Below are 144,179 nucleotides of genomic sequence, written 5' to 3'. Positions count from 1 at the left end.
TAGTTTGGTGGGACAGGCAGCAATGTTCCTACTATATTATCCATTAGCCTTTCTTCTGTCTATGGATCATACAAGTTATATCCCATGTAAGACTGTTATCCAGTGGTGTACCTCCAATACTTCAATAGTGGCAGACCATGCAGCTGCTATGGGGCCCATGAGGGGGGAGGGCCCAGAGTGGATGGAAAGCCTTTCCCCCTTATTAATCTACCATGGCTGCTGTGGCTCCACTATCTTTTCTCCTGTTCCTATCTGGGGCTCAGATGGGGCCTGCTTCCCCTGTGCTCTGGGCCCCCCCCCCCTCCCCTTACATACTTCATGAATCTCCCTGCCCGGGCTCCCGCAGTGACAGAGCAGGAGGAGCTGAGCAGATTGGTATATAGTTATATGGGAAAAGATTCAGTAAAACTTGTATTTCACTGATTTAAATTCCTGCTCATTGACAGCTACCTCTGTATATACAGTCATAGAAGGAGGGCTGTCAATCACTGATGGGACCGCCTCCTGAAGCCCAGAAAGAGCAGAAATTTAACTGTATAAATTAAAAGTTTTACTAAATATTTTCCCATAAAATGATGTCAATCTGTTCAGTTCCTCCTGCTCTATAACATACTGCCTGCGGCTCAAAGGGAACCTGTCACCTCCCAAAACCATCCCAAGCTGCCAGCAGTACCTGCGTGTAGCCAGCAGTGTGTGTCTGATGATGCCTTTCTTCCTGAAGGCAGATGCAGCCAAAGTATTGAAAACGTTGTTTTATCCCCTGCCCGGCGCGCTTCTTCACACATGGTTGAAGTCATGGAGGCAGCGGCCCCTTCCCTGTCCCTTCGCTCTGACTGACAGCGCTTCTGCACGAGAGTTCGGCTGCCTTTGCCGAACAACTGGCTATCAGTCACAGCGAAGGGGCAGGGAAGGGGTCGTGGTTACCGTGACTTGAAGCAAGAAGGCTGCTGCCCCCGTGACTTCAAGCATGTGTGGAGATGCGCGCCGACAGGGGATAAAACAACATTTTCAGTACTTTTGCTGCATCGGCCTTCAGGAATAAAGGCATCATCAGAAACACACTGCTGGCTACACGCAGGTACTGCTGGCGGCTTGGGATGGTTTTGGGAGGTGACAGGTTCCCTTTAAGTCAGGGATGTCCAACCTGCGTTCCTACAGCATGATGGAAGTTTTAGCTTTGCAATTGCTGGAGGGCTGCAGGTTGAACATCCCTGCTTTAAAGGTTTATTCAAGTTGTTCCAAGTTATCCCCTATCCACAAGAACTGAAGCCCTGCAGCCCCCACATTCAATGGGAATTCCAGAAATAGCTGAGCGGTGTACACATCCTGTGGATAGGGAATATTTTGAAACAAGAATACCCCTTTAAGGCTTTATATTCTCAGTAGTAGGAATCATGTCTACTTAAATAAGTTAATAATTTCCAGAACAAAAATTTTTTGTTTAGTTATTTATCCCTAATGGTTTAAATAGTATTGGAATGGGCCAGGGGTGGGTAGTGGGTGGGGTTAGTGGGCCCTATTCATATTTTTGCTATGGGTCCCAATGATTTCTATGTATGCCCCTGCTCTTAGCTATCATTCCCTTGATAGTACTGACACCATACTTAAAAATGTTCATTTTTATTTAAAATTCTCTCATATTGTATTCACAGATTATGACCAAAGACTCAGAATTGCCAGATCAGTGGTATGAGTACAGAGTATAGCTTTATTTTGTCTTGCATTTTACTTATTATATAGTTTATATATCTTTTACTTTCATTCTGTTTGAAAAAAGAATCTTTCTAATAAAATAGGTGATTTCACATACTGAAGAAAAATCCTGGTTATGTTCTTAGACGGTAACCACACAACCCTCTTCTTCCAAGTCACCCGAAGGGTTTTATGGTGGATAGATTTTATATGTTCCAAGAACAGACTATAAGAATCTGCTTCTTCTTTTTTAATAAACTATAACTGAAATTTTACAATTCAAAATATAAGAAATAATTCCCTATAGAATTAGCAGAACATGAAATGTCATTCATCCTTAAATGGGTTATCCAATTTCAAGAAAACTCCCCCTCACATGTGCCGGGCCCCTCACCGGTAATATACTTACCCCGCTCCCGGCGCCGCTCCTGGTTCCCGCACCGCTGGTCAGGGGCCCGGCATGTGAGGGGGTTTTCTTGAAACTGGATAAGCCTTTAACATTACTTTAGAACTAATAAGAATTATCTTCTAAGAAGGGGCTCAAGGGATTTACCCGACCACCATACAGTATGTGTCTGTCTTATAAAAAAGCAAAGAAAATCTGATCTAAAACTTATACATATGGATTACACTCACTGCTGATTTCATTTCAGGTTCTCCCAAAAGTGACCACTCATCTCTCTCAATTTTACACCTCTGAAGTATCGATTTTCTTTCTATCTTTCTACCTATCTATCTATCTATCTTATCTGTCTGCCTGTCTTAGACTATTCTGGCTTCCTTTGTTCTCATTTTCAAGTTTGACCTCCAATACTTACATTAGGGATGAGATTAACTCAATGGTTCTTTAAATAAACCTGTAGCAATAATTTAAATCTAAATGGTTTTCCAGCTCCAGTGCCTCATTCCAAGGGGAGGAGGTGTCAGTGATTATACTTGGTCACTCTCTATTATAATTCATGGGCGATATGGAAACAGTCTATACTGGATACTGGTATTGTATGTACATCTCTTCTTTACCAGTACCATGGAGAATTATGCTGAAGTATTTCTTATAGATATTCACAAAACCCATTTAGGCCTCTATCACCATACTTAAAAATGATCATTATGTAATATTCTCTCATATTGTCTTCACGGATTATGACAGAAGACCCAGAATTGCCAGGGCAGTGGTATGAATACAGAGTACAGATGTCAGGGAACAGAGAGGAAGGAAAGAGGGTGCACTCTGACTCCACCCTCAACCCCTGTCCCTGCCTACTTACACTACCCGCCCTAGGCGATGGGGCGTAACTGGGCGATGGTCCCTTACTTACGTAAGTGCACAGAGGAAGATACGGAAGGTCAACAAGCCAAGGGTCAGAACCAGGAGAAGCGGGAGTACAAATGGAGCGGGCAAATGTAAAGTTAACAGTCAGAGCCGAGGTCAATCCAGGAGAGAAAATACGTACAAAGGATGAGACAAAGTCGAGGTCAAAGAACGAGCCGAGGGCACAAGGTCAGGAGGTCAATCAGAACAAGCAGCCGCAGACTAGAACCAAGGAAGCACCAATGGGCCAGTATCACAAGCAACCTGTAGCCAGCAGGTTGCCTGTATTTATAGTGGGGAGTGAGGGTCATGTGACGTGGCCAGCGTCACATGACCGACAGACAGCCAAGTCGAGCACCGAGTGATCAGCTCGGCGCTCAAGGCAGACCTAGGAGCATGGAGCCTCCCAGCTAGCAAAGCCGCCCTGGGAACGAGGCCGAACACAGATCCTCGCTCCCGAAGCTAAGCAGCAGGTCTGCGACTGATGGGAGACCGAGTGCGCCTTCGGCACCCCGTTACAACAGATTAGATTTATTTTATCTTGCATTTTACTTGTTATATAGTTGATATTTTGTTACTTTCATTCTGTTTGGGAAAACAATCTAATAGAATAGGTAATCTGACAAACTGAAGAAAAATCCTGGTTATGTTCTTAAATGGTAACCCCACAACTCTCTTTTTCCAAGTTATAGCCCCACCTAAAAGGGTTCTATAGATATGTGGATAGATTTCATGTGCTTCAAAAACAGATTGCAAAAAATTTACTTTTTTTTTTTTTTACTAAACTCTAACTGAAATTTCACATACATATGGATTACACTCACTGCTGATTTTATTTCAGGCTCTCCCAAAAGTGACCACTGATCTCTTTTATTTTTACACTTCTATCTATCTATCTATCTATCTATCTAACCAATATCTAATTATCTATGTAGCTGTCTGTCTTAGACTATACTGGCTTCCTTTGTTCTCATTTTCAAGTTTGACCTCCAATACTTACATCGTGGCCTAAGGATAAGAGTAACTCATTGGTTCTTTAAAATGAACCTATAGAATTAATTCATATCTAAATGGGTTTCCAATTCCAGTCCCTCATTAGTTACTCTCTATTATAAATTCATGGGAGATATGGAAACAATCTATACAGGATACTGGTATTGTATGTACTGCCATATCTATAAAAAAAAACTCTTCTATTCCAGCCCTCTTTAATGTTTATGTGACAAATTACCAGAGTGCTTTTTTTTCCTCCTTCTGTATGTTTTTTTTATAAGACGATATGATGAGGTCACATAGTCTCCTCTGAAGTCTTCATCTAATGAAAGCATGGAAAATTATGCTGAGGTATTTTCTATAGATAATCAGTTATGTAGACTTGTATAAAGTGTTTGTTTTAATGTGAATTTTAAAGATTTGAGAATAAATAAGCTTACACAGGCTAAGTGAATAAATATATTTACTAAATATGATAAAATATATAAAACAGACAACTCATATATAGAGTAGTAAAAGTAAATAACAATCAACCACTGGCCTTCAACACAGTGGAAACTCTCGTTGCCAAGTCGTAGCACATGGCCGATGCATGATGGTGATATGAGAGAGATATAATAACCTACAACATTCTACCTGGACGATGTTCTCAGCAGAGCTCAGTCCTTTGTCTTGTAAACAAATGTTTATACCTTTCAGCCCCTCCTCTTAAAGGGGTTTTGTCACTTCAGCAAGTGCCATTTATCATGTAGAGAAAGTTACTATAAGCTACTTACTAATGTATTGTTATTACCCGCATTGTTTCCTTTGCTGACTTGATTCATTTTTCCATCAAATTATACACTGTTAGTTTCCATGGTTACGGCCCCCTGCAATCTATCAGTGATGCTCGTGCTTGCACACTATAGGAAAAAATGCTGGCCTCTCTAGTGGTCAGGACCGTGGGAGCTCACATAGGCTGGTGCTTTTTTATAGTATGCAAGCATGACCATGCTGATGGATTGCACAGTGGTTGTAACCATGGAAATGAGCAATGTATAATGTGATGGAAAAAATAATCCAGCCAGCAAAGGAAGCAACATGGACAATCACAATATATTAGTAAGTGGCTTGTATTAACTTTCTCTACGTAATAAATGCTATGGCAAAACCCCTTTAAGGATGTCCAGTGTGCAGTATGCATGTATCTGAGATAATCACTCAATAATGCAGCCTTCTCAGCACAATGGGGGGTTTTGTATATGTTATCCCTAACTCACTACATTACAAGAATATAGAAGATGATATCATAATTAAAGGGGACAGAACCAATCAGTACTTAATTAGGTATGTAAAATACCCTTACAACACATTGTTATAGTTAATTACTGTACTGTTTCTGGAAAAATCTGGCATGCTTTTCTAATTTCATTCAAGTTATAACTCATTTAAGCCTTATCTATCATTTCCTTTATAATGCTGAAATGATACTTACAAATGATCATTATGTAATATTCTCTCATATTGTCTTGACAGATTATGACAGAAGACCCAGAATTTCGGGCACAGTGGTATGAGTAGAGTATAGATTAGATTTATTTTGTCTTGCATTTTACTTTAGATTTATTTTAGCTTCCATTTTATTTGTTATATAGTATATATTTTGTTACCTCCATTCAGTTTGAAAAATAACCTTACTAATAGAATAGGTGATCTCACAGACTGAAGAAAAATCCTGGTTATGTTCTTAGAAGGAAACACCACAAAAACCTCTTTTTCCAAGTCATACCCCTACCCTATACATAGATGTGTGGATATATTTCATATGCTCCAAGAACAGTCTGCAAAAATATACTTCTTCTTTTTTTTACTTAACTCTCACTGAAATTTCAAAATAATAAATGTAAGAAAAAATACCCTATAGAATTAGAAAAACCTGAAATGACATTCGTGGTGAACACCACTTTACAACTGATAACAATTATCTTCTAAGAATGTGCGAAAGGTGAAGAAAATCTGATCTACAACTTTGATGGAAAATAGAAGTTTGTTCAGCACTCAGATAAAATCCATCATACTTTACTTAGTCTTGAAACGTGTAGAAAAATAGAAAATACATTTTTCATATGCATTTCTGGTAGACAACCACCCTTAGTCATAGCATGATAAAGGTAGCAGTGTACCAGAAACTTCTATTTTCCATATATCACCTAGGAGCCGGCTCTATGTTCATGCACCAACACAGTGGATGGAGGTGAGCTAATTATATACGGTAGTTTATATTTTGTTACTTTCATTCTGTTTGGAAAAAGAATCTAATAGAATAGGTGATTTCACAGACTGAAGAAAAATCCTACTTATGTTCTTAGATGGTAACTCTGAGGTATCTATCTTCTATCTACGTAATTATCTTTCTATCTAACTTACAGTATCTGTCTGTCTTAGACTGTTTTAGCTTCCTTTGTTCTCATTTTCATGTTTGACCTCCTATACTTATATCAAGGCCTAGGGATGAGATGAACTCAATGGTTCTTTATAATAAACCTATAGAATTAATTTAGATCTAAATGGTTTTCCAGCTCCAGTGCCTCATTCCAGGTGGGGAGGTGTCAGTGCCTGTATTTGTTCACTCTCTATTATAATTCATGGGAGATACGGAAACAGTCTATACTGGATACTGATATTGTATACTCTGCCCTCTCTAGAGCATCTCTTCTATACCAGCCCTCTTTAATGTTCATGTGCCACGTTTGACAGATTACAGGAGTGTCTTCTGATTTTAACCTCCTCTATGGTCACTATAAGACGATATAATGAGGTTACAACCATTGCCTCTACTGCCTTCATCAAATGACAGTACTATGGAGACTTATGCTCAGGTATTTTCTATAGATATTCAGTTGGAAGACTAATATAAGGTGTTATAGTTACCTACTGTACTGTTTCTGGAAAGAGCAGCCATGATTTTCTAATCTCGTACAAGTTATAACCTATATAAGCCATTTCATTCTCTTATCTATCATTCCCTTAATAATACTGACACCATACTTAAAAATGTTAATTTTTATATAAAATTCTCTCATATTGTCTTCACAGATTACGACAAAATTCCCTAAATTGCCAGGTCAGTGGTTTGAGTATCGAGTAGAGGTTAGATTTATTTTGTCTTGCATTTTACTTGTTATGTCGTATATATTTTGTTATCTTTCTAATAGAATAGGTGATCTCATAGACTGAAGAAAAATCCTGGTTATGTTCTTAGATGGTAACCCCACAACCCTCTTCTTCCAAGTTATGTCCCCACCTGAAAGGTTCTATAGATATGTGGATAGATTTCATGTGCTCCAAGAACAGACTCCAAAAATATACTTCTTTTTTTAACTAAACTCGAACTGAATTTTACATTTCTATGTCTTAGACTATTCAGGCATCTTTTGATATTATTTTTAAGTTTCAATTTCAATACTTACATCATGGCCTAGGGATGAAATGAACTCAATGGTTCTTTAAAGTAAACCTTTTGAATTCATTCAAATCTAAATGATTCTCCAGCTCAAGTCCCTCTTTCCAGGTTGAGAGGTGGCTTTGCTTGTACTTATTCACTCTCTATTATAATTCATGGGAGATATCAAAACAGTTTATACTGGTATTGTATGTACTGCCCTCTCTATAACATCTCTTCTATAACAGCCCTCTTTAATTTTCATCTGCCATGTTTGACAGATTATAGGAGTGTTTTCTGATTTTTGCCTCCTTTATGCTCACTATCAGATGATTTGATGAGGTTACAACCATAGCCTATACTGTCTTCATCAAATGACAGTACCATGGAGAATTATGCTAAGGTATTTTCTATAGATACTCAGTTGTGAAGACTAATATAAAGTGTTATAGTTACCTACTGTACTGTTTCTGGAAAGAGCAGCCATGATTTTCTAATCTCGTACAAATTATAACCTAAGTAAGCCATTTCATTCTTATATCTATCATTACCTTAATAATACTGACAAACAGATATCTTTTTTTTTCGGATCCGTTAGACTTATGCACTGAAATACCGGATCCGTCTTTCCAGTATCATCCGGAATAACTGATCCGGTATTAAATTTTTTCAAAGCTAGAAAGAACTGCGCATGCGCAGACCGGAGATGTGGCAATTTCCGGAACACTTGGTACCTGATCCAGCATTAATACATTTCAATGGAAATTAATGCCGGATCCGGCAAGTGCGGTAGAGTTCCGAGATTTGGGCCGCAAAAAATATTCACTCTCTCTATTATAATTCATGGGAGATATCAAAACAGTTTATACTGGTATTGTATGTACTGCCCTCTCTATAACATCTCTTCTATAACAGCCCTCTTTAATTTTCATCTGCCATGTTTGACAGATTATAGGAGTGTTTTCTGATTTTTTCCTCCTTTATGCTCACTATCAGATGATTTGATGAGGTTACAACCATAGCCTATACTGTCTTCATCAAATGACAGTACCATGGAGAATTACGCTAAGGTATTTTCTATAGATACTCAGTTGTGAAGACTAATATAAAGTGTTATAGTTACCTACTGTACTGTTTCTGGAAAGAGCAGCCATGATTTTCTAATCTCGTACAAATTATAACCTAAGTAAGCCATTTCATTCTTATATCTATCATTACCTTAATAATACTGACACAACACTTAAAGAGCAATTCATTCATAACCTCTAGTAGAAATAATAAAGGAATGGCACAACATACAGACATAAGAATAGATGATCCAGAATTGTTATTACATTGGGAATACATGAAGTAATTAAAGAAGACATGTCAGGGGTGGTAAAAGGTCTCTCATATTGTTTTCCCAGATTATGATACTCTGAATTGCCAGGGCAGTGGTGTGAGTATCGAGTAGAGGTTAGATTTATTTTGTCTTGCATTTTACTTGTTATAAATTTATATTTTGTTATCTTCATTTTGTTTGAAAAAAAGAATCTTTCTAATTGAAAGGTGATCTCACAGATTGAAGAAAAATCCTGGTTATGTTCTTAGATGGTAACCCCACAACCCTCTTCTTCCAAGTAATGTCCCCACTTGATGGGTTCTGTAGATGTATAGATAGATTTCATATGGTCCAAGAACAGACTGCAAAAATATACTTCTTTTTTTTTACTAAACTATGAAATTTCACATTTCTGTATGTCTTAGACTATTCTGGCATCTTCTGTTATTTTCAAGATTGAGTTTCAATAAGCACATCGTGGACTAGGGATGAAATTAACTTAATGGTTCTTTAAAGTAAATCTTTTGAATTTATTTGAATATAAATGGTTTCCAGCTCCAGTCCATCTTTCCAGGGTGAGAGGTGGCTGTGCTTGTACAGTGGTCCCTCAAATATTAATTGGTTCCAGGACGACCATTGTATATTGAAACCACTGTAACTTGGGTAATCGGTTCCAAAGCCCCAAAATGTCGTCCAAGATAAGAGAAAATGAATATTTATGAAAAATAAGCAGATAACTAAAACAGATAAAACAAGTCCTTACATATACTGTAACATCCAAGACTAGCTACTAACCAGCAACTACTACAGCTATTTTAACAAAGAGGTGTCCTTGATTAGATGGATCTGAGTCTGAGACGTTGTATGTTGAGTCTAGTTTCAACTTACCATGGGTCAGAAAAGATCATTGTATGTTGAAAATATTGTATCCTGAGGCTTTAGACAGCAGGGATGTAGCATTCGAGATACTGTGACCAGAGAGGTCTGTGATTGGCCACAGCTGCTCCCTGGTCCTGTGGGGTCCACAGGAGGGCAGGAACGGAGGAGCAGCGGGGCCCCAGACAAGTGGATGGTTTTTGTTATGTTCAGGAAACAAGAAAGTTCCCCAGGGGTTGTTGGCTCCTAGGCTAGGCAACCCCTTTAAAGGTACTTTCACATTAGCGTTAGAAGAATCCGGCATCCGGATCCGGAAATCCGTATGCAAACAGATATCTTTTTTTTTCGGATCCCTTAGACTTATGCACTGAAATACCGGATCCGTCTTTCCAGTATCATCCGGAATAACTGATCCGGTATTTAATTTTTTCAAAGCTAGAAAGAACTGCGCATGCGCAGACCGGAGATGTGGCAATTTCCGGAACACTTGGTACCTGATCCAGCATTAATACATTTCAATGGAAATTAATGCCGGATCCGGCAAGTGCGGTAGAGTTCCGGGATTTGGGCCGAAAAAAATACCACAGCACGCTGCGGTATTTTATCCGGTCAAATACCGTACAAGGGACGGAACAGAAGACTGTCACGATAGGTAGGTATGCGGGGAAATAACCAAACACAGGAAAACAAACAGAACAAATGATTAGGCCCAAAAGCTAGGGAGAAAAGTGTCACCTCCTAGCGATCCCTAAAAGTTTTCCCTAAACTGCTGTGCCCATGTGCATACCCTAATGGTGGATATGCACATGCCCTCATGCTTAAACCTATAAACCCTGTTCAAACCTTAAGCTGTAGAGAAACGGGAAGAGGCAACCTGCTTCTTCAAACCTGGAGGAAGCAAACGTCTCCCTAGAGGCCTAGATAAATGACACAATGGGAAATAACAGAGAGGACTTATCTAGCGCAGAGATGGAGCAGACGATCCACCACACATCCAGAACTCACAGGAAAGAACTATAACCCGTACAGGCCAGTGGGGGAAGGAGGGATAAATAGCCTCACTAACAATCAAACCCAGTACAACTGAGGGAAGGTGGGTCCAGCTCAAACCCAAACCAAAACAGAGAAGTCAGACATGTGCAGCCAGTCTGACAGATCTCCGCACATTCACAGGGCAAGGCGTGACAAAGATATCCTGATGCATACTGAACGCATTGCTTTCCATTCAGAATGCATTGGGACAAAACTGATGCGTTTTTTTCCGGTATTGAGACCCTTTACCGGATTTTAATACCGGAAAAGAATAACACTAGTGTGAAAGTACCCTAAAGGGGTTATGCCATAGTTGGTGTAAAAAAATTTAATCCGATATCAACTGATACATGATAATCTCTTTCTAACAAAGCTGGAACCAGCCCTGTACCTCACATGAATACAGATGTCCCATCAATCTTTGCTTTACTTGCTCTGTTAGATTTATTTCAAGCTGGGAGCTCAGTGGGCGTGTTTTTTTGTGCTGCAGCTCTCTTCCTGTCACAGCTCAGGTGATGTTTAGTTTTTCAAGGAGCGTGTCATTTTTCAGGGGGCATTTCCTTTTTCAAGGGGCATGTCCTTTTTGCAGCAGCTCTCTCCCTGCAAGGGCTCATGCACACAAACATGTGTGGCCCTTGCACATATAGCGGCCCGCAATCAGCAATAAACGGACACAGGCCGCGTGCGTTCCATATCACAGATTTGGACCATTAACTTAAATCTGGAGTGGTGCGCAGTGGAGACACAGAGCAGAAGCCCACGGAAACACTATGGAGCAATTCCGTGGGATTTCGGTCTGTGCCTCCGCACTGCAAAAAAAAACCTCAAGTGAATGGGTCCACATCCGCAAATGGCGGGCACACGGCCGATGCTCGTGCATTGAGGACTGCTATTTGCGGTCCACAGCACGGGGCGCATAGGTTCGGGTGCATGAGCCCTAACTGTCACAGCATCTAACACTAGATATGTCTGGTGACAGTTGAAGGATAGAACTGAGCATGTGCGACCATGCTTATCCAGCTCAGTAGTGGATGTGCACATTACTATACGGATTAAACACAAGGATCGCAATTGTAATGAAAGTAAATGACAAAAGTTAAAGGGAACCTGTCACCTCCCAAAACCATCACAAGCCGCCAGCAGTGTGTGTCTGATGATGCCTTTCTTCCTGAAGGCAGATGCAGCAACGTTGTTTTATCCCCTGCCTGGCGCGCTTCTCCACACATGCTTCAAGTCACGGTAACCATGCCCCCTTCCCTGCCCCTTCGCTGTGACTGACAGCTGGCAGTTCGGCTGGCTTTGCCGAACTCTCTGGATAAACGCTGTCAGTCACAGCGAAGGGGCAGGGAAGGGGGCATGGTTACCGTGACTTGAAGCATGTGTGGAGAAGCGCGCCAGGCAGGGGATAAAACAACGTTGCTGCATCTGCCTTCAGGAAGAAAGGCATCATCAGAAACACACTGCTGGCGGCTTGTGATGGTTTTGGGAGGTGACAGGTTACCTTTAATGTTTTTATATTAAAGTAATATTTAATGGTGACACAATCCCTTTAACTACATACATTTATGGTGCTGAAGTCATATGACAAATGTCGCCAAGAATTTAATTAATACATCTGCACCAGAAATCTGAACATTATACATTAACCCCTGAAACCTTTTCAAGAAATTGTAGATTTGTATTCTTAAATGTTATGACTTATTTTAAAGAAAATGCCGGCACCTTTTCTCAGAATGTTAGTAAGATATAAGGCGTATGACAGTGTCACAGGAGAAAGGAAGTTATTTTAGCATAGTAGCTGTGCCATGTGTGATATGTTGTAAAGTATGGTAAATGCTGAATTTACAGAGAAGGAGTCGTCAGAAAATGAGCTATATTTAAATCCAGTTTTTATGTTAAACATATTTTTATAGAATTTCTGGTGCATTTATTTTAAATTTTTCATATCCCTATCTAGATTATTATTTTTAAATCCTGAAAGCCAACAGTTTTCACACTGGCCACTAAGCCTAATAGTAGGTGACACTTCTTAGTCTGTACAGAATGATTTTCAGCAGTCATCTCATTATCATCACAGGCAGGATTAGAATGGAATATCACCTATATTTCTCCTGTAGAAATCAATGAGTCCCCTACAGTTGATTGTGTCTATGGTCCATGATGACTGCTGTAAAGAGTACTCAGACAAGATGGCCGCCCCATAATCAAATTCCATACCCTAATCTAGGTCTCTGTGGAAGGAAGTAATCTAAATGCATATATAAATTAGTATCCAGACCAGATACTCTATTTTGCAATAACAACATAATGCTAATATACTATATAACCGGCTTATTTATTACAGGCTACAATTGTCTATGAACAATATCAAACAGCGGAGCCAGTAGAGACTGAGCCACAGTACGACACCATAACCATAGAGATGGTCAATCAAACCTTCAAGACGGCTGTATAATGGGATCATGTCCGGGTATAGAAGAGCTGCTCAAAGAATTTGAAGAGTTCTCCACCTCACCCCCAACTAAAGACAACATACAGTACAGTGATGGCGAAACTTTTAAAGACCGACTGACCAAACTGCAACCTAAAACCCACGTATTTTTTTATTTTGCTGGTCGGGCATGTAAGAAGACGCAGCGCTGAGAGGCTCCCGTCCTGCCTTCCTATAATCCTCCTGCATCCTTAGTTTGCAGCGCTATTCACCGCTTTCACAAGCCCTGGGCAGCTTCTCCGAGTGGTGCGACTCCCTCCTGTGCTGAAATGGCGAGCATCGTGAAGAAGGAGAGGGCGCCGTCGTGGAGGTGCGGGCCGCAGAGGTCGCGGCCCGACTGGGTAAATACGCTCGATCCTCCTCTGTGCCCCCTCCGACACTAGTGAGCGATACCCCTGCACACCCCTTACGGGAGCCCATGCCAGACACCTCTGGAGGCTCTGATCAAGCTCCCATGACCCCCAAAATGGCGGCTGTACAAACAGCAGGGGGGGAAGGACAGACATGACAGCAACCCATCCTGTATAGTACCGAGCAAACCCATGGAGTTGGAGCACTCCGTTACTACTGGGGATGAGCCCACCATTAAAGATGTATTAGCTGCTGTGCAACACTGCAGCAGCTCACTACTTGCTCTTAATACAAATATGGGGAGTCTGCAGGAAAATGTTTCCCTCATCAGACAAGATCTCAGGCAGGTGAATGAGAGGATCAAAGAGGTGGAAGATAGAGTGAGCACTACTGAGGATCAACTACCCCCAGTGAAGAGGGATCTCGGCAGAATTATACACAATGTGTCTTTATTAATGTCCAAAACGGACAACCTAGAAAATGGGTCATGCAGAAATAATCTCAGGCTGATTGAGGTCCCTGAAAAGGCTGAGGCGCCTGATCCAGTGATGTTTTTTTGAAGATAGGCTGACCACTAAATTTGGCAAGGACTCTGTCACATGTGTTTGCCATTGAAAGAGCACACAGGGTGCCATTCCGTGCTCCGCCACCAAGGACCTCTCCTCATCCAGTACTGATGAAGTTGCTGCACTTCAGGGACAGAGATATTATACTCAAAAAGGCAAGAGATCATCCTGACTTATTAATAAATGAAAATAAAGTATCTATCTTTCCGGACTTTTCCCGCTAAGGTCCAGCGCAGAAGAGTGGAATTACAAGATGTGAAACGTCGCCTTTGGTACTTACAGATTCCCTACTCTATGATGTACCCTGCTAAGTTGCGGTGGTAGCGCATGGAGAAGTTTGCATATTTGAAACACCGTTGGATGCGGCTCAGTGGTTGGAAACCAATGAACGCTCCCTCAAAGCTTCGGCGAACACAGGCTGAATGCATCTCTTACAATTCCGTGGGACTCGCTCGGTTCGCAGGACGCGTCCGATAAGTGCATATATTGTATTTTTTCTTTTACTTCATTACTGTGATCTTTCTCTCTAGTACTAGACCTCTTAGTCCTATGATAGAATTGTAATAACAATTAATATTGGATCAAAAGAGGTAGGATCATTTTACTAGGGTGTATATGTCTATTTTAGGCCACTCGATTGAAAGGACACAATTTATTACATAAGTCGTTTCTATGTTGCACACTGCAGACTGTACTGTCTATAAGGCCAGTTAGAGAAGCATTTTTGTTTTAATGTCTACTCAAAGTATTTTTTATTTTTTATTTTTTACTATGCCGGTGCCCAGCTAACAGGAATGTTTTTTGCCTCATGTATATCTTGTTTGTTACATTCTATATGGAACACATTTCTGAAAAATTACTTTATATTTAAACTGTTTATATGGGTTTAGGGAAGGGGCGGGTTTAGCGATGAGACGAGTACACTGACAATTTGATGGTCTAAATAGGAACACTTGGAATTTGGCTTTCACTAGTGAGATTAGCTCAGTAGAAATTAATTTTTTGGACCTTACAATATCAGTGGATGGGAGTAGTTTGAGAACCAAGACGTTTTTTAAACCTACTGATGTGAATGGGTACATAGGTACAACTAGCTGTCACTATGGACCCTGGGTGGAAAATATACCGAAGGGACAGCTAAAGAGGGTATATAGAAACTGCACAGATAAAAAAGATTTTGTGGAACAAAGTCAGATAATTAAAGGACGGTTTGAGGAAAAAGGATATAATCAGGAGAAATTACAAAAAATACATGAAGAGATAGAAAGTGGAGGGGAGAATAAGGGCAATAAGAAAGGAAGTGGAGAAGAAAGAGATTTCAGGTTCACATTTTTTACGCAAATTAATGCCATCACGGAACATAATAAGAAAACATAATAAGAACATAATAAGAAAACATTGGTCAGTGTTACAGAATGATCCTATTTTGGGGGGTGTTATTCCAGGAAAACCGGAGATTCTGTATAGAAAAGCACCAAATCTACGTGACACGTTGGTTCATTGCCATATTCCCATAAAAAAGAAGAAAAGAACCAGTTCACATAATAAAAATGATAAAAAACTGAGAAATATACAGAAAATTGTTGTGAAAAATGGGGTAGAATATAACATCAAAGGAGAAATAAGTTGTGATCAAATGGGGGTCATTTACCTGTTGAGATGTCCGTGCGGTTCCATGTATGTTGGAAGAACCTTGCGAAAACTAAAAACACTGATACAGGAGCAGATCAACAATATAAAAAAGGGCATGGAGACGCATAGTGTTCCAATGCACTTTAAGAAGTGTCATGGGAAGGATCCAAAGGGACTCTGGTTTGGAAAAGGTGACAACCAACTGGCGAGGGGGGGACCCAGTAGCGAATATAAACCGAAGGGAGGTGGAGTGGATATATAGGATGGATTCTCTGCAGCCCGGCGGTTTAAGTGTGGTGTCACCGCCACCTCTCTGAGAAGCTCTGGCAGACATTTTTCTGTACCTCTTGCATGATGTTCTGGTTTCACTTTGTCATCTCTTTTCCTTCTCCCAGCTGTCATCTATTTACACTGATTGCCTCCCTTTATATCCCCTCCCATACTGCCTCACTTTGCGGTTTATACTACTTCCTAGATTGTGTTCACTGCTAGATCCTGCAACTGCTGGTTCCTCAGATAAGTCTTTTCCTTTATTTGTGTTTCCATGCTGGCTTGATTCTAGGTGACCCTGACTCCCTCCGTATTAAGTGCAGGGAGTCGGTGGTCGTGTCCCCTCACTATAGGGTTTTCAGGTGTCATACAGTCTAGGTACGAGGGCATGCAATCCTCTATCATAAAGATCTTTGCATGGGCATAGCAGTCAGGGTCAGCTCTTAGGGTTTTATAGGGCTCACCCATATGTTCCTTAGTTTGGGATCAAGTCAGTCGGATGTTTATTTATAACTTCCAGTTTTCTGCAACACCATCCGTTTCAGCCTTGATTGACCGCATGCAGGGTCTTTCACTGGAGGTAGCAGATCTCCGTAAAACTGTGTCTCTGTCTCAGTTTCAGGTGACCGGTTCTGCTTGCGTTCATGGTGTTTGTTCCGAGCCTAAGATCTCGCTTCCGGATACGTTCTCCGGGGGTAGTGAGAATTTTGTTCGTTTTAGAGACGCTTGCAAACTCCATTTTTGCCTACTTCCCCATTCCTCTGGTGATGAGGAGCAGAGGGTGGGGATCATCATCTCGCTGCTCAGGGATAACGATCAGGCACGGCCCCTCCGATCGGTGGAAGAATTTTTTGTAGCCCTAAGGCAGATATATGATGACCCGGATCGTATTGCTCTGGCTGAATCTTTTATGCCAGGGTAAACAGTCCGCAGAGATATATTGTTCAGAATTTCGGAGATGGGTAGCTGATACTGGTTGGAATGATGCTGCACTCCGAAGTCAATTTTGCCATGGTCTTTCGGAGGGATTGAAAGATGCATTTGCCTTTCATGAGAGACCTGCCTCGTTGGAGTCTGCCATGTCCCGAGCTGTTCATATTGACAGGCGTCTTAGAGAGAGAGGAGAGATCACTCCTTCCTGTCATATTCAGTCCAAGGACAATGGGGCGGTCTCATTCAGTGCGCAGGGGCCTCAGTCTCTCTCAATCCCCTCTGAGCAGGAGGCCATGCAGCTGTGTTTGCTTGCCTCTGATAGTAGAGGATTCAGCTCTCAGAGGAGGGTTTGTTTCTGTTGTGGAGGTATAAATCATTTGGCAAATGTTTGCCCCTCTAGGAGATTCAGGGAGTTTTCTGAGGGTAATAAAGAAACAAAAAGAAAAAAAAACCCTCTAAAAACTTTCCATCTGTTACTATTGGCAAGGTTGATGCGGAAATTGAAGGTTTGCCGTTTGCTTGTAGTTCCCATTTTGTCCTACCTGCCAGGGTGGCGCTAGAGAGCAAGAAAATTGTTTGTGAGATTTTTGTAGATAGTGGAGCAGCTGTCAATCTCATTGATAATCAATTTGCTATAACACATGGTTTCCAGGTATGCACTTTGGGAAAGGATATACCTGTTTTTGCTATCGATTCCGCTCCACTTTCTCAAAAATCGTTAAAGGGCATAGTTCACAATATCCGTTTGACTGTGGGTGATGCTCATGTTGAGGATATGTCATGTTTCGTCCTAAGCGGATTACCTACTCCTCTAGTGTTGGGGCTACCCTGGCTCACTAAACATAACCCCACCATTGATTGGCAAGCAAGGCAAATAAATGGTTGGAGTGACTTTTGCAGAGAGAATTGCCTCACGGCGTCTCTTTCAGAGGTTTCTACCAAGACTGTACCATCTTTTCTCACATATTGCCAATACCTGCTGGGATCCTAGACTATTGCTGTAAACTTGTATGGATCAAAAGCTGCATCTTATAACACCAAGTAAAGACAAGTTGGACCCTATTTTCTGTGTGGAATTCCATCATTCCTCCATTACTCCTATTAACAGCACTCATTTTGTTGCATGTGAGCCAGGATACAGGAGTCCAGCCGTACTACAGGTAGGAGACACCGTTGACACAATACAGAGACAATATCCCCCTCTGGCATTCCTAACCTGGTACATGAGCTATACCATCTTAAAGGGCCCTTCTACAGTACCTGCGCAAGCTGCAACTGGCGTCACGAACTCTTATACATATATACTGACCCACTGCATAGCATGCTCACTGACCCAGTGTCCTGCTCATTGCACTTGTTGGAGCAGGCGGTCGAACATTAGGAGTGTTGAATTCCAACGTGTCGGGCTGTCTCAAATCAAGCGCCTCACTGGCATGTTGTTTCGGCGCTGAATGTCTGAAAAGTGCGCCATGGCCGTGTAGGAACGCCTGAAATGGCCACACACCTTCCTGGCCTGCTTGAGGACGTCCTGTAAGCCTGGGTACTTAGACACAAAGCGTTGTACGATGAGATTCAACACATGTGCCATGCACGGCACATGTGACAACTTGCCTAAATTCAATGCCGCCAACAAATTGCTTCCATTGTCACACACCACTTTGCCGATCTCCAGTTGGTGTGGGGTCAGCCACTGATCCACCTGTGCAATCAGGGCGGACAGGAGTGTTGGTCCGGTGTGGCTCTCTGCTTTCAGGCAAGTCAACCCCAAGACAGCGTGACACTGTCGTATCCGGGATGTGGAATAGCCCCTGGGGAGCTGGGGGGATTCAGTTGATGTGCAGCCAGACGCCGCAGCAGAAGAGGACTCAGCCGAGGAGGTTATCGAAGAGGATGGAGTAGGAGGAGTAGAGGAGGCCTGCCTGCAAGTCGTTGGCGGTGTCACCAACTCCGCTGCAGAGCCACGCATTCCATGCTTGGCAGCCGTCAGCAGGTTGACCCAATGCGCAGTGTAGGTGATATACCTGCCCTGACCGTGCTTTGCAGACCAGGTATCAGTGGTCAGATGGACCCTTGCCCCAACACTGTATGCCAGAGATGCCATGACTTCCTTTTCAATCACTGAGTAGAGGTTTGGGATTGCCTTTTTTGAAAACAAAATTTGTCCGGGTACCTTCCACTGTGGTGTCCCAATAGCGACAAATTTTTTGAAGGCCTCAGACTCCACCAGCTGGTATGGTAAAAGCTGGCGGGCTAAGAGTTCCGTCAAGCCAGCTGTCAGACGCCGGGCAAGGGGGTGACTCTGTGACATTGGCTTCCTACGCTCAAACATTTCCTTTACAGACACCTGACTGTGGGCAGATGAGATGGAACTGCTGAAGGTGAGAGGCGGAGTGGCGGGTGGTTGAGAGGGGGCAAGGAGGACAGCAGTGGTTGACGTGGCTGAAGATGCTGGACCAGGAGGAGGATGGTGGCTTTGAGTTTGTGTGCTGCTTCTACTCGTCATCATGTGTTGATCCCATAGGCGTTTGTGATGTGCGATCATGTGCCTTTGCAAAGCAGTTGTACCTAGGTGGGTGTTGGATTTCCCACGACTCAGTTTATTTTGGCACAGGTTGCAAATGGCATCGCTGTTGTCAGAGGCAGACACACAAAAAAAATGCCACACTGCTGAGCTTTGCAATGACGCCATTCTGGTGGTGGCAACAGCATGCGTTGATTGGCGTGCTGTCTGGATGACCCCGGGTGCCGATACATGCTGTCTGACTGTGCCACTAGCTCCTTGCGATGACCTCCCCCTGCTTCCAACTCGTCTCCTCCTTCTCTCTTTCTCCCCTTCTGAACTTTCCCCCTCTTCTTCTTCTCTTCGAGCAGGCTCCCACGTGGCATCCACGGACACATCGTCATCATCAACCATTTCAATTGTATCTGACACCTCAGCAAAGGAAGCAGCGGGTACAACATCATCATCATCATCACACTGTACGTCCATGTGTGTAATGCTGCCTGACTGAGACATATCCCTGTTATCTCCATCCTCTGGCAATAATGTATGTGCATCACTAATTTCATCCAACTGATGTGTAAATAACTCCTCTGAGGGATCAAGTGAAGCGGCTGTGGTGGTAGTGGTGGTGGTGGTGGCGGCAGGCGGGAGAGTGGTAACTTGAGAGCAGGTGACCGAAGCTGAGCTGGAGGAGGATGGTGCGTCAAGGTTCTTAGCGGAAGCTGTTGAAGATTGGGTGTCCTGTGTAAGCCAGTCAACTATTTTCTTCGAATTTTCTGGGTTCAGGGTACGTGGCCTCTGAACACTGGGCATTATTCCAGGGCCAGTGGAAATCACAGCACCACGACCACGACGGCCCCTGTGGGGTGGCCTGCCTCTGCCTGTCATTTTTTATTAGATAAGTGTTACTATGCGTGCAAGGTACTGTGCCACCCTATATAAGTGGTGGGCAGTGGGCACAGTACAGTCTGTGTGGGCCTGACACACACTGGCTTGCAACTGTGATTATATCACAGAATAAGATTAAATAGATTTTTTTTTTATCTGCGAGGTATTTGTTGCCTGCTGGGAGACTCTGCAGCATGTTGTATGTGTAGGACTACAAGTCCCAGCTGAATACTGACACTGCTAAGGGAGTGGATACAAGAGCTGCCCTGAGTGCTGGGAGAATCAACAGCAACTTGTAAGTGTAGAACTACAAGTCCCAGCTGTATAATGACACTGCTAATACACACAGGATCTTCCCCCTACCTTCTTGTGCAATGCTCTCTCTAGTATGTCAGCTCCAGTGCCCAGCATTGTCTCCTCACTGCCTGCAGAACTACCCAGTGTGTGCAGCTGAAGGGGTTAAGAATCCTAGCAGAGAGTAGACGGCAGTGAAGGGGTGGGGGGCGTGGCCAGCACAGTGACGTCTCGTTTACAGGCTTGTAAACTACCTTTATCAGAGCAGGGAGAGAAGCTGACATCACAGGTCATGTGACCCTCAGTGAAATCTGAGAAACCAGGCACTGCCGATAAAGTGAGTTAATTGGAAAGCTGTTACATTTGCTTAGTTAGGAACATAGAACAAAAAAATAACTCGGATAACCCCTTTAAATTGAGTTAAAGGAGACCTTGTGGTGTTGGTACATGGAGGCTCAACCCTTTTTGGTTGCAGCTGGTGGATGGTGGGGAGGGTACTGTGGGAGAGCTGCGTGAATTCTTTACTAACAATGAGGGGTCGGCACCTGTGGGAGTGGTATGGGATGCTTGTAAGGCATTTATCCGTGGATTATACATTCAGTGGATAAGTCGACACAAAACGAGGTCCAGAGACACCCTAAAACATCTCCAAGACCTAGTTATGGAGATAGAAAAGAGATATGTTGAATACCCTTCATGTGACCATGAGACGGCGTTGATGACTGCGCAGATAGACCTTAAAAAACATCTACTCTTTACTGCTGATAATAGACGCTTCTTTCTCAAGCAAAAATATTTTGAAGCTGGGGAGAGTTCTGGCAGGTTGCTGGCTAGAATTGTTCGGGCACAAGATGGTCCATCAAAAATACTGTCCATCAAGAAAGCTGATGGATGTTTGGTTACGGCAGACTCTGATATTCTGGCGGTATTCCACGTGTTTTACAAAACCCTATATGAATCTAAGCTAATGGCGGGCCCCAAAAATATTTCAGATTATCTTGTATGGTTAGATGGACTACCGGCGGAGTTCTTTAAAAAATATAGCAACCTTTTATTACCTCAGTTGCTGTCGGTGTTCAACGACTCCCTTGAAAAAGGAGAGTTGCCTTTATAGCAACCTTTTATTACCTCAGTTGCTGTCGGTGTTCAACGACTCCCTTGAAAAAGGACCCGACTCTCCCCGATTCATATAGACCGATCTCCTTGTTAACATCTGATGTTTAAGATCTTGGCGAAGGTCCTGGCGAACAGGCTACAAGCCGTAATCCCGACCATTATACATAGTGATTAAGCTGGTTTTATGCAGGATAAATCTACTTCAATTAACCTTCGACGACTGTTTCTTAATATCCAGAGGTGGTCAGAATTGTCAGGCTATACTATCCCTTGATGTCACCAAAGCCTCCGATCGTGTTGAATGGTGTTATTTATGGGAGGTGCTAAGAGTCATGGGATTCGGGGATACTTTTATTTCCTGGGTCCAACTATTATACTGTGGTCCCACAGCTAGGATTAGAGCTAACGGTGGTACATTGGAAGCCTTTGAGTTGGGGAGGGTTACCCATCAAGGAGGCCCACTATCCCCTCTCTTATTAGTCATTGCAACTGAACCACTTGCATTCCTGCTTCAATCATCTAATAGAATTGCCGGTTCTCAATGGGAGTCAGGGAGGAACGCGTCTCCCTGTATGCGGACGATATGCTCATATATGTTGGGGGATGTGGAAGGGTCGTTAGGCCCACTAATGTCCCTTATACAGGACTTTGGAGACAGGTCTGGTCCTCATATAAATTGGGACAAGTCCATCCTGTTTCCGCTGTACCCGGTCCCCGCTGGTTTCTCCCCTATGTCCACCCGTCTGCAGGTTGCTCACAGCTTCAAGTATTTAGGAATTGTGATTTCATCGACTGTTGGGCACTACGTGAAAAATAATGAGGAGCTACTCCTAAACAGCTTGTCTGAAAAGATCAGTGCGTGGTGTAAACTCACAATGTCTGAGATAGGTGGAAGTAATATCCTTAAGATGATACTTATGCCGAAACGTATGTATGTCTTACATAACTCCTGTCTGGATCCTACAACTGATTTATTTATTTTTTTAGAATACAAGGGTTATTCAGAAGTCTGATTTGGCGCAAAAAAAGGTCCAGGATTCGGTTGGATACTTTACAAAGAGGGAAGGATACAGGGGGTCTCTCTATTCCTAATCCATGGTTATATTTTATTTCCTCCCAGGTGCAGCAATTGAGGGGTTGGGGGAGGACCCCTGGGGACAATGCATCTGCAAGGCTGATAGCCCACATTATATAAAAAGGAATCCCCCATAGCCCTACTAGAATATAGTGGTCTCTCTGATAACCTGGCGGGACACCCTACACTTAATTTTATATGTAAGATTTGGCATAAGTGTCGGGGCCTGTTGTCTGTGCGGTGCTTTACCCAGGTCACTCCTATATGGAGAAACCCCGAGTTGCCTGAACTGTTTCCCTTAGAGGGGTTTTTGCCATGGGAACGGAAGGGTGTGATGTTCTTGCATCAGCTGCAAAGAGATGGTGTGTTTAAATCCTTTGAACAATTCGGGAATGAGTTTGCCCTTCCTCATACAGCCTTTATTTAATTTTTGCAATTGACATGCATTCCAGTTACAGGCAAAATCTATGTCACTTACATGTACAACCGTCCCATTACTGCAACAGATTCTCACCTGTGGCTCCTCAAGTGGACTAATATTGTCCATATATAGGAATTAATTTGCAAAATCTGTGAAACATGACTCCTTGGTGGTCAAAAAAAAATGTGAGGGGAAGGTTGGTAATATATCAGAGGATACATGGAAAGCCATGCTGGCACTGACGCCTCAGTTATCAGTTTGTGAGGGTCAACGTATGTCCCAACGGCTTCTTGTTCACCATGTATACCGGACTCCATCCTTTCTGTTCAAGATCGGGGTTAGGAATGATGCCCTAGATGTGGGGAGAGCCCGGAATTCCTGATGCACATGTTCTGGGAGTGTACTGAGCTTTGGAATTTCTGGACAGGCGTGCTAACTTGTATTAACCCCTTCACTACAAAGCGACTTTTCCCGTTAAATCCCATGCCGATTTTTGCAAATCTGACATTTGTCACTTTAAGGGGTAATAACTTTAAAACACTTTTTCTTATCCAGGCCATTCTGAGATTGTTTTCTCGTCATATATTGTACTTCATGACAGTGGTAAAATTGAGTAAAAAATCAAATTTTGAAAAATTAGCAACTTTCCATTTCTCTACTTTTATAATAAATAGCAATAACTCCAAAAATAGTTATTACTTTACATTTCCCATATGTCTACCGTATATGCCGGCGTATAAGACGACTTTCTAACACTAAAAATTATTTTCAAAAGTCGGGGGTCGTCTTATACGCCGGGTATACTCAGATCCGATGGTATATTCTAACCCCCAGGCGTTCCCATGGTGACGGGGACGCTTGCCTGGGTGTTAGAATATACAGGGCCCCACCGCTCACTACATTTATTAACTGTAATCTGTAACTTTAACTTTAAATGAGCGCTCATGTCTTTACTATTGTACCTTACTCTCAGCTCTGCTAACAGGCAGTGCGGGCGGCGCTCACTCACTGACGTCTGACGTTACGTGCCTGCTCCTTCCACTAGGCGGCGCAGGCGCGTGATGTCAGTGAGTGAGCGCCGCCCGCACTGCCTATTACCAGAGCTGAGAGTAAGGTACAATAGTAAAGACATGAGCGCTCATTTAAAGTTAAAGTTTACAGATTACTGTTAATAAATGTATACTCCTCTGGGCGTCGGGGAGGGGGATCTGTGGATGGCACTGTCATGGGGAGGGAGATCTGTGGATGGCAGTGTTTAGGGGGGGGATCTGTGGATGGCACTATTTGGGGGGGGTCTGTGGATGGCACTGTTATGGGGAGGGGGATCTGTGGATGGCACTATTTGGAGGGGGGTCTGTGGATGGCACTGTTATGGGGAGGGGGATCTGTGGATGGCACTGTCATGGGGGGATCTGTGGATGACACTGTTATGGGGAGGGGGATCTGTGGATGGCACTGTCATGGGGGGATCTGTGGATGGCACTGTTATAGGGAGGGAGATCTGTGGATGGCACTGTCATGGGGAGGGAGATCTGTGGATGGCACTGTCATGGGGGTGATCTGTGGATGACACTGTTATGGGTAGGGAGATCTGTGGATGGCACTGTTTAGGGGGGGATCTGTGGATGGCACTGTTTAGGGGGGATCAGTGGATGGCACTGTTTAGGGGGAGGGGGATCTGTGGATGGCACTGTCATGGGGTGGATCTGTGGATGACACATATAGCATAAGATGCTATATAGTGTCATCCATAGATCCCCCCCATAGCAGTGTCATCCACTGATCCCCCTCCCATAACAGTGCCATCCACAGATCCCAGTCAGTTCCCTGGACTGGAGAAGATAGTCTTGAAGACAGGGAGGGCTGGGCATTCAGGGGTAGTCTTATACGGCGAGTATAGCCCAAACCCTATATTTTAAATGGAAAAGTTGGGGGTCGTCTTATACGCCCAGTCGTCTTATACGCCGACATATACGGTACTTCATGTTTGGATCATTTTGTGAATGCCATTTTATTTTTTGCGGACTTTAGAAGGCTTAGAAGTTTAGAACAAATCTTGAAATTTCTCTGAAAATTTCCAAAACACTTCAGGTTTCAGGTCTGAAGTCACTTTGTGAGGCTTACATAATAGAAACCACCTAAAAATGACCCCATTTTAGAAACTACACCCCTCAAGGTATTCAAAACTTATTTTACAAACTTTGTTAACCCTTTAGGTGTTCCACAAGAATTAATGGAAATTGGAGAGGAAATTTCAGAATTTCACTTTTTTGGCAGATTTTCAATTTTAATAAAAAAAAATTCTGCTAACCTAACAGCCAAACAAAACTCAATATTTTTTGCCTGATTCTGTATTTTGCAGAAACACCCCATATGTGGTCTCAAACTGCTGTATAGGCACACGGCACGGCGCAGAAGGAAAGGAACGCCATATGGTTTTTGGAAGGCAGATTTTGCTGGACAGTTTTTTTGACACCATGTCCCATTTGAAGACCCCCTAGAGTAGAAACTCCAAAAAAGTGACCCATTTTGGAAAATTCACCCCTCAAGGTATTCAAAACTTATTTTACAAACTTTTTTAACCCTTTAGGTGTTCCACAAGAATTAATGAAAAATGGAGGGGAAATTTCAGAATTTCAAATTTTTGGCAGATTTTCCATTTGAATCCATTTTTTCCAGTAACAAAGCAATGGTTAACAGCCAAACAGCCACCATGTCCCATTTGAAGACCCCCTGATGCGCCCCTAGAGAAGAAACTCCAAAAAAATACCCCATTTTGGAAACTACAGGATAAGGTGGCAGTTTTCTTGATATTATTTTAGGGTACATATTATTTTTGGTTGCTCTATATTACACTTTTTGTGAGGCAAGGTAACAAAAATAGCTGTTTTGGCACCGTTTTTATTTTTTGTTATTTACCGTGTTCATCTGAAAGGTTAGATCATGTGGTATTTTTATAGAGCAAGTAGTTACGGAGCAGTTATGACTACTTTTTTGGTTGTTTGTTTCAGCTTCACATAATAAAGCATTTTTGGAAAAAAAAATTAGTGTCTCCATATTCTGAAAGCCATAGTTTTCTTTTACATTTTGGGTGACTGTCTTATATAGGGGCTCATTTTTTTCAGTATGAGATAACGGTTTGATTGGTACTATTTTTAGGGTGCATATGACTTTTTGATCGCTTGGTATTACACTTTTTGTGATGTAAGGTGACCAAAAATGGCTTTTTTGACCCAAAAATTTTTTATGGTGTGTGATTAGGTCATGTGATATTTTTATAGAGAAGGTTGTTACGGATGCGGCAATACCTAATATGTATACTTTTTATTATTTATTTAACTTTAGCAGTTTTGAAGCAAAAAAAATAATCATATTTTAGTGTCTCCATTGTCTGAGAGACATAGCCTTTTTATTTTTTGACTGATTGTCTTAGGTAGGGTCTCACTTTTTGCAGGATGAGGTGACGGTTTGATTTGTACTATTTTTGGGGGGCATACGCCTTTTTGATCGCTTGGTGTTGCAATTTTTGTGATGTAAGGTGACAAAAAATAGTTTTTATTTTTTTTAATTATTTCAGTAAAGTAATTGAAAAGATACATACTTTAGTAGTTTTACATAGTCATATACAATGATATAATACATATACACCGATTACTTTACAAAAATATTGTTTTGAGACTCTGTCCTCAACCCCCCTCCCTTCCCTTACCTAAATTTCCCTACCTCCCACCCCTCCCTTCTCTCAGCACAGTCATCCGTTTACTGGTATTGTCTTGGTGATATGTTTGGTTTTTCATATTCAACGCATAAAGTGTCATCTGTGGTGTTCTATATGTGATTTCTCACTACTCTCCTCTTTTGTCCCTAGAACAGTGCCTTTTAATCATCTATCTGGAGTCTGCCCAATCTGTTGGCTTGCTTTTCTAATAGATACCATGTTTTTAATTGGAATGGTGTTACTATCATTTGTATTTCTTTGTCTGTTAAGAAACTTCTAATAAAAATTTGCCATTTAAAAAAATGTACTCGTCAACTTTGTTTTATTATTTTCGACTTCTACTTGCTCCAACATTAAGCATTTTTTTTTTGTTGGGAAATCACCTCCGATGGTGGACATTCTGGCTTTAGCCAATATGATAATAGGCTTCTTTTTGCTGCTAATATAAAAAGATGTATTATCCTTGCAATATGTTCATGGGATGTATTGTGTTGGAAAATATATTGTATGGAGTCTGGAAGTCGTATATATGCATTTTGTTCAATAACAATCTGCGTATCTCTTCCCAGAATTCCCCTACCTTAGGACACTGCCAGAGACCATGTAAAAGATTGGTATTTTCCAAGTGGCACTTGGGGTAACTGGTCATTTTATCAGTTTTATCCTTCCTAGTGTGATGGCTTATATATGGCTCTGTGGATTATGCGCAATTGGGTTTCCCTCCATACTTTGTTTACTATTACCGAACATACTTTCTTCCATCCCTCTAGCACCTCCATTGGGGTGTTTAGCTCCGGTATTTCTTTTTTCAAGTTATGAAAAGATTTTGTAACATGTTTTGTTGATATGGATCATTCCGAGAGACTTCATTGGAACAATCTCTCAGTTTGTCTTTTAGTAAACCAATGATGCTATAATAGGACAGGAAAGAGGAATCTTTAATACCTGTTTTTAGTTTGAACTCTTGGAAGTTATGGTATCTTCCCTGTTCCGAATTTCAGAAATCAGATAGGATCTGGGTGCCCTGCCAGTTTAGTGACCTCCCTGTTGTTGATGTGCACAATTGTTTAATGTCCAGATATTCAGGGTCTTTTTCTTGCCCATATGAAAGTTCTGAATGCCGTTTCTAGTGTTGAAATGTCTTTGTGTTTAATGAGTAACGGAATTGTCTGCATAAGATATAACAGTTTAGATGTGCTCATCATTTTTATAAGATGACACCTTCCTAGAATCGATATTGGCAGGTGCATCCATCTTTCTAACTCTCCAATTATTTTCTTGATTAGAGGGGGGTAGTTCAATGTGTATATCGAACTTGGCGTTTTTCCTATTAGTATCCCCAAGATATTTTATTGAAGTGTGTGTTATGGTTATTGATCTTGTTATTCTTTCCTTATATTTAGGGGAGTGTGTTGGTGTTAGATCTAATAGTTCACATTTATACTGATTAATTTTGAATCCTGACATTTCACCGAAATGTTCCAATAAGGTCATTTTTTAGTTTATATCTTTGCTGGAATCATTTAAGAAGAACAGTATGACATCAGCAAACAAAGCATGTCTTATTTCTTGTATTTCCTATCCGTATGCCTCCAATGTTAGTTGCTAGCTGAACCGCTATGGAAAGGGGTTCTAATGCGAGACTGAATAGCAGTGTAGACAAAGGACAGCCTTGTCTTGTACCCTTTTTTTAGTGTGAATGAATAATTGATGGGTATCCTTTTGCACTAAAGAAAAGGGTGTTATAGTAATGATCTTTCTACTATGACAGCTATCATATCATTACCCAGAACGGGTTACACTATATCATAGATAGGACAAACTATATAATCTGAAATATTGTTATCATATGAAGCTTCATGAACATATAACATTAACCGTTATAAGTATACCACATTAACGAAGCATCCACTATCACTCCATGTCTCTGAGCAGAGAAGTTACCATTAATCTTATGAGATTCTGGTTCTAGTGACTCACTTGACTCTGGTAACCCATGATTAAGTTGTCAGCTTGGATTTTTTTCGTTGCTCCTTTGGAGGATGTTTGGGCTCTGGTCTTATGTCTTCTTGTTCCTCCTTTCCTCTTGGTCTGCATGTTGCTGATGAAGTTGTCTCTTGTCGTCCTCTGTATATTTCTTCCTCCATGTCTAGCGCTGCTGCTGCTTTTCTCAGCGTTTGAAAAGTGGACACTGTGCCATCTTCATGGTATACTTTCAATATGGCTGGGTATAATAGCACAAATTTCACTTTTTGTTGGTATAAAGCGGAGCATATCGTTGAGAATGCTTTGCGTCATTTGAGGACCTCTGCAGAAAAGTCATTAAATAGCAACACTTTATGTCCTCGTATCATCACCGTTGAACAACTTTTTTTATATGCTTTTAGGATCTCAGCCTTTATCAGAATAGTTCAGATATTTCATAATTATTTGTCTACGTCTTTGTCTCAACTCATTATTTGGGTTTTGCCCTCCACTTTTTTCAGAGGTTGATCTCAAGTCTGGGCCTACGCGGTATGCCCGCTCAATCTTGCAGAATATTTGTAAGCCCACCGCTTCTGGAAGTTCATGTTCACATATAGGAAGGCCTACAATGCGCAAGTTGCTCCTTCTGGAGCGTTTCCCTAAATCATCTACCTTGTCTCCTAGGCGCCTGATTTCTTGTTCTGCCGCTTTCAGTGCAGACTGTGCGGTCAACATCTCCGTCGCCATCACCGAGTATTTTGCCCTTTCTAAGTGTTGCGCATGCTGAGAATGCTCCGCTTGCATCTGCTGGAAAGATTGTGTTACCGTCGAGGATAAGGATTTCTGCAGGTCCGGTAAGATGTGTGCTGCTACCTCTATAGTCAGCCGCCGATAATCCACCTTTGTATCATCTTGTTCTACTCCTGAAGCAGCCTGCTGAGACAGCTCCTCTACTTTATTCCATCTGGAGCCGCGTGTTTCGTTCGTGGGCTTTGTTGGTTTAATTGTCCCTTTCTGTTTGGTTTTACTCCCCATCGTGAGAATGAAGCGGTCCATAAAAGTTCGCTGTATATTCGTTGTGCTGGGCTTTGAGCCCAATTTGGAGGGGATATTAGATTTCCTAGGCAAGTGGGTGAAGAGCTTTTGCTACACGAGGCTTTCCATGGCGGCGCCGAAACCGAATGTCCTTTATTAATATTTTTTTTGATGGTGTTTACCTGAGGTGTTAGGTCATGTGATATTTTTATAGAGAAGGTTGTTACGGACGTGGCGATACCTAATATGTATGTTTTTTTTAATTTAAGTTTTACACAATGATACCATTTTTGAAACAAAAAAAATTATGTTTTAGTGTCTCCATAGTCTGAGAGCGATAGTTTTTTTAATTTTTCAGGTGATTGTCTTAGGTAGGGTATAATCTTGTTAACTGTGTCCACCAGCAGTAAAAATACATCACACACCAATATCTACCAGCAGTGAATTTACCACACACACACCATTATTTACCAGCAGTAAATACAGGGAGTGCAGAATTATTAGGCAAGTTGTATTTTTGAGGATTAATTTTATTATTGAACAACAACCATGTTCTCAATGAACCCAAAAAACTCATTAATATCAAAGCTGAATATTTTTGGAAGTAGTTTTTAGTTTGTTTTTAGTTTTAGCTATTTTAGGGGGATATCTGTGTGTGCAGGTGACTATTACTGTGCATAATTATTAGGCAACCTAACAAAAAACAAATATATACCCATTTCAATTATTTATTTTTACCAGTGAAATCAATATAACATCTCAACATTCACAAATATACATTTCTGACATTCAAAAACAAAACAAAAACAAATCAGTGACCAATATCGCCACCTTTCTTTGCAAGGACACTCAAAAGCCTGCCATCCATGGATTCTGTCAGTGTTTTGATCTGTTCACCATCAACATTGCGTGCAGCAGCAACCACAGCCTCCCAGACACTGTTCAGAGAGGTGTACTGTTTTCCCTCCTTGTAAATCTCACATTTGATGATGGACCACAGGTTCTCAATGGGGTTCAGATCAGGTGAACAAGGAGGCCATGTCATTAGATTTTCTTCTTTTATACCCTTTCTTGCCAGCCACGCTGTGGAGTACTTGGACGCGTGTGATGGAGCATTGTCCTGCATGAAAATCATGTTTTTCTTGAAGGATGCAGACTTCTTCCTGTACCACTGCTTGAAGAAGGTGTCTTCCAGAAACTGGCAGTAGGACTGGGAGTTGAGTTTGACTCCATCCTCAACCCGAAAAGGCCCCACAAGCTCATCTTTGATGATACCAGCCCAAACCAGTACTCCACCTCCACCTTGCTGGCGTCTGAGTCGGACTGGAGCTCTCTGCCCTTTACCAATCCAGCCACGGGCCCATCCATCTGGCCCATCAAGACTCACTCTCATTTCATCAGTCCATAAAACCTTAGAAAAATCAGTCTTGAGATATTTCTTGGCCCAGTCTTGACGTTTCAGCTTGTGTGTCTTGTTCAGTGGTGGTCGTCTTTCAGCCTTTCTTACCTTGGCCATGTCTCTGAGTATTGCACACCTTGTGCTTTTGGGCACTCCAGTGATGTTGCAGCTCTGAAATATGGCCAAACTGGTGGCAAGTGGCATCTTGGCAGCTGCACGCTTGACTTTTCTCAGTTCATGGGCAGTTATTTTGCGCCTTGGTTTTTCCACACGCTTCTTGCGACCCTGTTGACTATTTTGAATGAAACGCTTGATTGTTTGATGATCACGCTTCAGAAACTTTGCAATTTTAAGAGTGCTGCATCCCTCTGCAAGATATCTCACTATTTTTGACTTTCCTGAGCCTGTCAAGTCCTTCTTTTGACCCATTTTGCCAAAGGAAAGGAAGTTGCCTAATAATTATGCACACCTAATATAGGGTGTTGATGTCATTAGACCACACCCCTTCTCATTACAGAGATGCACATCACCTAATATGCTTAATTGGTAGTAGGCTTTCGAGCCTATACAGCTTGGAGTAAGACAACATGCATAAAGAGGATGATGTGGTCAAAATACTAATTTGCCTAATAATTCTGCATGCAGTGTATACCATACACACCAATATCTACCAGCAATGAATATATCGCACACACATCGATTTATAACAGCAGTGAACATACCACATACATAATTATATACCAGCAGTGAATATACCGCATGCACCAATATCTATTAGTAGTGAATATACACACTAATACATACCAGCACTTGTGCGGCTACACTTTTGGGTAGCCGTGCATTAACAGTCATTGCTCCTGAAGCAGAACCTATACACTTGCACCGCTAGCCAGGGCCAGATTAAGGGTTCCAGTAATACATAGCACTCCATTCATGGGGGACCCTCCAACTTACAGGAGTCCCTCCTCCACCACATACTGGAGGAGATTTAGTAAGAGTCGTACACTGCTTTAGAGTAAACCATGAGGAATTTTCAGTGCAGTGTGTGTCCCATTCCTTTCCCCCCCCCCCCCCACTCCTCCAGTTATTTCCGCCTCCCCGCACTGCTCCAACTGTGGCCATCTCCCTCACTTGTTAACTGTGTCCGGTTCCCCACACTGCTCCAACTGCGGCCATCTCCCCCCACCGCTCCAACTGTTCACAACAAACTATGAAGGCAAACAAACAAAAACAAAATAATTGTTCATTAATCGTAATTGAGGTAAAATATTCAATTAATCCTGATTTTTATTTTTGTCATAATGGCCAAGATTAGACTGCCTAGACCCCCAGTAAAATTCATTCTGGGGGCCCACTGTACAGCTACATGCAAATATTACCTGCTCACACTGCAGCAGACGGAGTCAAGATGCTACAAGATAATTGATTATGGGGGTCCTTGCAGCGATTTCAAAAAGGCGGGTCCCTGGGGGAAACTGTCTGGTCTTTTTCTATACATGGAAGTAATCTCAGCCACCTGATGCATCTATAAAAAATAGGGCACGTTGAAATCAGCTCTAGTCATATTCATTATTCTGCTTCATTAGAGGAGCAGAACAACGAAAATAATAGGAGTGTTGGATCCGGCACATAACTAACAACAACGGTGCCGATCAGATCCCATTGACTATAATTGGATCCCCTCGGGTTCCTGCTTTTATGGTGGAAAAACTTTGTAAATAAAAAAAAACCTTAAAACTGTAGCAGAATTGCTTTTTTAAAATCAAATTCCATCTCATTTGGAATGGTTTTCCTGCTTCCCACTATGGCTATGTGAACGGAAAAATTAGAAAGTTAGGGTTCTGGGAAGGCACATAAAGGTAAAACATATCGACCCAAATTTACCAGTGACATCAAGTATGAGATGTCACAAGAAGACAAAGTCAGAATGGCATGAGTGATGGCTAACCTCCGGCTCTCCAGCTGTGGTGAAACTACGACTCTCAGCATGCTCCATTCATTTCTATGGAGTTCTGAGAACAGCCAAACAAGTGTACATCTTGGGAGTCGAAGTTATACCTCAGCTGAAGTGCCGGAGGTTAGCCATCATAGGTGCTGAGATAACTAAAAGGATTCCTTAGATATTAGCACATAAAGTGACAAGTCAGATTTGCAAAATTAGGCCTGGTCACAAAGGTGAAAAATGGCTTGGTCCTGGTTAATGAGTGGTTAATGAGCTACATGACTCAGAATTGTGGACTACAATTAGGTCTATAAATAGGATTTGAATGTATACCATAGCGCAACACATATGCGCCTGGTTGTAAATGAGGAGTATAGGTAGACTCAGAAACTGGGCCTACATAATTTTCCAGCACACATAAGCCTGATTTATGAATGCTCCAAGCCTGGTGGTAAATCAGCCGTATATTTAGACTCAGAACACAGGTCTAAAACACGTCTAAAAAGGAACTTCCTTTAAGAGTAACTAAACCTTTGTGTAAAATTTGAATAAGATGTCCCTAATGCCCTGATAAAAGTTTTTATAATATACTTTATTAATTAATTTTGTATTTTTATTATACTTTTACCTCCCTAAAGCGCACTATTCCCTGTGCTTTAAACTCAGTTCTCTGACAGCTCAGTACGGACTGAGCACTGAGTACAGACTGTGAAGTTTATGAATGGGGCCACAACAGCACTGCCCCCCCCCGGAGGTTTACTAACCCCTGGCATAGCACATGGGTACCCTGTAGTGCTATGCTATATAAGTGGCAACATGCAGTTCTCTTAGCTTAGCGAAGCAGGCAGAAGCAGGAGCCCGCTCCGCTCAGCTAATCTTGGCATAGCAATTAGATACAGGGTACCCATGTGTTATGCCAGGAGTTAGTAAACCTCCGGGGTGCACGGGCAGGAGCAGCAATATGCGCTCCAGCCCGTACTCCCTGCTTATGCAGCCCCATTCATAAATTTCACAGTCCGTACTCCGTACACCGCTGAGCAGTCAGCGGTGTACAAAGAACTGAGTTTTAAGTACACAGGGAATGGTGCGCTTTAGGGAAGTAAAAGAATAATAAAAATACAAAATTAATTAATAAAGTATATTAGAAAAAGTTTTATTAGGGCATTAGGAACATCTTATTAAAATTTTACACAGTTTAGTTACTCTTTAATAAATGACCCCCTAAGTACACTCCATGAATCAATAGCTTGCGTAACCAGCTTTCGCAATTATACCATATTTGCTTTTTTGTGTGTGATTATCTCAAGAAAGGTATGTTCGGGAGAGCTGAGACCCGATCTAAAACCTTTCTAAGAACCTGTGTTCTGTCCTCCTTATGTGTGAAGGTACATAGCTTTACAGACAGCTAAACCGTATCCCAGCAATGAATTGACAATGGAGTAACATCCAACTTTATCTTTATTGCAAGGATGTAAATCAGTGGTAAAACTGGGGAACAGAAAAAAGAATGCGCTTACTAATGGGGTCTGACATATAGTAATGCATATACAAACACAGATGCATATCTAACCAGAGCATGTTACCTATCGGCATAATAAGCATGGTCCCTAGCTGCTAACTATAAGCTGCTATAAAGGAAAGGAGAAAGATATGCAAATACATATGAAAACAGATGCAAACAGGCTGTAATGTGGCTATGTGACATACCAGCGATGCTACTGTGAGTTTAGATGTAGAGGATGTCTCAAGAGGCTTCCAAGCCATGTGCTATCCTCATGCAGTGATGACTGTGAATGAAGAAAATGGCTGCTATGTGCAGGGATGATTATGTCACTAAGATAAGGAAGCTGAAGTAGACCAAACTTGTAGTGTGAAATAACTGCAATTGTATGTAAAACGGCTACTAGATGGTGCTGTTACACAATCAACAGAGAATGATACAGAAAACATATTAACTATGTATGAAAGTTATGCATAAATTAACAATAAACTTGCTGAAGGCATGACACTCCCCGTCTGGTATCTATAGGATACCACATTAAGTCACTTCTGGAGAGAGCAACAAAATCAGTTCAGTAACAGGTCTGAGGAAGAGTTTAGGCTCATGTTGCCTGCATACTTTAAATTCCACCTTTCTGACCTTCCCATCTTCACTTGGGAACACCTTGGTTATCAGTCCCAAAGGCCAGTCCTTTCTTTTCGACTGAGGGTCTTTAACAAGGACAACATTACCAACTTCCATGTTGGGTTTGCTGGTTTGCCATTTATTCCGGACATGTAGTGTGAAGAGGTATTGTTTCCTCCATTTATTCCAGAAGGCATCTGCTAGGGTTTGATCTCTTCTCCATTGACATTTGTACAAGTCTTTAGTACTAAACTCACCAGGAGGAGCTGATGCTGTACCGATCTTTTGGGTGAGAAGAGTGGAAGGAGTGAGCAAGAAAGGATCCTTTGGGTCATTAAATATTAAGGTCAAAGGTCTAGCGTTTATGATCGCCACTACTTCAGCCATGAAGGTTGAGAGGGTCTCATGAGTGAGCTTTGAAGTTCCCATCTCTAAAAAGATAGAATCAAGGATGCGGCGGACTAAGCCAATCATACGTTCCCAAGAGCCTCCCATGTGGGAAGAGTGTGGGGGGTTGAATGACCATTTGCAGTTCTGGTTAGCAAGATATCTCTCTACATGATAACTGTCAATGTTTGAGGGGATATACAGTTCTTTGCAGGCTCCAACGAAGTTGGTACCCCTATCAGAGCGGATACGTTTAACTGGGCCTCTAATGGAAATGAAACGTCTGAGAGCATTTATAAAGCTGGATGTATCCAAAGACTCGATAACTTCTATATGCACAGACCTGATACTCATGCACGTAAATATGACTGCCCAGAGTTTACTGTTAGCATGGCCTCCTCTAGTGTGTTGTGTGGTGACAGACCAGGGGCCAAACACGTCAAGACCAATGTTAGTAAAGGGGGGTTCTGTACTGAGACGGTCAGCAGGGAGGTTAGCCATCTTTTGTGACTGAAACATACCCCGTAGTTTTTGTCAAGTGACACATTTGAAAATGAGACTACTCACAAGTCTTTTGGCTCCCATTATCCAGAATCCAGCCGTACGTAAAGTGCCTTCAGTGAACAAACGTCCCTGATGTTTAGTCTTCTTGTGATAGTGTTGCACAAGTAAGCATGCAATATGATTGCTTGGGAGTATTATAAGAGTACATTCATTACTCTCGAGTTTTGCATTTGAAATAAGTCCTCCAACTCTCAACAGTCCATTAGCGTCTATAAAGGGGTCAAGTCTCCTGAGGGAACTGTCTTTAGGAACACCATTTTGATTTTGGATGAGTCCAAGTTCTTGAGCGTAAACTTTGTGTTGGATACAACGGATGATAACGTCTCGTGCCTGTGTGAGCTCGTCCACTGTATGAGCCTTGTGACAGTAATGCCAACCTTTGCAGTGCTCTGATCCCGTGGGTGTGATTCTGAAATGTGGATCAAGCCAGCTATAGCTCTGTTCAGTGATCTCCACGTAGAAAACTTGTTGAATCGTTTGGATCCAAGCTCTATATTTGAAACTTTTGTGGTGAGTACAGAAACTTGAGGATGAATCTCTGCATCAACATTTGGTTCCAGTAGTTCAACCTTGTCTTCCTGAAGAGTGTCAAAGACAGGTTTGTAAAGGAATGGTGGTCCTGTGAGCCATGTGGTATCCTTAAGGTGGGCTGCAGGAACGGCTCTTGTAGCATGGTCTGCAGGGTTGAGGTCAGTTGGTACATAGTGCCATTGGGTAGGCTGTGTAGACCTCCTGATTTTTTTAACTCTGTTATGAACATAGACATAAAATCTCCTAGTCTCATTGTAAATGTAGCCCAACACTACTTTGCTGTCCGTATAAAATACTGTACGATCAAGATTTACATCTATTTCACACACAACAAGATCTGCTAGCTCTACTGCTAGAACAACAGCACAAAGTTCCAATCTTGGTATGGTAAGCTCAGAACTTGGTGCCAGCTTTGCTTTGCCCATTGTAAAGCCAATTTGGACCTGGCCTTTAATGTTTATAGTTTTAAGGTAAATGACTGCAGCGATTGCTTTTACTGAGGCATCACAAAACACCCAGAGCTGCTTGGACTGAACCTCAGCAGAAGAGAAGTGGGCATATGGCCTATGTATACACACGTTAGATAATGCCTTTAGAGAATCTCTCTACACTGCGTACAGAATTATTAGGCAAATGAGTATTTTGACCACATCATCCTCTTTATGCATGTTGTCTTACTCCAAGCTGTATAGGCTCGAAAGCCTACTACCAATTAAGCATATTAGGTGATGTGCATCTCTGTAATGAGAAGGGGTGTGGTCTAATGACATCAACACCCTATATTAGGTGTGCATAATTATTAGGCAACTTCCTTTCCTTTGGCAAAATGGGTCAAAAGAAGGACTTGACAGGCTCAGAAAAGTCAAAAATAGTGAGATATCTTGCAGAGGGATGCAGCACTTCTAAAATTGCAAAGCTTCTGAAGCGTGATCATCGAACAATCAAGCGTTTCATTCAAAATAGTCAACAGGGTCACAAGAAGCGTGTGGAAAAACCAAGGCGCAAAATAACTGCCCATGAACTGAGAAAAGTCAAGCGTGCAGCTGCCAGGATGCCACTTGCCACCAGTTTGGCCATATTTCAGAGCTGCAACATCACTGGAGTGCCCAAAAGCACAAGGTGTGCAATACTCAGAGACATGGCCAAGGTAAGAAAGGCTGAAAGACGACCACCACTGAACAAGACACACAAGCTGAAACGTCAAGACTGGGCCAAGAAATATCTCAAGACTGATTTTTCTAAGGTTTTATGGACTGATGAAATGAGAGTGAGTCTTGATGGGCCAGATGGATGGGCCCGTGGCTGGATTGGTAAAGGGCAGAGAGCTCCAGTCCGACTCAGACGCCAGCAAGGTGGAGGTGGAGTACTGGTTTGGGCTGGTATCAAAGATGAGCTTGTGGGGCCTTTTCGGGTTGAGGATGGAGTCAAGCTCAACTCCCAGTCCTACTGCCAGTTTCTGGAAGACACCTTCTTCAAGCAGTGGTACAGGAAGAAGTCTGCATCCTTCAAGAAAAACATGATTTTCATGCAGGACAATGCTCCATCACACGCGTCCAAGTACTCCACAGCGTGGCTAGCAAGAAAGGGTATAAAAGAATAAAATCTAATGACATGGCCTCCTTGTTCACCTGATCTGAACCCCATTGAGAACCTGTGGTCCATCATCAAATGTGAGATTTACAAGGAGGGAAAACAGTACACCTCTCTGAACAGTGTCTGGGAGGCTGTGGTTGCTGCTGCATGCAATGTTGATGGTGAACAGATCAAAACACTGACAGAATCCATGGATGGCAGGCTTTTGAGTGTCCTTGCAAAGAAAGGTGGCTATATTGGTCACTGATTTGTTTTTGTTTTGTTTTTGAATGTCAGAAATGTATATTTGTGAATGTTGAGATGTTATATTGGTTTCACTGGTAAAAATAAATAATTGAAATGGGTATATATTTGTTTTTTGTTAAGTTGCCTAATAATTATGCACAGTAATAGTCACCTGCACACACAGATATCCCCCTAAAATAGCTAAAACTAAAAACAAACTAAAAAATACTTCCAAAAATATTCAGCTTTGATATTAATGAGTTTTTTGGGTTCATTGAGAACATGGTTGTTGTTCAATAATAAAATTAATCCTCAAAAATACAACTTGCCTAATAATTCTGCACTCCCTGTATGTTACCCATAGTGCCTCTTTCTCTGAGGGAAGTGGCAAATCCCAATCACATATATCTGTAGTTAGCTCCCTGAGCAGAGTCTTACCTTGGATCATCACAGGAGCTGCAAATCTAAGTGGATCATATAGACTGTTGATGGTGGATAGGACTCCACGTCGTGTGAAGGGTTTCTGTTCTTGGTCGACCTGAAAGGTGAAGGTGTCAGACTTGAGGTCCCAGCTGAGCCCTAGGCTGCGCTGCATGGGTAATGGGTCTGTTGCCAAGTCTAGATCCTTCAAATCACTGGCATGATCTTGAGTAGGAAAGGCCTCCATAACAACTTTGCTGTTTGAAGCTACAGTATCTTATGTAGCCTGAGGTTTGAACAGGCAAGCATACTTTGAGTCCTTTTGAGTAGACTGATTGCGGCCTCTGGTGAGGGAAGCGACTTTAAGCCATCATCTACATAGAAGTCTCTTTCAACAAACTTCTTAATGTCCTCTCCATAGACCTTTTCACCTTCTTGGCCATAAATAGCGACTGCAGGAGATAGGCTGTTGCCAAAAACATGCACCTTCATGTGATATTCGATGATGTCTTGGGTAGGGTCGTTGTCCTTGAATCAAAAGAATCTTCAGAAGTTCCTATGCTCTTCTTTAACTAGGAAACAATAGAACATTTGTTGTATGTAGCAACTACAGCAATGGGTTCTTTGCGGAATCTGATGAGGACACCGAGAAGTGTGTTGTTGAGGTCTGGTCCTGTCAAAAGAACATCATTGAGGGAGACTCCCTCATATTGTGAACTAGAGTCAAATACCACTCTGATCTGTCCTAACTTCTTGGGGTGGTAAACGCCAAAGATTGGTAAGTACCAGCATTCTTCCTTTTCTTTTAGGGGTGGAGCTACTTCTGCATGACTGTTCTCCAATATCTTGTCCATAAATTTAAAAAAATGTTCCATCATTTCTGGTCTTTTCTGAAAGTTGCGTTGGAGTAAACAGAAGCGTTTAAAGGCTTGCTCTCTGTTGTTGGGAAGACGGCGTCTCTGTGTTTTGAAAGGTAGTGGTGCAACCCAGGTGTTCGTTTTATCCTTGAAGAATCCTTGCTCCATTATGTTTAAGAAGGCCTCATCTTCGGATGCGGCGCCTAACCGCTGAACAAGACGGATGCTTGAGAAGGAGCTCTCTCCTCTGTAGCCTGTGCTTCTTTGCTTCTGCACACTTCTAAAAGCGCCAAGATGGGAAAAGTTGGAAGAGATAGGTCTAAGGAGGCTCCTGATACTCCCAGATCGAAGAAAAACCAGGGGGACATGAAGAAATTCTTCACCAAAAGAGTAACTGCGTCCCCTGTTTGTGTATCCAAGATGGCGCCCCGGCTCTAAGACCGGGAGTCTGATGGGGAGGATGACGGCGAAGTTGAACACACTGAGACTCCTGCTGCAGTTGCATTACAAGGAGAAGCTAACACACTTACCAAAGCCTTCTTCAAGGAGACTCTGGCTCAAGCCCTGGCTCCGCTGATACAAGAGGTACGAGATCTCCGACATGATATGCGCGCCCTGGGGTCCCGGGTTGAGCACCTGGAAAGTCGACAGGAACAAGTAGTGGCGCACAGTGCGGCCATGATGAATATCGCCGACGCGCAGATAACCTCCCTAAACAACGCTTTCCTCATGATTGAGGATCAGGAGAACAGAAGTAGGAGGAAAAATGTAAGATTTAAGGGCTTAGCGGAATCAGTACCTCCAGAAGGCCTTGAGGTGGCTGCTAGGTCACTGTTTGCAGACCTGCTGGGAGAAAAGAAAGCAGTGGATATCGTTGTTGAGCAAATCCACCGATCCTTGCTCCCTGTTCCCAAGGGTGAAGACCCCCCCCCCCCCCCCCAGAGATGTAATCTGTGGCTTTTTAAGTTACAGGGACACAGCAGCCATCCTGCAAGCTTCCCGTAAAAAAACAGACCTCATGCATAGGAGTCAGCAGTGGCGCTGTACCAGGATCTGGCCACCTCCACCTTGGCTGAACGTAGGGTCCTAAAACCACTCATGGACTGCTTAAGAAGCCTAAAGCTGCTATATAAATGGCTCTTTCCCTTTGGAATTTCATTCGCCAAAGATGGCCATCGATGCACAGTACGCACGCCCCAGGACCTGCGTGCTGCCTGGAAAATGTTAAATATCTCGCCGATTGCTTTGGATTCCTGGTTACCGGTGGACATTTCAGTAGCAGGACTGCCACAATTGCGCTCCCGGGATTCGTGGGCAGTAGTATTCCGTCAAAAATCCTTCCCCAACAAGAAGGCTCCTGGAGGAAGAGATTGCACCTGAGTAAGACGTAATTGTTGAAGTGCCTTGTATCGTGTTTTCTCAGGATACTTTCCCATCTTGGTCAACTATGCGAAGTTGTCATACTAACTCTCAAAAAAATGCGGTGCCTTCTTAGCAGATCACTGACCTCTCATGCGTGCATGTAAAGGTCACAGATTTTTACACTCCTAAAAAAGATTGGAAGTGACATATGTTTTCTCCAAGAGACACACCTTAAGGGTCCATTCACACGTCCGTTGTTTCTTTCCTGATCTGTTCCGTTTTTTGCTGAACAGATCTGGACCAGATCTGGACCCATTCATTTTCAATGGGTCCTGAAAAAAATCAGACATTGAGCTGTCCGTTTTTTTCCAGGACCCATTGAAAATGAATGGGTCCAGATCTGGTACAGATCTGTTCAGCAAAAAACGGAACAGATCAGGAAAGAAACAACGGACGTGTGAATGGACCCTAACAGACTGGAAAGATTCCACTTATATCCAAATTACAGTATTCACAATGGTTCCACAGCACATATGTATCTGCCTCTAGAGGCTTGAGTATTGCAATTAGTAAAAAGGTACCGTTTGTACCAATAATGGTGCAGGCGAACCCAGAAGGCAGATTCTTGTTTGTGAAAGGTAAAATCGGCCATCTCTTAGTTTCGCTAGCGGGTCTAAATGCCCCGAATACTAGACAACACTGCTGGCTTAGGACAACTCTTACGCAATTTCACAATTTTGCTGAAGGGGTGAGGGTGGTAGGTGGTGACATTAATGTGTCATTAAATCCTCGTTTGGATAAGTCATTGGGTAGCTCTACTAAATCCCCAAAAACGTTAGGTGGCATTCAAAAAGTATTTAAAGATTTGCAACTGACGGACACCTGGAGGTCTTTAAATGCCCTGGATAAGGATTTCACGTTTTATTCGCAAGTACATAGGTCCTACCAGAGGTTAGATTATATCTTTTTGTCCAATTCACACTTGGACATGCTGGTTCAGTCGACCATAGGCCCTATCACTGTGTCAGACCATGCCCCTATAACGACTTCGCTTACTTTTTCAAACGTTCCTATAAGGGAATGGATGTGGCGCCTAAACAAGACTCTTTTAGATACAGATAAACATGTCTCAGATATTACCCTCAAATTAACCCATTATTTCCGAGATAATATTCAACAAGATACACCCCAGACTATTATTTGGGAGGCTTACAAGGCCTTCATATGCAGTGAATTTATTGCCCTAGGCTCCAAGCTCAGAAAGGAGAGACAGAAGAGACTTAACTCCTTACTAGGCCAAATTGAGTCGATACAGAAGAGATCTAGGTTCTCCCTTGCTCAAGAGGAACTTAACTCCTTACGGAGACAACTAAAGGAACTTCTCAATATTAAGTGTGCAAAGGCATATCAATACGCGAAGTTTAAGCAATATATGCATGGTGATAAGGGGAACAAACTTAGGACTCATCAGATTAAACAGGGGAAAGATGCCCAATTTGTCTCCTCCATTAGGTCTCAAAGAGGAAATTATGTTTCTTCTACTTCTGACATAGCGGAGGAGTTCTGCTCCTTCTACAAAACCTTGTATAATCTAGACGCCACCCCCAAATCGCCCTCGAGGATGCTCCCTGAGTCTGAGAGAGTTCAATGTATAGACAGATATTTGGAGGCCCTAAAGCTCCCCACAATCAGTCCTGAGGACTGCTCCTCTTTATTAGAACCCTTTACTGAGGATGAAATACAAAAAGTTATTAGAGGCATGCCTTTGGGTAAGGCCCCAGGTCCAGATGGATTGCCGATAGGGTATTACAGGAAGTTTCTTCGAACTTTGTCGCCTCATGTGACTAAGTGGTGTCAAGCTCTTGCGAGCGCTGAACCCCCTCCAAAACAAGCGCTGGAGGCCACAATCACCATCATTCCTAAGGAAGGTAAAGACACCCGAGAGTGCGGCAATTATAGGCCTATTTCGCTGCTTAAAGGGAACCTGTCACCAGTTTTATGGTGTCCTAACTAAGGGCAACATAAATAAGTGATTGATTCTCTTAGCACAATGCTGGGTCACTTTCTTTAATTGACCCAGTCAATCTGCCAACATCTTGTATTGAAAAGCTCCAGCTGATAATGATGAGTCATGAATATTCATGAGCTCCTGACTCTCCCCGCCCACCTGCTGCTGAATGACAGATTGTTTCCATATGAACCAGCAGCAGGTGGGCAGGGGAGTGGCTATAGCTCTAAATTAAATATACGCTGGACTCAATGACATCATGCTGGACTCAAATCAGCTCATTAGCATGTGGCATGCGGCATCTTTGTGTGTATATTATGAGATAACCATCTGTCACACAAGTAAGTGAATACATCTAAGGTACTTTTTAGTAGTTAATGATTGTATATAATTAGTTAGATTATAATCAAATATCCACATGACAGGTTCCCTTTAACTTAGATATTAAAATATGGGCCAAACTCCTAGCATTAAGGCTAAACACTCTCACCCCAAAGATTATTAATAGAGAACAGGCGGGGTTTGTATTGGGCAGAGAGGGGAATTTCCAATCCTGTCGCCTTCTCAATGCTATCTCTTGGTCGAGGTCTAAATCACAGCCTCTGGTGCTATTAAGCACGGACGCTGAGAAGGCTTTCGACCAAGTAGATTGGCTGTTTATGCAGCGCACCTTACACAGGTTTGGAGTCCCGGACCTGTTCATACACACTGGAACACCTTACACCCCAAGTGGTCTTGGTCTTCACCACAAGGATGGTTCTCGATTTCTGAAAAGTCAGGATACAGCACACTTGTTGGCTTCTCTCTTACAAGAAATCTGTTAGGACAAGGCTGAAAGAGGGATGGGCATCCGTTTGCCAAGTTATTCGTGTAAAAATAATTCACTGTGGTAGGCTTGTGAACATTTCCTAAGCAGACATCACCTATAATGACCCACCCAAGGTCAAGCTTCTGGGCATATGGAGAATCGTGAGGATTGTTTATTTGTTTCCTCACCTTGTGGACTCTTATGATGTCTCTTCCTAGCAGAAGTATTATTTGGGCCTCTGGGTCGCGTGCAGGTATGAGATGTGCTATGGATTTTAGATGTCCATGATGTAATGCTGCCTCAGGTGTAGGAATCTCTTCTCTATTGTTTGGCATCCGATTGCATTCAATCAAGGTAGGTAAAGGTAGGGATACTTCACCATCTATGGATTCGATAGATTTGGAAGCCAGTAGCTCTTCTGCCTTTTTCTTCACTCACACCTGTGCAAGTTTTAAGTGAATATGGAGAGCTGTGTCCTTTAATATTGAAGATATTAAAGAAAGTCGAGTTAGCAATAGATCTATTACTCTGATCATCAAGGATGGCATACAACCTTACCGCTTTCTCTTTATGTCCAATAGGATAAACTGTAACAAGACAGATCTTTGAGCAAGATTTGTTACTAAGACCTTTTCCACAGACTTTGGTGCACTGGGGTGTCACTTCAGGAGGTGCTCTACAGCATGTTCTGAGGGTGTGAAAGTCCATGGAGCTGGCCCAGGGTGTAAGGCTGTATTGTTCTCTTCACTGTTGCATTCAGAGCATCTGATGTTTACGGTACAGTCTTTTGGAAGATGAGAGGTTGATGCACAACACCTGTAACAAATATGGTTCTACTTAGAGGAAAGTTTTGCGGTCCCTGAGAAGTTTTTCTCTAAATCCTCTGCATTTCAGCAATGAGTGTGGTTTCTTATGTAGAGGACATTCTCTGCATGGGTCTTTCGTTGAGATCTTCTCAGTCTCTGAGGTACTGTAGGTTTTGTTTAAGGGGTCTTTGGAAGATACACTGGTATTGTGTACTGCAACAGGTGTACCTTTCATGTTACGGAGTAAGACAGGCCTACTTGGTTTGGGGTAAGTGGTGTCAAACATTGAGAGGTCAAAGCTAGGATCATTCCTAGTCTTTGTTTGCTGGTGCACAAAGTCCACAAAGAAAGTGAATGGAGGAAATGGGACGTTGTGCTGTTGCTTGTACCTGGAACCTTGAACAATCCACTTTTCTCTTGCAGGTTATAAGGTAGTTTTTGTACTATGGGGTTTACACCACGTGCAGTATCTAAGTATGCCAGACCTTGTAAATCTCTTTCAGCCTTGGCAACTTGGAACTCTGTCAGCAGATCACTCAGTTCTCTGAGTTTCTGGAACCCTTTGTTCTGGATTTTGGGGAAATCCTCAATTCTTTTGAAGAGTGCGTTCTCTATCACTTCTGGTGAGCCGTAACAGTCCTCAAGTCTCTCCCATATCATGTTTAACCCAGTGCTTGGGTAGTTAATATTAATGGCTCTAATCAGTTTTGCATGCTCTGCCGATTCATTTCCTAGCCACTTGACAAGAATATCAATTTCCTCACATGCAGACAGATCTAGGTCTCTTATTGTATTTCTGAATGATGATCGCCATGACCTATAGCTTTTGGGTCTGTCATTAAACTTGGAGAGCCCCTTTGTTATTAACTTACGTCGGGCAAGGAATTTTAGAAACTCTGACATACCTGCTTCTTTGTTTGGTTTATTATTGCTGTAGTAGTTACCATATACTTGTTCTTTCTTAAAGGATTTGACTATACTGCAATCATTTACAGGTCTGAATGCAGGTTGCGTTGGGAGTTGATGTCCTACGAAACTGTTGTCTCGTTCAAAGCGGGGTTCTTCAGCAGCGGTTGACGCTGCTTTTTGACTTGAATTTAGGCTGTCATCTGACTCTGCATGCTGCATGATGTAATCTGCTCTCGGTGGAGCTGATGTTGTGTTTTATCCTAATGAGAAAAATTTCATAATAAGGATTTTGAGAAGGGGCAGAGGAATAGCAGAGCAGGGAGAGGCTGGTACTGCTACTAGGGGGTCATACCATGGGGGAGTAATAAAGCCCACAAATAATTCTACTTATAATGTGACAGTGCAAAAAATACCCCCTTGTAATGCCCCCAGTTGAGCTAATGTTCCAAATAGGGCCCCCATAATGTGCCAGTATAAAATACCCCTATATAGTGCCCCCACTAAATGCCCCCATAGTGCTCCTCTCCCCCTCCTTCCTAGTGCCCCCATAATGTACCAGTATAAAATGCCCCATATATTGTGCCCCAGTAGATGCCCTCAGTGTCCCCCATAATTTGTAAGTATAAAATACCCCTTCTTAGTGCCCCCGTAGATGACCCCATAGTACTCCTCTCCCCCTTCCCCATAGTACCCACCATAATGTGTCCCAGTATAAAATGCCCCTATACAGAGCCCCTATATAAAATACTCATTCTTTGTGGCCTCAGTAGATGCCCCTATAGTGCCTACCAATAATGTGCCAGTAAGAAGTGACCCCATAGTGCCACCCAATAATGTGCCAGTAATAAGTGCCCCCATAGATGTCCCCCAATAATGTGCCAGTAAAATGTGCCCCCATAGATGCCCCCCAATCATGTGCCAGTAATAAGAGCCCCCCCACCATCATGTGCCAATAACAAGAGCCCCCAATATCATGTGCCAGATGCCCCCCATATCATGTGCCAGTAGCCAGAGGCCCCCCTATCATGTGCCCGTAGCGAGGCCCCCCATAATGTGCCAGTAGCCAGAGCACCCCCATCATGTGCCAGTAGCCAGAGCCCCCCATATCATGTGCCAGTAGCCAGAGCCCTATGTGCCAGTAGCCAGAGACCCCCCCATCATGTGCCAGTAGCAAGAGCCCCCCATATCATGTGCCAGTAGCCAGAGCCCCCCCATATCATGTGCCAAAAGCCAGAGCCCCCCCATAACATGTGCCAGTAGCCAGAGGCCCCTATCATATGCCAATAGCCAGAGCCCCCCCATATCATGTGCCAGTAGCAAGAGCCCCCCCATATCATGTGCCAGTAGCCAGAGCCCCATGTGCCAGTAGCCAGAGGCCCCGCATCATGTGCCAGTAGCCAGAGCCCCCCTCATATCATGTGCCAGTAGTCAGAGCCCTCCCCCCCATCATGTGCCAGTAGCCGCCAGTATTGTACACATATAAAAAAAATATATATGGATGACTATGGAGATGAGCGCTTCCACAATGGAAGCGCTCATCTCCCTGTGTGACTGTCCTGCCACCGCTGCCCCCACTTGCCGCCACGGGGCCCACAAAAATATAGTTAGTTGCGGGCCAGCGGGGCCCCTAAGGACTTGGGGGCCCGGGGGCAATTGCCCCCCTTGCCTACATGGAAGCGCCGGCCCTGCGTAAGCAGCCGCTGTTTTACTGTTCTGTCCTTATGTGTGAAGGTACATAGCTTTACAGACAGCTAAACCGTATCCCGGCAATGAATTGACAATGGAGTAACATCCAACTTTATCTTTATTGCAAGGATGTAAATCAATTGTAAAACTGGGGAACAGAAAAAAGAATGCGCTTACTAATGGGGTCTGACATATAGTAATGCATATACAAACACAGATGCATATCTAACCAGAGCATGTTACCTATCTACATAATAAGCATGGTTCCTAGCTGCTAACTATAAGCTGCTATAAAGGAAAGGAGAAAGATATGCAAATACATATGAAAACAGATGCAAACAGGCTGTAATGTGGCTATGTGACATATCAGCGATGCTACTGTGAGCTTAGATGTAGAGGATGTCTCAAGAGGCTTCCAAGCCATGTGCTATCCTCATGCAGTGATGACTGTGAATGAGGAAAATGGCTGCTATGTGCAGGGATGATGATGTCACTAAGATAAGGAAGCCTAAGTAGACCAAACTTGTAGTGGGAAATACCTGCAATTGTATGTAAAACAGCCACTAGATGGAGCTGTTACACAATCAACAGAGAATGATACAGAAAACATTAGCTATGTATGAAAGTTATGCATAAGTTAACAATAAACTTGCTGAAGGCACGACAACCTGATTTACCTATGTGCCAGATTTGGTGCAGATCAGTCTAGTTGTTTGGCCGTGAATAAAGAACAGACAGAAATTTATTTTTTATAGATAAGAGTTAATGTCAGTGATGTCATTAGGTATAATTCTGTAGGTTACTATACGAGGTGTATACCCTCTGAGTCTTATATACGGCCAGATTCACACTGGACACAAGTGATACCATTTCTAATCAGACCGATACCTCAGCACAGCTGTACGCGGGAGGATTTCTCTTCATCCTGATTGTCAGCAGTTAGGCTGTTAATAAACTGCCAAGTCCAAACTAAACGAGTGGAGTTTATGACATATTTCCCCATTGGAGATACAGTTTGCCACTTGCCCAAAAAAAAGTATAGTCATTGTAAGCAACCTATAGCTATACAGAATAGATAGATATGTGACCGGGTCCCGTACTTTGTGAATGAAAGTGGAACAATAGTGGATACGTGGTGGTTGAAGGGTGTGATCGAACATTGGCCCGCTTATATAGAAAAGCTTTTGATATGAATTGTAGTGGTTGTAATAGAGTACTGTTGGTATGCGATTTTATGCGACAATGTAAAGATATTATATGTCTGATTTGAGCCAGATAATACCAGTTTGTAATGAACATGTGAATATTTTTAAGTGATTTTTTAATGATGTTAACCTGTTGAGAGAAAGGGTGGAGTCCCATTGATTTATTAGACAGCCCAGAACTCAGTAGTTTGTTCGCCCCAGACGAAGCGTCAAGCGAAACCCGGGTCGGGTCTGAACATAAGGCTGTGTTTTAAGGCATTTTAAAACATCCGTGTTTGTGAGTATAATAAATTGTACTTTTTTGTAAATTGTACTATTTGCGCACACCCCATTTTGATGGTTATACGATCTACCGGGAGGGTTTAAGCGACTGTGAGGATTCATATGTCACTACATATCACTTTAGGACCTGCAGCGCATAGAAGACAGGCAACGTATTTTGAGACTTTTTTTTCTTTTCTTTTTTCTGCTTAGATATTTGCGAAGTTTTGTTGAATAACTTCAGTAATTGATTTTTAAAGTGTAAAACCACTTTAACCACTTCACATCCAGGCCATTTGCCCCCTTCCTGACCAGGTCTAATTTGGCAAATCTGTCATATCTCACTTTATGTAGTAATAACTTTGGAACGCTTTTACTTATCCAAGCCATTCAGAGATTGTTTTTTCGTGACACATTGTACTTCATGACAGACATAAATTTGAGTCAATATATTTCACCTTTATTTATGAAAAAATCTCAAATTTACCAAAAATTTAGAAAAATTCGCAATTTTCAAAATTTCTATTTCTCTGCTTTTAAAGTGATACCTCACATTTTTTTTAAAAGTTTTTTTATGGTGTTTATCGGACTGGGTGGATCATGTGATATATTTATCGAGCCAACCGTCACGGAAGTGGTAATACCAAATATGTCTATTTATTTATTTTTTTTACATTTTTTAAAATTCCTTACTTTTATTTTAACACTTTATTTTTTATTTTACACTTTTCGTCCCCCCATAAGGTCATACAAGACCTCCGGGGGACATTTAAAGAGGACCTTTCACCGATTGACAATGTGAACTAAGTATACAGACATGGAGAGCGGCGCCCGGGGATCTCACTGCACTTACTATTATCCCTGGGCGCCGCTCCGTTCTCCCGCTATGCCCTCCGGTATCTTCGGTCACAAAGTTATGGTAGGCGGAGTCTGCCCTTGTTCTGCTGTAGCGCTGGCCAATCGCATTGCAGAGCCCACAGCCTGGGAGAAAATAACCTCCCAGGCTGTGAGCTCTGCGCTGCGATTGGCCAGCGCTACAGCAGAACAAGGGCAGACTCCGCCTACCATAACTTAGTGACTGAAATCTCCGCCTACCATAACTTACTGAGCGAACATACCGCTCTCCATGTCTGTATACTTAGTTCACATTGTCATAATCGGTGAAAGGTCCTCTTTAACTTCACTTTTTTTTTCACTATTGATTTCTGACATAGTAGCCCCAGTTACAGGGGAAATACACCCCTCAGAGAGGCTGTACAGCGGTATAATGCGCTGTACAGCCTCAGTGCAGGGCTGATCGAGCTCTGTGAAAGACCCGACTCCTGCACTCCCCCGGCTCCGGCGGTCACATGCGCTCGGTGAGCGCTGTATATACAGCGATCTAGAAGGCTGGGAACTGTCCCTGCCTTCTCTAAGGGTTGCCCTGCTATCACTGACAGCGGGCAACCCGATCTGCAGCTGCACAATTAGCGTGCAGCTGCAGTCTCTGAATGGACATTCAGAAACGTCCATTCAGAGATAGAGAACCACCTCCCGGATGTTTATAGTCAACGGGGGGTGGTAAAAACTTGAAACCAAACTCTGGTTTGGTTCCGACAGGTGTTTAGTCTCTTCCCATCCCCCGCCGTACAGGCGGGTATTTAAGGTTGGCACCCACTCTGCTTAAGAACGGGGCAACTGCTGTTTTAAGCAGCAGACACCCGGGCTAATGTGTGCGATAATAACATCAATCGCAGACATTAAACCCGTCAGATGTTGTGGTCAAATATAACTATGGCATCTAGGAGCTAAAAAAAAAAAACAGCTGCGCCCACTGTCAGGCTTGCAATGGCTCCCCCTGCGGCAATCGAGGGCGCTGGATACTGTGTGCAGCAGCCTCGGTTTTCCTGAATGATCCAAGGCTGCTGCAGATAACTTACTATGCAGAACCTGCCTGTGGCAAGGCTCCATAGGAGCATAGTGAAATTCTCATAGACTCAAATGAAAATGCCAAACCATGGGGCGGCTATGTGGCCCCTTGAGAGGTGACCAAGAGCAGGTGATTATAATCTGTGCAAACAGCCACTTTACATGGGTTCTACAATTCCAGGGTGTATGGAATTAACCCAAGGATTATGTAAGAAGATACCAAGTCCTCCTGTCCTAGGTGGTTATGGGTATGATGGTGTAACCAGCATTAAAAGGAAGACTCCATTTTACTCTTTGCTATGGCCCTCTCACCTCTATGTCCTTCAGTGATACCAGGTTTTTTCATAACTGGAAATTAGATAAGTGATACTATTCTATACTCACCGTGTTACAGTTTTATGGGGATGGTGATTGGTAGTACATTGCATTAGAACTATAGCAATGTCTGAGCATTGATACTGTGTTCATACATTGTGTATGTTTAATCATTCTGACTGTCCGAAAATGTTGATCCAAAAAAAAAGAAGAAAACTAATGTTGGCAGACCTGATACAAATTGTAAGTGCCCTTGCTGATTTCATTTTAATCCCTTGTACTTCCCAAACCGGTGCAACTAAACAGTGCCCCTGGTTTATAAGCCTTTAGTCTGCTGCCTATTTACAAACCATGAATACATTCAAATAGATAAATATTTCAGTTGTCAAAAAGACTCTAGTCATAGTTGGCATATTTATCATGAATGAATCTATGTACTAAATCTCTACTGACAGCTCCAGGGGCTGAGCTAAAGGCTCATGGGCCCTGGTGGAAGAAATCGGCCTGGGCCTCCTTAACCCTTCACTGATTTGCCTGGTCACATGACACTCCACCTTGCAGACAGGCTCGGACTGGCCCACAGGGGTACAGGGGAATCCCCCGGTGGGCCCCTGAGCAAGGTGGGCCCCTAGTCTCCCACCCTCTGCACAAGTGGCACATAACACATTAGATTTAGTACACTACATACATATATTCAATGTACAGCACCTCAACCAGCTTATGTTCATATAAAAAAACTTGTTAGATTATTTATTATATTTGAATGTATCCGTACGGTGGGCCCCCAAAATAAATTTTACTGGTGGTCCCTAGGTACCCCAGTCCGACACTGCTTGCAGACATACCTAATGAAATATAGAAAATGTTGAAGAATTTCAACAAAGACTATATTAGTAAGTGCCATATAATCATCTCACAAGTACATTGGTCGAAAATAACCAGAAGGTGGCCCACCCATTTAAGGTAGATTTACACATAAAGAGGAGCATCCAATTATCGAGAAGCAATCATTCCTTCCTGACAGTCGGCTGTTCGTTCAATGGGGGTGAGGCACTGTATTTACATGCAGCAGTCACCTGCGATCCTTTATTATTGCGATCGCTCGTCCTCATACATCTGTATTGTTTCTGGGCAGCAGATCACTGTTTAGACCGCACGATCTGCTGTCCAGAAAAGATTATTTATTTGCCATCACCAACGACAGTTTCACACAATGAACTAGCGTTTCATTGGGTGATCAGCTGCACCTTTAGACGGACAGATTGTTGGGAACGAGCTTTCACAGGAAGGTTTGCCCCTGATAATCTGCCCGAATATCTGCCTGTGTACATCTACTATAATTGTAATTTCCAGCAGTCTGTGCTCCTAAACTGAAATCTACTTCCATAAATTAAGATATTAGGATGGTGCCTCCCCCTCCCTTGCCCCCAATTCAGAAAGTGTTTGTTTTTGAGGATAATTTATTGGTTACATTTTATTTGAGACAAACTGTAAAATTCCAGAAAAATATTCCCATAATAGCAAGTAAAAGCGAACTATGGGGATTGTACATGGGGATTTCAGTACTAAAGTACAATTTACTCTTTATCTTTTTCATCCCTAAAATTGTCTGTCAATGATGTGTCAATGGAAGTGGTTTGTTCCCTAATTGCTGAAAATACATACAGTACAAAACATAGTAAAGATTCATCTAGACTGTGATATGTGAATTTGGTCTAAAACTACTATAATTTACAATATTGACATGATGATCCCAAATAAAACACAAGAGGGCCAACATACAGTATGGATACACCTCAATAAATGTACATGTATCGGTGATATGTCTCCAAATTGTAATGGGCAGTTATAGCTGAAGCTGCATCTTCTATAGATTGCTGTTTCCACCAATTCTGATGATGTCATCTGGTCAGTCATTCACCACAGTTAAGGCAAATATACAGGGGCAGATTATCAGACCGGTTATTGGGACTGTGGGATAATTGTGTTTTGTAAAAGTGCTGCCGGTTGAGCGATCCCACATTTCTGCCACATAAGTCATCAGCGTTTGTCAGCAGCACAGCTCTGTGTGTGAACAGGGATCTGCTGCCGACAGATAATGGATCTGTATGGGGATGAAGGATTGTAGTACACTGTTCACCCCATACACAGGGAGGATTGCTGCCGGTAACTGCAGCTGAACCAGGGGGCAGTTTATTGCTGCTGGATGATGGTCGGCAAATGTTTACATTTTCCTTTGTTTCAGACTTTTTTTTAGTTTTCCATATGATGTCTTTTTCTGTTTAGTTCACTGTTTGAATACTTTATAATATATGAATAATTCTTTATTTTCTAGTTACTTATGGAGAATTTAGGAAGACGGGATTCTACTAATATGGTAAACTGCCTTATCTTACCCTTCTGTCTACATACTGGTAGCTTATATACCGTGTCTCGGGTGATCGGTGGCATGTTTAGAAAACCAGGTAGTCTAAATCCACCTTAACTTAGGCTAGTTTAACACTAGCGTTCGGGAGATCCAGAAGACTGTTCCAGCTGCGGTACAGTATTTGTCCAGCTGATTGTTAGCATATTTACCACATTGTTGACAGATCCCCGCCAGTCCCCATTATAGTTAATGAGGCTTGACGGTATTCATGTACAAACCGGATTCCAAAAAAGTTGGGACACTATACAAATCGTGAATAAAAACTGAATGCAATGATGTGGAGGTGCCAACTTCTAATATTTTATTCAGAATAGAACATAAATCACGGAACAAAAGTTTAAACTGAGAAAATGTACCATTTTAAGGGAAAAATATGTTGAATCAGAATTTCATGGTGTCAACAAATCCCCAAAAAGTTGGGACAAGGCCATTTTCACCACTGTGTGGCATCTCCCCTTCTTCTTACAACACTCAGACGTCTGGGGACCGAGGAGACCAGTTTCTCAAGTTTAGAAATAGGAATGCTCTCCCATTCTTGTCTAATACAGGCCTCTAACTGTTCAATCGTCTTGGGCCTTCTTTGTTGCACCTTCCTCTTTATGATGCGCCAAATGTTCTCTATAGGTGAAAGATCTGGACTGCAGACTGGCCATTTCAGTACCCGGATCCTTCTCCTACGCAGCCATGATGTTGTGATTGATGCAGAATGTGGTCTGGCATTATCTTGTTGAAAAATGCAGGGTCTTCCCTGAAAGAGATGACGTCTGGATGGGAGCATATATTGTTCTAGAACCTGAATATATTTTTCTGCATTAATGGTGCCTTTTCAGACATGCAAGCTGCCCATGCCACACACACTCATGCAACCCCATACCATCAGAGATGCAGGCTTCTGAACTGAGCGTTGATAACAACTTGGGTTGTCCTTGTCCTCTTTGGTCCGGATGACATGGCGTCCCAGATTTCCAAAAAGAACTTCGAATCGTGACTCGTCTGACCACAGAACAGTCTTCCATTTTGCCACACTCCATTTTAAATGATCCCTGGCCCAGTGAAAATGCCTGAGCTTGTGGATCTTGCTTAGAAATGGCTTCTTCTTTGCACTGTACAGTTTCAGCTGGCAACGGCGGATGGCACGGTGGATTGTGTTCACTGACAATGGTTTCTGGAAGTATTCCTGAGCCCATTCTGTGATTTCCTTTACAGTAGCATTCCTGTTTGTGGTGCAGTGTTGTTTAAGGGCCCGGAGATCACGGGCATCCAGTATGGTTTTACGGCCTTGACCCTTACGCACAGAGATTGTTCCAGATTCTCTGAATCTTCGGATGATGTTATGCACAGTTGATGATGATAGATGCAAAGTCTTTGCAATTTTTCGCTGGGTAACACCTTTCTGATATTGCTCCACTATCTTTCGGCGCAACATTGTGAGAATTGGTGATCCTCTACCCATCTTGGCTTCTGAGAGACACTGCCACTCTGAGAAGCTCTTTTTATACCCAATCATGTTGCCAATGACCTAATTAGTGTTAATTGGTCTTCCAGCTCTTCGTTATGCTCAAATTTACTTTTTCCTGCCTCTTATTGCTACTTGTCCCAACTTTTTTGGGATTTGTTGACACCGTGAAAATTGGAATCAACGTATTTTTCCTTTAAAATGATACATTTACTCGGATTAAACGTTTGATCTGTCATCTACGTTCTATTACAAATAAAATATTGACATTTTTCCATCTCCACATCATTGCATTCAGTTTTTATTCACAATTTGTTTAGTGTCCCAACTTTTTTGGAATCCGGTTTGTAGTTACCGACAATGCCGGATCTCCCGAATGCTAGTGTGAAACTAGCCTAACACACAGCTCTGTATTTACAGAGCTAATACAGCTCTGTAAATAGCACTGCCATACAGCTCTGTAAATAGCACTGCCATACAGCTCTGTAAATAGCTCTGCCATACACCTCTGTAAATAGCACTGCCATACACCTCTGTAAATAGCACTGCCATACAGCTCTGTAAATAGCACTGCCATACAGCTCTGTAAATAGCACTGCCATACAGCTCTGTAAATAGCACTGCCATACAGCTCTGTAAATAGCTCTGCCATACACCTCTGTAAATAGCACTGCCATACACCTCTGTAAATAGCACTGCCATACAGCTCTGTAAATAGCACTGCCATACAGCTCTGTAAATAATACTGCCATACAGCTCTGTAAATAATACTACCAAATCAATGATTAACATATACTGTAATTTTATTCAGGTATTCAAAGAGGTCATATCAAACCGGAAAACGATAGCTGTTTTTTTTCCAAACATGCTGCCCTTACAGGTCAGAATTACAAACACTGTTTTGGGAAGAAAGCAGCAACATTTTATTTAAAATTACTTCTCTATCAAAACATGATAATACTGTTGAAATACTTATAACTTATGACTTTAATACTGTATGGCATTACGACCATATCATCCTAACAGGCGACAGCACAATACCCAGGACCACAGCTGCCAGGACAATGCTTTGAATATAGCAGACAGGTAAGATTTGCTTGTCGTGCACATTATATCTGTTTGGGGGGAAAAAATCTTACTAATAAAATAAGTGATTGTGAAAACTGGGTTGTGTTCATGCACAGCAGCCCCTCAAGCCTCTCCCTCAGAGCCATGCCTCGCACAATGTCAGTGGGTGGATTTTAGGATTTCTGATATTGAAAATATTCATTTTATCCAATTCTTCTCTCCCCGAACACATTAGTGTATAAGCCGAACCCACTGTTAGCTAGCTTTTAGTTCCAATTTACTACATGTCTATGGAATTTTATGGCTAATTATTCGATACTGACTACATATAGATTTGCCCCCGTAGCAAAGATCAAATTTGGCCCCATTATTTCGACCTAGTTTTGCTAGTTAAAACAAAAGGGTCTGGTATTTCCTCCATCATTCCCTTAACATTACCTTTGCTAACAATCCATTTCCTCTGGAATCCTCCTGCACATATTATTGCTAGTCAGTCGCTAAGATAATAGGGCCAACATGGTATGGTTGTCCTTCTTGAGTGTACCTCAAATGTCTTAAGGGCAGCATAAATTGGTGACAGATCCCCTTTGCAAAATGCTGGGTCACTTTCTTTATTTGCCCCGATTGGTTTGCTAAAATCTTGTATTGAATAGATCCAGCGCATGCAAATGAGCTCCTGCTATTCATGTGGCAGGGGGCAGGGTCATAAATATCAGGACTCATTGGCATGTCCCAGAGCGGTTAGGACTTAGTAGTGAGGGCAGTATAAAACTGGTAACAGATTCCCTTTAAAGTTGAAATACACATTAGATGGTTGCCCTTCAAACAATCATTGAGCCAACTGCTCAGTATGTACAGTATACTTGGCCAAGCATGCATATGTTCTCAAAAGATAGAAAGCAATAGGCTTTTAGCCTGCTGTGTCTAATCATATCCACTTCTGCTGCCCCTGTTATATTAACAGTCATTTCCAATAATGTGATATTCCTTGATCCCCGCTATACTATGTACCCTGTGGTATTTCCAGCTTCTGATTTTCACACTGGCTTTAACATTCAAGCTCCTGTGACTTCTGAGGTCTGTGATTGGCCACAGCAGTCACCGGACCAAGCTGCTTCCTGGACCTGTGGGGCCCAGGGGCGGCCAGGAAGGGAGCAGCACCTGAGTCCCAGACTGGTGAATTGTTTTGGTTATGTTTAGGAAGACAGTAGAGGATCCCAGGAGATGTTGGCTCCTAGGCTAGGCAACCCCTTTAAAAGGGATTACACCATGGTTGATGTAAAAAATTTAAATAGGACATCACCTAATACAGATGTCCCATCAATCATTGCTTTACTTGCTCTGTTAGATTTATTTCAAGCTTGCAGTTCAGGGCATGTTTTTCTTCTGCTGCAGCTCTCTTCTTGTCACAGCCCAGGTGGTATGTCTTTTTTCAAGGTATGTGTCATTTTTCAGGGGGAATTTCCTTTTTGGCGGGGGTGTCCTTTTTGCTGCAACTCTCTTGCTCTAACTGTCACAGCTTCTGACACTGGATATGGCTGGTGAGAGTCGAAGGATGGAACTGAGCATGTGCGACCATGCTTATCCAGCTCAGTAGTGGACGTGCACATTACAGTACAGATTAAACACTAGGGGGAGCGATTGTGATGAAGTACAGATAATATCTCAGTCAGAGAATTTTTGTAACAGAAAGTAAATTATAAAAGCTACTGTTTTTCATGCTGAACTATATTAAAATAGTATTTAATGGTGACACAACCCCTTTAACTTGCATTTATAGTGCTGTGTATAACTACCGTATATCAAGTGTCGCCTAGAATTTAATTAATACAACTTCACCAGAAATCTAAACATCATACATTAACTAATCCTTGCTGAATTTAAAGGGAATGTGTTGTCAAAAAATGACCTATTTTTTAAATTCAAGTTCTTAAAATAAACATATTTTTAAAATACTTGCCTACCGCCACACGACTTTATACGTCGCAGCAGTAGGCTCTTATCTGTAACCCTATGTATAAAGGCGTCGGTTACATCACAATGTGCCAGCGGCCAGTGCCGCCTCAGTTCGCTGTGCCCATATTGTCATTAAAAAGCTGTGGTCACTGGGAGATGTGCCGTGACCTGCCAGAGTAGTCAGGCAGTAAAAGATGCTTGTAGCTCTCTGCTGCAAGTGTCTATTACATTGTAAAATCTAAAAGCCATCAGGGAGCACTTTTGTTATGGTATAGTGCCACCTGCTGGCTATAAAATGAACTGTAAGCCTGCAGGCTGAGAATTAACCTCTTCTTGCCTTGACTGTGGCAGGAAGGGATTAATTCACTTTAAAAAAAATATTAGTATATAAAAAATAAAATAAAAAATAAAAAAAATAATAAAACATAAAAAATAAAAATTTTTAAAGTTATAGCAATAGTTACTAGTATTATCAATAGTATATCATACTACGTACACACCCATACAAACATGGTTTCGTTCATAAAAAATTATATATATTTATTTTATTTATTTTTTGATTAGTTTTAGCAATGGTATAGTGGAATTTGTGTGTGTAAAATATACAAACATACACACTTTTTTATTTTAAAAATCTAGGTATTCTTATTAAAAAATATTCTTATTATTCTTATTAATATTCTTATTTTTAATATTCTTTAATATTCTTATTAAAAAATATTAAAAATTCCACGGCACTTCCAAAATAAAAAATGTGTGTTTATTCACCAGATAGCCTTTGTGGTGAATAAACAATCTGTGAATAGACACACATTTTTGATTTTGGAAGTGCCGTGGAATTTTCTTTTTGCTGTTGGTGGATCGCCTTCCAAGTCGCTGGCACTCCGTTGTTACTTCATTACCGCTGTGCTGCCCATCACACTTTTGGTTTGTAGGTATTCATATTAGCTTTATTTTGTATGGCAGGGTTTTTTTCTGCGTAAAATATACAGACGCACGCATATTTTATTCATTTGTAAAAAAAAAAATTATGTCCAAATTCCCTAAAGATGAGCAAATTTCCGGTTATTAAATTAGTTTGCAATTCGTTTACTGGTTAAAGGCGAATTGCGTTATGGATTCAGTTACCACGGACCATAACGCAAATCTATGACGGAATGCATAACGGAATGCCTTTAGAGGCATTCCGTTAATCATTCCGTCAGAATAGAAGTCTATGGGCTGCATAACGGATCCGTCCCGTTTCCGCGAGTCCCCTACAGTCGATTGTGTCTATGGTCCATCATGACTGCTGTAAAGAATACTTCTAAAAGTTTCCGCCCCATAATCATGTTCTTGATTCCGTACCCTGATCTAGGCCCCTATGGAAGGAAGTAATATACATACATATATAAATCTATATCTAGACCAGCCTGAGACTAGATACTGTATACTGCAAGATAAACATAATGCTGATATACTGTATAACCAGGTTATTTATTACAGGATATGGTTCTCAATGAGCAAAATCCACCAGCAGAACCAGCACAGACTGAGCCTCAGTACGACACCGCAACCATTGAGCTGACCTGCAGATGCCGATGCAGATTGTCCTGCAAACCTTTACGGCGTCTGTGTATAGGGATCAGGTCCGGGTGTCGGAGAGCTGCTGAAAGAATAAGGAGAGCTCTCCACCTCACCCCCAAAGCAAGATAAGCAAGATAGTATGAAGTAGGAGAGTCCAAGGCCAGTGCAATCTATTTCTTAAATCTCTACACTCACCCACCTAGGGGCTGGAGTAAATTTCAATCTAGGCGCATGGACAACCAGAGGATGCACCTAATTTATGACGAGGACTGTGCCTCATCATAAATTATAATACACACTAGACCTCTTAGCACATGTACTGGTGTAATCGTTTAAGATTCATTTACATTTAGTTAGCTGACTATTAAACGCCTTTCTTGTTACATGTGCTATCCTGATTAAAACGTAACTTTTTATTTACTAAATTGTATAAATGAAAAGAAAAAAAGAAAAAGTGTTGTTTTGAGACCATTAAAATGATCAGTGTCTGACTCAGCTATAGCTTTTTATATGATAAATCTATATTCGGTACTGACCACTGCTCTGTCCCTGCAGTGGTATGTAGACCTTAGATATGTGCTAAGCCAGCTGGGTGTGCACTCCCACTGGTTATGTTGTCTACAATGTTCCAAGAATTAAACACCTCATTTGTATTCTACATTCAAGGCAAGCTGCGTCCCTACAATGAAACTAAAAAACACACACAACCACTCTGCCTCCCGACATGTTTCGGGCCCGATCCCCTGGAGAAGTCGGTTTACTGGCAAAACATGTCGTGTTTGTGTGTGTTTTTCAGTTTCATTGTAGTGTATTGTTATCGCAATTCATGCGATTCTCATCTTCTTTGTGTGGTGCCAAATCAATTAGAAGTATAAGTACGCATGTGCCATACTGCTTTCATAATGAGACCAGACACACAAGTTGGTTTCATGAAAGCATCTTCTCATCCCCCCCTGAGCCAGAGCAAGAAGAGAACTTTATTCAAGTTACATTCACTTAAATAGCAGAAATGACATCACAAAATAGGTGTTCCTTAAGAAGAGACTATTGGCTCCTTAACTTGATAGGAGTGGTTTCGCCAACTTCAACTCTGAGTTCATAGGTAGATTTAAAAACTGCAACCTAATTCCCCCTTCCCCCTCCTCCAGTGTCCTTAAGACAAAGAAATGCACACGAGGCTCACACATCCGGTTTGCGGCCATCTAGTGGACAAAAATGTGTACTACAGAATGTTCACATTATATATAGAGAAATAAAACCTATCTCTCACAGTATGTATGAAAGTATATGTTGTGTTTTACCAAGTTTGGGCCGAACTAAATAGTTGTGTTTTAGAGAAAGTGTTTCTTTGATTTTAATTATGATGATTTATATTCACAGACACAGGGGAAATCTCCAACATGAATAAAGATTTCCAGATTCAGGGATTAATGTTATTTTGGATCAGGATTGCAGCTCGGACAGCTCTCCCTTGGATCTTCATGTTCTGGAGATTATCTCCTCCTCTACATTTTTCTATGGACTTCTGATACTATTCAATACTTATATTTCTATATGATTTGGGGAGCATGCTACCTTTGTAAGTGCAGAATTTGGCACCATATGCAGAGTTGGCGGACCACAGGTTAACTGATACTGGCCATGCTATGCTCAGTTTACACTTCAGTTATTCCATCAATTATTGTGAGCCAAAACCAGGTGTGGATAAAGAACACAAAACAGGAGGTAATCTTTACATTATTCCTTATCTCTGATTAGGCTTCACTACTGGTTTTGGCTCACAATATCAGTGTGAACTCAGCCTTCTGTATATGCTTTCCACCAGATCCAGACTTTGTGACTCATGTCATATACACTTTATGGAATTTTACATCAGAAATGTTGTATTAGAGATGTTTTTAGGTGAATAAAAAGGACTGCTTCCTTTATTTCAAGTCCTGAGTGCTGTAGTTTTTTTTCTTCTGATTTTAAAATATTCTATCATCACATCCCAGCTGTATTTACCTGAGCAGCCCGTTATACAGCTGAGTTGACCTTATATCTCCTCAGTAATGCACAATATAGGCCTCAGACTGCCAAGACCTGCATTGGCAATACTTACCTAATCCCCGGAGCTTTCACTCCCTGGCCTCCGTTGCTTGTCTTGGATCCCCTGCATGTAAACGTCGTTTTTGTTTAAATGGAAGAACTTGAGAACAGCACCCAGGACCCAGCACCGGGGATCAGGTAAGTATCACTAATGCAGGTCTTGCCAGGGTGAGAGGTTTGGAAATTAGTGCCCAACCCCTCTGAGAAACAAAAAAAAAAAAGGAAAAATATTATCTATATATATATATATATAAAGAAGGACGTATGTATGGATGTTCCTTGATCACTCAAAAACGCAACCATCGATTTCAACGAAACTTGGCATACGCATCCCTTGCTACCTGGAAATAAATCTTGTGGGGGTCACAGCTCTCTATGACATACCGTTCCTGAGATATTCCCAAAAATGACCTGCATTAGCCAATACAAGCCTGCAAGTCTTTCTCTTCATATCCCAACTGCCATAAACACGGTCACATGTCCCTTATCAGCCAATAGACACTCGCAGGTTCTTAGTCTCCACATACACACAGTTACTCCAGGTTTCCATAACAACCCAGCCATTTTACTTCACTGCTGTAGGTCAGCCTTAGGCTAGGACTACACAACAACAATGAGTCGCACGACACATAGGGCACAACTACACTGCTACATGTGTCGCGTGACAATTTTTATAATGATAGTCTATGGTGTTGCACTGCGACATGTGACATGCTGTGAATGCAACGCGACAGTCGCAGAAAAATCCATCTTGGATGGATTTTTTGCAACTGTCGTGTCGCAGTTGCAGCATGTCACATGTCGCAGTGCAACACCATAGACTATCGTTATAAAAATTGTTGAGACAAAATGTCTCGCGACACATGTCGTCGTGTAGCCCTAGCATTAAAGGGGCAGGGTGCTGTGGAGGTCACTCTTAAAGGGGCAGGGACTGTGGAGGTTACTGTTAAAGGGGCAGGCACTGTGGAGGTTACTGTTAAAGGGGCGTTCACTGTGGATGTTACTGTTAAGGGGGCAGGCCGCTATGGAGGTCACTGTTAAAGGGGCAACTGCTGTGGAGGTCACTGTTAAGGCAGCAGGGTACTATGAGGTCACTGTTAAGGCAGTGAGGTACTGTGGAGGTCACTGTTAAGGGGGCGGGCCCCTGAGGCGGTCACTGTCAAGGGAGTGGGGTGCTGTGAAACTCACTGTTAAAGGGGTGGGCTGCTGTGAAGGTCAAAGTTAATGGGATGGGCTGCTGTGGAGGTCCCATTTCAAAGTGGGGGGGCACTGTGTGGGGGTCAGTGTTAAGGGGTGGGGGACTGTGGAGTTCACTGTTAAAGGGGCAGGGTGCTGTAGAGGTCACTGTTATGGGGGATACTATCGATATCTTTTAACGACACCCATAAACATTAAATGAAATAGATGAAATATACCGGTGCGAAGCCGGATCCTTCTGCTAGTTATAAATAAACAAAATAAATATCTTTAATAGCTTGTTTTATCTAGGGGGCAATCAGTGAAGCAATTCAAAGGACTACTGTCCAATTCCTTGACATGGAGTCTGTCTTAATCATACAGCAGGATGGCATGATTCAGAATGCAGAGCAGTAGCCCCATGTAAGCTCCGTTCTCTGCCTGTATCAGCCCTGTAAAGCACAATATTATGTATGGATTACAGCTAAGATAAGCGCTCAGCTTTGTCTGTTTGCTTTGGAACCAAGCTCACTTCATACAGGCTGAAGAGTTGGAATGAGGGACCAGACGCACTGGTATGGGGAAGGTGCGTCATTAGAAAACGATTCAGCCTGTATGAGGTGAGCTTGGTTCCAAGGCACATAGACCCAGCTGAGCGCTTATCTCAGTCATGATCTGTACATAATATAGTGCATTTTGACATTTCTGCGTCCTGATCGGAGCCCCTGCTGCAAAATTGTGGGACACTGATTGGTTGCTATGACAGGTGGGGGCCTAGTGAAGGCTCCCAGGTCTTTCATAGTGAGCTGCCCCTGAAGCTGAGCCTTAGGGTCCATTCACACGTCCGTTTTTTCTTTCCTGATCTGTTCCGTTTTTTGCTGAACAGATCTGGACCAGATCTGGACCCATTCATTTTCAATGGGTCCTGGAAAAAAACGGACAGCTCAATGTCTGATTTTTTTCAGGACCCATTGAAAATGAATGGGTCCAGATCTGGTCCAGATCTGTTCAGCAAAAAACGGAACAGATCAGGAAAGAAAAAACGGACGTGTGAATGGACCCTTAGGCACAGCTTCACAGGCAGCCTGTCAGAATGCCATAGACTGCAATACTATTCTATTGCAGTCTATAGTACCAGAGATCAGAATGATCACATGTATAACTTCCCCTAAGGGGACTAAAAATTGCAGTAAAAAAAAAAAGATTATTATATTTTTTTTTTAAACACAAAAAGATAAAAGATTCTATCATCCTCTTTACTATTTTTACATGTAAACATGTAAAAAAAATAAACATACCAGGTATCACTGTGTCCAAAAATGTCTAAACTATTAAAATATAAAAATATTAAATATTTTTTCTGCATGGCGATAATGGGAATAAATGTAACAAATTGAATAAGAAGTGATCAAAAAGTTGCATGTACCTCAAAATCATACCAATACAAACTATAGCTTAGACCACAAAATACAAGCCTTAACACAGTTGTGTCGACAAAAACATAAAAATGTTATGGTGTTGATGCAAAGACCATTTTTTTAAGTAGTAAAACTGTAAAAACTACATAAATTTGGTATTGCCATAATTGTACCAACCCACAGGATAAGCTTGTCATGTCACTTTTAGAGTATATTAAATCCATAAAAACGAAATCAGAAGAAACATGGCAGAAATGCATTTTTTTTTTAATTTACCCTCCATTTTTTAGGACAACATATAGAGAATGAAATGTTAAAATTAAAAAAAATACATCTTGTCCCGCACAAAAAAGAGACCTGAAATAGAATGATATTAAGAATATCCGTTTTTGTACAGTTCACCTTAAAATTACTTAAATGACTGAACCGTTCAAATTTATTAATGATGATGGGAGAGGAATATATATGGGTTTGGGCAGGTCATCCGCATGTAGTGTACATTTATGATAGTGACCACATGCTTTATGGTCCATTCACACGTCCGTAGTGTATTGCAATACACCCGGCCGAGACCCCCATAGAACTGCCTATTCTTGTCCGCAATTGCGTATATTGCGGAACGGATGCAAACCCATTCCACGGATGTGTGAATGGACCCTAAAGGCCCTGACTATCTGACTTATTTAAGGGGCAACTGTCAGATGTTCCATGATAAAAAAAAACAAAGTAGAGGGAAATGAGGGCTCCTCTGGCGGGTTACACTTTTGATCTGTATGGTAAACTGCCCTGTCTCAGGGTGGCCTCCAAGAACACCCAACGCACCCTATCGAATGCCTTTTCAGCATCAACTGAAAGTAAGCCATGAGGGTGCCTCGTGGTTTTATCACTAAGGTCAGAGTTTTACTAGTATTGTCTTGAGCTTCCCTGCCTTTAACAAAGCCAAACTGATCTCTCTGTATGAATTGCAGGAGTATTGTTTGCAGACATTTAGCAATAATATTGGAATATACCTTTATGTCACATTTGACAAGGGAGAAGGTAGCTCCACAAACGGAAGAATATTTTCTAGGCATTGCTAACGCTGTAATGCATGCATCCAAAACCTAACAAAGAAATGGATTGGTAAATCTAAAAAGGGGGTGTCCAGGACTTCACAACTGATGATCTATGCCGAAGTGGCTGGCCAGGCCCGTAGCTGCTTTTGGCTCCTGACTACAGTACCGCCAGAACTGCATACCTCCCTAATGGTCATTATTGATTCCGCTACCACGGACCACAACGGAATTCGGAATCCATATCGGGATCCTCCGCTAACCGGAAGCCGAACTTTAGACGCCGAACTTAAAACAGAAGTTCGCTCATCTCTAGTTAAGAGCCGTCGAGCATCACTGCAGGTTTTTTTCATTCTAGGCGACGCCTCTAACTCCGTCCAAGGCAAAATTTCTGACCCCATTACAACTGCAGCACCTGGGGATCACCTGGGACTGAGAAAATTTATTTCTTTAGCCTCAATATCCATTTAAATATTAGCACATAATACATCAGATTATAGATATTTTAAAAGGTCCAAATTGCACAAAATAATGACTTTATCATCTAATATACAGATAGAAACCATACAGACATTTTCGTAAGGAGCAATTTAGTACATTTATTAATGCACATTTATGTATTAATTCCCCTTGTCAAAAAGAGGGACATTTAAGGATTAAAGACGGACAGAGGTCAAAAAGAGGGACTGTCCCTCCAGAAGAAGGAGACTTGGGAGGCATGGTACTGCACTGATGGCGGTTCTGCCAGACCCGAGAACATACACCCAAATGTACTCAGACCCCAGATCAGTCCTGTAAATTAGATCAGACCTCAGATAACACGAACAAATGTATATCTCTCTATTAATTTAAACTCTCCACTTTCAGGTTTTCTCTACTTCAGAAGGACAGGCAAGATCCAAAGGCTGACACATTCGGAGGCATCAGCTGCATTATAGGAGAGAAGGAGATCCCATTCATCAGACCAAGCTTCAATGCACCTGGTCTGCTGCTCCCTAGTGGCTGTACGAATTATATGGCTTCATGGATACTCTGGCTGATAAAATGGATCTCTCTCTCCTATGCTTGCTAATCACTGTTGCTGTGACTGGAGTACAAAGGAAGTTTTAAACTTATAGTAACATCTTCCTGCCCCTTGTGTTACACTAAGGGCTGATTCAGACAGCCGTGAGTGTTTTGCGGTCCACAAATTACGGATCTGCAAAACATGGATACCAGCCTGTGTGCGTTTCACATTTTGCGGAACGCACACGGCCAGCCCTATACAGAAAATGCCTATTCTTGTCCTCAATCGCGGACAAGAATAGGACATGGTCTATATTTTTTGCAGGGGCCGCAGAATAGAACTATGGATGTGCTGTCCCATCTTTTGCGGCCCCATTGAAATTGTGGAACGGATGCGGACCTGTACATACGGCCGTCTAAATGAGCCCTAATGCTGATCGGCTGAGATTTACCTATAATAGGCTCTGAGCCAATCAATGCCTTTAAAATTTCCTTTCAGATTAACATTTTTTTATATTAAGTATAAAAAGTATTTGGAGGAATAAAAAATGTTGTGCTCCATCTTACCCTCTTTACCCAACCTCCATAACAGAAACGTAGAACAGGCACTTTTTAAATATGGCGCTCTTTCTGAACATGAGATTTCGCAATGAATTTACACTAGACAACTGGCATAAATACTTACATAGGTCTCCTGCTTCCCTTTATAGAATACATGATACAATCGGCTGCTTGCAACCAATACTAGGGGAAACTCAATGCACATGAATTTATACAGTTAAGATTGAACTCAATGTCAGCTGTAAAATCTCTATACACTGAGCTCCACCTAGTGGTGACTACAGGAAAATGCTGAAATTTTATGTCAGGAACAGGAGAAGTTCCTCTCAGTCATATGGTCTTCCCTCATGGTGATTATGGTTCAGGGACCAGGAGCTGGGAAGTGGAAGTTGTCTACCCTACTCCAGACTACCCCTCTCCACTGCAATCCTCAGCTGCTCTCTGGAACTATCTATGCCCTGAGGTAGCATACAATTATGGCCAGTGCCTCACACCTCCACTTGCTAGCTGACTAAAATGCAGGAGAATTGTTGGATCTGTTTCTCTCTTCCTGCATCTACTGATACAAGGTCTGCAGGGCACTTTTTTTTAAATCAAGATTGTGTTTTACTCTTTCAATAAAAACTGTGTACGACATATACACATACTGTATAATTCAACATACAATGGCATGTATAATAAAATAAATTTGTGCCCTTTTTTAAATAGAAATACAATGTTGTTGTGTCAGATTATTATTTCCAAGAAGGACACATTAATCACAATGTATCCAGGGCGTACACACATCATAATAAAACCTGATCATTAAACCAAGCTCCCCCCTCCCTCCCAACACCCTCAAACCTGTGAGACGACCGAGCCCTACAAAAGCAGTATCTCTTCGGTGTTGCAGCACTGTCCATTGCGAAACACTAGTGCGCAGCCATGATGCCCAGCGTTCCCACTATACCAAGCCAACCTACCGCAGTCGCAGTCCCCCAGCCCCAGAAATTTGGTCTCTTATGCATTCCGCAGCGAGGGTCCCTGACACAAGACCCGGAGCACTTAACCATCCCTGCCAAATAGATAGAAACTTATTGGGACACTTCCTTTTCAAGTATATTCCCCTTTCATATCTTAGGATGGTGTTCATTCTATAAAGGTATTCCCGAGAGGTGGGCGGGTCATGATTGGTCCAGTGTTTAGCTATTACTATTCGGGCCTGGAACAGCATTCTCTGCATACATATAGATAAGTTAGTATCCCCCTCATCAACTTCTAGCAGTCCCAGAAGACAAAACTTAGGGTCTCCACGAACATCCACTTGGGTAACTTCTCTGATAATCCTGGCAATATCCGTCCAGTATGTACCTAACTTAGAACAATCCCATAACATACGTACCAGAGAGGCGTTCTCAGCCCCGCAGCGAGGGCAACAGGAGTCAGGGCGAAGACCAATTTTATAGAGGAAGGCAGGGGTCCTATAGACCCTATGTAATAGATACAGCTGAGACAGGCGCTGCGCTTCATTAAGGCCTCATGCACACGACCGTATTTTTTTGCGGTCCGCAAAACGGGGTTCCGTTTTTCCGTGATCCGTGACCGTTTTTTCGTCCGTGGGTCTTCCTTGATTTTTGGAGGATCCACGGACATGAAAAAAAAGTCGTTTTGGTGTCCGCCTGGCCGTGCGGAGCCAAACGGATCCGTCCTGAATTACAATGCAAGTCAATGGGGACGGATCAGTTTGACGTTGACACAATATGGTGCAATTTCAAACGGATCCATCCCCCATTGACTTTCAATGTAAAGTCAGGAGTTAATATACCATAGGATCGGAGTTTTCTCCAATCCGATGGTATATTTTAACTTGAAGCGTCTCCATCACCATGGGAACGCCTCTATGTTAGAATATACTGTCGGATTTGAGTTACATCGTGAAACTCAAATCCGACAGTATATTCTAACACAGAGGCGTTCCCATGGTGATGGGGACGCTCCAGGTTAGACTATACTAAAAGAACTGTGTACATGACTGCCCCCTGTAGTTAACACATTGGTGGCCAGTGTGGCCGGCCCCCCCCTCCCTCCCCTGTAGTTAACTCATTGGTGGCCAGTGCGGCCGGCCCCCCCCTCCCTCCCCTGTAGTTAACTCATTGGTGGCCAGTGCGGCCGGCCCCCCTCCCTCCCCTGTAGTTAACTCGTTGGTGGCCAGTGGGCCCCCCCCTCCATCCCCTGTAGTTAACTCGTTGGTGGCCAGTGGGCCTTCTCCCCTCCCTCCCCCTCCTAATTAAAATCTCCCCCCTATCATTGGTGGCAGCGGAGTGTACCGATCGGAGTCCCAGTTTAATCGCTGGGGCTCCGATCGGTAACCATGGCAACCAGGACGCTACTGCAGTCCCGGTTGCCATGGTTACTTAGCAATTTGTAGAACCATTATACTTACCTGCGAGCTGCGATCGGGAGCTCCTCCTACTGGTAAGTGACAGGTCTGGCCGGGAGCTCCTCCTACTGGTAAGTGACATGACTGCAGTAGCGTCCTGGTTGCCATGGTTACCGATCGGAGCCCCAGCGATTAAACTGGGACTCCGATCGGTACACTCCGCTGCCACCAATGATAGGGGGGAGATTTTAATTAGGAGGGGGAAGGAGGGGAGAAGGCCCACTGGCCACCAACGAGTTAACTACAGGGGAGGGAGGGGGGGCCCACTGGCAACCAAAGAGTTAACTACAGGGGAGGGAGGGGGGCCGGCCGCACTGGCCACCAATGAGTTAACTACAGGGGAGGGGGGGGCCCACTGGCCACCAATGAGTTAACTACAGGGGAGGGGGGGCCCACTGGCCACCAATGAGTTAACTACAGGGGAGGGAGGGGGGGGGCGGCCACACTGGCCACCAATGTGTTAACTACAGGGGGGGGGCTGCCCCCTGCTGCCTGGCAGCACCTTCCAGGCAGCAGGGGGCAGTCATGTACACAGTTCTGTTAGTATATTCTAACCTGAAGCGTCCCCATCACCATGGGAACGCCTCTGTGTTAGAATATACTGTCGGTTCTGAGTTTTCACGAAAAAACGGAAAATGGCACAACGGCCACGGGTGCACACAACGGTCGTGTGCATGAGGCCTAAGAGTCAGGCTGGGTCTGCAGGGCACTTTTAAGTATCATATTATAGGCATATGCTCTCATTGTCACTAAACATCACTTGAGGACCTCTATAATTCAACCTTTGCACCCAACAGCAATAACACAGTTGGACACTAGGTGACAGCATTTACAATATACACATTTACAGTGTAGTATAACATACAGTGTTGCACACAGTATAGCATACATATTCAGTGCATTTACCCATGTTCTTAGGGCAGCTCTTCTGCAATGTCCATTGCATCCCCAAAGTAATATAACTCCCCTAGCATCTCAAGCTGCTTACAACATCTGCCACCACTATGCAGCTATGTCTAGGGCCTGTGCACATAGGGTATTTCACCCATGTTAGTGCAATACCCTCGCTGTCAAATGCCATTGCTAGTGTTCCACAGAGGTACCGAGCCTTCACTAGCACGTTACCTTGCTGATATCTCACAACAGTTTAAAGGCATAGTACACATGGCATATCAAACATGGATACAAGTTACAAGGCACTCAGCCGTGACAAAGGATCAACCTCTTGAATCCAAATCATTTCTAAGAATGGGGATCCAGTTTCTCTTTCCCCATGTCACGCTCATGTGTGGGAGGAAAACACCACACCGAGCATAGGAGGGAAAGGGGATACAGGAATAAGGCCTGGAAACTAGGGAAGGAAGATGGACACCTCCTAGAGAAAATCCTAACTCCAGTCCTGACCGATTACCAGTAAGAACAGGACCCAAAGGAAGGAAAGTTCATACACCAGATAGCTAGAATCCTATCTCACCCTATAGGACCCTGGAACTAATGTCAGGACTGAGTTAACCTGTTCCTCCAAAGGGAAGGACGAACAGGAGTCTCCCTCAGGCCTAATGGCAAACAACAGGGAAAGGCAACACACACAAATACCAAAACAAAATACAAAAGGGAACGAAAAGACTTATCTTCAATGAAGCTTTGGTAGAACCAGGAACTCAGCCGAGAACCAAACACAAGCTAACCACAAGTCCAACAAATGCTATAAACCACCTGGTATAGTGGGCGAAACAACAATAAATAGGAATGGTTAAATGACCACAATAGCAACAGAAGGTGTGGCAAGCACCAAATACACAGACATAATTTGATCCAAAAGGAAACGATGTCAGATCAAACCATGTGTTGCCAGTCTCACAGATCTACTGCCAGCTGTCCCGGGAACGTACGTCTGTCTCGGTACGTTTGTGACAGCCCATCACTGTACTCTGCTATATCCATCATTCCCATACAGAATGAATGGAGTGGCAGTCTTCGTGTGGCAGTCTGAATGTGTGGCCTGCCACTCCATGCTCCATCGGGACTGGAGAATCCCTGCTTTGGGATTGGTGGGGGTCCCAGCAGTCAGATTCTAACTAATCCATTAGTTATAACAAATTCTGTTAATAGGGAATAACTTGAAATCTTTGCACCACCCCTTTAAAGAGGCTCTGTCACCCAGATCAACCCTACTCTACCAGGCGCTCCACCATCTTCTTTTTTATTTCTAAGGCATATAGTCTGGCAGGGTTGATGACAATACCTTTCTTTCTTCTGTAGTTGTTCCGGTGCTGGAGAAATTTTTTATAAATATTCAAATTAAGTATTCGGGCACTCGGAGGCGTGCTTATGCCATCCGAGCACTGCTTCAGTGACGCCCTTGTTGCTTCATAATGACTCTCCTCTCCTGTTGATCATGCCCCCATGCTTTTAGATTGACAGAGCTAGACTCTTTGGTCTAGAGCTGAGATCCCTCGCCTGCACAACTGCATCCAGAAGGGCGCTCGCACAACATCTTTGCCTTCATTCCCGGCTTGTGAAGATGTCTAGTGCGCATGTGCCGCCACTTCCATGTTCAGTGACATGACGGTGCTTGCACACTAGACATCTTCCCAAGCCGGGAATGAAGGCAAAGATGTTGTGCGCGTGTGCTGTTCTAGACTTCAGTGAGCAGGCACGGGATCTCAGTGCTAGATCACAGGGTCTAGTGCTGTCAATCTAAAGGCATCTGGGGCGTGATCAACTGGAGAGATATGGGGGAGTCACTGAAGCAGTGCTCGGATGGCATAAGCACATCTTCAAGGGACGACTTTTTATTAGAATGTTTTTTTAGAGATTTTTTTTCCTTTTTTTAGAAACATAGAATGTGTCGGCAGATAAGAACCATTTGGCCCATCTAGTCTGCCCAATATACTGAATACTATGAATAGCCCCTGGCCCTATCTTATATGAAGGATGGCCTTATGCCTATCCCATGCATGCTTAAACTCCTTCATTGTATTTGCAGCTACCACTTCTGCAGGAAGGCTATTCCATGCATACACTACTCTCTCAGTAAAGTAATACTTCCTGATATTACTTTTAAACCTTTGCCCCTCTAATTTAAAACTATGTCCTCTTGTAGCAGTTTTTCTTCTTTTAAATATTCTCTCCTCTCTCTCCGTATTTAAAAGTTTCTATCATATCCCCTCTGTCTCGTCTTTCTTCCAAGCTTTCCTGGTAAGTTTTATCCTGCAATCCATGTACTAGTTTAGTAGCTCTTCTCTGAACTCTCTCCAAAGTATCACTATCCTTCTGGAGATATGGTCTCCAGTACTGAGCACAATACTCCAAATGAGGTCTCACTAGTGCTCTGTAGAGCGGCATGAGCACCTCCCTCTTTCTACTGGTAATGCATCTCCCTATACACCCAAGCATTCTGCTAGCATTTCCTGCTGCTCTATGACATTGTCTGCCTCCCTCTAAGTCTTCTGAAATAATGACCCCTAAATCCCTTTCCTCAGATACTGAGGTTAGGACTGTATCACTGATTTTATATTCTGCTCTTGGGTTTTTACGCCCCAGGTGCATTATTTTGCACTTTAAATTTTAGTTGCCAGATTTTTGACCATTCCTCTAGTTTTCCTAAATCCTTTTCCATTTGATGTATCCCTCCAGGAACATCAACTCTGTTACAAATCTTTGTGTCATCAGCAAAAAAAAAAAAACACCTTACCATCGAGGCCTTCTGCAATTTCGCGGATAAAGATATTAAACAATATGGGTCCCAGAGCAGATCCCTGAGGTACCCCACTGGTAACAAGACCATAGTCTGAATATACTCCATTGACTACAACCCTCTGTTGTCTGTTCCTCAGCTACTGCCTAATCTATTCAACAATATGGGAGTCCAAGCACAAAGACTGCAATTTATTGATAAGCCTTCTATGTGGGACAGTATCAAAAGCCTTACTAAAGTCTAGATAAGCGATGTCTACTGCACCTCCACCATTTATTATTTTAGTCACCCAATCAAAAAAATCAATAAGATTAGTTTGACATGATCTCCCTGAAGTAAACCCATGCTGTTTTTAATCTTTCAATCCATGGGATTTTAGATGTTCCACAATCCTCTCCTTAAGTATGGTTTCCATTAATTTCCCCACTATTGATGTCAGGTTTACTGGCCTATAGTTGCCTGATTCCTCCCTACTACCTTTCTTGTAAATGGGCACAACATTTTCTAATTTCCAAACTTCTGGGACGACTCCTGTTACCAGTGATTGGTTAAATAAATCTGTTAATGGTTTTGCTAGTTCCCCACTAAGCTCTTAATAGCTTTGGGTGTATCCCATCAGGCCCCTGTGACTTATTTGTATTAATTTTAGACAGCTGACTTAGAACCTCTTCCTCTCTAAAGACACATGCATCAAAATATTCATGAGTCTTCCTTCCTAACTGAGGTCCTTTTCCTTCATTTTCCTTTGTAAAAACTGAACAGAAGTATTCATTGAGGTAGTCAGCTAGTTCTTTATCTTCTTCCATATACCTTCTTTCTTTTGTTTTTAATTTGGTAATTCCTTGTTTTAGTTTCCTTTTTTCATTTATGTATCTGAAGAATGTCTTATCGCCTTTTTTCACTGACTGAGCTAATTTCTCTTCTGCCTGTCCTTTAGATGCTCTTATAACTTGTTTGGCCTATCTCTGCCTAATCTTATAAATTTGCCTGTCATCCTCTTTTTTTTGTTTTTTTTTATCATTCCTAAATGCTATCTTGTTGTTATTGTTTTTAATGATTTTGGCCACTTCTGCTGAGTACCACAGTGGTCTCTTCCTTTTTTTGCTTTTACTGACAAGCCTAATGCAATTATCTGTTGCCTTCAATAGTGCCACTTTTAAGTAGTCCCATTTCTCCTGGACTCCATTGAAACTGTTTCAATCTGATAGGGACTCGTATACCACTAATCTAATTTTAGCAAAGTCAGTTTTTCTAAAATCTTAAACTTTTGTTTTTGTGTGGTGTGACTCAGTCACTGTACTTCTAGAAAACCACACTGACTGGTGATCACTAGATCCCAAGCTTTCCCCTACAGTAATATCAGATACCAAATTCCCATTTGTGAATACTAAATCTAAAATGGCCTCCTTCCGGGTTGGCTCCTCAACTACTTGCTGTAGAGATAATCCCAGTAGGGAATTTAGAATACTTGTACTCCTGGCAGAACTAGCTATTTTGGTTTTTCAGTTTACATCAGGAAGATTGAAGTCTCCCATAATGATAACGTCCCCTTTCAATGTCATTTTAGCTATTTCCTCAACTAGTAGATCATCTAATTCTTTGACTTGGCTAGGTGGTCTATATATCACACCTACACGAGTTACCTTATGATTTTTAAGCTTTTAGGTTTAATTTGGAGGAAAACGACTTTATTAAAAAGTAATTTTTTTAAATGATAGCTTTTTATTTCTTAAATATTAACCACCTCAGCTCCCCTAGCTTAAACCCCCTTAATGACCAGACCACTTTTTACAATTCTGCACTACACTACTTTCACGGTTTATTGCTCGGTCATACAACTTACCACCCAAATGAATTTTACCTCCTTTTCTTCTCACTAATCGAGATTTCATTTGGTGGTATTTCATTGCTGCTGACATTTTAACTTTTTTTGTTATTAATCGAAATTTACCAAAATTTTTGCAAAAAAATGAAATTTTTCACTTTCAGTTGTAATATTTTTCAAAAAAAACCTACATTTCTATATAAATTTTTCTCTAAATTTATTGTTCTACATGTCTTTGATAAAAAAAAAATGCAATAAGTGTATATTTATTGGTTTGGGTAAAAGTTATAGCATTTACAAACTATGGTGCAAAAATTTGAATTTCCGCATTTTGAAGCAGCTCTGACTTTCTGAGCACCTGTCATGTTTCCTGAGGTTCTACAATGCCCAGACAGTAAAAACACCCCACAAATGACCCCATTTCAGAAAGTAGACACCCTAAGGTATTCGCTGATGGGCATAGTGAGTTCATAGAACTTTTTATTTTTTGTCACAAGTTAGTGGAAAATGATGTTTTTTTTTTTTTTTCTTACAAAGTCTCATATTCCACTAACTTGTGACAAAAAATAAAAACTTCCATGAACTCACTATGCCCATCACGAAATACCTTGGGGTGTCTTCTTTCCAAAATGGGGTCACTTGTGAGGTAGTTATACTGCCCCGGCATTTTAGGGGCCCTAATGCGTGAAAAGTAGTTTGAAATTCAAATGTGTAAAAAATGTCCTGTGAAATCCTAAAGGTGCTCTTTAGAATTTGGGCCCCTTTGCCCACCTAGGCTGCAAAAAAGTGTCACACATGTGGTATCGCCGTACTCAGGAGAAGTTGGGCAATGTGTTTTGGGGTGTCTTTTTACATATACCCATGCTGGGTGAGATAAATATCTCTAAAAAGCAACTTTTCCCATTTTTTTTTATACAAAGTTGTCATTTGACAGATATTTATCTCACCCAGCATGGATATATGTAAAAAGACACCCCAAAACATATAGCCCTACTTCTCCTGAGTACGGCGATACCCCATGTGTGACACTTTTTTGCAGCCTAGGTTCGCAAAGGGGCCCAAATTCCTTTTAGGAGGGCATTTTTAGACATTTGGATTCCAGACTTCTTCTCACGCTTTAGGGCCCCTAAAATGCCAGGGCAGTATAAATAGTTTTTTCTCACAAAGTCAACCTTTCCGCTAACTTGTGACAAAAAGTTCAATCTTTCATGGACTCAATATGCCCCTCAGCGAATACCTTGGGGTGTTTACTTTCCGAAATGGGGTCACTTGTGGGGTATTTATACTGCCCTGGCATTTTAGGGGCCCTAAAGCGTGAGAAGTCTGGAATATAAATGTAAAAAAAAAATTACGCATTTGGATTCCGTGAGGGGTATGGTGAGTTCATGTGAGATTTTGAATATGAGTGGAATATGAGACTTTGTAAGAAAAAAAAAAGAAAAAAATACATTTCCGCAAAAAAATCTTCTATGAACTCGCCATGCCCCTCAAAAGTGATCTTTTTATAGCGCCGCAGCGATTTTACTGTGTTTTTGCAGTGATCAGAAAAAAAAAAATTCTGTCACTGCGGTGGGGCGGACTAAACGCAAGTGTGTGCACAAGATCAGGCCTGATCGGGCGAACACTGCGTTTTTTGTAGAGCCTATAGAACATGTCCTATTCTTGTCCGCAATTGGCAGTTCTGGCTGTGTGCGGATCCGCAAAATGCGGAAAGCACATTGCCGGTGTCCGTGTTTTGCGGATCAGTGGATCCGCGGATCCGCAAAACACATACGGACGTCTGAATGGAGCCTTACAGGGGGGTGATCAATGACAGGGGGGGTGATCAGGGAGTCTATATGGGGTGATCACCCCTCTGTAAGGCTCCATTCAGACGTCCGTATGTGTTTTGCGGATCCGCAAAACACATATGGACGTCTGAATGGAGCCTTACAGGGGGGTGATCAAAGACAGGGGGTGATCAGGGAGTCTATATGGGGTGATCACCTCCCTGTCATTGATCACCCCCCTGTCAGGCTCCATTCAGACGTCCATATGTGTTTTGCGGATCCGCAGATCCGTAAAACACATATGGACGTCTGAATAGAGCCTTACAGGGGGGTGATCAATGACAGGGGGGTGATCAGTGACAGGGGGGTGATCAGGGAGTCTATATGGGGTGATCAGGGGTTAATAAGTGACAGGGGGTGGGGTGTAGTGTAGTGGTGTTTGGTGCTACTTTACAGAGCTGCTTGTGTCCTTTGGGGCTCGATCCAAGCAAAAGGGACCACCAGAGGACCAGGTAGCAGGTATATTAGACGCGGTTATCAAAACAGCGTTTAATATACCTTTAAGGGGTTTAAAAAAATCGGATCTACAGCCTGCCAGCGAATGATCGCCGCTGGCAGGCTGCAGATCCACTCGATTACCTGCAGTTCCTGTGAACGCGCGTGCCTGTGTGCGCGCGTTCACAGGAAATCTCTCGCGAGATGACTCGCCGGCGCGTGAGTGTGCCTGAGTCGACCGCTTCCGGACCGCAATTCTGCGTTAGGCGGTCCGGAGGCGGTTAAAACCGACACAAAAATAAAATTATTGCAATGGGTTCCCTATTTTGTGACAATGGTTTTCATATATAACATGTATAGGTTTGAGCAAACAGGGCGACTATGGTAATGGTTTCTGTTAGCGACTGCATTTAAAAAAAATATTTAACTTTTTTTTTTTTGTATTTTTATTTATTTTTGCCACATAATATATCCCCCAGGAGGTCATTAAAAGACCCCTGGAGGGCACAAACTTTTTTTTTTTTTACTTTTTTCCCCCCACTGTTTCCACTGTAACTGGGGAATCCACAGAAGCCCCAGTTACAAGGGAAAACAGCCCCCTGTGGGGGCATTACACACAGTGTAATATGGGGGGGGGGGGGAAGATCGCTCCAATAAACCAGGTGCATGAGCCAGCCCAGGGTTAAAGAAAACAGATGCTTATTTTCCAAAATAGGTACAGCTTCCAGCAGCCAAGGTCCAAACAAACCCAACTTAAAGTCCGCTTAGTTCAGTACAACATAATTAATAGAACAGTCCGTTCAAAAATAAAGGTATTTTTACCCTGGGTTCTTTTTAGTCCTTGGTAGATTCCATTTGGCTTTCCTGCCAAACTTTCCACGTGTCCTCAGTTTCCAGCTCTGTTCACAGCCAGCCACAGCAGTGTGTCCACCACACCACACCCTCACTCACTTCCTTTTCCTCTTATCAGGAGAGTGAGTTAACCCTGTGGGTACCGGATCCTAGGTAGTGCTTTCTTAAAGGCACCACAACCCAAATAATGGTGTTACATATCTGTCACTGAGGACCCAACCTTGGCGTCCTCTACATATCCCCCCCCCTCTGCCCCGACACGGGGGCGGCGGAGGCACTTGTAGATAACATGCAATGCACCCGGGAGAGAGCATCAGCATTCTGATGTTGACTCCCTGACCTATGTTCGACCACAAAGTTGAAATCCTGGAGAGAGAGGAACCATCTCGTGACCCTGGCATTGGTCTGCTTGTGCTGTCTCATCCAGGTCAATGGGGCATGGTCGGACACCAGGCGGAATTTCCTACCCAGCAGGAAATATCGCAGAGAGTCTAGAGCCCACTTGATGGCCAGACACTCTCGCTCTACCACAGCATAGTTCCTCTCTGCCGCTGTCAGCTTCCTGCTGAGAAAGACCACAAGGTGTTCCTCCTCATTGACCACCTGAGACAGGACGGCACCTAGACCTGCACTTGATTCTTTCGAGAAGTCTGGTGCGACAAGCACCGGAGACTCACATAAGGCCCTTTTAAGTTTCTGAAAAGCCTCCTCAGCCTCCCTACTCCATTTGATCATGACGGATTTCTTTCCTTTTGTTAAGTCCGTCAAAGGGGCCGCTATAGTGGCAAAGTTAGGGACAAATCTCCTGTAGTAGCCCACTATCCCCAAGAACGCCCGAACCTGCTTCTTGGTAAGAGGCCGAGGCCAGTTCTGTATGGCTTCTACCTTGCTCATCTGTGGCTTTACTAGCCCTCTGCCTACGGTGTATCCCAGGTACTTTGCTTCCTCCATCCCAATTGCGGACTTTTCCGGGTTCACTGTAAACCCTGCCCCTTTCAAAGAGTCTAGGACTGCCTGGACCCGAGGGAGATGGGATTCCTAATCGGTACTGAAAATGACAATGTCATCCAGGTATACTTGTCACGAGTTGGAGGTCCCAGGAGAGACCACCGCGTCGTCATGCAATAAACAAACAGAAATCAGGTACAGACACATAAGAGTTTATTGCACAAACAAAACAGGGAAGGCAGCACAGACAAAACATGAGCTCTATGTACCGTCAGCACAGTGGGAGAAAACCCCCACTGCGCCACTGTCTAGTAATACTCCAGAGGGGCATAACTAATCAACTCCTGGTTTTCACTAGAGCCCTAGATGGTAGGGTTAGACTTAGCCGCAGGAAGTTGCCAGGGTCCACTCTGGAGCGTGACCTAGACAGTGACAGCAGGAGCGAATGGACAACAGGTACCAGAAGGTACCGACGGCACATAGTCATAGATAACATACAGGCAAATACAAAACAGGGCAAATAATAACACAAGCAGGAGTTCATGCAAGGGAGCAGGAGTGGCAATGAGCAGAGAAGGACTTGCTCCACCAGTAGTAAACTGCATGGCCTTGTCATGCCACTCTGCTGCAAAGGCTTGCTGAACACAGACATATGAATACAAAACAGGGCAACTAATAATACACGCAGGAGTTCATGCAAGGGAGCAGGAGTGGCAATGAGCAGAGAAGGACTTGCTCCACCAGTAGTAAACTGCATGGCCTTGTCATGCCACTCTGCTGCAAAGGCTTGCTGAACACAGACATCAGAATAAACACAAAGTAACTAAAACATAACTGGCAGAACAGAAAGACAGGAAAGAGGACAGGAAAATGGACGCAAATGAACAAGTAGGAAAACCCACAGAGCACAGGCAGACAGACACGGATCCCATGGGTCAGCAGCATGGGAGAGAGAACAAACCAGGAGCAGGACAGACAACACACACCAGGAGAGCTGACACAGAACTGAGGAAAGCTCAGCCTTATATACAGGTTCCATGGGTGCAGCAGAGAGACCACACCCATGGAGCAGACAGAGAATTAACTCCTAATAGGAATACAGGGGAGTTAACCCATACAGAACCACAAATAATACAGAGGAACGGAGCTGCAGCGAGAGCATAGACAGAAGGTCACAGCCAGCGGTAATGACTGACAATACTGATGCGTACCGTCCATGGGGACGAAATATCTTGTCCATTGCTCTTTGAAACGTGGCAGGGGCAGAGTGTAAGCCAAGGGCATCCTTTTGTATTGCCAGTGGCCCTCCGGAGTGGAGAATGCCATCTTTTCTCTGGCTTCCCGGGTGAGAGGAATTTGCCAGTACCCTTTCGTGAGATCCAGCGTAGTGATATATCAGGCAGGCCCTAATCTCTCAATTAATTTGTCTACCGTCTACCCGGGGCATCGGGTAGGCATCAAACTTTGAAACCTCATTTAGTTTTCTGAAGTCATTGCAGAATCGCAGTGTGCCGTTGGGCTTCGGTACCAACACAATCGGACTTGACCATTCACACAGCGATTCTTCAATGACATTCAGCTCAAGCATTCTTTTTACTTCTTCAGATACCGCTTTCCTCTGGGCCTCTGGAACTCGGTATGGCTTCAGCCGTATTATCACATTGGGCTCTGTGACAATGTCATGTTTAACGACATTAGTGAGCCCTGGCAAACCTGAGAATTTATCTCTGTTTCTCTGAAGAAACTCTATTGTTTGTTGCCTTTGGGACTTGGACAGCGTGTCAGCCACAAATACCTGGTCGGCTCCTACAGGGTCCTCTACCATGACCCTTGCATAGCGGTCACTTGATCCCGATCTTTCCAGGATTTCAACAGGTTTACGTGGTAGATCTGGTAGGGTTTCCTCTTCCCAGGCTGGTGTACCTTACAATTCACCTCACCTACCCTTTCTACCACCTCAAATGGACCCTGCCACCTGGCTAAGAACTTGCTTTCCACAGTGGGAATCAGAACCGCTACTCGGTCTCCTATTGAAAACTGCCTTAATTTAGCTGACCGGTTATATACCCGCCTCTGGGCATCCTGGGCCTTCTGGAGATGTTCCATAACCAGTGGCATCACTTTAGCCACTCTCTCTCTCATTTGGGAGATGTGTTCTACCAGGGTCTGGTGTGGTGAGGACTCACCTTCCCAGGTTTCCGTCACCAAATCCAGAAGTCCACTGGGTCTCCGTCCATACAGGAGTTCAAATGGGTGCCCTGGTCTGTCAAGATCTCCTTGGGCAGCCCCGTGCAGGAGAACATCTGAAACAATTCCCGAGCTGTGGCCTTAGAGGAGGTGTTCCTTAATGGGACCGCCTCTGGGTACCTAGTTGCGTAATCTACCACGACTAGTATGTGCTGATGTCCCCACCAGGTCCATGGCAATCCGCTCAAACGGTACCTCGATTATGGGCAAAGGTACCAGGGGGTTCCGATAGTGTGACACTGGGGCTATTAGCTGGCACGTGGGGCAGGACGCACAATACCTCTTCACCTCTGCCTTTACCCCAGGCCAGTAGAACCTGTCTGTTATCCTGGCCTCTGTCTTCTCTGCTCCCAGGTGTCCGCCTAATGCATCATTATGAGCCAAATCGAGGAGCTGTCTCTGATACGAGTGGGGCACCAGTAGCTGTTCAATAATTTCCCCTCGGATTTCTGCCACTCGGTACAGCAAGTCCCCGTTTAGCGCAAAATGAGGGAACCTGAGTTCTGCCTCGGGAACCTGTGAGTGTCACGGATGGTGTACAGGCAACAAGACAATACCATATAAACAATGTCTCTCTGGATCCACAACTAAGGAACAAAGGGAGACCCCTGCAATAGAGCCGCCGCTCTCCCTCACTGCTCAGCCTATGCGAACACCCCAAAGGTGGATGGCCGCATATCCACGTTCCTCGGCTATCTATTACCTGAAGACCCTACAATAGTGAAGGGACACGACCACCGGCTCCCTACACTGACACGGAGGGAGTCAGGGTCACCTGGATCCAGAAAAGACAAAAACATAAATACATAAACAGCACTTATCTGCAGACGACTGAGGACTGAGGACTGGGAACTGGGAACTGGGAACAGCATGCACACACACTCCAGGAAGTTGTATCAGCCGCACACTACTGCATTATGGGGAGGAACTTAAAGGGTAGCGATCAGTCCAACTGCATGACAGCTGAGATAGACTAACGAGATGAGAAACTAAACCAAAACAAAGAAATTCAAGGAGGAGGATCTGAGAAGCTCCTGTGAGCGCTTCTCAGCTGTCTGGCTGTGACAGTACCCCTCCCTCTAGGAGTGGACTCCGAACACTCAGGGCCCACCTTCTCAGGATGGGACCTATGGAAAGCCCTGATGAGACGAGAGGCCTTAATGTCCGTCACTGGGACCCACATCCTCTCCTCAGGACCATAACCCTCCCAATGAACGAGGTACTGGAGGGAACCGCGGACAAGACGAGAATCCACAATCCTAGAGACCTGAAATTCAAGATTTCCATCAACCATAATCGGAGGAGGAGGCAAAGGCGAGGGTACAATAGGTTGAACATAAGGTTTCAATAAGGACTTATGAAAAACATTATGGATCTTCCAAGTCTGAGGAAGATCAAGACGGTAGGCAACAGGATTGATGACAGACAGGATCTTGTAAGGCCCAATAAACCTAGGACCCAACTTCCAGGAGGGAACCTTCAATTTGATATTCTTGGTAGACAACCACACCAGATCACCAACATTCAGGTCCGGACCAGGCACACGTCTCTTATCCGCCACACGCTTATATCTCTCACTCATGCTCTTTAGATTATCCTGAATCTTTTGCCAAATAGATGACAAAGACGAGGAGAATCTGTCCTCATCAGGCAAACCAGAAGAGCCCTCTCCCGAGAAAGTCCCAAACTGCGGATGGAACCCATATGCACCAAAAAATGGTGACTTATCAGAGGACTCCTGACGACGGTTATTTAAAGCAAACTCAGCAAGGGACAAAAAAGAACACCAATCCTCCTGATTCTCTGCCACAAAACAGCGCAGATATGTCTCCAGATTCTGATTGACGCGCTCTGTCTGGCCATTCGACTGCGGATGGAAAGCAGAAGAGAATGACAACCGAACCCCCAAGCGAGAACAGAAAGCCTTCCAGAATCTGGAAACAAACTGCGTGCCCCTATCAGAGACTATGTCTGAAGGAATCCCATGCAATTTGACAATGTGGTCAATAAATGCCTGCGCCAGCGTCTTAGCATTGGGCAAACCAGGGAAAGGGATAAAATGCACCATTTTGCTAAAACGGTCCACCACCACCAGAATCACAGACTTCCCCGAGGAACGAGGCAAGTCCGTTATGAAGTCCATGGACAGATGTGTCCAAGGACGGGAAGGAATGGGCAAAAGAAGGAGAGGACCTCATGGCCGTGAATGAGGGACCTTGGCACAAGCGCAAGTCTCGCAAGCTGCCACAAAACCCTCAACCGACTTACGAAGCGCAGGCCACCAGAATCTCCGAGCGATGAGATCCAGTGTGGCTCTTGCCCCCGGGTGCCCAGCAAGGACCGTGTCGTGGTGTTCTTTAAAAATCTTGTGTCTCAAAGCGAGAGGCACAAACAACCTCCCAGGAGGACAAAGATCAGGAGCTTCTGACTGGGCTGCCTGCACCTCTGCCTCCAATTCAGGAAAAAGAGCAGAGACCACCACACCTTCAGCCAAAATGGGACCCGGGTCTTCAAAATTCCCACCTCCTGGAAAACAACGTGACAGGGCATCTGCCTTCACATTCTTAACCCCAGGGCGGAACGTAACAACAAAATTAAACCTTGAAAAGAACAAAGACCATCTGGCCTGTCTCGGGTTCAGACGCTTGGCTGACTCCAAATAGGCCAGATTTTTATGGTCAGTAAACACGGTAATAGGGTGTCTGGCTCCCTCTAGCCAATGGCGCCATTCCTCAAAAGCCAACTTGATGGCCAACAATTCCCTATCTCCCACATCATAATTTCTCTCTGCGGAGGAGAGTTTCTTTGAGAAAAAGGCACACGGTTGCCATTTGGCAGGAGAGGAACCCTGAGACAAGACCGCACCCACCCCTACCTCAGAAGCATCAACCTCAACTATGAAGAGTAACGAAATATCAGGTTGTACTAGGATGGGAGCGGAAGCAAAACTCTCCTTGATATTAGAAAAGGCCTTGCGCGCCTCTACCGACCAGGAAGAAAAATCTACCCCCTTTCTGGTCATATCAGTGAGTGGTTTAACAACAGAGGAATAATTCAAAATAAATTTCCTGTAATAATTGGCAAAGCCCAAAAAACGCATCAGCGCCTTCTGGTTCTCAGGAAGCTCCCACTCAAGCACAGCGCGGACCTTCTCGGGGTCCATGCGAAAACCAGAAGCGGAGACAAGAAATCCCAGAAATTGGATTTCTGGAACCGCAAACACACATTTTTCCAGTTTCGCATATAATTTATTCTCCCGCAGAATGAGCAAGACCTGACGTAAGTGTTCCTTATGAGTCTTGAAATCAGGAGAAAAAATCAAAATGTCATCCAAATATACTAATACAAATTTTCCCATTAAATGATAAAAAATGCTGTTGACGAAATGCTGAAAAACGGCTGGGGCATTCATCAAACCAAAAGGCATAACCAAATTCTCAAAATGGCCCTCAGGGGTATTGAAAGCCGTCTTCCATTCGTCTCCTTCTCTGACCCTAACCAGGTTGTATGCCCCTCTTAGGTCTAATTTGGAAAAGACTTTAGCCCCAACAACCTGGTTAAACAGGTCCGGGATCAGAGGAAGCGGATAAGGATCACGAATAGTGATACTGTTCAGCTCCCTGAAATCCAGACAAGGTCTTAAAGAACCATCTTTTTTCTTAACAAAGAAAAAACCAGCGGCAACAGGTGACTTCGAGGGTCGTATGTGTCCTTTTCTCAAACTCTCAGAGATATAAGCCCGCATAGCGACCCTCTCAGGTTGGGAGAGATTGTATAAATGAGATTTAGGCAGCTTGGCGCCTGGGATGAGATTAATAGGGCAATCATACTCCCTGTGCGGAGGCAAACCCTGAACTCCACTCTCAGAGAAGACATCCAAAAATTCAGAGAGGAAAGGTGGTACAGTCTTAGTAGAAACCTCAGAAACAGATGTTATGAGGCAATTCTCTCTGCAAAAGTTACTCCAACCATTTATTTGCCTCGCTTGCCAATCAATGGTGGGGTTATGTTTAGTGAGCCAGGGTAGCCCCAACACTAGAGGAGTAGGCAAACCGCTAAGGACGAAACATGACACATCCTCAACATGAGCATCACTCACAATTAAACGGATATTGTGAACTATGCCCTTTAATGATTTCTGAGAAAGTGGAGCTGAATCAATAGCAAAAACAGGAATATCCCTTCCCAAAGTGCATACCTGGAAACCATGAGTTATTGCAAATTGATTATCAATGAGGTTGACAGCTGCTCCACTATCCACAAAAATCTCACAAAAAATGCTCTTGCTCTCTAGCGCCACCCTAGCAGGCAGGACAAAACGGGAACTACAAGCAAACGGAAAACCTTCAATTTCCGCCTCAACCCTGCCAATAGTAACAGACGGAACATTTTTAAAAGATTTTTTCCTTTTTGTCTCTTTATTACTCCCAGAAAACTGCCTGAATCTCCTTGAGGGACAAACATTTGCCAAAAGATTTATACCTCCACAACAAAAACAAACCCTCCCATGCGGGCTGAATCTTTTATTGTCAGAGGCAATCAACCCCAGCTGCATGGGCTCCTGCTCAGAAGGGGCTGACAGCGACTGAGACTCCTGCTCACAGAATGAGACCGCTGCACTGTTCCGAGACTGAGTAGGACAGGAAGGAGAGATCTCTCGTCTCTCTCCAAGACGCCTGTCAATACGAATGGCCTGAGACATAGCAGAGTCCAAGGAGATAGGCCTCTCATGAAAGGAAAATGCATCTTTCAATCCCTCTGAAAGACCATGGCAAAATTGACTTCGGAGTGCAGCATCATTCCAACCAGTATCAGCTGCCCATCTCCGAAATTCGGAGCAGTATAACTCTGCGGATTGTTTACCCTGGCATAACAGACGTAGTCTAGACTCAGCCAGAGCAATACAATCCGGATCATATATCTGACCCAGGGCTAAAAAGAATTCATCCACTGAGCGGAGGGGCCGTGCCCCCTCCGGTAGCGAAAAAGCCCAAGACTGAGCGTTACCCCTGAGCAGCGATACAATGATCCCCACCCTCCGTTCTTCATCACCAGAAGAATGGGGAAGAAGGCGAAAATGGAGTTTGCAAGCCTCTTTAAAACGCACAAAATTCTCACTACCCCCAGAGAACGTATCCGGGAGCGAGATCTTGGGCTCAGCACAAACTCCATGAACGCAAGCTGAACCGGTCACTTGAAACTGAGAAAAAATCCTACGGAGATCAGCTACCTCCAATGAAAGACCCTGGAGGCGTTCAGCCAAAAGTGAAACCGGATCCATGCTTGAGACGGTTTTGGCGGCTGATAATGTCACGGATGGTGTACAGGAAACAAGACAATACCATATAAACAATATCTCTCTGGATCCACAACTAAGGAACAAAGGGAGACCCCTGCAATAGAGCCGCCGCTCTCCCTCACTGCTCAGCCTATGCGAACACCCCAAAGGTGGATGGCCGCATATCCGCGTTCCTCGGCCATCTATTACCTGAAGACCCTACAATAGTGAAGGGACACGACCACCGGCTCCCTACACTGACACGGAGGGAGTCAGGGTCACCTGGATCCAGAAAAGACAAAAACATAAATACATAAACAGCACTTATCTGCAGACGACTGAGGACTGGGAACTGGGAACAGCATGCACACACACTCCAGGAAGTTGTATCAGCCGCACACTACTGCATTATGGGTAGGAAATTAAAGGGTAGCGATCAGTCTGACTGCATGACAGCTGAGATAGACTAACGAGATGAGAAACTAAACCAAAACAAAGAAATTCAAGGAGGAGGATCTGAGAAGCTCCTGTGAGCGCTTCTCAGCTGTCTGGCTGTGACAGTGAGACTCCGTTTATAACCACCACCTGCTCTCTAGCATGTGTTAAGGAGGGATCCTGTAACTGGGCGGTGCCAAACGCTCCCTTGGGTACATTCAGGTCTGGGTACGTTGGTTCGGGTGAGGTCTCCCCCTCGTCTTCCTCGACTGGGGTCTGTGGTGGGGAGAGTTCCTCCTCATCCTCCCCCAACATCACTTGCAACAGGGAGCCTTCCACCCCCCCCCCCCCCCCTCAGTGGTCAGCTCAGCTCTGGACGCTAAATCATGCACATCCTGAACATTACCCCCATAATACATGTTACCATCACCATTCTTACTGCCACTAGGCATGTCCATATTGGGGAGAAGGGTCCTGGGCAGTTCGGGACCACTACTCTCCTGATTTGACCCATCAGAGGTCAAAGTCTCTAGTCTTTTTGACTGTTCAGGGAACCCACTTTGCGCCCGTTTCCACAGGTCTAGAAATATCGGACAGTCTCGCCCCACAATAACATCATGGATCAGGCTGTTCACTATCCCAACTTCCTGGGTCACGGAAGTACAGCCATGGGCAATAGTCACTGGTATTAAGGGGTATTCCTTAGTGTCCCCATGAATACAAACAACACGAAGAGTCTTACTTACAGGGCCGAGTCTCCCGATTATTCTGTCGTGGACTAGCGTCACTATGCTGCCGGAGTCCAAGAGAGCTTTGGCCGGGAGATGGTTCACCCAAATTTCACACTCAAACTGATCGGCAGTTACATCAAGATGTGTGACGCATGCTCGCTGTGCGTACAGGGAGAATCTCCGTCCTGTCCCGCATTCCATGGGCTCGTCTTGAAGAGGGCATTGGGTCCGGGTATGGCCATAGGCTCGACAACGCCAACACTGTATGTCCCCCATCTTTCTTACAGTAGTTAGCCTCCGCGGTTCTGAGGGCACTGTTGTAGGGACCTCTGGTCCAGAATCCGGGATCGCTCCCCTCCTGGGTGTGGTAACTGGTCGTACTGCTCTCGACGTGGGTTCCCGGTTCTTGGCTGGTCCGAGCAAGTCCTCCACTACGGTGTACCGCTCTACTAGTTCCACCAACTGATTCGCCGTCGCAGGGTCCCCATGGCTTACCCAGCGCTGCAGGTCATACGGCAGCGATCGCAGGTACCGGTCTATGGCCACCCGTTCTACAATTTGCGGGCTCGTCAATTTCTCAGGCTGCAGCCACTTTTTTACTAGTTGCACCAGGTCATGCATTTGGGCTCTTGGTGGACGGCCAGCCTGGTAACCCCAGCGGTGCACTCTTTGGGCCCGAACAGCCGTAGTTACCCCCAGTCGAGCCAGGATTTCTGCCTTTAGCTGCTCATAGTTTTTAACGAGTTCGACTGGCAGGTCGAAATAGGCCTGTTGAGAGTCACCCGTAAGAAAGGGCGCGATGATGCTGGCCCATTGGTCCTGAGGCCACCCTTCTCTCTCTCTGCTACTCTCTCGAAAGTCAACAGGAAGGCCTCAATGTCATCACCAGATGTCAGTTTTTGTAATAGGTGGCTGGCTCTTACAGCAACTTGGGGCCCAGGGGCATTGTTCGCTTGCACTTGTCCTTGAGCCAACTGTTGTACAGCCTCCTTTAACGCAGCTACCTGAGCTAGTGTAGCTTCCTGATGTGCCGTAAGCTGAGCAATCAGCACACGGTTTGTCTCTTGCTGCGCCGCCATTGCTTCCTCATGGCGGCGGGTTGCCTCTACTGTGGCATGCTGCTGAGCCACCGAAGCTTTCTGCTGAGTTGCAGTGGCTTGCAGCAGGGCTTTCATAACCTCCTCCATGTCTTTTCCTGCAACTTGCAGAGATTTCACCCAAGACATGCAAAACAGGGTACTGTCTCTTTAAATGTCACTTTTTAAAGTTTAAACGGCTTTTGTGGCTTTCATGCCCTGCACGCATCCTCCACCAATTGTAATATGTGGGGGAAGATCGCTCCAATAAACTAGGTGCATGAGCCAGCCCAGGGTTAAAGAAAACAGATATTTTTGTTTTGGAAAATAAATAGGTACAGCTTCCAGCAGCCAAGGTCCAAACAAACCCAACTTAAAGTCCGCTTAGTTCAGTACAACATAATCAATAGAACAGTCCGTTCAAAAATAAAGGTATTTTTGCCCTGGGTTCTTTTTAGTCCGTGGTAGATTCCATTTGGCTTTCCTGCCAAACTTTCCACATGTCCTCAGTTTCCAGCTCTGTTCACAGCCAGCCACAGCAGTGTGTCCACCACACCACACCCTCACTCACTTCCTTTTCCTCTTATCAGGAGAGTGAGTTAACCCTGTGGGTACCGGATCCTAGGTAGTGCTTTCTTAAAGGCACCACAACCCAAATAATGGTGTTACATATCTGTCACTGAGGACCCAACCTTGGCGTCCTCTACAACAGGCAGAGCTGATCAGGGTCTGCTTAGACCCTTCAGCTCTGCCCCTACCCCAGACACCCCCGGTGGTCACGTAACCGCAGGGACTAACAGAGGAAGCGTCTCACCCGCTTCCTGCTCTCCTCCTGCACTCGTGCAGTGCTGTCCTCCCGACACAGGACAAGGCAGAAGCGGTAATAAACCACTCTGGTCTTCTCCTCAGGGTCCCTGCTGTGTCTCACAGCCAGGACCCAACCTGCTCCTGCTAGATTGCTAGATACTGATCAGCACTGCCTGACCGTTTATATACGTGCTATCTGCACGGGGTATGTGCAGATAGGACGTATATAGCAAGCGGGCAGTCAGGAAGGGAGATAAAATAGCATGCACTAAACATAATATATACCTTAGGCTACTTTCACACTACCGTTCAGAGCGGGTCCGTCTGATGTCTGCACAGACGGATCCGCTCCTATAATGCAGACGTTTGGATCCGTTCAGAACGGATCCGTCTGCATTATAGTTAAAAAAAAAAATCTAAGTGTGAAAGTAGCCTGAACAGATCCGTCCAGACTTTACATTGAAAGTCAATGGGGGACGGATCCGTTTAAAGATTGAGCCATATTGTGTCATCTTCAAACGGATCCGTCCCCATTGACTTACATTGTAAGTCTGGACGGATCCGCTTGCCTCCGCACGGCCAGGCGGACACCCGAACGCTGCAAGCAGCATTCAGGTGTCCGCTTGCTGAGCGGAGCGGAGGCTGAACGCTGCCAGACTGATGCATTCTGAGTGGACGCGGATCCGCTCAGAATGCATCAGTCTGGCAGCGTTCAGCCTCCGCTCCGCTCAGCAAGCGGACACCTGAACGCTGCTTGCAGCGTTCGGGTGTCCGCCTGGCCGTGCGGAGGCAAGCGGATCCACTCAGAATGCATTAGGGCAGTACGGATGCGTTCGGGGCCGCTTGTGAGCCCCTTCAAACGGAGCTCACAAGCGGACACCCGAACGCTAGTGTGAAAGTAGCCTTACTGGTACTAACATAGTTTAACAGTTCAACCTGGCCACCACGACAGGGTGAAACAGTAATCCATAGCAACATATTAACTGAAAGGATATGTTTTCTCTTTGTAAGGCCTCATGCACACGGCCGTTGTTTTGGTCCGCATCGGAGCTGTAGTTTTTGCGGCTTGGATGCGGACCCATTCACTTCAATGGGGCTGCAAAAGATGCGGACAGCACTCCGTGTGCTGTCCGCATCCGTTGCTCCGTTCCATGGTCCGCAAAAAAATAAATAACCTGTCTTATACTTGTCCGCGTTTTGCGTACAAGAATAAGCTGTTATATTAATGGCTGTCTGTGCCGTTCCGCAAATTGCGGCACACACACGGACCCCATCCGTGTTTTGTGGATCCGCAATTTGTGGACCGCAAAACACACAACGGTCGTGTGCATGAGGCCTAAGAGGGACCAGGGCTATGTCCAAGTCTCCTATATTCTCACCTTATGAATACATTGGACCTATAATTCGAGATGAGCGAATCGAATCCCAGGATAAATTTCTTCGTGCTTCGTGTCAGCGAATCGATTTAACCTGAAATAGTATAAAAAACTAAAAAATTCTAACTTACCGCTTCCATTTGCTTGCGACAGGCCGCCAGCCTCCATCTTGCATAAAGATCTTGGCTGAAATCCCATGTGGCGCGAGATTACATCATCACGCCGGCCAGAGTGATGACATAATCTCGCGTCGCACAGGATTTCGTCCGAGATCTTCAAGCAAGATGGCGGTGCGAGCAAATGGAGGCGGTAAGTAAAAATTTTGTAGGTTTGAATTATTGTTAATTTTACACTCAGATGCCGTGAACATGTATGAATGCAGCATCTGAGGGGTACAATGATGGGGGTGGCGCTATCGCAGCTCCCTGTCATTGCACCCGCTAATTACAAAAAAAGCGCTTTTTGTAAAATTCGGCGAAGCAGTCGAATTGAATTTTCAATAAATTCGCTCATCTCTGCCTATAATATATGCGCATGTTTTATTCTTATTATCCAAATAGCACAATATTGTATTGTGTTTTTATGTGTCCTCATACTTGGATAGATCACATTTAAAGAATATTTTCAAAGTTTCTTCTTTTCTTTATTTTAAATGCATTAAATTACAGCAATTAAAGCATACTTCCGACAGTGAACATAGCCTCTGTAATGGTTCTTTTAGAAATGTCTTGTACAGCATACTTTTAGAGACACATTATAGCAGTATAGTCTTGGCAAGAACAATCCAATAAAACATTGTAACACCCAATCCAAATTTAAACAAACCTGTTACATTATGCAAATGTAGTCCTACATAAAAATGTAATAGGAGAAGTGTCTGTGAAAACTCTTAATACTGTTAAAACATTTTGCAGGCACGAGACATCAAATTAAATAGCTAAAATTCTGTGCTGGTGCGAAAACAAAATTAAAGAGCTTCTCTACTTATGGAAATAAGGCATAAAAAGAAACTTTAAGGCCCCTTTCACATGGGCAAGAATTCTGTGCGGGTGCAATGCGTGAGGTGAACGCATTGCACCCGCACTGAATCCGGACCCATTCACTCCAATGGGGCTGTGTACGTGAGCTATGATTTTCACGCATCACTTGTGCGTTGCGTGAAAATCGCAGCATGTTCTATATTGTGCGTTTTTCAAGCAACGCAGGCCCCATAGAAGTGAATGGGGCTGTGTGAAAATCGCAAGCATCCGCAAGCAAGTGCGGATGCGGCGCGTTTTTCACGCTTGGTTGCTAGGTGACGATCGGGATGGGGACCCGATCTTTATTATTTTCCCTTATAACATGGTTATAAGGGAAAATAATAGAATTCTTAATACAGAATGCATAGTACAATAGGGATGGAGGGGTTAAAAAATGAAAAATAAAACAATTAAACTCACCTCATCCACTTGTTCGCAAAGCCCGGCTCATCTTCATTCTTCTTCTTTAAGGACCTGGGAGGAAAAGGACCTTTGGTGACGTCACAGCGTGTTGCTAGTGGCCGCACTGGAGCTGTGGCAGAGAAAGGAGAAGTGCACCATGGGTTTAGTTGGACACAGTAACAGGAAGTGTTACATACAGGATGGAAACAAACCAGAGGGATCTGTTTACACAGTGAAAACGGGTCAAGAGAGTCCAAATTGGAAAAAAAAAGCATGGGAAGATGTACATGAGGTAAGCAACTACATGGGGATATCTGTTAAAAGCCATTGTACCGTAATCCAGGAAAACTCCTTTAACCCTTTGAATACCGGAGGTTTTTTCGTTTTTGCGTTTTCATTTTTCTTCCCTATTTTCCGTGAGCCATAACTTTTATTTTTCCGGTCACATAGCTGTATGAGGGCTTGTTTTTTGCAGGACAAGTTGTACTTTCTAATGCCACCATTAATTATGGCATAAAATGTTGTGGGAAGCAGTAAAAAAAATTCCAAATGGGGTGAAATTGGAAAAAAAACGCAATCCCTCAACAGTTTTACGAGTTTTGTTCCCACAGAGTTTTGTTTACGGCAAAAGTGACCCATGCCCTTGATTCTCTGGGTCAGTACGATTACAACGATACCCCATATGTATAGGTTCTTTATGTCTAAACAGTGTAAAAATAAATGTAAACTTTGAGAATTTTATTTTTTATATCCCCATATTCTGACCCCCATAACTTTTTTATACTTATGTCTACTGAGCTGTTTAGGGGCTAATTTTTTTTATGGAACAATCTGTAATTTTCATTGATACCATTTTGGAGTATGTGTGACTTTTTCATCACATTTTATAAAAAAAATTTGGGTAAGAGAAGCAATAAAAAAATGGCAAATTGCCTATTTTGACCCTTTTTTCCGTTTTAATAGTATGGGCATTTTCGGTTGTGGTGAGACCCATGATGTTTATATTTATTGTTATTTAGGTATTTATTTTTTTATTATACGGAAAGGGGGGTGATTTAAACTTTTATATATTTTTTTTTTTTTATATATTTTTTGACATTTTATTTTATTTTTTTGTGATCATTATTTGCCTCATATATGAGCTTATAAAAAATATATATATATATATATATATATATATATATATATATATTTAGTTTTTTTGTTTATCCGGAATTTATTACTAGCTTATTTTGCTCACTTTTGCTCATTTCTTATCCTGGCCAAAATAAGAATTGCAGTTTGAATACTGCTAGCTTTTTCAGTAAAGCTACCAGTATTCAGTGCAACTATCTATTCCCAGATTGGACACACAGGGGATAGGTAGGAAGTCACCTGATCACGGCATCTAAAGCATTTAATTACCGCGATTGGCATTATTGCCGGTTGCGGTAATTAGCTGCAGGTCTCTGCGTCATGCTTGCACAGCGCTACCAGCGCCGTACATGTATGGCGCTGGTAGCGAAAGGGTTAAGGTTCCTCTAAGTGATTAAACAAAATCGTTTAAACCTGAAATGTTTGTGCAAGCCCCATTTTGAACAAAATGTGTGACTTTTTTTCTCTTTTCTAACATGCATGCCAGGAGGGGGCAGGGCCTACGTGGCCTGACACATTTATTATTTCATACACCAGTTCTTTTGCACAAGTAATATCTGAAAATCATGCCACCTCCTAGCTGCTGTAAATTTCAGATGCCACCACACACCAGATCAAGACTGCCATAAGATATGTCAGTTTTGATAAATTTCCCCTATGTGTTAAAAACCAATAAAATAAGCCTATAAAGCTATGATCTCTTTTTTTTGCACCCCTGCCTGGCATACCTGTGAAGAAATCCATATCCACCAGCTCCCATAAGTTCCCTTCTGGTTTCCTGCCTCACTTCATTGGTGCCACTACAGCCATTGGCCAGCCTTAGCGGTGATGAACCCCCAACGGCACATTATTGCTGGGTCAAATGCCACTTAGGCAAGACCAGTGAAGAGAGACATGGAGTCAGGGAGCAGCAGGGCATAGGTGAGTATGCATTGCTCCACAGGTATTTTAGGCTGGTGAGAACATTTAAAAAAAGTATAGGTGGACAACCACTTTAAGGCCCAAAACACGTTCAGAAGTAAAGGTTTTTTTCTGGGAGTACAATATTGATGACCAATAGATTTATTAATATCTGATTGGTTGGGGTCTGACCCCCACAATCAGCTGTTTACAGAGGTGAGGTACTCCAGTGCATGCTGCACGCTCCTCACAGCACACCAAGCACCGAACATTGTAAAGTTGCTGTGCGTGGTATTGCATCTCAGTCGGACCTTGCACTCCTGTAATTTGCCCACTGGCTCCTGGTATTGCCCATACGGCCCAGGTAGGTTTAGCGTTAGGTCCCGAGCTACTTAAGAAACCTTGGCGCGGTGCTCGTGCTCAGACATGTCCTCCAAGCAGGAGGGTTAGTAAGACCGCAGAGTGCACCTGTCTTTGTTTTTGTTATATTATATTTACTGTTTATCACATCCACACATTTGCTATCCTGTTTAGTATGTCCATTGTGGTACTTGTGGTCCAACATTGTATGCATTTTTGCTGGGGATTGCCATTAGGATGAAGCCGCAGAGCTTACCGGAGCTCTGCAGCCTTTTCAAACAGAGTCAGACCCTCACTAATTTGATATTAGTGACTTACCCTCACCCATATTATACTCCCGGAAAACCCCTTTAAGACTTAGGCTACACAGTGACTTTGGCTGTGAGAAGCATCATACCATAAAAAATGTGTGGCATGTAGCCTCACAATTGAATGGAGGTGCAGCACAAAAATCCAACACTGCTTATCGTGGCCAAGGTTGCCATAGATTCCCAGCCTAAGGGGTTAGACAAGCAAAAAAGAAAAAAATAGATCCATAGCGATCTACTTTCTGTTATAGAATTGCGACATCTCTGCCAAAAACCTTGCATTATATGAATCTTGAAAAGAGAGATTAAACTGCATGCTTCCCCTGTGGAATGTATTTAGAAAAATTGAGTTCCCCTTTGAATTTCTGGATGACCCTACAATAATGCCTAAATGAATCAATTATTGTAAAAGCTTAAAAAACCATCCACAATGTTTTCAGTAGACTTGTATAGTTGCCAAAATTTCTCCATCATCATGTTTGGATCCAGGATATTAACTGTGCATTTAATAAACATTATATACGTTCATTGTTTTTTGCCTCATTTGATGCTGTAGCTGATAATGCATGCCAAAGTTAAGGAACATTTTTAATTATTTTTCTGCTATGATTCTCTCTTTTGTGTTCACAGCTTTTGTAAACGATTGAAATTGCCTTCAATCTCTTCTGCGTTCAGAGTAACATTAGCCGTAATGTGTGCTAATGTTTTACAGAAATAATCACTGCTAATAAACAGCCAGCAAAGTGGTTCTAAAATAATCATCATCTTATCCTTTTGTTAAAGTGTAACTGTCATACCATTTTTTTTTTTTTAAATCTGTAGGGACAGTGATTTTAAGTAATTTTGCAATATACGTTATTAGGGAATATCGTAAGCTTCTATTTAACACTCTGAGCTAAAGAGAAACTGTTATCAGTAGGCACTGTACACTGAAGACGGCTAACTGTAAGATGCAGAGGCAGGCTCCTCAGTCTTTCTCTCCTTTTCCTGCACCATGTGCTGCCTGCCTGAGCAACGGAGATTTCCCTGTTGTTTTATGTTCACCTAATTACTATCTTTGTTTGGGCAGTTGCTATGCAACTGTCCTGCATCTGAATCTGAGTTGGGTTACTGCCTAGTTTGGACTGGTTAATTTAGTTTGGAGTTGCTTATTGTTGAGTCTTTATATATCGAGATCTAACTCCATTCTGGTTGTCAGGTATAGTGTTTGCCGTGTGCATTTCCTCACTGATGTAGTTATTCAGTTATTGTTCTAGTTTATTGTGTTTTTAGTGTATTCTGGGATCTGCAACTCCACAGAATTTAGTGTGTTTTCTGTGTATTCTGCAATCTGTAGCTCCACAGAGTTTAGTGTGTTTTATGTGTATTCGGGGATCTGTAGTTCCACTGTCTTTCTTGCTGTGTCTGGGATTTGTGCTGCTGTACGCCCCTGATTTGCAGGGCTGATTTAAGATAAGGACAGTTTAGTATTGTTCCATTTATGTTCATTCATACATATGCCAACCACTCCATTGCTGGATCATCTCCTCCATCCATGATCCATTATTCGGTTGTGTCCTCTATCGGTGAGTTTATTTTAGCACCTTGTTTTCTGCCAGGATGGATAGATACTTAATATACAGTATGTTATTTTTGCAACTGTCTAGTTTTTGTGCAATTCGGCCTCACAGAAAATAATGCACTAACACAATAGATGCAAACATTACATATGGTCTAAGCCCTCACTCTGATATGATAAAATCTGAGTCTCTCAGCCAATATATTTTGATCGAAACACATCTGTGCCTGAATACTAGTGCCAAGGTGGTCTCAGTCAGACAGGACCTACTCTAAACCTACCTATCTCGTTGGACATCTACATTCAGGAGAGCAGATCCTACACATATAGTGTGCCGCTTCTTTTAACCTCTGTGTGCACCGCGCAACCAATGAGAGGAAGAGCATGCACAACTATACACTACTGACAAAAAGTTAAGGATACTTTGCTTGTGGGTGAAATTTAAGAATGAACCTAAAATGCACTCTAACCTTTACAGATGAACTTGTGTTCTCTAAAATTTTGAGTGCACATGTCCAACTGTTCAGTGTTTCAGTACTTTTTGCACAACTTGCTCTAACAAGGAGCTTAACAGCAAAATTCACAACAGGTGTTTGATCCATGAATTGCCTAGTAAATTTCCTGGTTCAATTAGATTTGGTATTTAAATAGTCCTCCTCATCATGTTGTTCACATTTTGACATCATGAGACCCAGACGACACCTAACAATTGATCAACAGCACCTTGCCATTGCGAGGCTTCAAGCAGGATGTTCTCAGACGGAAGTGGCCACTGAGCTTAGAGTGTCAGAGTGTCATCAGCAGGTTGCAACAGAGATACAGAAAGACTGAAAGAGTCACAGAAAGGCATAGAAGTGGACTCTTTTGGCCACATCCCACACTGATGACTGCTTAATTGTGAAAAATGCCCTGGGGAACCGGATGATGAATACCACACAACTCTAGGCACATATAAGGGAGGTGAGAGGCACTCAAGTGTCACGTCAGACCATTCAAACCCGTTTACATCAGCGTGGTTTGCATGTTAGATGACCTGCAAGGGTTCCTGACCACAGGCATCATTGTCTTGCATGGACCAGGCAGCATCTACGCTGGACGAGGGACCAGTGAGCCTCAGTGTTGTTCACTGATAAAAGTCGATTCACGCTGAGCAGAAATTATGCTGGAGACGTCAAGGAGAGCACTATGCATCAGCCACTGTTTGCCTTTGGTGGTGGTGGTGTTACAGCATGGGTAGGTATGTCTAGTCAATACTGAACTGCCCTACACTTTGTAAATGGTACTGGGACAAGCCTATACTACTTAAATAACATCATTAATCCAGTAATTGTGCCTCTTCATGAACAACACAGGTCTAATTTTATCTTCATGGACAACAATGCGCCAGCTCATCGAGGTCACATCATTTGGGGATGGCTGCTGGAGACTGGGGCACCTCAAATTGAGTGGCCTGCACTTTCTGCACACCTGAATCCCATTGAAAACCTATGGGATCGAAAAAGGGGTGTATGTGAAGAGAGGGTGTGTAGTGTACGGGAACTGTAATACCCGTCACTACCAAAGTGTCACTTGGTGTGCTGTCGTCCCTCCTAATTATGGAGAAGTTGGTATATGTCAGTTTTATAAAATGTCATGTAATGTATGTATTTTCTTGATACTGAAACTTGCATGTACAGGCCTGCAGGGGTGTCATTCCAGCTTCTAGTCGCTAGAGGGAGCTAGGGAGCCCTAGTTTATATAAGGCCCAGTCAGGGAAGTGCAAGGCGGACGGAGTCTAGAGTCTGTAATCTACAGTTGGAGATTAGACAATGTCTGAGACAAGTCCAGGCCTGAAGCCTGCTGTCCAGGAGAAGATTCCCTCCTGAATTCCCATATGCAGAAACAGGAATATGTTAGCTCAAGAGCCTGAGGAGGTTTCCAGAAGCTGAGAGAGACAGAGGCAAAGATCAGGAAAGCCAGAGGTACTCAGAAAGACAGAGGAGGTACTTATAAAAGCCATAGCCAAGGATATAAAGCCAGAATTAGGTTAATGGGCCTTGGTGAAGAATTGCTGTATTCCAGGATCAGACAGAATTAGAGTGCAAGCTCCTGTGCTGCAAGTCCTGTGTTCAACACTCTGTAATTACCCTGCTATAACTGAATTGCCTGCATCGACCGAATTGCAAAATCGACTGTATGCTTAGGAACTGCATTTCCAATATTGTCTCTGCTTGCAAAACTACTAAAGTTGGAGTTCTGTTTTAAGACTACGTTTCCTCAATTTATTCCTGCATCCGCAAACGGCGTGCCACCGTTTACTTGGCACTGGCGTCACGAACTATTTCTACCTATACCTGCCCTTGCAGAGAGTCAGCTGTACCAGGTTAGTGTCTATTGCACTACATCACCCAGAAACACCTACTACACACAACTTGAGTACGCTGCACCTCTCTTTTGGTGTCACGAACAGGATACGCACGCTTTCTAGTGCAAGAAGCGTGAACTTTGTGCCTTATACAGTTGCCCTGTGACCAAAGTGACAATTTACCTGTTTTATTCAAGTGGACTTTGTGGACTGAAAATCATACCCAAAGTGTACCCAAAACTTCTAAAAAGCGCTGTGCAGTGTTGCGCTGCACAGAGGAAGAAAATCGCCGCATTGGAATGTGGTTTTGTGGACTTTTTACAATCCTGCTTGCTGTCAGTGAATAGACAGCGTTTGTACCTAAAGATGGCCGCTGAGCTTGCTGAATTTACTGCTGCGTCACCTTCATCCCGAAAAGGCGGGAAAAATTGGCGCCTTTCTGAGGAAAAAGCGGGAAGAAGGTCAAGGGCAGGCGCCACGGCTTATCTGGACATTTGCATGTCTGCCAGCATGGACACCGCCTTCCATATACTGGAATACCTGGGGGGCGGCTCCCCAATGCAATGGGAGGAGCTGGCTACTCTAATTGACGCGACCCTATCGCTCTCCTCAGAAGGATCGAGCATGTTGGATTGGGAGCAGAGTGTTGCTGCAGCGTCCGCACCTGAAATTGAAAAGATGACTGACATCGGTGTAGAGCCAGAAGAGGCTCCACCGACCTACTCTCCGGGACCGGAGCAACCCGCCTGCCGCCCAAGGGAGAAAGAACCCGAGCCCTACTATGGCTCGTGGAGGGACTTTTTCCAGCCATCTTTCAAATGGTCCTCCCTGATGGCGGAGATCCGAGAGGCCGCTATAAAGCGGAATACAAAGACTAAAATCGTCTATGAGGAACTAACCAAGACCATACATGAGAAACATACGCACACCCAACCCCGCCTGGAAAGGAGAAAGGGAGTGGTGCTTTCATTTGACAAATCCCGTGGCTACGGGTTTATTCAGGACTATCTAACTGGCAGAGACCTCTATGTTAACCGAAGGTCTGTCAAAAGAGACTACCTCCCTTCGTACCAGCACAGCCTCCGCGAGGGAGAGGAAGTGGAGTACACCCCTGCCGAGAGCCTACGAGGCCCCTATGCAACTGCCGTGACCCGTCCCAAGCGAGCTCCTGAGGACTGGGAGGCAGAAGAAGGAGAAGACTACTCTGGCTGCGAGCGAGAACCGGAACGCTCTCCAGAGCCGGCCCATCACGCCTTTCAGGAGCGGAGCTCCTTCATTGGGCCAAACGTCTTCTGGCAGCCAACCGTGTTGGAAAAATGGGTGAGCCCCTACCCTTCCCCCGAGCTGCCTCGTCGGGAGAAGACAATATCGGAGCTGGAGCAGTTAAAAGGACTTAGTGCTACCTTTCAGAACATCCGGATGGGAAGGAGACCAGTCGCATCGCCAGAGCCTGCAGAGGCCGAGTCCGCGTCATCGGTGACTGTACCTGCGCCGGCGGCGCCAGCAGAGGACAGCGACTCCGACACAGAGAGCATCGGTGAGCAGATCGTCCGGCTGGAGGAGAAGTTGCGGGAGTTGCGCAGGACATACACCGCCAGGATCCAGACGCCGCCGAGGAAGGATGAGGTAAGGGTGCCTGTCACCACCCGTAAACCGCCTTCTGTTGCCACCGCTCCGTCAGTGCCCCAGACCGGACCCGCGATTGCCGTAAACTGCTGCACCCAGAGCACCGGACCGCTTGCGGCGGCGGTGCCAAGCACGTCACACCCTGCAGTGATCATGCCAGGGCCGGCACGGTCCATCAGAGGGTTCACCCCTAGGCCTATGGGGCCAATACCTATTAGGGGCCCCTTTACTCTACAGCTGCCCCCTGACACTGTTATGTGGGCCCATCCTCCTGTAGAGGACTACTACAGACGATACTTGCCAGCGGAGCCAAGTGATTACAATATTTCACTGTGAATCAGCCTGCTAGGCCTTTAATTGATTTCATCAGAAGTGATGTTAACCCTTTCGGGACAGGAGTCCTATGTTTCCTGGTCCTTTGTTGCGGCTGCCAGTTTGTCCACGGCTCAGTGGTAGGTGTTGACCACTGAAATTACAAAGTCAGCAAGGCCAGGCTTGTTTCCAGGACCTCCTGCCTGCTTTTGCTACACACGCCAAGTGGTGCCTGTTCCTTTGTTGCACCTTTTACCCTTCACCCCCTTTTCAGGTTGACCAGGGGTATTACAGCACTTGTCTTTGCTGTCCTTTTATTGTGCAACTTCATGCTAAGGAACCGTGCCCGGAGACAGACTCAAAAGTACCTGAGCCTCTGAGATTCTCATTCTTTTAAAAGTAATGTGCCCAGAGATGGACTCCACCGCATGAGAGCCTCTGTGATTTAATAAGAAATGACCTGGGTACGGACTCATGTTTGTTATTTGAGCCTCCAAGAACTTTTATACCGTTTTCTACTGTTTTATCATGGACTTATTCATTGTCATGGACTATCCTGGTTATAATGTTACGCTGTGCCAGGTCAGCGCCCCCGTTCCATTTACTATCCTGAGAGAAGAGAACGACGCCCCTTGTCACTACCCTTCACCTTTGCCAATTGGACCTGATGTAAATGTAAATGCAGATGAATTACATGTATGTATGCCTGCATGTCTCTATTTTCTATTTCAGGTAGAGATTCCAGTTGGGCGACCCATGATGGAGTACGAGGTCGTACTCAGCTTAAAGCAGTGGGGTATGTAGTGTACGGGAACTGAAATACCCGTCACTACCAAAGTGTCACTTGGTGTGCTGTCGTCCCTCCTAATTATGGAGAAGTTGGTATATGTCAGTTTTATAAAATGTCATGTAATGTATGTATTTTCTTGTTACTGAAACTTGCATGTACAGGCCTGCAGGGGTGTCATTCCAGCTTCTAGTCGCTAGAGGGAGCTAGGGAGCCCTAGTTTATATAAGGCCCAGTCAGGGAAGTGCAAGGCGGACGGAGTCTAGAGTCTGTAATCTACAGTTGGAGATTAGACAATGTCTGAGACAAGTCCAGGCCTGAAGCCTGCTGTCCAGGAGAAGATTCCCTCCTGAATTCCCATATGCAGAAACAGGAATATGTTAGCTCAAGAGCCTGAGGAAGTTTCCAGAAGCTGAGAGAGACAGAGGCAAAGATCAGGAAAGCCAGAGGTACTCAGAAAGACAGAGGAGGTACTTATAAAAGCCATAGCCAAGGATATAAAGCCAGAATTAGGTTAATGGGCCTTGGTGAAGAATTGCTGTATTCCAGGATCAGACAGAATTAGAGTGCAAGCTCCTGTGCTGCAAGTCCTGTGTTCAACACTCTGTAATTACCCTGCTATAACTGAATTGCCTGCATCGACCGAATTGCAAAATCGACTGTATGCTTAGGAACTGCATTTCCAATATTGTCTCTGCTTGCAAAACTACTAAAGTTGGAGTTCTGTTTTAAGACTACGTTTCCTCAATTTATTCCTGCATCCGCAAACGGCGTGCCACCGTTTACTTGGCACTGGCGTCACGAACTATTTCTACCTATACCTGCCCTTGCAGAGAGTCAGCTGTACCAGGTTAGTGTCTATTGCACTACATCACCCAGAAACACCTACTACACACAACTTGAGTACGCTGCAGGTGTCCTCAGAAGTTTGATAAAATGTGGAGTGAATGGTTATCTCATACCCATGTGGTTATATAGGCTTGTGACGGTCAAGACCGCTGTTAGGGTTGGGGGGGTTGGGGCAGGGTAAGGGGGGGAGGGAGGTTGGGAAGGTTAAGTTATGGTAATTCTATGTCTAAAATATTTGTTTTAGCAAGCGTACACGTATTGTATGGATTCGTGTTAAAACTGAGTGGTGATATATTTATGATTACTGTTGTTCACTGATTCTACACGGTGGATAATGTAAAGAAAAGAAAACACAACGTATTGTTTTATGTTTTATTATGTATTTATTGTTTAATAAAAACGATTTGATTTAAAAAAAAAAAAGAAAACCTATGGGATCAGCTGAGTTGCCGTGTAGAGGCTTGTAACTCTGTATCCCAGAACCTCAATGACCTGAGGGCCACCCTTCAAGATTAGTGGAATCCCATGCCTCAGAAGACAATGAGACGTCGTTGTCAAGCTGTAATAGATGCTCAAGGCCACATGACAAATTTTTTAGACATTGACATATCTTGTGGGGGTATACCGACCACTGGTGTTGGCTTTTGTTTCTATAAATTGTTTGAGATGAGTAAATCACCATTGCTGCTTCTACTTAAATGCCCTACTTTCATGATATAATATCACTGTAGCGTGACCTTTTTATGTTTTCCATAAATTTCACCCGAAATCCAAATACCCCTAACTTTTTGTGACTAGTCTATATACTTATTATAAGTATATTACAATTTACAAATTTATTTAAAGTCACTGTCCCTAAAATTGCCAAAAACCTGGCCGATACACATGTATGTATTTCATATACTGTATATATATATATACAGTACAGACCAAAAGTTTGGACACACCTTCTCATTCAAAGAGTTTTCTTTATTTTCATGACTATGAAAATTGTAGATTCACACTGAAGGCATCAAAACTATGAATTAACACATGTGGAATTATATGCATAACAAACAAGTGTGAAACAACTGAAAATATGTCATATTCTAGGTTCTTCAAAGTAGCCACCTTTTGCTTTGATTACTGCTTTGCACACTCTTGGCATTCTCTTGATGAGCTTCAAGAGGTAGTCCCCTGAAATGGTCTTTGTTTTGATGCCTTCATAGTCATGAAAATAAAGAAAACTCTTTGAATGAGAAGGTGTGTCCAAACTTTTGGTCTGTACTGTATATATATATATATATATATATATATATATATATATATATTCATTCATTACTATTTATCCTATAATGTATTTAATTTCCTTTCACAGTTTCCTCATACTAGTGCAGAGGTTCAGGTGGTTGACTGCTAAATGGTTTTCTGTGACTTTACTGTGTATGTATGGAATAAGAGTTAATATTTCTGATTCTCAATTCAGTTGCTAGGCGTGGGATGGTCCCACCCCTCTGATCTAAGATCATAAATTAAGAAGTGTGTGTGTATAGCTGGGTGTCTGAGAGAAAAGCAGCCAGCAAGGATAAACCAGCCCTGTGAGCAGAGAGTAACCAGAAAAGTAGCTGAAAACAGTGCCTGTGAAAGAAGTATTGAACTTTATAGAAGGTCATTACAATGGACAGTGCATGGAAAGAAAAGTCTGTGAAAGTAACGCGTGGTTGGCTGTGGACTATATTGGATTTTGATTGGGGATAAGCTTCAGATACCCTGCCATAATTCTGAGACAGTCTGGCCACCTGTTAACCTCTTCCCAACCGCCCAAGTAAATTTACATTGTCGGTTGGCCATCTAAAAATGCAGCAGGCCCCTGGGACTAACGTATGCGATCGACGATGTGGCAGGGCTCCCTAGGAACATAGTGTAATTCTTATAAATGGAGTCTATGAGAAAAGCAATCTAATGATTCCTTGTTATAGTTCCCTGTTGAAAAGTAACAGGTCAGTTTTACCACATAGCAAACGGTGTAAAAATGTATGTTTTTCTACCCATTTGGAATTTTTTCCCCGCTCCCACCACATTGTATGCAACAGTAAATGGTGCCATTGGAAAGTGCATCTTGTCCTGCAAAAAACAGGCCCTCATACGGCTATGTGAATGAAGAAATAAAAAAGTTATAGCTTTGAGAGGCTGGGAGTTAAAACAAAAACAAAAAAACTGAAAATCACCTGGTCTTGAGAGGGTTAAAATACTACATATTGTATTGCAATATTGAGAGTGAGAATTTAATGAGAGAGAGAGAATTTGCCCCCCTTGGTCGAATTGGGAAGTTTGCTTGGATTAACTGGATAGAGACTCAGAGAAATACTCCTATAGGGCCTATATCCCTATATACAACCTTGGGAAAAATGGGGCAAATTCCTTCAGTAAAGAGCAGTGGACTTGTTATCCCAAAATCAGACACATTGTTGCATTATATCACCTTCTTTGCCCCTTTCATTGTAAATTGAGGGAGCCCTGCTTGCACCTCAATATCTATTGACACAAAGGAAACCCAAAACCAGGGTGTGCCCTGGGGGAAGAAAAAGTGCTGCCCTCTCTTCACTGCATGGGCTAAAGAAGTGCCAGAGTGAGGACCGCCACCATGAGTATTACTGCGTCGCCGCTTGCAACATTGTGTCCGCCCCTGGATCCTTCATGTGCTGTCTTCTAAGGAAGCCCGAATAAAAGTATCTACTTACACTCCGGTGAGTGCCGCAACTTTGTTACCTTCTCTCTTCTCATCGTGAATCGCTGCATTAGTATTACAAAAAAAATATACAATTTTATTCATGGAAGAGAAATAATGTCTGTGACAACGATAATTTCCCATTCTGAGATTCTCTGAAAATGTGTCTAAAAAGGGACATTTTCTTTCATTTTGTGTTTTTACAGAGATCTGTGGACAAATGACACATTATTTATTGTGCAGTAGAACAGCCCATGAGTTTACATGAATGGAGCTAGACCTGGTGCTGATAAAGAACATCATGAAGTACTTTATGTATGCAGCACCCTCCCTAACAGTTTTGGTCATCCTGAGTGGATTGTGGAGTCTGGGCATCAGGGGACTGAGTCTCTGAGGACTAAATTGACTGTGTCTTGGCAGCATGTCAATGTCTCTGGTACTGACTTATAGATCAGTGACAGGAGACAACAGGGGTGGTATGGGGTGGGACAGAAGAGAGAGGGAGCTCAGAGAGAGGTAGGGGTCTACTTCCTACAATAGTGCCTACTGACAGCACCAAATAACTCAGTCGGCACTGCTTAAGAGATTTTATTAATAAAGGGGTTGTCCACCTTTTTTTTTCAGATCCCCCCAGCATAGCCAGACCAGTGGTGGTGATCGTACTTAACCTATCCCTGCCACTGGGTTTTGACTCCATCGCTCCACCTCCAGCTCTGCAGGTCCCAGGTTTCCCAGCATCAACATCCATTTTGGCCAATATTTGCATGGCTTTCCACTAGATATCTCCCACACTCTAATAAAAAAAATATTGTCAGTGACGCAGCTTGCATGAAGGCAGACAATGCTACTGCTACAGGCAGGGCCAGATTAAAGGGAGGGTACCCGAGGCACGTTCCCTGGTGCCTTCACCACTGACCAGGAAGTAGCGGCTTCTACTAGTTGCAGTGGCTTGAAGGGAAGTGTATAAATATGTAAGTGATGCTAAAACATCCCCACGTCTATCCTCCCAGCTCTATACTCCCGCATAGGGAAGACAACATGGGGATAACTAGTGCCATCAACTACTGCAGCTCAACCTCAACAAGATGAAAGACTAGAGCAGACGCTGCTTGAAGGCAGCTGCAGGACCTATTGCCGGTATCTCCAGATGGCCTCCAACTCCTCCTGACAGCACAATGGAAGCCCTGGCACTGAGGTGACAAAAGGTCAGTGATTGGCTGCGGCAATGTCAAACCCAATGTTGACATTGAGGGAGCCCAGCGGACCAATGCAGGCCTGGATGAGAAAGAGCGGGGAGCAAGAAGTCATCTTTCCTTTACAGATCTGGCCAAGTGGGAAGGGAAAGCGGGGGAAGAGTTGTCAAACTCCTCCCCCCATACTTGGACAACCTATTTAAAGGAAAACACATTTGAGTTTAGAATTCTTCTTCCTTTGTAAAGAACAAATCTATAACACCGGAAAGGGGTAAGTCTTTCTAGCTTCTCCCCTCTTCCATCGGCATTGTTATAATTTTTGTTTAGGCTGGGCCGGCTTATGGTCCAAAAATTATATGCATGTCAACACATACTGTAGCTAATACTGAATTTTACTTTATTCAGTGTTGACTGCTTCTTAGGTCTGCTCCATTAAACCAGAATTAACATTAAAGGGGTTATCCTGGAAAATATATTGATGACTCATCCTCAGGATAGGTCATCATTATCACATCAGCAGGGGTCCACTGTTTCAGGGAGCCGTTGCGCTCACCGGAGCTCTGGTGAGAGATGCAGGCTCCCGGCAGTTTTCTGAGAATAGTGCTGTACATTGTATAGTGGCTGTGCTTGGTATTGCAGCTCAGCCCCATTGAGTTTAATGGGGCTGAGCGGCAACTAGACTATGTGACCGATGTACAGTGATGTCACTGACCTAGATGGAGGCTGCTGCGCTCAAGGCCTCTTCTAACAGCTGATCGGCGGGAGTCCTGGTGTCACAACCACACAGATCTGATACTGATGACCTATCCTGAGGATAAGTCATAAATATCTTTCCTGGATAACCCCTTTAATGACTTCAGCTCAGCTATATTATCTAATGTATGTCTTAGAAATTCTGTATACTGAACCAATTATATGTGTGTTTACTTACAGTTCCACCAAATCAAACTACAAAGTTCAAATACAAATTGCAAGCATACAAACCAGATTCCATACAAATTGCATACAAACTGCGAACTGCTCATACCAGATCATAAGCAATTGCATACTGCAAACTGCAAACCAAGTTGAGCAAGTAGAACCATTAGTTAGACCTCAGATATACCTCTCAGAGAGATCATAAAGTGCTTAAATAACTTAAAGTGAGAGTACAGATACTCAAGAGAGAAATATAGCCACCATTTTATGTTGAAAGACAAGATTGAACAGTTGAACCACCATCTTATGCATACCGCCATTTTGTGATATCTTTTCAACACGTGTTTTGTACATGGACTATCTGCTGCGGAGGTGGCAGTGTTATATATGAAGAAAAGTTGAAGTTAATAAAGAAGTTATTTCAAGCATTTGGTGCGCTCTTTAAACCTACTGTTTCCATAGAACGGCGCTAGAGGAATTACAGAGTAATAGACAGCCAGGTTAGACTAAAAAGTCAGAGATATCAAAATTCTTCTAATGCAACAGCGTAAAAGGCACTTCATAGTGCTGCGCCTGCCACAGTGGAACTATTATCCTCAGAGTGCAAAGTGATAGCGCTCCTCAACTTGCACAGTAAAGAGCGCATTAGAGCAGTGGAGCGCCAGCATATACCGGAGTGCAGCAACTGTTCCCTGAGTGAGCAAGCAAAGACATCTCAGCGGAGCTACCATAAAGGCCATACAACGTGTGCATTAGTCAAACTGCAGCCGACTCTTAAAGTGGCAGAACGGCAAAGGCAAAATAGTCAGAGAAAGAGCACCAACCCTCCTGCGATCCCTAGAGAGAGAAAGAGACGCGTGGTGAAAGGCCAAAGTCCAGAGCTAGAGTGCCTGCACCGCTATCCATGGAGAGACCACGTACTGCAGTCAGCTAGTTTCCCGCCACTAGGCCCAAAGCCTGCAGCAGCGTATCCAAGCCAGCGCATCGCAAGTCATCACAGATCATCGCAAGTCATCACAAAGCATCGCAAGTCTGCACAGAGCATCTCAACTCAGCGCAGAGCATCGAAAGTCATCACAGAGCATCGCAAGTCAGCGCAGAGCATCGCATCACATCAAGAAAAGACAAGTCTCCTTTAAGACATTTGTTCCAGCAACCTTCAGATTGCAGTATCCTGCTCTTCAGAATAAGGTCAGAGCTTTCCTTTTATTACTTATCATTGCATATAGGCTTTGGCATAAAGAGACTTTTTTTGTGTTCAGAAATAAGAGACTTGAAATAAAAACAAAAGACAGTTTGTAGTACATGGACTCTAAAGCATTTAAAGTGAAAGTCATTTATTGCATGCATTATCGCTTTTGAATTTAAAGTGACAGTAATTTATTTCTGCATTTGTCAGTATTGCATTTAAAGTGAAATGTCTAAGCCTAGTATTACCATGCCACTGTTAGAGGATACAAAGATAGATAGAGTAGAGGGGAAGGAGTAAGGGAACCTGTCTGAGGTAGAAGAGTCTGATGCAGCATTAGTCTTGCCTCAAACAAATATAGCCCAAGCAGATGAACTAAAATGTTCATCACTTGCCAGAAAACCGACCCCAAAGATGCTGGAAAATTTGGAGCAAGAAGCAGCACTGAAAGGAAAAAAGTTTGCCAGAATGTATGATAAATGGAAATTATACATTAAAGACATTCGTAAAAATCTAAAGCAAGAAAGTATTAAAGGGAACTTGAGTGATATGGTAGAGACGGTTGAAGAATCTGAATCAGAGCTTATGGCAGCATATGTCAACCTGTGGTCATTTACGACACCTTCACAGGATATTGTAAGGAACATGGACACATACTGCGGTCACTAAAGATTTGGTAAAGCTCATGAGAGAACTATCATCTGCAGAAAACTATGATGAAGTTAAAGCAAAAAGTAGAATGAATGAGCTTTTTATTAGAGACTATGCTAGGTCCTTAGGTGGTACCACATTCTCAAGTTTGACTTCCTTCAGTTGCAGAAGTGCCACCCATATATCAGAGTCCTCAAATACTTCAGCCAAAAGAAAGGAATTAGCTGAACAACTTGCTGTCAAGAGAGCAGAAATTGAAATGGAAGCTGCCATCGAGGCGCAGCGCCAACTGATGGCTGAAAAGGAAGCTGAAAATGAGGCACAACGCCATCAGATGGAAGCAGAAATCAAGGCACAGCGCCAACAGATGAAAAGTCTTGAAAGGCAGAAAGAAGTTAAGATCATAGAAGCCAGACTCAGAGTACATGAGGAGGATATGAGTCAGAGTAGTCATTGGTTCAAATCTGTACTAAGTGAAGAAACAGACTCCTGCTTTCCTTCATATGCCCAGGAGAATGGAAGGAAATCTCCAGCATGTAGTGAAGAAATAAGTCATTATCCTTCCATCCCTGCTCAGGAAGACAAAGAGAGGCCTAGTCCAGTGTTTGGATAAAGGTGTGTGGATTTACCCTCTATCTCTACCAGAAAAGATGAAGAAAAGGACTCACCTAATTCAGAAGTAAGTGAGAAAATAGAACCAGATGATTCTATTCCTAGATGCCATGGCAATGCTCAGAAGAGTGTTCCAACCATTGTCCCAGCAAGACCACAGAGAACAGTCCTAGCTAGACTTCCCGTTCCGGAACCCACTGTATTTTCAGGAGATGTACTGAAGTTCATAGAGTGGAAGGCAAGTTTTGTAATGATCATTAAGCATCATTGCTTCAGTCCAGTTGACACGTTATTCTACCTTCAGAGATATGTTGGTGGAGAAGCCAAGGAAGTTCTTTAAGGTAACTGCTATAGCAAAGACGAAAAAGCCTACAAACAAGCTTGGGAAAAATTGAATGCAAGATATGGTCATCCTTTCTTAGTAAAAAAAAAAAGCCTTTAGAGAGAAACTGAATAACTGGCCTAAAATAGGTCCTAAAGAACACTTGAGACTCCAAAAGTATGGTGACTTCCTGCAAGCATGCAGCAATGCCATCCCACATGTTCAAGGACTGGACGTACTGAATGACTATCTAGAAAACCACAGGATGCTAAGCTACCTGAAGAAGTGGCTTCTAGGTGGAATTGCTATGTGACTAAACAGTTAGATCTAGGTAAGAACTTCCCAAGTTTTAAAGAGTTTTGAATTTGAAACTGGTTTCACATAATTTTAATCACGTGGTAGTGCAGTTTAATATTCTACCTAGACTTTATGTTACACCTCTCTGGCTTAATAGATGTGGGTTTAGGAAAGACTCTAACTGTCCTAGGTGCGATCTCCCGGAAGCAGATTATTTGCATATGTTTTGGTCTTGTCCAGAGTTGAAACATTACTGGGGTGCTATCCATAAACACATTGAGGGAAAACTAAAGGTGCAGATCCCTTTTTCCGCTGAATGTTGGGTACTGGGTGAGTTGGCCAAGGTGAGTTGTCAACAACATTAAAAAAATCTTTTATTTTAAGATAATGTTTTTGGCACGACTTTTGATAGCACGATCTTGGTTCTCACGAAACAGTCCCACTATGAATACATGGTTAAACCTGGTGAATACTACTAAGAGGTATGAATATATCCTGCATAGGCAGAGTAATACAGAGAAAAAATGGATTGGGATTTGGGGAGACTGGAATTTATAGAACTTCTCGGCTTCTCACTCGTCACCACTACACCTCGGTCTTGATCGGAGGAGTGGTGGTGAAGGAAGACGCATCGCAGAGGGGCGGGGTTTTGGGGTGTTAAAGGAAAATATGACGATAAATGTTGATAATGAGATGTTTACAGAATTTTTATTGTTGGATGACTAATAAAGTGTTTAAATAAAAAATAAAAAAAAGAGTTCTCTGAGTTAATAAGGAAGCACAGATAGCATGTAATCCAGTAACATCATCTTACGTCTAAAAATCCTTAGAAGAAAGGCCTGCAAGAGAGATAAGACGTGTAAGAGCAACTAGCTTTTGCAACCAACACAGCAGCTAAAGGTCCAGATACTTACGAGAGCAAGTTCAAAGTCACTACTGGAATCGATAGAGAGACAGAACTGACAAATCTTCAGACTACCTTCAAGTATATGTTCTGTGGAGAGAACCACTCCATACACAAGTGGCAACAATTGAAGGAGAAGTCCCCAGATGAAAAGAAAAATTTGCACTGGATATCCAACTGTGTTTTGGATGTCTAAGAAAAGGCCATGTTACTAAGGAGTGTAAGAAAAAGGCCACATGCAGTGTTTGCAAAGGATGCCATCCTACACAACCATATGAAGAATGTCCAAAGAAAGATAAATCCTCAGACTTCCGGTTCCGGCACTGCGATGCAGGACGCGGTGTGCTAGAGCTCCGGACACCGACCACCGAAACCGAGCCCCTGCTCCATCGTAGCGGCACTTAATAGTAGCTGGAACGTGAGAGGTCCGGTCTGCTGCATATTGGCGCAAGTTAGTCCATGGACCGTTATCGTCTGAGGAGCGGGAGCAAAATAACTACTGGCGGCAAGGGCACACGTGGAAAGGACATGCTTGGCAAGATGGAGGATTCCAGTCCAGCCTCACCAGCGGTGCCGCTAGGCTCACAAATGGGGGACCAATCAACCATCCTATCTCAGCTAAAGACGCCGGATACTCCGGTAATCGATTATCAAGCACTGGCGATTGAAGTGGCGAGGCAATTGGCGCCAGATATCAGAGAGACTCTGAATAAGACCCTAACGCAATCCCTGCATGAAATCCGGGAGACGCTGACCCAGCAAGACTCTCGCATAGAAGATGTGACGAAGAGGTTAGTGCAGGTTGAGGAGGCGCTAGAAAGAACAGATGGTGAGGCCCAAAACTGTTTAGACAAAATATCATACTAAGAGACCGTCTAGAAGACCTCGAGACTAGATTGAGGCGGAACAACGTACGACTCTTGGGATTGCCTGAAAGTGTGAGTCCTCAGGCGCTGATGGAAATATGTGAAAGAGAGCTTCCTGAGGCTCTCGGCCTGGAAGGAAAACACAAGGTGGAGAGGGCTCACCGAATTGGCCAGATGCCGGACAACAAAAGTCGCAGAGATGGCAATATGGCGGAGGCGGGAGGAAAGCCGTGCCAAGTGATAATGCTCTATTTGGATTACTGTGACAAGGAGGCGATCCTTCGCGCTTTCCGTACCCGTAAACGACCTCTCAAGATCCGAGGGCATGTTGTACTCCTCTTTGCTGACTATTCAGCCGCGGTGGCCCGCCAGCGCAGGGACTTTAGTTGCATTTGCTCGGAGCTATACAAGCAGGAGATACGGTTCCAGCTACAATACCCGGCTACTGTGCGGGATGGCTCAGTGCGATTTTACAGCGATCCCCAGGAGGCAGAGCAGATGCTATTTCGTTCCAAGGAACAGCGGGACTATCAACGGGTGGAAGAATCCACTAGAGTGGGCCCTCCGAAAGGCTCCGTGGACAAGCAAGATGAAGGACAGTCTCCTGAGCAGCACTGGGATGCTTGAGAGAGGGCAACTTTACCACGGGACCAGAGATCTCCGGGAGGCCGCAGGGCAGTTGCGGGAAGGAGCTAATCATACCAGCCTGTGCTACGTTTTAGGTGCATTATAGTAACATAGTAACATAGTACATAAGGCCGAAATAAGACATCTGTCCATCCAGTTCGGCCTGTTATCCTGCAAGTTGATCCAGAGGAAGGCAAAAAACCCTGTGAGGTAGAAGCCAATTTTCCTCACTTTAGGGGATTAAAAATTCCTTCCCGACTCCAATCAGGCAATCAGAATAACTCCCTGGATCAACGACCCCTCTCTAGTAGCTATAGCCTGTAATATTATTACACTCCAGAAATACATCCAGGCCCCTCTTGAATTCCTTTATTGTACTCACCATCCCCACCTCCTCAGGCAGAGAGTTCCATAGTCTCACTGCTCTTACCGTAAAGAATCCTTTTCTATGTTTGTGTACAAACCTTCTTTCCTCCAGACGCAGAGGATGTCCCCTCGTCACAGTTACAGTCCTGGGGATAAATAGATGATGGGATAGATCTCTGTACTGACCCCTGATATATTTATACATATTAATTAGATCTCCCCTCAGTCGTCTTTTTTCTAACGTGAATAACCCTAATTTTGATAATCTTTCAGGGTACTGTAGTTGCCCCATTCCAGTTATTACTTTAGTTGCCCTCCTCTGGACCCTCTCCAGCTCTGCTTTGTCTGCCTTGTTCACTGGAGCCCAGAACTGTACACAGTACTCCATGTGTGGTCTGACTAATGATTTGTAAAGTAGTAGGAATATGTTCTCATCACGGGCATCTATGCCCCTTCTGATGCAACCCATTATCTTATTGGCCTTGGCAGCAGCTGCCTGACACTGTTTTTTGCAGCTTAGTTTGCTGTTTATTAAAATTCCTAGATCCTTTTCCATGTCAGTATTACCGAGTGTTTTACCATTTAGTATGTACGGGTGACTTGCATTATTTCTTCCCATGTGCATAACCTTACATTTGTCAGTGTTAAACCTCATCTGCCACGTATCTGCCCAAGCCTCCAATCTATCCAGATCCCTTTGTAGTAGTATACAATGATAAAGCATGCCAACGCGGTATCCAGAACTCTAAGGATTGTTGGAGAGACTACAATATTTCAAGGTTTCAAGTTTCTCAGTAGAGCATAATTAATGATTGTGTGGGTACTGAAATTATGCCATACTATGTTATGTTACTTAACCGTTGGGGTTGGCTGTTGGGTGGACGGGAGAGAATAGAGTCTGAGACTTGTAGGTTTGGGTTGGATCCATCGAGTTCAAGATGGAGAATTTGAATGCGGGGTACAACTTAGTGTCAGGCGCAACCGAGTGGTGGCGTTAAATGTCCTGCAGCGCAGAAAAAAGGGAGTCGTTGAAAAAAATTAAAAAATAATATATCAAAACACAGCAGAATATATAAGAAAGGTCAAGCTAAGGGGGGGTAGTTTTAGTTTTAGTTTAGTTTACAATTGCTACTGGGGTTGGTATACTGCTCGAGAGAGAAGGAAGGTCCAATAATATAGCATAGGTGGTGTTCAGTTTAGACAGGTTGCCTTAAAGGTCTCAATCCGACATAATGAAGGTGGTATCGTGGAATGTGAATGGTCTGCGGTCACCGCAGAAAAGGTGGAGGGTTCTCAGACACCTAAAAAAGATGAAGCCAGACATAGTCATGCTGCAGGAGTCTCACCTAGGTCAGGAGGATTTTTTCAGGATGGAAAAGTTATGGGTCACACAGGTGGTAGGGCCCCCGGCAGTACATAGGAAGGCAGGAGTATTGATTCTCATTAATGGACAGCTTAATTGCCAGGTAATGGGGTCTGAATCCGATAACCAGGGCAGGTGGGCTCATGTATTGCTGAAGGTGCAGGACACTCAATACAGCTTGTATAATATCTATGGACCAAACCATAACAATGCAAGATTCTATAGGGAGTTGGAAGAGCTTCTACTGCGAGATCCCTGTCCCAACACGATAATAGGGGGGGACTTTAATACGGTATTGAACGCACCAGAAGATAGGAAGAGTAATGCGCTGGGGGGGTCTACACACTGGGTCCCGAGATAGTGTACTGTCAAATTTGCTGCAAGCGACTGGGTTGGTGGAAACTTGGCGATAGCTGCATCCCGATGAAAGATGTTACTCCTTTTACTCGCATGCGAGGGACTCGTGGTCTCGGATTGACTACATCTTAGTGCATCAATCTCTGAGAGGGAGGGTAGAGCAGGCGAGTGTGGGGGATTTAGTGATAGCGGATCATGCACCAGTGGAATTAATCCTAAGCACGGACTATCCGAGAGGTCCGGACTATTTATGGACGTTCCCTTCCCAGCTGTTAACTAGGGAGGATTTCCAGAATAAGCTAGTGGGATGGTGGGAAGAGTACCGGGAGGCTAATCAGGAGCATATGGAGGATCCTGGCCTGTTCTGGCAGGCGTCTAAGGCGGTAATGAGGGGAAGGATAATGAATTATGTATTTGGATTGAAAAAGAAGGTGATGGTACAACAGGAGGAGGCTAGCAAGAGAGTTAGGTCTTCTTATACGGTATTTCTAGGGAATCCCACCGAAACAAATAAGAAAAGATGGGTGGAGGCGCGGCGGGACTTTGACAGGCACACCAAGGATAGGGAATCCTTACGGTTTACGGCTCACGAAGCCGTACTACATAAATTTGGCAACAAAGCAGGCCGTCTGCTGGCAAACCTGGCGAAGGGTAGGAGACGACCACAGTTCATTTCGGCCCTTAAAAACTCTGACAATAAAGTGGTCACTGATCCAGCGGGAATCAGTAAAATAGTGGGAGATTATTACAAAATCTTGTATACAGAACAGTCTACTGCTAGTTTAGTCGACACCCTGTTAGATAAGGTACAAATACCCTCGCTTACGCAGGAACAGGTGACATTGCTGAACACAAGTATAACCATAGAAGAACTACAGGCAGTTATTCGACAAGGCCCTGATGGGTTCTCAGGAGAATATTACAAAGCATTGCTCACTCAGGTATCCCCAGTTCCTCTGACCCTTTATAATACGGTACTGGAGGGAAAGGCACTTCCAGATAGAGAAAACATGTCTTACATTAAGTTGCTGCCCAAGGCAGGTAAGGATCCACTGGACCCAGGGTCTTATAGACCCATTTCGCTCATTAATGTAGATACGAAGATAATGTCCAAGGTAATGGCGGATCGTTTGGCGTCTTTGATGCCGGGTCTGATTGCTCCGGAGCAGGTAGGATTTGTGCAGGGGAGATCCGCAGTCACTAACTTAAGAAATGTGCTAACGATCCTGGATAGGGTTAGTCAGGACCCGGGAGAGGGAGAAACTCCAGCCATGCTCACCATTGACGCTGAAAAAGCCTTTGATAATGTCAGGTGGGCATGGCTGGAGGCGGTGTTGGACAAAATGGGATTTGTTGGGCAGTTTAGGAATTTTTTATCTGGCCTTTATGAAAATCCCAAAGCGAGAGTATACACACAGGGTTTCCTTTCAAGTCCTTTCCCTTTACAGAAAGGCACGCGCCAGGGCTGTCCCCTATCACCCCTTCCCTTTAATTTAGCTCTAGAGCCACTGGCCAGGAGACTGAGCCGGTCCGACCTATTTGAGGGGATCAGGGTGGGCAGGAAAAGTCTGAAAACGGCTTTGTTTGCTGATGACATTATTTTGTTTTTGGCTAGACCACAAGAGCATATAGAGAGGATATTTGAGGAAATGAAGGTTTTTGGCGCGTATTCAGGGTACCGAGTAAATATGGCCAAATGCGAGTTATTAACTCTATTCCCGGACACCAAGAAAACGCAGCGTTGGGCAGCGAAGCTCTCTATCACTAGGGCCTAGGTGCATATTACGTATTTGGGCATCAAGGTAGGAAGACAGCCCCATTCCCTATACCAATTGAACTTCCCATCATTGATCTCTAAGATTCTGACGGACCTAGATAGGTGGATTAATCTCCCGCTCTCACTGGTAGGGCGATGCCATCTCATAAAAATGATGGGGGTGTCCAGGTTGCTGTACCCGTTACAGACCATCCCACTTTTGCTTCGGCATGCTGACATACAAAGGCTAGAAAAAGGCTTTTCAAGATTTTTGTGGAGAGGAAAAAGGTCGCGTATATCCCTGGATAAGTTGAAATTGAGGAAGGAGCATGGGGGGCTAAATTTTCCTGATGTGAGGGGTTACAACTTCCCACATTTGTTAAGAGGTCACTTATATTGACAGACACGATACTTACGTGGAAAATTCTGAGAAAGCAATTTCAATTGTCTTATCAGTTCTCAAAGCACCTGCCGCTGACTCATAACCCGGGTTTTCAGATGGGCGGGAATAGTAAGTTATTCGGCAAATGGATCCAGAAGGGGATAACTAAGATGGGTGACTTGTTTAAAGAAGGGGAAGATCGCTGGGCGACCCTATAGGAGCTAGGAGACAGATGGGGTTCACAGGACCTGGATTTCTTATCTTTTATGCAGGTTAGAAGCTATGGGAAAAGTCTTGTCAGTGATTTGTCAAAGAGTGGGCCCGGAATGAGTTTGATCTCTTCCTCAAGACGTCGGTTAGACCCACAATTTCCTCTTTATATCATTCCCTAAGAGACAAATGAAGGTCTAAAGATAAAAAAAAAATATTTGACAAATGGAAGATTTTGCTGGGTGAGGAGAATGTTTATTCACACATATGTTCGGGTTTGAACGACTTGTATCGGGCGGTTACGAATGAAGTGTGGCGTGAGACGCAGATCAAAATATTGCATCACGCAATCTATGGGTTTAATATACCAGGTAAAAAAGACAATGTGAACAGGTTGACGGCGTGTCCCAAGTGTAAGCTAGATAGATCGGACCTGTTTCATGGGCTCTGGGCATGTCCATCACTGACTGATTTCTGGGCACAGATGAGTAAGATACTGGGGGAAGTTAGTAGTTTTGAAGGCGAGATCTCTCCGATGCTGGCTATCACACATACAATTGTTCAGCCTGACTTAGCTTCAGGGGAAGGCGGGGAGGGAGGAACCCTACATTTATAACAGTTGGGTCATAAGCTCTTGATAGTAGCGAAACATTGTTTACTGAAGATGTGGCTGGAGTCGACAGTCCCAACAAGGGACATGGTCCTTTCTCAACTAAAGCATGTGTTTCACTTGGAATGGCTTGAAGCCCTAAACAATAAGGAACTTCTGGGGAGAAAACTGTATCAGGGGTGGAAGAAGTTTCTGATTGTTTACATTCCTGTCTCAGAATACCCTCGAATAATATCTCCATTCAAGTTAACATCCTGGTATCTGACGGAAGACTTAAAAGGTGGCCTAGGGGTTCTAAAAGTAGACTGAACGGGGTTGAGTACTGCAGGTAGCAAGGTCTAAGTTGTCAAGGTAGAGGGCATTTCCAGGGGCTAAGAGCAGAAGGGGTTGGGAGGGGGGAAGGGATAGTCTGATGTAGATTGGGAAGGATTGGGATTGGGGGGTGGGAAGGTTGAGCAGCGAGGGGATCTAAGTGTGTTGTTCACATGTAAACTGGCACAGGCAATTGTTTTATGTTTTATGTCGCAGCCAAATACTGATGTAAAATTGACATGATTTATACTATGTCAATGATGTCATATTTATGGTAAAAAAAAATTATGAAAAACCAAAAAAGAAATGTGAAAAAAAAAAAAGATAAATCCTCAATACCTAAAGATACTGAGGAAAGAAAGAAAGTATCAGTATTCTCTTGCAGAGTGAGGGAAGGGGAAAGCAATGGCACATCAATGTTTCTACCAGTGTGCATATTAAATCCTAAAAGGAGGAACAAGAAGGTATACGCATATGCGCTACTGGATGCCCAGAGTGATGTCACCTTCATTGATCAAGAAATCTGCAAGAAATTACAAGTGGCTACAGAACCAGTGAAGCTGAAACTCACTACAATGATGGGGAGAGACATATTAGTGAACAGTCAAAGGGTTACAGACAGAGTGGGGATGGTGATTCTTATTAAAACTTAACTTTTAATTCATTTGACAGAATAAAGTCCCTAGATATTTTTATAGCAAAAAAGTGCATGATAACACAAAAGATGAATAGATATTCAGTAGATGTGGTATTAATGAGGAAAGAGCAGTTTGCGCTGGATGGGGGTATTAGTGGGTTCTGGGTCCCTAGTGATAATAGGGTCCCTATTCATGAGCGCAGTGATGTATCCTGAGGCTGTGGTGTAGCCTACTTGAGGGGAATTGCCCGCTCGTATTTAAACAAACTTTGGCCTCAGAACGAGGCGTGGAGCGCAGTGCGGTGACGTCAGCGGGGCGGTCTGCGTCATCGCGCATGCGCTGTTCATGCTGAAGATAGACAGCATTGTAGGATGCAGGATGACGCGGTCAGTTGCGAGCGCGTCATTGCAGATGCCCGTGGGTTGTGTCATCAGCCCGAGACACATTAGATCCGGGGGGCCATTGTTTAATAGGTTGCCTAGTAACCGGGACAGTTTGTGGCAACCATCGCTATAGCACCGTCTATAGCAAAAGCAGTGCATATTATAATGGCATTTCTGGCAGTGAGATGAAAGTAGAATTATTCTGGTCAATACAGTCCTTACACAGACTTACTGTGTAAGGACTGTATTGACCAGAATAATTCTACCGCTTTTGCTACACCACATCCTCAGGATACATCGCTGCGCTCATGAATAGGGACCCTATTATCACTGGGCGTAGGAAGCGGGGGGATGGGGGGGACGGATCCCCCCCAGGAAATAATGCGGGGGGGACAGGTTTGGTCAAATCCCCCCCAGCGGCAGTGTGTGCGGCGGCGGCGGGGCAGGCACTGAGATGAGCGCTTCCATTGTGGAAGCAAAGGGCTCATCTCCATAGTGATCTGACTGTTTGTATCGCCGTCCTCAGGACAGCGATACAAACAGAAGGCTGCGGAGGAGCAGGGCAGGGAGGTGTGTCTCTTTCCTGTTCCTCTGATAGGCTGCCGGCACTACTAGGCCGGCAGCCTATCAGAGGCCGGCGCGATGACGTCATCGCGCCGCCTGAGCCGTACAGCGCTGGAGTCGGGACACAGGCCGGAAGAGTCCTGCATAGCATCGCTCCAAAGAGGTGTATAAGTATAAGTGTTAATTATTTTTTTACTGGCACATAATGGGGGGGCCCTATTACTGGCACATGATTGGGGGGGCGGCCTGTTATTACTGGCACATAATGGGGGGCCTGGTTATTACTGGCACATAATGGGGGGGCCTGGTTATTACTGGCACATAATGGGGGGGCCTGGTTATTACTGGCACATAATGGGGGGGCCTGGTTATTACTGACACATAATGGGGGGCCTGGTTATTACTGGCACATAATGGGGGGCCTGGTTATTACTGGCACATAATGGGGGGGGCCTGGTTATTACTGGCCCATAATGGGGGGCCCTGTTATTGCTGGCACATGATTGGGGGGGCCCTGTTATTACTGACACATAATGGGGGGGCCCTGTTATTGCTGGCACATGATTGGGGGGGCCCTGTTATTACTGGCACATGATTGGAGGGGGGCTGTTATTACTGGCACATGATTGGGGGGGCTCTGTTATTACTGGCACATGATTGGGGGGCCCTGTTATTACTGGCACATGATTGGGGGGGGCCTGTTATTACTGGCATATGATGGGGGGGGGCCTGTTATTACTGGCACATGATTGGGGGGGCCCAGTTATTACTGGCACATGATTGGGGGGGCCCTGTTATTACTGGCACATGATTGGGGGGGCCCTGTTATTACTGGCACATGATTCGGAGGGGCCCTGTTATTACTGGCACATGATTGGGGGGGGCCTGTTATTACTGGCACATGATTGGGGGGGCCCTGTTATTACTGGCACATGATTGGGGGGGCCCTGTTATTACTGGCACATGATTGGGGGGGCCCTCTTATTACTGGCACATGATTGAGGGGGGGCTGTTATTACTGGCTGATGAGAGGCGCTGGGGGGCTGATGAGAGGCGCTGCGGGGCTTATGAGAGGCACTGGGGGCTTCTGGAGAGGCACTGGGGGCTGCTATGAGGCATGGGGCTCTTATCTGAGGTCTGATTGGGGGTCATTCATATTGGGGTCTGAGCTGAGGTGTGATCTGGGGTCTTATTAACATTGGGGATCTTATTGGGGCTGTTAGCTGAGGTCTGATTAACATTGGGGGTCTGATTGGTGGTCTGACCTGAGGTGTAATGAAAAATATTTTTTTCTTATTGTGCCCACCCCAGCCCGGAGCCCAGAGCACTGATCCGGAGCAGCTTGGAGAAAAAGGCCTCACAGTCTCCCACACTCCTTCTGCCCGGCCAAACCAGCACCCCTGAGTCTTCAGAACTGTAAGTTTATACCCGGCGAGCAAAAATGCTGTCCCCCCCAGATTTTTGGGGGTTCCTACACCCATGCGCCCATTCAACACTGCCTTCTCATGCTTAGGTACGTACTGAGCCCTGATACGTGCCTGGAATAGAGGCTACCACCTGTAAGGTATCAATGTGTCTTTTTTGTCATATTTGATAACTGTGTGTGTTGATCACTGATTTACGGGTACCAACACCATATGTTATTGTATTGCCCCCCTGTATGTGCTCAATATTCTCCTGATTAGTTCTGACACGAAACATGCGTGTAGGGATTAGCTGCACTAGGGCACAATAGGGCCAAGTAGAAAAAGGGCAAGGTTCCGGACAGGGTCGTTCTTATTAGAACGGGTGCTCGTTGATTAGGATGCTAGGGTCACGCTAGCACCCACATCTTAGGGCAGTCTAGGGACCCAGAACCCACTAATACCCCCGTCCAGCGCTAACTGCTCTTTCCTCAGTAATACCACATCTACTGAATATCTACAAAAACCGAAGGACTCCAGCAAAACGGTAGGACTACCGGTTATCTTAGGTGCCGCCGTGCACCGCGTTGTTCACTATCTTTTGTGTTATCATGCACTTTTTTGTTATAAAAATATCTAGGGACTTTATTTTATCAAATGAATTAAAAGTTAAGTTTTAATAAGAATCACCATCCCCACTCTGTCTGTAATCTCAATTATAGGTGATTAAGTCATCAATTAACATATAGCTTCCCTTGAGTTGTAACAGTCAAAGGGTCAAAGGACTGAGAGTTAGAGGACTTCATTTAAACTGCACATTAGATCTACCTCCAGATTATACAAAAGACGATATACCTATAGATCGAGATCGCATACCTACTTGTGAAACAGCCAATGAATGGAGGCACCTATCTGTCATATCTCATGAAATGTCCCCGCTGAAGGAGTTTGGTGTTGGACTGTTGATAGGCTACGATTGTCCCGAAGCCTTGGTACCACAAAAGGTAATCACAGGAGGAAACGGTGAACCCCTCTGCTGTTCAAACTGATCTAGGATGGGGTGTTGTTGGAGGAAAACAGCAGATCGCAAACTCAAGACAGGTGACAGGTTTGTGTCATCGAATATCTGTCTAAGAGTTACCAACTGTAAGTCCAGCAAAAGTAATCAAAGTACTTAAATCCAACTTTGCAGACATAAGTTCTGAAAAAAAGAGTGTATCTCAAGAAGACATAAAGTTCGCACACACTCTAGAAGAAAGTATTAAGCAGAATCAACAAGGTCATCTTGAAATGCCCTTACCTTTTAGAGAACGACCTCGTCTGCCAAATAACATATATCTTGCCCTAGCAAGATTGAAATGTTTGAAGAAAAAGATGGGAAGAGATCCCAAATTTAAGCAGGATTATTTGAAATTCATGGAAGGCATCCTTGAAGAAGGACATGCAGAGAAAGTTAATAACCAACCTAAAGAAGGAGAAGTGTGGTACATCCCACATCAAGGTGTTTACCACTCAAAGAAACCAGATAAGATTAGAGTAGTATTTGATTGCTCAGCAAAGTACAATGGTGTTGCATTGAATGATCATCTACTAAAAGGACCAGATCTTACAAACACTCTGCCTGGAGTACTCTGTAGATTCAGAAAGTATCCCGTAGCGGTCATGTGTGATGTTTAAAAGATGTTCCACCAGTTTCATGTGAAGAATGACGATAGAGACTTCCTGAGGTTTCTATGGTGGGAGGATGGAGATACAGATACAGAGCCAACAGAATACAGAATGAAAGTACACTTGTTTGGAGCAGCAGCATCTCTAGGTTGCGCCAATTATGGTATGAAATACCTAGCTAATCAGGATGAAAAGGATTTCCCATCAGCAGCAAATTTTCTGAAGAAAAACTTTTATGTAGATGATGGTCTCATAAGTCTAGAGTCTACAGAATCTGAAATCAAACTAGTGAAAGAAAGCCAAGAGTTATGCGCAAGAGGAAACTGCGCCTTCACAAATTAATCTCAAACAACAGAGAGGTACTGGGATCCATCAGTGACTCTGAACGTGCGGCAACAATGAAGAATGTAGATCTCAATTATGATCATCTTCCAGTTCAGAACGTACTTGGATTGGGATGGAATGTAGAGGACGACAAGTTCTTCTTTGAAGTATCTATTGAAGAGAAAGTTGCAACGAGACGAACCATTCTTTCCGCAGTGGCTTCTATATTTGATCCATTGGGATTCTTAGCCCCAGTTCTCAGAGCAAAATAAATACTGCAAGAATTATGCAGACAGAAGTTGGGATGGGACGAGCCTATACCTGAAAATTTGAGGCCAAGGTGGGAGAGTTGGATAAGAGACTTGCAAAACTTGAGAGAATTTCGGATACCCAGATGTTTTGTAACTCATGATTTCGGAAAGTACAAGAAAATAAAACTTCATCACTTTTCAGATGCCAGTAGTTATGGTTATGGTCAGTGCTCCTACATCAGAGTAATAGGTTATGGGGAAGGTCAGAGTTGCACCTACCAGTATTCAGACAATACCAAGACTTGAACTGACAGCAGCTGTTGTTTCAGCATCAGTAAGCAAGTTTTTGAGAGAAGAATTAGAATTGAAAATAGATTAAGAATATTTTTGGACAGACTCACAAGTTGTCCTAGGATACATAAACAACGAAGCTCGAAGATTCCATATCTTTGTTGCCAACAGAGTTGAGAAAATTCAGGAAATAACAAATCCCGAACATTAGCATCACATTGACACAAAGCATAACCCAGCAGTTCATGCTTCAAGAGACCTGAATGTAACAGAATTGAAAAATTCAAACAGGTTCACCGGTCCAGAGTTCCTTTGGGAAAAGGAAATTACGCCCAGTAAAGGTTACACAGAATTGTCTATGGGTGATCCAGAAGTAAAAGTTGTACAAACATTGAGCACTGCTGCCAAGCGTCAAGATGACATACTTGAAAGACTAGCCAGATGTTCAAAATGGAATACAGTCATAAACGTAGTAGCTCGAATTCAACATTTTGCAAAGGAAATCAGAAAGAAGGAATTGTTGAATGTACCGTAGAAGAAAGAATGAAAGCTTAAGAAACAGTCAGAAGACTTATTCAACAGAGATTCTACAGTGAAGAGTTGAAGAGACTTAGTCAAGAACCTAAAAGGCTTCCAAACAACCACCCATTGTACAAGCTTAATCTTGTTCTGCAGGATGATATACTGAAGGTGGGGGGGGGGGGAGACTTGAAAATGCATTGCTACCTAGCAGAGTGAAGCATCCAGCAATTCTACCCAAAAACTCTACCTTCACAAGATTGATTATTGATCACTACCACAACATATCCTTGCATCAAGGAAGAAGCTTTACCCAAAGCTGTTTGAGAGAAGGTGGTTACTGGATTGTGAAAGGAATCAAAGTTACAGCAAAGTATATAAGTAAGTGTGTAGTCTGCAGAAAGGCACATAGACCTACAGAAGAACAAAGAATGTCAGATTTACCGGCAAATCGTGTAAACCCATCACCACCATTTCTTTATAGCAGAATGGATTGTTTTGGCCCATTCATCACCAAACAGAACCACAAGGAGTACAAGAGATATGGACTAATATTTACATGTCTAAGCTCCAGAGCAATTCACCTGGAAATGTTATAAGATATGTCAACTGGCGCATTCATCAATGCCTTAAGATGTTTCATAGCTAGAGGTACCGTCAGAGAGCTTAGATCTGACCAAGCATCAGGGGCGTAGCTAGAAATGCATGGGCCCCATAGCAAAAAAAAATTATGGGCCCCCCCCGTGCCATCCACAGATCCCCCTCCCCTAAACAGTGCCATCCACAGATCCCCCTCCCCTAAACAGTGCCATCCACAGATCCCTCTCCCCTAAATAGTGCTATCCACAGATCCCCCTCCCCTAAATAGTGCCATCCACAGATCCCCCTCCCCTAAATAGTGCCATCCACAGATCCCCCTCCCCTAAATAGTGCCATCCACAGATCCCCCTCCCCTAAATAGTGCCATCCACAGATCCCCCTCCCCTAAAAAGTGCCATCCACAGATCCCCCTCCCCTAAATAGTGCCATCCACAGATCCCCCTCCCCTAAATAGTGCCATCCACAGATCCCTCTCCCCTAAATAGTGCCATCCACTGATCCCCCTCCCCTAAATAGTGCCATCCACAGATCCCCCTTCCCTAAATAGTGCCATCCACAGATCCCCCTCCCCTAAATAGTGCCATCCACAGATACCCCTCCCCTAAATAGTGCCATCCACAGATCCCCCTCCCCTAAATAGTGCCATCCACAGATCCCCCTCCCCTAAATAGTGCCATCCACAGATCCCTCTCCCCTAAATAGTGCCATCCACAGATCCCCCTCCCCTAAATAGTGCCATCCACAGATCCCCCTCCCCTAAACAGTGCCATCCACAGATCCCCCTCCCCTAAATAGTGCCATCAACAGATCCCCCCTCCCCTAAATAGTGCCATACACAGATCCCCCTCCCCTAAATAGTGCCATCCACAGATCCCCCTCCCCTAAACAGTGCCATCCACATATCCCCCTCCCCTAAATAGTGCCATCAACAGATCCCCCTCCCCTAAATAGTGCCATACACAGATCCCCCCTCCCCTAAATAGTGCCATACACAGATCCCCCTCCCCTAAATAGTGCCATACACAGATCCCCCTCCCCTAAACAGTGCCATCCACAGTATCAGGTGCCTCCCCCCCCATGTGCCAGTCAGTATCAGGTGCCAACCCCCCCCCCCAGGTGCCAGTATCAAGTGCCCCCCCCCCCCCCCCCGCTCCCCCCATGGCAGTAACAGTCGGGTATTAAAAAAAAAAACACTCCATGTCAGCGATGCGATGCAGCCTCTTCCTGTGTCCCGCCCTGTATGTCCATATATGGAGTCACTGCTTGTATTTCAGAAAAGGTTTCTGCTGGGATTCGAACCCACGACCTTTCTGTATCAGAGGCAGAGCACCTAACCACAAGACCATAAGAGAAGCCTTGCTGCTGACTGAAAAATTATGAGACTTCTACTGTTATAGCTGGCTAAGTGTACATCTATACACATGACAGCTGCTCATATATTGAGATATAGCAGTGCTGAGTGTGCTGGGATAGCTGTCTTCATAGAGATATAGCAGTGCTGGGTGTGTTGGGGCAGCTGTCATATGTATTGATGGGGCAGCTGTCATATGTATAGATGTACACTTAGCCAGCTATAACAGTAGAAATGCCTCCTTTATGGTTGTGAGGGTAAATGCTTTGCCACTGATACATTGGAGGTTGTGGGTTCAGCGAGGGGGCCTGAACATTAAGACCGCTGCTGTGAAGGGGGCCCTGAACATTAAGACATCGATATTTAACTAACTTGAAAATAAACTGTCGGGCCCGAAGCAGCTGCGGTAGTTACGCCACCTCCTGGCTGCCTGTGTGTAGTGTCTGTGTGTGTTAATAAAAAAAAATAAAAAAATGAATGCGGTTGGACGGGCCCCCCAGTGGCGTAGGGCCCCATAGCCGTTGCTATGGCGATCCCTACGCCACTGCCAAGGATCTAATTTTGTTGGATGCAAAGAATGAATTGAAGAAAGTTCTAAAAGAGATTGATAAAGAAAAAGTAACTGAGTATTTGTCAGAGAAACAGTGGGATTTTCATATGAATACTCCACATGCAAGCCATACAGGAGGAGTTTGGGAAAGACAAATCAGAACTGTGAGAAATGTGTTAAGTTTAGTGTTGAAAAAGAACGCTGGAAGAATAGATGATGTTTCACTTAGGACCCTATTCTATGAAGTAATGTCTATTGTTAACAGTCATCCACTTACAGTTAGTAACATCAACGATTCAAAAAGTTTGGACCCTTTAACTCCCAACCATCTACTTCACCTTAAGTCTGATTACATACAGCCACCGCCTGGCAAGTTCACCAAAGAGGATTTATATGCTAAAAGGAGATGCCGAAGAGTTCAATATATATCAGAACAGTGTTGGAATAGATGGAGAAAAGAGTACTTAGCCAATGTTATGCTAAGAAGTCAATGGCAAACACCCAGAAGAAATGTCCAAGTTGGTGACATAGTGTTAGTGAAAGAAGAAGATTTACCTAGAAGTCAATGGAAATTGGCCAAAGTTCTAGAAGTTTAAAAGGATGAAGACAAACTAGTAAGAAGAGTGTTGTTACAAATAGGAGACTCAAAACTTGACAAAAAAGGAAAACGTCTCACTACTCCACTCAAGTTGGAATGTCCTATACAGAAGTTAGGAGGGAATACTGTGGCTCTCCTGTGTGGGCAATATGCAAGGTGGATCATCACTGATGAAGAAGGCTGCAATACTTCGAAACGCGTATGGTTATCCAAGCCCTGGAAAGCGCTTCCAAACTCCCCTACACCATCAGGCTGCCTCCATCCATTGACAACACCGGGAATTAAAGCGCTCGCTAAACTGCCGATCCACAAATAGCAGCCCTTCGCGGTCATCGCATCCATCTGCAACCGCGCTGCCGGCCCCGTCTATCCATAACCGCACTAAGCATCCACAGCACACATAGGATCCTGCGCGGAGACACCCACATAGAAGAACCGACGATCCTCCAGAAAGGTAACAGCGACCAGATAGCCAATTTTAGGTGGGAAGCCACCAGGCAAGGGTTCGCTGAAAATAACTTTCGCATAGCTGTGTATACACATACATCGGATTTGGAATGCTGCTGATATATTCTTTTAAACCTGTCACAATTTAGATGTTTGTACTAAATTTTTACCTATTTTAATCAACTGAATCAATCTCAGACTATTGACTATATTTGTCTAATATTTAAAGTTCTACATACCATGATTCTGGACTTAAAGCCCAATACAGGGTGTTTTATCATCACATTTTCACATTATTTTTATTTTTCTTTATTAATTTATCCATTCATCTATTTTACACCACCCACTCCTCTCCCCGTACATTGGGAGTAACCTATATTGATAACGTTTTTATTACTACCCAAATAAATACAGGGAGTGCAGAATTATTAGGCAAGTTGTATTTTTGAGGATTAATTTTATTATTGAACAACAACCATGTTCTCAATGAACCCAAAAAACTCATTAATATCAAAGCAGAATATTTTTGGAAGTAGTTTTTAGTTTTTTTTTAGTTTTAGCTATTTTAGGGGTATATCTGTGTGTGCAGGTGACTATTACTGTGCATAATTATTAGGCAACTTAACAAAAAACTAATATATACCCATTTCAATTATTTATTTTTACCAGTGAAACCAATTTAACATCTCAACATTCACAAATATACATTTCTGACATTCAAAAACAAAACAAAAACAAATCAGTGACCAATATAGCCACCTTTCTTTGCAAGGACACTCAAAAGCCTGCCATCCATGGATTCTGTCAGTGTTTTGATCTGTTCACCATCAACATTGCGTGCAGCAGCAACCACAGCCTCCCAGACACTGTTCAGAGAGGTGTACTGTTTTCCCTCCTTGTAAATCTCACATTTGATGATGGACCACAGGTTCTCAATGGGGTTCAGATCAGGTGAACAAGGAGGCCATGTCATTAGATTTTCTTCTTTTATACCCTTTCTTGCCAGCCACGCTGTGGAGTACTTGGACGCGTGTGATGGAGCATTGTCCTGCATGAAAATCATGTTTTTCTTGAAGGATGCAGACTTCTTCCTGTACCACTGCTTGAAGAAGGTGTCTTCCAGAAACTGGCAGTAGGACTGGAAGTTGAGCTTGACTCCATCCTCAACCCGAAAAGGCCCCACAAGCTCATCTTTGATGATACCAGCCCAAACCAGTACTCCACCTCCACCTTGCTGGCGTCTGAGTCGGACTGGAGCTCTCTGCCCTTTACCAATCCAGCCACGGGCCCATCCATCTGGCCCATCAAGACTCACTCTCATTTCATCAGTCCATAAAACCTTAGAAAAATCAGTCTTGAGATATTTCTTGGCCCAGTCTTGACGTTTCAGCTTGTGTGTCTTGTTCAGTGGTGGTCGTCTTTCAGCCTTTCTTACCTTGGCCATGTCTCTGAGTATTGCACACCTTGTGCTTTTGGGCACTCCAGTGATGTTGCAGCTCTGAAATATGGCCAAACTGGTGGCAAGTGGCATCTTGGCAGCTGCACGCTTGACTTTTCTCAGTTCATGGGCAGTTATTTTGCGCCTTGGTTTTTCCACACGCTTCTTGCGACCCTGTTGACTATTTTGAATGAAACGCTTGATTGTTCGATGATCACGCTTCAGAAGCTTTGCAATTTTAAGAGTGCTGCATCCCTCTGCAAGATATCTCACTATTTTTGACTTTTCTGAGCCTGTCAAGTCCTTCTTTTGACCCATTTTGACAAAGGAAAGGAAGTTGCCTAATAATTATGCACACCTAATAAAGGGTGTTGATGTCATTAGACCACACCCCTTCTCATTACAGAGATGCACATCACCTAATATGCTTAATTGGTAGTAGGCTTTCGAGCCTATACAGCTTGGAGTAAGACAACATGCATAAAGAGGATGATGTGGTCAAAATACTAATTTGCCTAATAATTCTGCACGCAGTGTATAGTTTTTATCATATACACACTATCCCTTGTCCTTTTTTGATATCTGCTGGTGACCTCATATAGAGTGCCTGTCTTCCTATGTTCCTATACTGAAGTTAGTTGTTATCTTGAGAGTGATAAAAAAACACTTGGAAGTTGAGAACCTGATGGAAAATTCCTCAAATTCATGTTCAAGTCCTACCACTAAGAACATAGAATTATAGGTAATTTTGGTGGGAGTGTAGCTGGCCAGCTAAGACTTGTCCTAGGTTGCTAGTATAGCTTATATGTGTAAACAGCTAGACCTGCCAATAGCCTTAATACAGTTTCTAAGTTTATGTGTTAAAGACAAAAGAAGAGTTATTTACTGTGACATCATGTTTTGAATGTCATATAACTGTTATATTTTGTGCTCACAGAAACAGAAAAAGATAATATGCCTTTAAGATTCATTTTGTAATGTAAAGTAGGCTCAGTGACACAGCAGAAACAACAGAAGGCATAGTGTTAATCTGTTGTTGCTGGGCAGAAGTCTAGACCAATCACAACCAGCTTTTCACACAGCAAGAGTTTTCACCAATCACAGCCAGCCACACAGACAGCCTGTCTTGGAAGTCCCCTAGCAGGAGCTGCTGGAATCATTACTCACCAAAGACAGGAGCTGAAGAGACATTCACTCTACTGAGAGCTGAGTTTTTATGGGAACAAGAGGCCAAAATAGGTATTTAGAAAAGTCATATATTGTTAGTAGAGTTGAGCGAACACCTGGATGTTCGGGTTCGAGAAGTTCGGCCGAAGTTCCCGGAAATGTTCGGGTTCGGGATCCGAACCCGATCCGAACTTCGTCCCGAACCCGAACCCCATTGAAGTCAATGGGGACCCAAACTTTTGGGCACTAAAAAGGCTGTAAAACAGCCCAGAAAAGAGCTAGGTAAATCCCCTGCAAACAAATGTGGATAGGGAAATGAATAAAAATAAAAATAAATAAAATAAAAATGAACCAATATCAATTGGACAGAGGTCCCATAGCAGAGAATCTGGCTTCACGTCAGCAGAGAATCAGTCTCTTCATGCCATAGCAAAGAATCTGGCTTCATGTCAGCAGAGAATCAGTCTCTTCATGCCATAGCAGAGAATCTGGCTTCATGTCAGTGCAGAATCAGTCTTCATGTCATAGCAGAGAATCAGGCTTCACGTCACCCACCACTGGAACAGGCCACTGTCACACATTTAGGCCCCGGCACCCAGGCAGAGGAGAGAGGTCCCGTAACAGAGAATCTGGCCTGATGTCAGCACAGAATCTGTCTTCATGTCATAGCAGAGAATCAGGCTCCACGTCACCCACCACTGGAACAGGCCACTGTCACACATTTAGGCCCTGGCACCCAGACAGAGGAGAGCGGTCCCGTAACAGAGAATCTGGCTTTATGTCAGCGCAGAATCTGTCTTCATGTCATAGCAGAGAATCAGGCTTCACGTCACCCACCACTGGAACAGGCCACTGTCACACATTTAGGCCCAGGCACCCAGGCAGAGGAGAGAGGTCCCGTAACAGAGAATCTGGCCTTATGTCAGCGCAGAATCTGTCTTCATGTCATAGCAGAGAATCAGGCTTCACGTCACCCACCACTGGAACAGGCCACTGTCACACATTTAGGCCCAGGCACCCAGGCAGAGGAGAGAGTTCCCGTAACAGAGAATCTGGCCTTATGTCAGCGCAGAATCTGTCTTCATGTCATAGCAGAGAATCAGGCTTCACGTCACCCACCACTGGAACAGGCCACTGTCACACATTTAGGCCCAGGCACCCAGGCAGAGGAGAGAGGTCCCGTAACAGAGAATCTGGCCTTATGTCAGCGCAGAATCTGTATTCATGTCATAGCAGAGAATCAGGCTTCACGTCACCCACCACTGGAACAGGCCACTGTCACACATTTAGGCCCAGGCACCCAGGCAGAGGAGAGGTTCATTCAACTTTGGGTTGCCCCGCAATATAATGGTAAAATGAAATTAAAAATAGTATTGAATGAGGAAGTGCCCTGGAGTAGAATAATATATTGTTAAGGGGAGGTAGTTAATATCTAATCTGCACAAGGGATGGACAGGTCCTGTGGGTGCTTTTACGGTCACTACAAATAACTTGACCAGCTAAAACAGTACAGATTTGGTTAAATAGAGATGTGAGGCCTGTTTTTTTTTGCGCTGTGTGACAGGTAGAGGTTTAATCACAGAATCAGACTTCTATCAGCACGCTAGCGTGTGTCTTAGGTTTTTCTGAATGACACTATCAGTACCTTCAATGTAAGATATTCTTTTTGGGATAGATTTCAAGTAGGCCTCAAATACCAGAAACTAGTTATTTTGAGAATGGCAAATTTGGGAATGGTTTTTCAACCCAGAAAAAAAAGTGTGCTTTTACGGTCATTACAAATAACTTGACCAGCTAAAACAGTACAGATTTGGTTAAATAGAGATGTGAGGCCTGTTTTTTTTTGCTCTGTTTGACAGGTATAGGTTTAATCACAGAATCAGACTTCAATCTGCACGCTAGCGTGTGTCTTAGGTTTTTCTGAATGACACTATCACTAGCTTCAATGTAAGATATTCTTTTTGGGATAGATTTCAAGTAGGCCTCAAATACCAGAAACAAGTTATTTTGAGAATGGCAAATTTGCTTGCTTTTACGGTCACTACAAATAACTTGACCAGCTAAAACAGTACAGATTTGGTTGAATAGAAATGTCAGGTCTATTTTTTAGGCGCTGGGTGACAGGCTCAACTTGCCCCTGATGTAATATATGGCCAAAAAATAACCACACTGTTGATGGTTAAATGCACTTGGGTGACACAGGCTCAGCCTGCACCAGATGTAGTATATGGCCAAAAAATAACCAGACTGTTGATGGTTAAATGCACTTCGGTGACACAGGCTCAGCCTGCAGCTGATGTAGGATATAGCACAAAATAACCACACTATCGATGGTTAAATACACTTGGTGATAGCTTGTGCTGGCGCACCACAAGTCACAAAATGGCCGCCGATCACCCCAGAAAAAGTGATCTAAAAGTGCTCTGGGCAGCCTCAAAAAAGTGAGCAAGTCAATAATAGCACTTCAATGATTCACAGCTGCAGATCGATCACAGAATGAAGTCTTTTGAAGGAGTTAATCTGCCTAATCTCGCCCTAACGTCGCAGCTGCAACCTCTCCCTATACTGATCATAGCAGAGTGACGTGCGGCGCTACGTGACTCCAGCTTAAATAGAGGCTGGGTCACATGCTGCACTGGCCAATCACAGCCATGCCAATAGTAGGCATGGCTGTGATGGCCTCTTGGGGCAAGTAGTATGACGCTTGTTGATTGGCTGCTTTGCAGCCTTTCAAAAAGCGCCAAGAAAGCGCCGAACACCGAACCCGAACTTTTACGAAAATGTTCGGGTTCGGGTCCGTGTCACGGACACCCCAAAATTCGGTACGAACCCGAACTATACAGTTCGGGTTCGCTCATCCCTAATTGTTAGCATTGTGATTAGAACTGTATACTGAACCAGTTATATGTGGGTTTACTTACAGTTCCACCAAATCAAACTACAAAGTTCAAATACAAATTGCAAGCATACAAACCAGATTCCATACAAATTGCATACAAACTGCGAACTGCTCATACCAGATCATAAGCAATTGCATACTGCAAACTGCAAACCAAGTTGAGCAAGCAGAACCATTAGTTAGACCTCAGATATACCTCTCAGAGAGATCACACAGTGCTTAAATAAGTTAAAGTGAGAGTACAGATACTCAAGAGAGAAATATATCCATAATTTTATGTAAAATGACAAGATTGAACAGTTGAACCACCATCTTATGCATACTGCCATTTTGTGATATCTCTTCAACACGTGTTTTGTACATGGACTATCTGCTAAGGAGGTGGCAGTTTTATATATGAAGAAAAGTTGAAGTTAATAAAGAAGTTATTTGAAGCATTTGGTGCGCTCCTAATGGTAGTTAGGGTGCCCTTAGTGTTATGAGTGTTGTAGGGGTTAAGACCCTACAACACTGATAGGGTGGGGAAGACACCCCAAGGTATTCGCTGAGGGGCATATTAAGTCCATGAAAGATTGAACTTTTTGTCACAAGTTAGCGGAAAGGGAGACTTTGTGAGAAAAAAAAATATATATAAATTTCCGCTAACTTGTGCCAAAAAAAAATCTTCTATGAACTCGCCATGCCCCTCACGGAATACCTTGGGGTGTCGTCTTTCCAAAATGGGGTCACTTGTCGGGTATTTATACTGCACTGGCATTTTAGAGGCCCTAAAGCGTGAGAAGAAGTCTGGAATCCAAATGCCTAAAAATGCCCTCCTAAAAGGTACTCGTTGGACTTTTGGCCCCTTTGCGCATCTTGGCTGCAAAAAAGTGTCACACATGTGGTATCGCCGTTCTCAGGAGAAGTAGGGCAATGTGTTTTGGAGTTTATTTTTACATATACCCATGCTGGGTGAGAGAAATATCTCTGTAAATTGACAACTTTATATAAAAAAATGGAAAAAGTTGTCATTTACAGAGATATTTCTCACACACAGTATGGGTATATGTAAAAATACACCCCAAAACACATTGCCCTACTTCTCCTGAGTACGGCGATACCACATGTGTGACACTTTTTTGCAGCCTAGGTGCGCAAAGGGGCCCAAATTCCAATGAGTACTTTTAGGATTTCACAGGGCATTTTTTACGCATTTGGATTCCAAACTACTTCTCACGCTATAGGGCCCCTAAAATGCCAGGGCAGTAAAAAATACCCCACAAGTGTCCCCATTTTGGAAAGAAGACACCCCAAGATATTCCATGAGGGGCATGGCGAGTTCATGTAAAATTTTATTTTTTGTCACAAGTTAGTGGAATATGAGACTGGAATATGTAGGAAAATAAATAAATAAAAAAATTCCGCTAACTTGTGCCAAAAAAAATAAATCTTCTATGAACTCGCCATGCCCCTCACGGAATACCTTGGGGTGTCTTCTTTCCAAAATGGGGTCACTTGCGGGGTATTTATACTGCCCTGGCATTTTAGGGGCCCTAAAGCGTGAGAAGTAGTTTGGAATCCAAATGCGTAAAAATGCCCTATGAAATCCTAAAGGTACTCATTGGAATTTGGGCCCCTTTGTGCACCTAGGCTGCAAAAAAGTGTCACACATGTGGTATCGCTGTACTCAGAAGAAGTAGGGCAATGTGTTTTGGGGTGTATTTTTACATATACCCATACTGTGTGTGAGAAATATCTCTGTAAATGACAACTTTTTAATTTTTTTTATACAAAGTTGTCAATTTACAGAGATATTTCTCTCACCCAGCATGGGTATATGTAAAAATACACTCCAAAACACATTGCCCTACTTCTTCTGAGTACGGCGATACCACATGTGTGACACTTTTCTGCAGCCTAGGTGCGTAAAGGGGCCGAAAGTCCAACGAGTACCTTTAGGCTTTACAGGGTTGCTCACAATTTAGCCTCGCCCAAAATGCCAGAACAGTAAACAATTTCGGAAAGTAGACACCCCAAGGTATTCACTGAGGGGCATAGTGAGTCCGTGGGAGATTTATTTATTTTTTGCCAGAAGTTAGCAGAAATGGAAACTTTATTTATTTATTTATTTTCTCCGAAAGTGTCATTTTCCGCTAACTTGTGAAAAAAAAAAAATCATACATGAACTCACCATGCCCCTCCGTGAATACTTTGGGGTGTCTTCTTTCTAAAATGGGGTCATTTGGGGGGTATTTATACTATCCTGGCATTCTAGCACCTCAAGAAACATGACAGGTGCTCAGAAAGTCAGAGCTGCTTCAAAATGCGGAAATTCACATTTTTGTACCATCGTTTGTAAACGCTATAACTTTTGCGCAAACCAATAAATATACACTTATTGGTTTTTATTTTATCAAAGACATGTAGCACAATAAATTCTGACACAAACTTGTATAGAAATGTAATTATATTTGAACAATTTTACCAGAAAAAGTTAAAAATACACTTTTTTTTTTAGAAAATTGCGGTCTATTTTGATTAATATCAGAAAAATGAAAAATCTCAGCAGCAATCAAATACCAGCAAAAGAAAGCTGTATTTGTGAGAAGAAAAGGAGGTAAAATTCATTTGGGTGCCAAGTTGCATGACCGAGCAATAAACCGTTAAATTTGTGAAGTGCCGATTTGTAAAAAAGGGCCTGGTCAATAGGGGATATAAACCTGTGGTCCTAAAGTGGTTAAACATAAATTTGGCATGACTGTAAACTTACCTTATACTCTGCCGGACCCTCGAACAAGACAAATGCCAGACAGGGAGGTACAGACACCTTGTAAGAAAAATCTCTTACCTCAGCGCTGATTTTCGTCTGTTTGTCCCGGTGTGGCACGTCCAGGCGTCAGGAATCTCAGCAGGAAGGACTTAGTCATGCCCCACATATCAGGCGACAAGTTTCTGTTGGGGAAAAGACCCCAATGCCGGATGAGCAGTGGATTCCTAATTAGAAAAATGTGCATGCACTCACAGAGAACAACTGATACACATGCGCAATGCTATGTGCCAAGTTTCTCTAAACTTTATTGAAAGAAAGCAGAGTTATAAAGCAAATTTCTGGATCATTTCCAACTGAAGATGTAGTTAAAACTTTACATCATTAACTCATTAAAACCACAATCTGAAATGAGCATCTCTTGGCTATACGCCCGGAGTGTCTCCCTAATCCTAAGTGTTGGTGTTAATCACGTACCAGTCTTTCTAGAAATTATAGAAATTCCTTACCAGACCAGGTGCTGGGGGCTAGGAGTGACCTTGAGGTTATAGTAACCTTAGCAAAGAAGTTCACAGTTTCTAACATAAAATGGCAGTAAGCACAAGATGGAATCTGCAGGCACAACATGGAGTTTAAACCCTCACACCAGCGGATGGTGCTGAAGTCCAGGCCAGTGGTAAAAAATAAATAAGTCTCTCTTTACTAAAGTACATAATGGGAGTTGTAGTACTTCCAACGGTATCTAACAGTTCCAAACAATTCACAGTGCAATGTTCCTAAATAGCGATGTATTGATATAAGCAAGGTTGGGGCATATAGTACTCCTCCGCTCTATCCATAGTCTTCTTCTGCAGACTTTAAGGTTGGCAATAATGTTCTTGCAAACTTGTCTGTAATTCACACCTGAGGGGTACAGGGGCAAGATACGGTGGGCCGAACCGTGTTTTCTTTTTTTTTGTATCAAGTCTACAGCAGCTATTGGCCAGCATAGATTTGAGTTTCTGGCATCTGCCTCTTAATAAATTAGGCACATCTTACTCCAGCACACATGGGATCAAGACTGGAGTATGGGAATGCCAGTCTGATAAATCTCCCCTACTGTGTGCAAATAACACCATAAAATTCTATCACAGATAGAAAAAAAAAACATCTGCGATTATTCTGGTATTTATTTAGTGGTAAAAAATGGCATTACCAAATGTATGCGTGTAAGGACAATTAAAAATAATTAGGGAATATACTACTACTATCACTACTAGCATTACCACTGATAGAATATCTTCTTGAAGAGACTAAAATAAAAAAATAAATCTGTGATATTTTCTGCAACCTCATGAACATCACTGTAGAAATCTGGCAGAGAGAACAGAAGTCACTGTGGTCCTGGATGTGCAACGGACCGAGTTCCTACCAAGGGTCCCTCAAAGTGAAAGGATCCCTGGCCTGTCGTGACGCCACTTGCTTTGCAGCAGGCGGTCGACAGAGTCTGGGGAATCCCTTGCCCCTTAGGAGGTTTCTACGAAATATGTCCCTTTTATAGAGCAAGTAAACGTGACGCCAGCTGCAGTTAAGCAGCGGAAGCACAAGGCTCCCTTTTGTAGATGGTAATGTTGGTACCCAGGGTAGGATTGCCAGAGTGGTGCAGGGTGGCCTACAGTCTCTGTAGATGTTGTTTACTCGTTTCACGGTGTTCCTACCTGGATATCCTTGGATGCCAGACATATTGTGGTCCGAGGCAGTGCAAAAGGGGTAGTAGAACTTGGATGGTGAATAAGTAGAATAAATGAAGTCTAGACTTTGTGGACAGTTGAACAGGTGCTTTACTTGGTAATAAACAGTATTCCATACAATTTCCAGACTTTATCTTGGTCATCAATAGGTTTCAGCAGGCAAATGGCAGGCAAATACTTCTCTCTGCAACAAACTCCTCTGCTGTACCCTTTCTGTAGCTCTCTCAGCTATGTCAATAGTCAGTTTCTTACTGTGGATAATCCTAGGAACTTCTTGTCCTGGCTTAGAGTACCTCAAACTCTAGCTTTAGCTTGGTGTTGCACAACCTCCATTGATAAGGCTGGCATAGGACTAGCAGAACCTGTCCAGACAGGACCAGGCCTGCTGCTTTCCCATAGCAGGAGTTAAGTCAGACAAGACTCCTCACACATCCTCTCCTCACGAGGGGGCAGGGTAGACTAGAAGCACTAACACTAAACTCCTCCCTCTCCTTCTCTCTCTAGAGGGAGAGAGAGAATGGACAATCCAGTACATTCCCTGCAACTAGCACTGCCAAATGTTGCTGCCACCTTACATGAACACTGCCAAATGTTGCTGCCACCTTACATGAACATAACAGTTTTACATGAATAAATGTGCATGGTGAAGATACACTACTGCATTAGATGACACTTTATATTAGCCTATAGGAAGTGGTAGCAAGGTGCCAAGGAGTGGTAATGGCACTCCGGGACATTACACATGCTTCCATCTTCATATGCGGATCAACTAAGGAGATGGGGTTGAGCTTGCTTGGTCTACATTGCAAAAGAAAACAGAGAAGAAGATTTGAACTCCATCATGCTACCTCCGATCCAGAAACATAGCAAACTAGCAATTCAACCTGCCCAACCCACCCATGCCCAAATCCAACATGCCCAACGCATCTTTTCTGTTAGAGTGCTACTACAGGCATTAGACCATGGGCCAATCCCACCAAAATCCAAGGGTTTGGAAGCCAAAAGTGAGAGACCATCTATAATATTATCTCCCACCTCACTTAATACTTGGACAAGCATTCATCTGCTCTAGCGCTGTCCATATACTATATGGCTGCTCTTTAGCAGTTAATTTTCTTCTATATTGTTACATCTTATTTCTCGTTCAGAATATTGGGTGCGTTGAATCGGAAAAACTTTTCATGCAGATAATTTTAATTAATTAGTAAATTAGAAATGCATGAATTAGCATAGTTAAAGAAAAATTCTGGCAGCAAGTAAATATGATCACACGCGCAGAATACAGCTTTGTAATGTCAGTCCATTAACATGTTTCTATTTGTAAATCATCCCTTCTCTTTTCTTAAAGGGAATCTGTCATTAACTTTATGCTGACCTCACTGAGGGCAGTATAAAGTAGTGACAGAAATGCTGATTTCAGCGGTGTGTCACACACATGAGCTAAAAGTTAGTGGTTGCTGAGAACCAGCATCATAATCATTGCAGCCCAGGCCTTGAGAAGAGTCAAATCTACTTGAGAAGAGTCCTGGTTATTCCTAATTTCCTGCTCTCCGACTCTCTCACCCATCTGCTGATGATTGGCAGTTCTCTCCTAGACAGAAAGGGAGAAAACTAGGTAGAAGACTGTCAGTCATCAGCAGGTGGGCAGGGAGAGCAAGAATTCATGAATAACCATGACTCTTCTCAGGAGGCCGTGACTCTTTTCCAGGCCCAGTCTGCAAGGATTGTGATGTTGGTTCTCGGCAACCACTTACTTTTAACTTATAAATGACAGACCGCTGAAATCAACTAACCTGTCTCTACTTTATACTGCCATTAGTATGGGCAACATAAAGTTGATGACAGGTTCCCTTTAAAGGGAGACTCTATAATTGGTATATTTCCACCTGTACTTGTCCCACTGACATGTCTGTCACATCTTAACAATGTATGAGATATTGAAGGATATAAATAAAAGAAAATGGAGGTGGAGGGGATGGTGCCTTGATTCTGTCCAGTTTAACCTCTGACCATGTGGTAAAATATTCTGTTGGACAATTTGAGATGTGTAAAAACAAATAAGGCAGCACAGTATTACCAGTGGCCCCAGGCACTAACCCAGTATCCTAGAGGTGCAATCCAAAGCTTCCGATTCTTTATCCATTCACATGTGCAACATTTCAGTCTGAAAGGGCTCCATGAGATTGAGCTAAGATGTTGCAAATAAAGAATATCATTGGAGAGATTTGTCTTTTTGCATTTTTGTACTCAAGATAGTTTTAATTCTGCCTCCATTTTCCCCCTGAATTTTGTATAATCGGCTTACACAAGGGAAAGACAGCTCTTTGTTAATTGGACACTTGTGAATGTTTAGACTGGGTGCAAGATGCTTCCTTGTTCCATTAATCTGGTGACCCATATGTGTGCCATACAAACACAAGGAAGTATGACCATTACTTCAGAATAGTCTTCAAATAGCTGTGGCTGCCTAGACACAGGAAAAGTAGAACTGAAGATGTACTGAACTTGATGGACTGGAGTAGAGCAGAATTACATAACTGCAAGAAAAGATATATAAAGGATGTATCAAACAACAAATACAGAATAAAACACTCACAGTCCATTAATAGAAGTGATTCTATATGGCATTAACCCTTTAGTGACTACCCATATGCCTATTTACAGTGGTCATTAAGAGGCCTTAGGCTGCCGTCATTAGGCGGCCTACTCTAAGCGCTGCATGGGTCCCTCGTGCTGTGGGGAGTGTGAGCCTGGGTCTCACATGAGAGCCGCACTCCTGCTCTAACTGCCCGGAATGGCAGGAGAGCTGATCCCAGCTGTTTAACGCCTTACATGCTGCGGGACATGGCGCCAGCCGTGTGTAAAGCACTAAGAGAGGGAGTGGACTCCTTCTGTCTCCCATCCGCATCCCGCAAATGCGATGTGTGTAAAAGCTGGCTGAGGTCTGATTTAGGCCCCAAACCAGCCTTGAGTATTTTCCAGCAGGCTGTGTCTTTCTGGCGCAGCCTGCTGGTTAATGTCAGTAAAACACTAACCTCAAAATGCAATGCACTATAGGGATAGTCTCTGCTTCTCCTTCCCTCCCCAGCTTGAATGTCATAGGTCCAAGCCTGCTTGAAGCCCTGCTGGAAATACCCTTCCCTAAGACACAGCATAATTGCTGACATCACGTCTAAGAGGCACAGTCACTGACAATGTTGTGCCTACAGGTTAGAGGCTTACAAGCCTTGTCACGCCTCAGGGAGCGAAGATAGTGGAAAATGTCACGTTACCGCAAGAGAGTGCAGGAAAACAGGGCATTACAGATAAACAATCACTATTAATATAAGTTATAGCATGTGTTTCCTGTTAATTGATGCTGAAAATTACAAAACCCCTTTAATACGGGGTAAGAATACAAAACATCTGTTTTCTTTAGTTCCATAACTGTTGCTTTTTTGCTATTTTTTTTATTTCATAGCAAAATATATGCCTTCTTACACCCTGTGTGTTAATCATTATCAAATCTCTTATCAGTTGGTTGAGATATCACAGTTTTACCACAAAATAGAGCTGTCCATACACCATCAACAGCTGTCGGCTGAATGATTGCTTGGCTTACAGCTGTCTCTTCTTACTGCCTCATACATATACACTCAGTTTATGTCTTGGGAGAACAAAAGAACTGGCACTGAAATTCTACTCGTCTGGTCCTTCTCTATCCTAAAATCATCTGTCAGGGTAGAGCCTGAGCTTCCCATACACAATATTCTCACCATCATTCTCTGAAACCTAGATTATAACACACTACTATTTCTAAGTGAATTTACTGTAGTCTGGCTCTAAATGTTCTGGTCCTTATAATCTGTCTTTTTCCATCAATATAGCCGCATGAGGGCTTGTTTTTGGCTGGACAATGTGTAGTTTTCAATGACACCAACTTTTATTATCTTTTTGTGGGGGGTGGGTAAAAACAGAAATTGCCATTGAGTTTTAACAATATAAATTTTGTGGCAAAAAAATTTGAAAAGCTTTTTTTTATTTCAATGGAAAAAAGGTGTATTTTTCAACTTGGAATTTTTTTATTTAATAAACTTTTTTTTAGCTATTTACTTGTCCCCAAACGGGACTTTAATAGTTGATCTTTTGATCATTTCTTAACTTTTGTTTAGCTATTTACTAGTCCCACAAGGGGCATTTAATACAGGTGAAACTCGAAAAATTAGAATATCGTGCAAAGTACATTTATTTCAGTAATCCAACTTAAAAGGTGAAACTAACATATGAGACTCATTACATGAAAAAGTGAAACATTTAAAGCCTTTATTTGTTATAATTTGGATGATTATAACTTACAGCTTATGAAACCCCAAAGTCCCAATTTTGAGGTACCCTTTGCTCAGGGGGTACGGATTAATTAGCTGACTAGAGTGTGACACTTTGATTGACTTTTAATTTTACACTTTGTTACCACAAAGGGTGGCGTTACCGTACTTGTTCACATAGGGCCAGGTTGGTTTGGATAGCTTTTTTCCCTTAAAGGGTTTCTCCCACCAGAAATACTGTTATGTAGCTGACTGACATTAGCGATGCGCTAATGTCAGCACTACATAACTGTATGTTTTTGACATTTCTCCCTGCAGCCGTTCTGATAAAATAAGCACTTTTATAATATGCTAATGAGCCTCTAGGTGCTGTGTGGGCGTAGAATCAGCACCTAGAGGCTTCGTCCACTCACCCTTTATCCCGCCCAGGTCCCCTGTTCTGCCCGCCCCACTCCTCTTGATTGATGTGACGGTTCGCAGCATCGTTGACGAAATCCTGCGCCTCCGCCGTTCACTTCTGTACTCGGCGCAGGCGCAGTGAGTGAAGGCCGCTCTCCTGGTGCCGGCTTCCTCACTGCGACATAGTCGGCACAGGCGCAGTGAGGAATCCTGCACTAGGAGCGCATTATTCACTCACTGCGCCTGCGCCGAAGACAGAAGTGAACGACGCAGGCGCGGGATTTCGGCAACGATGCTGCGAACCATCACATCAATCAAGAGGAGCGGGGCGGGCAGAAAAGGGGACCTGGGCGGGATAAAGGGTGAGTGGATGGAGCCTCTAGGTGCTGATTTTTCGCCCACATAGCACCTAGAGGCTCATTAGCATATAATAAAAGTGCTTATTTTATCAGAACGGCTGCAGGGAGAAATGTAAAAAACATACTGTTATGTAGTGCTGACAATGGCGCTTCGCTAATGTCAGTCAGCTACATAACAGAATTTCTGGTGGTAGAAACCCTTTAATAAATTAAATCATCTTTTAAAAACTGAATTTTTGCATTTACTCAGGTCATCTTTGTCTGTTATTCACATTTGTTTGATAATCTGAAACGTTTAAGTGTAGTAAATCAGTAAGAAATGTGCAAGGGGGCCAATACTTTTTTTCACAGCACTATACACTGTATACACTCACCTAAAGAATTATCAGGAACACCTGTTCTATTTCTCATTAATGCAATTATCTAGTCAACCAATCACATGGCAGTTGCTTCAATGCATTTAGGGGGGTGGTCCTGGTCAAGACAATCTCCTGAACTCCAAACTGAATGTCAGAATGGGAAAGAAAGGTGATTTAAGCAATTTTGAGCGTGGCATGGTTGTTGGTGCCAGACGGGCCGGTCTGAGTATTTCACAATCTGCTCAGTTACTGGGATTTTCACGCACAACCATTTCTAGGGTTTACAAAGAATGGTGTGAAAAAGGGAAAAACATCCAGTATGTGGCAGTCCTGTGGGCAAAAATGCCTTGTGGATGCTAGAGGTCAGAGGAGAATGGGCCGACTGATTCAAGCTGATAGAATAGTAACGTTGACTGAAATAACCACTCGTTACAACCGAGGTATGCAGCAAAGCATTTGTGAAGCCACAACACGCACAACCTTGAGGCGGATGGGCTACAACAGCAGAAGACCCCACCGGGTACCACTCATCTCCACTACAAATAGGAAAAAGAGGCTACAATTTGCACGAGCTCACCAAAATTGGACTGTTGAAGACTGGAAAAATGTTGCCTGATCTGATGAGTCTCGATTTCTGTTGAGACATTCAAATGGTAGAGTCCGAATTTGGCGTAAACAGAATGAGAACATGTATCCATCCTCTCATGGCTACTTCCATGTCACAAAGCTCGAATCATTTCAAATTGGTTTCTTGAACATGACAATGAGTTCACTGTACTAAAATGGCCCCCACAGTCACCAGATCTCAACCCAATAGAGCATCTTTGGGATGTGGTGGAACGGGAGCTTCGTGCCCTGGATGTGCATCCCTCAAATCTCCATCAACTGCAAGATGCTATCCTATCAATATGGGCCAACATTTCTAAAGAATGCTATCAGCACCTTGTTAAATCAATGCCACGTAGAATTAAGGCAGTTCTGAAGGCAAAAGGGGGTCCAACA

The sequence above is a fragment of the Bufo bufo genome, chromosome 3, assembly GCF_905171765.1.
Source record: "Bufo bufo chromosome 3, aBufBuf1.1, whole genome shotgun sequence".
Lineage (NCBI taxonomy): Eukaryota > Metazoa > Chordata > Amphibia > Anura > Bufonidae > Bufo > Bufo bufo.
Note: the sequence above shows the minus strand (reverse complement) of the source record.